Here is a 131,181-nt window from a genome sequence, read left to right as displayed (position 1 = left end):
GAGTCCCAGTACTGGTGTTATTTTGTGGTACGCGTTAAAACATGGTACACCAAGTACTGCGCTTGCGCAAATTATTTTAGCTCAGAAAACAAGGAAACAATCATCTGTAAGGGGTACGATGTATTGAGTTTGGCCCTTAAAGTTATTTTTAATATCTTTTTTTCACAATTTAGCAAATTTACTGACTTTAACTGATGAGCAACAAATTAAGTGATCTAAAATTGTAAATATATGATTGTGTGGATGAACTACAGTTTGTCTTGTTTGTAGTGATTTGTGCAGCAGTCAATCACATCAATGGCAGCGTACCATTTTCCTGGCGTTAAACGGGTATGCATACCACATTCTGACGATGTACCACTTTCCGGCCCTACATCAGCATTAAAACCAATACCGGCAGAATTTCACCCTTGCTGTTAGATGATTTAAACCCAAACACTCACTTAGAAGAAGCTGTCTCTTTATGGTACTAACAATTAGTAGAAACATAGCAACATTTTGTTGGAAAGCCAGTAAATCATGTTTAGCAATTAAGAGGTTTCATTTAAGATAAGAATGCTAACAAACTTTCAGGGGAAGTTGTTTAGACAATATCAGTAGTTATTGTCAATCACAGAGAAATGTACTTCTAGAGTGTATTTGAAATTGATTTCTCAGTTACAGCCTACAGCACGAGCCTATGAGTAATATATATTAATGTCTCAACTGTGATAGTAATTTTCAAAGACAATCTGGCAGTATTATAAATAGCAGGGCGAATAGAGCTATGGATTGACTAGTTTGTAGCAGCCGGTCGATTATACAGTATGCTGACTTCTATTTAAATCCATGCTCTGTTTAAGCTGTTCATTTGATGGTCAGTTTACAAGTGTAAATAATCACTTTGCCAATGAAGAACTCATTTAAAAAAAGTCTGAAAGAATTAAACTGTCATGTTTTTTTGGAAAACACTAATCTCCACATTTCAAACTCATTCAAAATTCAAAGCAAATGGTTCAGTTAGTTTTGGAAGGAGTTGACACTGAGCTAATAGCAGAAAAATCTATTCCAGAATCACAGATGTAATAAAGATGACATCATTTCACTGAGACATAAAATAAATATGGCACAAGGCCTGGCACACCTGTTCTTTAACATAAACCATGCTCTATCAGCTCTATTTTGTTGTTTGTTATTATTATTATTTATAAATTCAATGTAATTACCAAATGAATTCATTAGCACCATGTCCTTCTGTCCTACAGTATTTATGGAAGTTTAACTGACAGTTTATTCACCTATTTACACTACAGCTAACATGTGGCTAAACACTGTAACAGAAAACTATAAAGTGTATAGTTATTATTATTATTATTATTTATTTCTTAGCAGACACCCTTATCCAGGGCAACTTACAATTGTTACAAGATATCACTTTATTTTTACATACAATTACCCATTTATACAGTTAGTTTTTACTGGAGCAATTTTAGGTAAAGTACCTTGCTCAAGGGTACAGCAGCAGTGTCCCCTACCAGGGATTGAACCCACAACCCTCCGGTCAAGAGTCCAGAGCCCTAACCACTACTCCACACTGCTATAGTGTTAAGCAAACAAACAGAATGTATCCTTCCTGATTTTTTATTATTATTATTAGGTCTAACAAGATTATATAATTTTCAGATTTTCTTTAAATGAATGCTAAGTTCCATAATGTATTCATTTATGTTTTACTTGGCAATAATTAACATATTTCAGAAAGCGGGTGATTAGCCTTTAATTAAAAAGATGAACAGTATGAATGATTCAAGACAACTTTGAATATTGTACAAGGTGTCCACAAAGTCTTTACCCCCATGTTTTTTTTTTTTCTACAGTGCACTGACCAACAACTGAAACATGTGGAAGAATTATGATAATTGCATTTAGAAGTGCTTCATAGTATTCAGTGCAAGTATTTATCTGTATTTAGATGTCCAGAGGATCGGAGTGAGCACCATAAAATTCATGGCAGATAATGATCCGTCGCCATGTTTGGTGTGACATCTTCCTTAACATGGCTGGAGTGATGAAGTGAAATGCATCTCTGACAGCTTGTTTCAGCTCCTCCATGGTCTCATATTGATATTTTGCAATGTGATCTTTCACAAATCCCCAAAACATGGGGGGAACAGGACTTTGTAGACACCCTGTACATTGACTATTGTTAGGTTTAAAGATGGTGTCAAAAAATAGCTATCTTAAGTTCAGTGTGGGTGATTGATATTTGGCCTGTCTCACATTGGACTGTTGTTTCAAACAGGTTTGACGGTATGAAAGCAATGCTGCATGCAGTCTTAAATCTTCACATTTTTACTTCTAGTCTAGGTGGTCCAGATATTTAAAGCCAGGTTCCCCAGGACCTGGCTTCTCTCTCTAGACAAAGAGTCCTGGCAGAGAGGTTGTGGTTTTTTTTCACCCAGAGAACCTGAACTCGGTTGGACTCACTCACCCAGACTATGATTTATTAATCAATAAACACTTGCCTTTCAAACACTGCTTTTTCTTGTCATTCTGGCCCATTTTTCACAGACGTAAAAAAATAAGAGCATATTAAACCTTTCTCCAGCTCTACTAGCTAATGTGTTCAAAGTAAGCAGGGCAGCAAATCCGTTTTAAACAGTTTAATTTAAACATCAAATATTTATTTCTGCGTATATAGAGAGTTGATGCCATTTACTCGTTTTTATATTTGATGCAATCTTTTATATTTTTTAACATACAATAAAATCAATCTGAAACTGGTGTGACATTTTTTGTTAGTGTTTAGCTTACTAGAGTATACAGTAGCCAGTGTTATAGGTTGTAATTCCCCTGACATTCATGACATTGCGCAATTCTGAGCTGACCACCCACATTTTATTGTCAATGGAAATCTATCCTGTGCCTATGCCTCTGCTCTTTATATGATTAACTAACTGTACTGCAAACAGTCTTACTGCTTTTGAAATGAATAATTAATAATGTATGCATTTCTAAATGTTCAGGGGATGGTTTAATAACAGATAATATGTACCACACCCTTTTGTACAAAGCTGTCCCCACATGAATGATTATTTGGCTAAATATATAAGTTACATTTTTTAGGTCAGTTTAGTCTGGGCAAAACCACATATGTAACAGAATACAAATTCTCGAAAATGTATTCCAACTTGAAGATAATATGAATACAGTATAAAAAAAGTATAATATTGTAGCGTGCTCATAGTGCAGGACACATACTATAAGACCTGCTCACGGAGACATTCCTGTATACCAATGAACCGGCCAAATAGTGATGATTAAAAATACTACCCCCCCATGACACCCAATCCCACCCTAATGGCTGACCTGCAACTCACCAATTGCATCCCCCTCTAAACCCCCATAACACCAAAACGTCCCTTCACAATTAGCCCTCATTTGCATATTAACCCTTGAGCAGCCAATCAGTGTTCACTCCAGTTTTCCCATTGACATACATGGGGTGTATGCCGTTTTGTCAAAGATTTACATTTCCCTTGTATATGTTTTGATGGTCATGGCGATGGTGATTTTAAGTGGAAATGTCTTCTTAAGGAAGACTAAATCTATTTACAATGATGCCATTGCAATACACAAACAAACACTATAATGAGGGGTGCCATCCGTAGACAATATGCATTACAAGACACACAAACAATTGAAAAGAAACCATACAGTATTATTATTATTATTTATTTCTTAGCAGACGCCCTTATCCAGGGCGACTTACAATTGTTACAAGTTATCACATTATACATTATTTCACATTATACAGATATCATATATTTTTTTTTACATACAATTACCCATTTATACAGCTGGGTTTTTACTGAAGCAATCTAGGTAAAGTACCTTGCTCAAGGGCACAACAGCAGTGTCCCCCACTGGGGATTGAACCCACAACCCTCTGGTCAAGAGTCCAGAGCCCTAACCACTACTCCACACTGCAGTAAACATCAGGTGCTCTTGTATGTATCTAATAGATGTAGCTAAAATGTAAAAACACTGCTGTGACCTCTATTCTGTCTTTTCTTTCATTAAACCTGTTTATTGACATATTAAAAAAGTATAACTATTTTTCAGTCCTGGTGAGGAAACGGGCACCATTAATTCCACTGGATGTGTGCCACAGTAATTCTGTTGGTGTTCTCTGGCAGACCTAGTAATTCCACAGATACTGCAGTGTTTCAATGAAAGTGCACTCACAATTCCTGAGACCACACATGCTCCATAAATTATATTCTTAATGCCCTTGTGCAGCACTCCCAAATTGCTAAATGTTTGATTCCACAATGACTAAATGATTTATTTCCACTGCTGCTCCTTGTGCCAGAAAGAATACACATTTAAACACAGCTAAAATCAACACAGTGAGTTTATTTGGCCTCCACATCTAGCAACAGGATCATAAATTCTTAAGTTTTTGTTTGGGTACTTTAAAAGACCCTACAGACCTGGTTGTTTTCATTATTGTGTTTTTTTTTTTTGGGGGGGGGGGGGGGGGGGGGGGGTTCAAATAAATATTTTAGTGGTATTAGATCTATCTGTAAAGTAAGCCTGCATGTTTTAACCTGTTTGGTTTCATTTTTTACAATAAAAACTGTAACTTATCAAAAGGAGATTTATTTCTGTAAGAGTTCACTTTTGCGCCATATAGTCTGTCTTAATAATTAAATTCAATTTAAATTGTGTGTTCTTTTCAGTAATGACAAAGCACCACAAATACAATTTCACCTTACTGGTGTAAGGAAGCCCTTACTGTATTTTCTCTTTCAGGCTAAGTAAAGTAACATTTCTTTTTAAATACATTGACACAGTCAAAGGCAATCTAGTGTTGCCAGTTAAGGAAAGAAAAAACAATAGGTCACAATGGGACAGAATATTTAATGTGAAAGAAACAACTCTAAAGTAGGAGGCATCTGATATACTGTACATTCTGAGTTGTATTTTTCCAGTTTTGTAACATTAACATGGTTTGGGGTTGCAATGGTATACAAAGTCATAGACACAAATGTACTGGACTCAACCCATTTACCTTAATAGCTTTTTTGGACATTACGGCAAATAAATTCAACATACAGATTTATGTACAATCTGTTCTTTGTACAAATAATTATGTTTGTGAGAGAATTATGAGTTGCTATTCAAAACTATTAAATGGTTCTGACATTAATAGTATGGTCCCTTTTCTTATTTATTATAGTTCTCTTTAGTTTAGCCATTAATGTTACACAATCCATCAGTTTTAATGGGCATGCTTTCAATACCACATGCATTTTTGTTTAATTAATCTGAATTAGAAATAAATGGATTATGTTTGTTTGTTTAGTCAGTAAATGTTTTTGGTTGAGTAAAGCATATTTATCTACCACGACTTGTTTACATGTTTTAAATCTGTGCTTAAAACCTGTGATTATCTTTGTTCCATTTTCATAACTCTAAACTTCATCTGCACCCAGCTGACAAAATCTAAACTGAGTGAAATTATCATAGGGGATGTTAGTGATATTAAAACTAAAGGGAGGATTATATTAAAACTCAGATAAACATGTATAGTGGATACTTAGCATTTTGTTTTTGTGAGGTTTATATCGGTAAGTGTTTATCCCCTTGTATTTTCATTTCCTTGCTCTTGTAACAAGGTGGATGCTGGATGCAACCTAGCGCACTGAAAGCAAGTGCCTTAACCACAATGCAAAAGAGCCGGGCTTGTCTGTATTCATGGCATTAGAGCAACATAACACTGCCCATTACACGCTTTGAAAATGACTCCTTAAATTCTTCTGTTATTAAGAACATAAGAACATAAGAAAGTTTACAAACGAGAGGAGGCCATTCAGCCCATCTTGCTTGTTTGGTTGTTAGTAGCTTATTGATCCCAGAATCTCATCAAGCAGCTTCTTGAAGGATCCCAGGGTGTCAGCTTCAATAATATTACTGGGGAGTTGGTTCCAGACCCTCACAATTCTCTGTGTAAAAAAGGGCCTCCTATTTTCTGTTTTGAATGCCCCTTTATCTAATCTCCATTTGTGTCCCCTGGTCCTTGTTTCTTTTTTCAAGTCAAAGAAGTCCCCTGGGACGACATTGTCTACACCTTTTAGGATTTTGAATGCTTGAATCAGATCGCCGCGTAGTCTTCTTTGTTCAAGACTGAATAGATTCAATTCTTTTAGCCTGTCTGCATACAACATGCCTTTTAAAACCGGGATAATCCTGGTTGCTCTTCTCTGCACTCTTTCTAGAGCAGCAATATCCTTTTTGTAACAAGGTGACCAGAACTGAACGCAGTATTCTAGGTGAGGTCTTACTAATGCATTGTAAAGTTTTAACATTACTTCCCTTGAACAAATTCAACACTTCTCACAATATATCCGAGCATCTTGTTGGCCTTTTTTTATAGCTTCCCCACATTGTCTAGATGAAGACATTTCTGAGTCTGGACCTCATTGTTTCTGAGTTCTCGTCTGGATTTTGAATTTATTATTTCTTCTTCATTGTAGCAAGAGTGATAATGGTGGCGGTTTGTTTTTAAATGAAACTGATGAACAGAAAGCGTTATGATCTTTTGCATGTACCTACATATGTACAGTACGTGATGATTGAAAGGATATATTTTTTCTATGAATATAGTTATGAATTCAGCTAGTTATATATCATGTATATAGTATTCAGTTATGTATATATATAGGGCTTGATTCTGATGAAACGAGTGCAATTGCAGACGTAGTGTTTAAAGTCAAACGTGTCTGCCCCGTAGGGTGTGGCTTCTCCAAAAGTGTGATTCTGATCAAACTAAAAACCCAGCGCAAGTGCGTTTAGTAGTACACTGACTGCACCCAGCCAATCAATGCTGAGTAGGCTGGGAATCTGCTATCCAATCAGGGCCAAGCAACAATCTCTTTAAGAGACAGAATGTGCTCGCGTCACCGCAAGGGTGAGTTTTGAGTGTTGCCAGGTCCGCGGTTTTCCCCGAGGAGTCGCGGGTGGATAATGTAATTAGATTGGTAATTAGATTGGTGGTATAACTTTAAACGATTGAACAGTTTTCATGTTAGCAATATTGTTTGGGATACAATACCAGAATTAATATTTCAATAAAGGAATCATGTTGTTATCCGGTTGCTGGCCTGGTATGAATGTTGATTTGTCCCTTCAGAGCTTCCATACGAATTTGTTGATAGTGATGTGTGGATGAGCTTTACTGGGGCTTGTAGTTTTTATCAAATTTATACTAGGTATAATTTCTTATGAAAGCTTTTGATTGTTTTTTGATGTACAGGCCTATGTGTTAATAATAATAAGCTTGTTTTCAGTTAAAAAAAAATAATTAGGTTATTTTTTAAGTGACTTTGGGCTATAAACCCAGTAGAAATCGGGCAACCCTGGTTTTGAATGGAGAACTAAGTCTTAAGTGGGGTTCATGTCGAGCGGCATTAGCACAGACAGAGCATGAAAAACAGTGCAACTCAGAACAGCAAGTAGTAGGTCACTCGCCGAGAGAATAGTAAACCATGCTTCACGACACAGGAGATTGCTATATTAATAGAAGATGTAGAGGCACATAGGGCAATCATTTATGATTTATAATAATTATACAAGGTACATTATGTCATGGCATTGACATCACTACATGTAAAGTGTAAAATACTTACTTACCTTCCCTGACCTGTCTACCTGTAGCAGAACCTCACTCATTTTCTAGCGGAATATGAAGTGCCGCATCACGTTCCCTCTGCGCTTGTAGGCCTAATTTTTTTTTTTAATATAACCAGGGTTTTAATTCTCATGGAATATTTCCCGGAGCTTTTAAAAATGACACAAAAAAGGTCCGGCATTCACACAACTTCAACATGTCACCTAATTTTAAGCTATGGCTTATTTTTGGTTTGTTTGTTTGCTTTTATGATAAATAACGTTTTATTCACTAAATTGTTCTGTGGCACAATCTGTGACAAGAAGAATGTCTTTACATATGCATAAAGAGATTCACCAAACAAACAAAAACCTTATCGAGGTGCTACTACACTATACACTGTGAAAAACAGTCAGCAACATGTTTGTATTCTATGTGACATATCCCAGCATTACCAAGCTCAGAGTTTGATTATGAGCCATATCTGTTCACCGGACTGTTTTAAAAGGAAAAACTAAATACAGTTGCATCTTGCCATGGCACACGACCTTGTTCTTTGTAATAAGGTCATTAAGTCAGAGGCGGCTCAAACACTCACCCATGATCTGATGCGTTCGTTTTCAATAGCGTTTACGAGAAAGTAGAAAAATAGATTTGCAGAACGGCATCGGTAGTAATACAATAAGTTGTATATAAATGTATAACAATAAAATAATTTTGTTGAAAATATCAGTTCAACTATACTCCTATTGTACCAGGCTTCAAATCAGACTACTACTGGAACTGGTACCACGAAGAAAAAAATAATAATACTTCTAGTACAACTGTACAATTACTATTAATATATGATAACAATAAAACTGTGGGATATATAGGGTTGTTCAATAACTGTGATCAATAGATTTTACAAGTCCAACCATTACTTTACAACAGAGTTGCTGGAGGTCAGGGTGGTAACCTTTTATCAAAACAAGACCTGTTTTGTAATGAGACAGCCCATCTCTAGTATGTCCAATAGGAATGCATGGGCAGGGTCATGTATTTACTTCCAGTCTTTTGGATGGTTTCCAAATCGCGTCTGGTGTGGAATGACATTCGGCGACTTTGCTCGCTCGTGTCCAGTGTGGATGCAGCTTTAATCCTGATCGTGCTGTTTGTTCAGTAACTTGTTCACAGAGTGTATTCATAAAGTCAAAGCCTCCTCCGCTTGGCTTTAGAAGAGATGCGACGTGCCTGTGTTGTTACTGTGATATGCTTTGATTTCAACACGTCAATCAAAACGGAGTTGCGATAGTATTGTACAAATCTCAGTTAACGCAGGCAGGCGCATCACACAGAGCGAGGCAATCCACACACAGCCTAAGGGCAGGCGCGAACCCGGGACTTGTCACACTAAAGCATAGTGCCGATACCGCTGTACAAAAGAGCCGGCTCCTTTGCAAGGAGCGTATGTCTTCGTGTGTGATTACGTCACCTACCAGCCCTGCTGCTGCCCTCCCCTGTGCACGCTACGCTCTCCCCTGCCAGCCTCAAGTCCGCCCCGGACTTGCTTACCAGGCTACAGTCTGACGAGTGCGTGCCGGGTTACCTGCGTCCACTTCTGACACCAATGTAGTGATCTCGGTTAACGCAGGCAGATGCATCACACAGGGCGGAGAGGCAATCCACACACAGGCGGAAGGCGGGCGCAAACCCTGGACCTCTCACACTAAAGCATAATGCTGATACCGCTGTACAAAAGAGCCGGCCCGACCTCTGCATGTGTGTGGATTGCCTCGCCCTGTGTGATGCGCCTCCCTGCTTTAACCAAGATCACTGCAATACTGTTCTAATAATAGTGTATTTGTGTGAAGAAACCGTTGCAGAACAAGTACAACAAACCACAGCATTACCTGCAATAGCAAAACAATATATTTGGTACAGTACTGTTGCACCATTCTGCAGTATTAATGTCCAGTATCAGTTATAATATTATAATATTATTTTAATTTCACTGTAAGAAAGACCAGCATGTGCAAAATGTACCAGGGCTTGGAAAGAATATGCTTTGGGACAACTGCACTAAACAGAATTTACTGTATTGACTAATACATCAGCAGATTACTGGATGTTGTAAGCTATTATTATTATTTACAGATCTATCTTCTTGAACACACTTCTCGTATTTCTTAGCAGATGCCCTTATCCTGGGTGACTTACAATTGTTACAAGATATCACATTATTTTTACATACAATTACATTATTTTTTACATACAATTACTCATTTATACAGTTTTTACTGGAGCAATCTAGGTAAAGTACCTTGTTCAAGGGTACAGCAGCAGTGTCCCCCACCTGGGATTGAACCCACAACCCTCCGGTCAAGAGTCCAGAGCCCTAACCACTATCCAATATTTTGCCTGGAGCTTGTCCATACACTTCCATTATAAAATACAAATGTCTCTTACTTGATGATAGTCCAATTAGCTAAGTAGATTCCATTTACCAGCCTATTATATAGTGATTGTGTTTTGCTTTACTGTTATTACCTCTTCTTTGGAGTGGTGCATAATGTCTACCATATTCTGTGCAACCTTTAGATGCACAGTTTTCATAGGCTCGTATTCTATTCATTTGATTGAGGAAACCACTGTTTTTGCACAACTTGTCTGCTTTAAGTGTCTTTTCCTCAAAACTATTACAAACTTTACCTTGAACTTTAGAAAATTGTCCTGTCCCTTTTTTTGTTGCCATGAACAAGTGCTCACTATGTAATCATAATCTCATACCAATGAAATTGCCAGCCTTTGAGTGATTTAAAGAAATTATTCTCAAGGGAATTAAACAAATTTGTAAAACAAATATAGTTAAAATGTAAGACATCAATCTCATGTTGCTATACCATGGGAACAAGAGACCTGTGAAACATAATTTTACCCTGAGGCTTAACAAATGATCACATTCAAATATGTTTTTATCTTTACATGTGAATGTGGCCCAGAGGTTGAAAACTGTGTTATTTTGCTTTTCATGGAATTTCCTGTTCAGGAAAATATTAAACTGAAAAGGACACGCTTTCAAAAACAATTAGAGAGAGAGAAACATTTTTTTTTACTTCTTTGTAAAGGAGTAATTGAAAACATACAATGCAGAAAAAGTCTCAGAGAAGTATAAATATTTCTTTAACCTTGCTGAATCAAGTTTCATTAAATTTATCAATAATGAAACACTTATATCTGCTTTACACGGATAAGAAACTTTGAATGAAACATGCACAACTACACCCTAAAAAAAAACCAGAAACAAGCTAATGAAGTCATTGATTGATTCTGTAGATTAACGCAGATCCTTTATTTGTTAATTGCAAGTCTATTAATGCTAAAAACATACATTAACATTTGGAAGACAACTATAAAGGTATAGCCTTTCCTTATCATGCACAGTGTCAATGTTGCATAAGAACCAATAGTCTGTCTCATGAGAAATTAGAATGAGTTGATCTTTTGCCATCATATACAGTATATTCTAAAAAAAAAAAACTACATTTATATACCATTCAGTGCCTTGACCTATCTGTATAAATAGGGCAACAAATGTGAAATATTGCATAAGTGACAAAGGTAGCAAATATATACCCACTTCAGTCACTGCATGCATAATTGTGCCACATTAAGTTTCCTATCTAAGGATCTTTTTTTTGTTTTGTTTTAAAATTTCTAAAAATTAAAAAAAAAAAAAAGTGACCTAAGGGGATATGTACATTTTGACTAAAATATATATGATCTTGTCATTAGTCTTACTTACTGAATGTTACTGCAGTTACCACATTAAAAATTACACACAGAAACAGATAGCCTGTACTAATTATCAGGATGAAAATATGCTCCCACCCTTTTAAAATGCTGGATGCTGCTACTGTGTTGCTGTAGTGCACTACATTTCCCATAAATCACAGAGAAGCAATCGATATTGCCTGTAGGTTTACATAAGACTGGAACACAAGCAGAAACGTTTTCTTCCAAGTGATGAATGGCGGGAGTCATTTGCTTTGGAATGGAGTTGGCATCCATTTGTGTATACAAAAAGATTTTGGAGCATTTGGAACAGTGTGCCCCGGACTGGATGGTTTGACAGTTCATTCCAGGGTCAGTCAGAAGTCGGCCATCCAGGAAGAGGGCGGAGTCACAATACAAGAAGTCATCGCCTTAATGCAGTAAGCGATGTGTCAGTCATGGATTGGAGGATACGTAATTGCACTCACTACCGAAGGGGGCGGGACTGAAGGTATATCAGGGGATGTGGCCAAGCAATCTGTTACTTTGTTATGGTTACGGAAAGACCGCTGAAGGAAAATAAAAGTACAGTGAGTGCTTTGTATTGTTTTGTCAGTCTAGTAATTGTATTGTTTGTCACTGTTAGACGGCTAAACTATCCGGGAGCTGGACTACACTTCACCACTGTACACAAGTAATTGTATTTCAACAGTAACACTAAGAGCACTCACTGTGGACTTGTGATCGTGTTTGTGTTAAGTGTATTCGTGTTTATTATTTCGGGACTGAATCCCGTGTTTTTTAACTGAGCAATACACATTGTTGTGTAGAGCCAGTCACTATTATTTATAGTTGCCACCAGCAACGCAGCTGAATAAATAGCTGTTTGGATCGTGAACTGTGTTGTGTGAATCATTGCTGTGCACTGCACCACCTCTACACCTGTGCACTGCAAACCACTTTGCCAGACACATGCTAAATAATGTTAATATCAAGTTGTAGGACTTGGATAAGTAGTTTTCCAGACATATGGAGAAATCTGTGAAGTGTGCCATAAGTACGCAAATACTTAGGTACGAATGGACTATTGTCTCCACTATATATGTATAGTTTTTTTTTTCCTGATATATTCTGCAGACATTTCAATAATGCATTAAACATTTCTGTGAAGAAACCAAAAAAACAGTCTAGAACAGTTTCACGAAATCAAGTTGCAATAAATTGATCAAAACACTCTTTAAATGGCTTCCAGTCAGTTTAATACAGTGCCTTTTTATTGAAACAGATATTTAGATGATTATTATTTTCACTGAAAACTGATTAATCCCATGCCTATTGGAACTTTTATCTCTTCATATATATACTGTATATATATATATATATATATATATATATATATATATATATATATATGTATATACATACATACTATATATATAGTATATATATACACTATATATATATATATATATATATATATATATATATATATATATATATATATATATATATATACAGCTGCAAATATATAGTAGCATTTTCACACCGCTGTAAGATTTCACACCAAACTAAATTGCTAAGTTGTAAAAACTAAAATATGTATCATAATTGCTTTTTAGTTATCATTGTTCAATACATTTATTTCTTCCATTTAACAGCAGTTTTTAGACTAAATGTATTTCTGTGATAACTGTGCATTGTTCCGTTAAAATTGATCCTAAATAAAATGCCACAAAAAATGATTACAAAATTATTAAAGCTGACGCTGGATGGTTTGGAAACACACTTCTGCCACATTGATTGCATTTTACACACTGCTATGAATTCCATCAGTTACGACATGAAGTGTATTAGGAACAGCCACACAATTGTGAAAATCAAGCTTTTCTTTCACGTATTGAAAACAGGTATATGGATTTATTTTCTTGATCATTATATCCAGGGATTGTTTTAACTTAATTGACGTAGAAGGGCTGGATGAAATTAATGGTGGATGCTGCATATGACTGATAAAGTCCATTGGGACACTAACTATTTATTTAGACTTATGGGGCCATATTTTGAAGTACAAATGCAATAGAACTTCCTGCAACCTCACTAGTTTTATATCATGCATTTCTTTTTTCTCAAAACATGTGATTTGCTTCAAAATACCCACAGTGTGTTTTCACAGTAATGTTTCAGTTTTACCATGATTATGATATGCATTTACCACAGTTTGCCATAGTTTACCGTACTTCTCACTTCTTTATCATGCTTTCGCTAGGCTTTATTACACTTTGTTATACTTTTGTTATGGTAAACTTTTATAAGAGAGACCCCATAGTCTCTTATTAATTTGGTCACATATTTTTAAGGGTCACTTTTTCATCTTATTAACTGTTAACAACTAGCTTACTATCATGTTAACAAAATAATTTATAGTTAGTAAATATATTAACTTGTTTATGTTAATATAACTAATAAAAAGGTATAATAAAAATAAAACCAGATTTTCTTAACATTACTACTGTAATATCTTTAAAGGTGCCTTTGAACAAAGTTACCCCCATTTTGTGATGTTATCAATCTAGAGTTAATAACCCCAAAGTTGCGATATGGTACTTTCTTGCAGGAAATACATCTTTGCTCTTATCTAAATGTGTTAAGCTTTACTGTTGATCAATTGAAATGGTATACTGAGTGTTTTATTGTAAACAGCAATATCCAATTCTCAGTAATTTTTTAAAACATGTTTTCTTGTTCAAATCAACTTCTGGTATGACCCATTTACAGCTCCAGAAAATATACATTTAACACAAGCGCAATGTGTTATCTGCCTCGATTACAAAACATGTTATCCGCATAAAGTGTCTCTAGTGCTGGAGGTTGGCTCTACTTATCAAATCACTGAAACTCATAAATCAAACCTTTCGGGCAAAGCATGTGTGGGACTCTAGATGTTAGGATAACGTTTGTATATATCAGCTGCATAAGCTGTCTGTGACGGGCTGTTCTCTTAAGTGCTAAGGATTCAGCCGCGTAGCTTTGTACTGTCTAAACAAGCACTATGTCTCTTTCTTGTTGCTTGTTCAGATTTCAAGGATACCACAGCTAATATAAAACCAGTTTTCATGACTGGATTTTTTTTTGTTTTTGACAACACTTATTCATACTCTATCTTGATATTTAAAGCATCCCTGTAAGTGTTTTCACCGTCGGCAACACCACAGCTGCTAATACAGTATTATATGCGTAAACCATTTCAGCTTGAAGCTTCATTTTTTCAGTGTTGTGGAAGCTCATCTAGCTCATCTTGGACCTAAGATGGCTGCCATTTTTGGAGCAGGGGTAGAGTTATAAAAACATTTCATGCAAAAGGCATTGATGACATTTAGCCTAAACCTAATCCTAACCTTAAAGAATAAGTAGCGGGGTTCCGAAAATGTGTTTTATGTTTTAATGTACTCGTAATTTTTTTTTTCATTGTTAACATCCTGACAACTTTTTATACTTAGAACTTTAAAGTCTGTTTCAAAGCTATTTTCAAAATGGCTGCTTAGTGCACTGGGGTTTGAGATCCGTCCTCAGGAACAAACAAAAAAAAAAAAAACATGTGCTCTGGCTTTTCTTTTCCATACCACATCATGAATAGTTATTGCTGTGTTACCTGTTTGACAATGTGGGCAACCTTATACTATCAGTGCACTAGAGCAGCCACTTTGAAAAGAGCTTAGAAACATGCTTTAAATGTATAAGTGTAAATAGTTGTCAGGATATTAACAATGAAAAGAAAAATTACACGTACATTAATTTTACATAGTTGCAGCAACACCTGGGAACGTGTAACGTTATATTTTTCAGAACCCCGCTACTTATTACTCTTTAAAGTCACAATCAAACTGAAAAATTGCTATTCAGCACCAAAGCAGGACAAATAAAATAGTATTTTCTATACAATATAGCATATTCAATGTAGATATTCCTGGAGTATTTAGTACTGGGCAATTCGCCAACCTGCAGTTTGAACAGGGAGGGAATCCTTTTTCTACCACCTAGCCATATCAACTGGAAATCCTGCAGGAATACTAGCTGTGATTTTGCCTAAATTATTTCACAGCCAGGTGTTATATAGCCTTTAAATTGCATTGCGGTTTCACCACTATTCTTTGAATGGGTAAAAACAGCCCTGATTGGCAGGTGTCCTTTGGATATATACAGCACTGTGCAATACTTCTGTAAAGGATGGAAACTTAAAGTCTCATGCTTTCTATTTTATGTTTTTCTTTACTTAAAGCAACTCAATCTCAGAAAAAAAAATAAACTTAGAGCTGTATCGGAAGAAGAAAGCAGGTACAAAGAATGTTTAAAATGGATGTTGACAAGTGGTAACCAGCCTCTGGATTCTTTTCACCCTGTTCTGGTCTTTCCAAATTATTTATTTGTCTTGTTCCATATAAGGTTCTTTCCAGAGCCCTATATCTCAATTGCTGTGAAATATGAACAATATCAGTGCCACGTATGCAACTATTTGCTAATGTTTGCTTTAGAGTTTGTGGGAATTAGATGGTAGATTGTGTACCTCTGTTATTTTCCACAATGGTACCAAATTACATGATTTCTGGCAATACTGTGTTTTTTACAGAATAACTAAAAAGAAACTTAGTTATACATTATAACAAATGTTTGATGAGTGCCTAGCCAAAAACGCTTGTCTACTTGACTTTGTTTTTATAGTTTTTACCTTACAATATGGGATTGAGTGATTTGAAGTTATGGATGAAGTCAATTAGACAAACGTTGTCTGATCTCTGTTAATGTCTTGTTACAATTTTTTTTTTTTTTTTACTAAGCATATAAACTGACTGAAAGCCTCTGCTGAGTTCTTCCCACACCGGGATTCTGGCTTTGGGCTAAAAAGACATATGTCAGCAGTTACACGCCCAGGTGTTTTGACTGCACGTCCTGTGTTACATCGTATCTGGTACTCCTCATGGATTTGAATCTGAGTTCCAGTGGGACTCTACTGTACTGTAAGCAAAATGAGCTATCTCACAGAGGCTATCCTTACTAAACAATCTGATTACAGAGCACATTACAAAGACATCTGTTAGAAAGGGTATTGAGTTCTAGTGGTTTGCATATCACTCTAATTTGGAATGCAATTAAGAAACAAAGGCAGTGCCTCTCTCTTAGGGCTCAGTTCAATTAACTAGAAAAAAATATATATAATTTAATACAACAAATGGAGAGAATGCCAAGCAACATTGTGTTAATTGAGTTACAATAAACATTCACACTTGCTTTGTTTATTCCATGAATTTAAAATGTCCTAGTTTGAACGTTAATTGAAATGGGTTCTTAGTGCAATGTTGTGCAGAGACGTGGTGATGTATGATTCTGTAACTTTCTTTTCTCCCTCGGCAATATTTATAGTGATGTTAGTTTTAATTCCAAGGCAAGCCACCATGCTCTTGACTGTTTACTGTATGTTAATCCTTGGTTCTTTGCAATACAATATATCTTGTTTGTTTTAAAGCCCTCTTGGGAAAGAAGACAAGCAGCACAAATAGAGCTTGATAGTCGTTGAAGCTGAAAGATTTGAGTTTTCAGTTTAAAGGAGCTAACTCGGGGGAGGTAGGTACCAGCTCCAAAGGCATACAGGCAGTGACATTCCTCCTAATAGCAGAATGATGGGTTTATCATTGAACTTTTCACCAGATTTGAGAAAAGTATTGTAACTCATGTCTAGACCTTGCTAATACAGTACAAACATTTATGTTTCTTTTTGCACAAATATGATGACATCATCCATTACTGTTACCATTCTAAGAGCATCTCTGATACAGTTTATCTTGGGTGTTAGACGCAAAGGATGGTCAAAGGACAATTTAATCAAAACTCTAAACTAAAACGTCTGTGCTGCAGTATAGTGGACACTGTAGTAGAATGACACAGTCCTTTTTCATGGTGGTGTCAATATAACTGTTTAGATGCTTACTATCTAGTATCTTACCTGTTGTCATGCAAAATAATAATAATAATAATAATAATAAAAAACTATCAATAAAAGACTATAAATGTTAATCAACAATTCTGGTACTTTTTCTGGCATTTGTAATTTGCAAACAATTCTGTAATAACATGTTCCCTTCTTTAAAGTTCAGGTTTTTAATTTGGGACTGTCAGTCAATGTTATTGACTTCTGCTAACAGATGCAGTGCATTACAGCACAAGTGCCCAAGAACAGTCTGCTTAGCTTTGCTTTCAGTTATTTAAATGCAATAACTGGTCAACTACGAGCATTTTCATGTGCAGTAATAGAAAGTGAATGCATTAAGTTGTGTTTTATTGTGACAGGATGACTTTCTCCCTGACACATACATATGTGTGAGGGCTGTGTAAATAAATGTGTAAATAACTGCTTTTTTATTTTTGTACTGGTACCTTTTTTTACATTCACACTCAATTCCTACAGTCTAAATGTGATAATTGTTCCAACTACATCAAATAACAGTATATATTTTTTTATTTTTCTTATTCAATGTGTGTGTGTGTAATATTTATGTATAAATGTACTTGTGAATATTCCACTTTAAATGTAAGTTTGGCATGTGTGCACGATGAGTTATTTTTGTTTCTGATTTATATATTATACACTTCTATGTGGTGCACTTTTATGGGGCAGCAGTGTGGAGTAGTGGTTAGGGCTCTGGACTCTTGACCAGACGGTCGTGGGTTCAATCCCAGATGGCAGACGCTGCAGTTGTACCCTTGAGCAAGGTACTTTACTTAGATTGCTCCAGTAAAAATTGTACATAAAAATAATGTGTAATATATATATATATATATATATATAATTGTATGTAAAAAATAATTTGATATCTTGTAACAATTGTAAGTTGCCCTGGATAAGGGTGTCTGCTAAGAAATACATAAAAAGGAAAAGCATGGTCTCCACAAACAGGGGAAAAAAACCCACTTTGTTTTAAATCCTAGGAGGCTGTGTATAACAAACAGAAGTAGCAGCAAACTCTATTACTACTGGTATTGTTATTTAGATTGCTGTTTTTTTTCCTTTGAGTTAAAAGGTGTTTTCTTTTAAGCTCATCTACGTGCAAGCAGTGAAGCAGTGGGACCAGTTACAACAAAAACTTAATAAAGCCTATTTAAAAAAATAAATAAAAGAAAGAATACATGTATCAATCCTTACATTTATATAAATGCATTTAGTTGTCTGTTCAGTTCTGCCTTTCTGTTGACTGCGCCTCACTATGGGTCTCTGGTTTCTTTCAAGCAATGCCCTGATGTGGTTAAATTGTTTACAAAGTAGCAGTGAAAGACACATAAAGCCTATTTTGTTTATTACACAGCAGAGCTAAATACAGAGTTTATGAATACCTTTGGAGACAGTTGCAGTTGCAACGTCAGTGTAAGAAGTTGCAAAAACAAAGGGTATATCAGGAAGTGTGTTGAGAGTTTAATAGATGTTTAAGTGTAATTCCACAAATGAACTGTAAACAAAAAATAATTAAAAGCAACCTGATGGCATAAAAGTTTGATATGAATGTGAATTATTGTATTCAAATATGTTGTTGGCGAGTCATTTGTAAGTCTTCTTGTCATTTTTAGCTTTTCCTCATTTTCATGTTTACTTAACACCAGCAATGTGAAAGATGACTTCTAGAGCAAATGTCTTTGGAAATCAGTTCCTGAACTGCAAAAAAACTTACTGGGTTCCTATATGTCCAAGAATTGTTAAGCAAATGAATTTGTAACTCAGACAATGGCCATTTCTTTCCACTTTTAAAATCAGGGTGCCTTTGCTTTAACTTATGTTCTCAATGAGCATGTTTCATTACTTGAACATTCAATCCATCTGCCTTTCAAATACAATTATATTAAAATAACTGTAAAACGCAAATACACATCTGTTAAAATTAACAGGAAATGCACTGTATTACACTAGTAATTATGGAGCATTTACAGTATTTATGCACAAACTCACAAAAGTAATTCTAAGCATATATATAAAATAACAACTCTTCCCCCACCCCCCCACCACAAGTACTTATTGCCTTTGTTGACTTTGATCTGATAAATCAATGAGCCATGCACTAGGAAGGCAAACCACTCTGAGTTGATTCAATTCATTTACTGGAAAGTTGCCTGCAACCTGCACATAATTTTGTAGCACTATGTTTGTAATATAGTGTGAAAGTCTGATAGCATGATTGCACTGAAAACATTATTGTTGATAATGCCATTTGTGCTTCTTTGTGATAAGGTAGCTGCATTGTATCCTGAAAGAAATTTAAAATCTTGTGAAATTTAAAATTAGTGAGGATTCTTAGAATGTTAAAATTAGGAAATCCTATCCAACCGATTCTTTGTGTGTAAAAATGCATATTTTTTTATGTCTGTTAATGGGATTTCTGTTGTAGAGTTTTATATGTGGTTATGAAGTATGAAGTCGATTCTATAGCTCACAGGATATCGCAGGCTAATGACCAATCTACTTTCCATTTTTCCATCTGCATTTTATATACCTTTCCCACAAATCACATCACACTCATAACTCAGACAACTTCGCTGCATTTTTTAAATTAATGGAATGTGTTTTTTGTTTATTCTTATACTGTATATACACCAGCAGTCTGTGCTGGGAATTAAGAACAGCATGTAAAATGTTTCATAACTTGCCTTGCAGTGGAACCACAATTTCTCAACATTGGGGTCACTGTGCAGAGACTATTGTCCAATAATGAAATACCAAGTCTATACATTTTTATTTCTGTAAAACAAATCTTAAGAACAATAAACAGTAACTTTTTTTTTTTTTTTTTTTTTAAACTTTGTAAGCCAAACCCCTCACAGCTTCTGCACTGACCAGGCTTCATGTCTGCTTAGCAAACATCTGTCTAAATATTTCTAAAGAAAACATTTTATATATAGCTAACAAAAAGGGTAATAAATGATGTGTTATAATAATTTTTAAAAAAGCTAGTTAGCATCAAAGAATTACAATTTAATTTATGTGAAGAGAACACTAGGTTTACAATTGAAAACGTGTTCAGGCAGAAGCGTTCCAAAACGCAGGATTATTTATTTTGTATAACTATAAAACAGACTGAAATAAACACAATAGAGAGATATTATACTGTAATATCAAGCTTAATTTCAGAAAAACTGCCCTCCAAATGTTTATTTCCTAAAGTACTTTGAGCATGATTCTCCAGAGAAAATAATAACAAATCTAAATCTTCTGGCATTAGTTTTATGATTTTTTTTTTGATTTTTTTTTTAAACGTTTTTTGGAAGCTCAAACTTCATTGTGCCAATTTAAACCTCACACATATATATTCTCCTTGGAATAAAATTCAGTATTAAAAGAAATGCGATTAAATTGACCTGCTGGATTGTGGTTAATTGCAAACCCCTCCACCCCCAAAAAACACACCTTGAATAGCACTGTACCTTTAGTGCTTGATTAATATAAATGTTTATTAGTCCAACTAGAAAAAAACAATTAAATACACTGTGTAAGGGCACCTGTTTTTCTACACTGTCAAATATGTTGTTACTTAAAGCACCTAAAACAGGTACATTTACAAAATACAGACTTAAAACAACAGACACTCAAATCTTATTTAATACAGTTTCAGAATACTATACAGCACAACACATAAATACATTAATCCAGAAAAGTATGTTATTCTGTAAAAGCCTTTTTTATTTTTTACATTAGGGCCCCCCCTTCTGTTCACAAACAGAATAAAGACACTAAATCACCACCTGGAATTCCTGTTAAAAAAAAAAATAAGCCACTTTTGTACACACAGTATATAGTGTATTGAAAAATGACAAAGTCACAGGTCTACAAACAAGCAACTGTTACAGGGTTTATTTTTAAAAGACAACACAATTTCCATTGTAATACTTTGCAGTCTGCCAATTCAATTTGTGGAGTATTTTAAAATATACATTTTTTTCCATTTTCTAAAATATAAATGCTTTTTGAAAATACTTTCAGAATTAAAAATAACATTATTAAATGTAGTAAAAATGTACACTATTTAAATATACACAATTGTTAGGGTGGGAGACTATTGGCCCTCATGTATTTACAATGTATAATACATATATAACATTTCCTGCTGCAGGATGATTACAGAGAGTCAAACAGCATTTAGTTTATTTATTTGCTGCTTCGGTTTGCAATAGCTTCTCGTATTTGCTTATCCAGCTCACTGATAATACGGTCTTCGTGAGTATACACCCCTGTCCTTAGAAGTGTGTCCCTTTCCTCTATTAGCCTGCTTAGATAGTCATCCAGGCTTTCGTTCAGAAGCTGGATGTGGTGTCCATCTGTTCTCCCTGTTGCAGTATCTCTCTCGTCCCTTGACTGTTTTTTGTCTTCCTGCTGCTTTAACCTGACAAACAAAGCAGCAACAATTTACCACCCAGAAGCTTGGCCAACATGAGCTTGATGCATTCTTTGCTAGGAATAAGCTTTTATTATGGTATGGTCATCTGTGTGATGAACAAATACTTAAAATGTAATGTTTTATTACTGCCTCTTGTTTGTTAAGTATAATATTAGTGCATGACTGATTGTAGATTATTCATTATTAACTGTTCTTTCACCAGTCCAGCACCATGGCTGCAAATTTTGGATACCATTAGTCGTAAGCTGTGTGCATTGCACTAAGAATGAATTGAAGGCAATTCTGTTGAAACACATTTACCTACATTTTCTCTCTCTCTTTTAAAAAAACATATTATTGGACTGTATGATTGATGTTATGGAATACAAAGTTATTATTCTTGGTATAGTAGATGACATAGTACAGCACGCTTCTGAATGATAAACACATAAATACGATGGCTGGTACCAGTCTATGACGTATGGTGTTAAACTAAACTTGTTGCTTTGCATGTTGCAAGTTACAGGCTCAGACAGGCTCAAAAAGTCATGGTGTCTAAATCACCAGTATGTGCTGCCTTAATTTATTTTTAAAAAGCCTTATTACTGTAGGGAAGATTTTAATGCTTTTCACTTTGACGTCATATATATAGACACACACACACACTGAACAGCTCACGTGACGCTACCAGCAATGGGAGCGCACAGACACATACAACACAATGTATGAAATATTTGGTAGGATCTACAATCTCTGAACTAATCTTCTCTATTCAATAATAAACTAACGTAGCTGAAAAGATTGATCGTGGCGGATAAGCGGTTAGGGCGGATATGCGACGGATTACTGTACATAAGAACTTTTTTACCGATTGCCTTTCATTGATTGTACCTGTTCAGTTCATTTCTGATCTCCTCCAGTTCCTGCCTCTCTGTTTTAACAACGTCCTTCTCCTCAGCTGCCAGGTACCGAAGTCTCATGTGCTCAAGCTCCTGCTGCTGCTTCTTCAGACGAGCCATGGCATTTTCCTGCTCTCTCTGGGACACAAAAAGAAGTCAAAGACCAACTATGAAAATTACATTAAAAAAAGCTTAGTGGGCCTACCACAGATTTGGCATCATTCTGGAAATGTTAACTGCAGACTATTGTTATATCAGTTACATCTATTACTGCAAATTGCCGTTGTTGAAATATAATTACTGTATGATGTGAGCAAGAATTATAGAGTCCATTAAATTGTCAGGCAAAATTTGGCAGACATTATTTCAGAAAAAAATGAAAACAGGAGGAATTTAGCATTTGTATTTAGCAGTGTGTTTAGAAACTTTCACAGTGCTTAATAATATGTTATACATTCGAGGGAATGTCTGTGTTTATAAAGTATTTGAAAAAATATATTTGAGATATATATTTTTTAAACCTTTCTTCAAAATGCCCATGTACTGTACTTGTACACTGGTGCTGCAGTTTATATTTCTCTTTTGCATTAGAACTGCTACGATTAAATCGGAAATCAATTTTTCGATCGATTCAAGTCCGCATTATATACATCGATACAAATACTGGATAATCAATTCAATAATCACATTATTTACGTATATCAACGAAAGTGCACTGAAAGCCCTGCCTTGCTATTTACAGTATTTCTGCCAGACAAGCAGTGGGCACGCTCTTATTTACCTGCTTGTGTTAACTAGCATCTGATTTGCTGGTCCCATCCTACCAGCGAATCAGTTTTGAAACTGTTTTCTAAGTAAGCCCCTCTTTGTACTCTATGTAAAAAAAAAAAAAAAAAAAAAAAAAAAAAAAGCGTGCCGTCTTGAATCCATAAAAGGGCGACAGGCTTGTATTCCTAGGAAACAACCTGTAAATGAATTTTGCACATTGAAGAAAAATGACTGTATACAGTTTGCGCTTCTTTGGCATTTCAAAATGAACTGTTATATAATGAATTTTTAACAATATTCAGTAACAATCAGCTTGACCTATAGCAGGTATGCATGTTGTGGTAAGTAAATCCATTATTATTATTATTATTATTACTATTATTATTATTAGGCAAGGATTTCCACATTGTGTGTTTCACAGATAGTGAAGGTTAGGTGGTACAGTATTAACAAGATGTAATGTGTGATGCTGCAGCTGTCACTCAATAACAAAAAGACGCATGTCATAAACGCATGTCTGGTCTATACAGATAACATTCCAAAGTACTGTAATCTGTTTGGAATAAATATTTTAGTAACACCGCTGTAGTTTGTTAAACTTGCTTTAGGCTTGCTGCGAATGTTGTTGTGTGTGTTTTTTTTTTTTGTCCTGACGCTACCAAGGTGTAATTACCCCTCGCATTCAATTGTTGTGCACAAGCTTTTACTTAACTGCAACGATATTAAAATCATCACGTCAAGGGGGGAATTGAGCGAAATGTATATGGGGGTACAATTATCGATACTACTGCTATTTTGAGGCTTAACTGACAGCCCTATTTTGCATTAACTGAGAAATAGTCTTCCTTGTATAATGCAGTAAAACAGAGCATTAACCCCATAGGTGAAACAACTAAGATAGCACTCTGTTAAGTGAATAAGTGTCTGTTAGTGACTGCAGTCTATAAATTTAGAGGAGAGCTGTAAACATGCACACATTAAACTAAACAGAGGCTAAACATGAACCACAAACACACTCTCCCACTCTCACTGAACTGTGGGAAGAACTGGAGACTGAACTCAAATACAGTTTTCTGAAAAGAACTGAAGACCGACAGGTCAGCAGGAGGGTCTGGAAGATTTCAAGACACACTTTTCACCCAGGAGAAAAAAAAAAAAAAAACACACACATTCTTGTAGAAGGCCAAATTAGCTGCAAATGAATCAGTTTAATTATGTCTAGTGGTTTACAAGCAGGCCTGACAAGACAGCACGACTGTTAGCCAGGAACATCTGCATTGTTTAGAATGTAGTGAAACAACCTCTATAGTCTTCATTGGAATGGTACTGTACAAAGTTATGGTTTATGTACCGATATCATGTACTGTATCCCCTCCTGCACTTGCCACATGCCATAAAAGTTGTGTACCGCTTTAACCAGAAAATGTATGTTAGTAATATACATACCCCACAAAGAACATAAATAAGGAATGAGCAAGCCTGGACTATTTTCTGAAGTATCATCTGCATATATAAATCACATATTGTCCATGAAATGTTTTATTAAACTCAAATAACCTTAAATCAAAAGCCAAAAACCATGCAGAAGTAGGTCAGTCACCAATTTTTAAAACTTCAATAATTTGCGGTAAAGAATCTGGATGTAAAGTACTATCACAAAACAGAACTTGTGAATAAGTATGCCATCTAGAATTGCAGTAGATTCAAGTACTTGTATGTCCATACTGTAACAAGACTTGCATATAAAAATTACTGGACCTTGACATCTCTATCAAACATACAGCGCAAAAGTGATTTTAAATGTTGCAGAACTCAGACATCCTTTAAGTTTTTTTTACAGAAACTCAGGAAGGACCAATCCATCCTGGGCGATTCTTGAGATACCACAGATCAGGATACCCTTTACTTAGGTATGTTTAAGCCAAGGGGTTGTATTTTTGTAAGTTACTGACTTAATAATCCTATTTTGCATAATTCAACAATAAAATAGAAGAGGCATTTTGCTATTGTTATGTGGTGGGTGGGTGGGTGGGGGGTTCTTCTAGGTAATACTGTAACAATAAAAGACAGACAATTAACTCTCAAGAAAAAAAAACACTAAATTTTGGATTATCCTGTATGAAACCAAGAATGATTTGCATTAAATCAAACTATTGCATCTGTCCTTCACCTTTGACTTTGAGACGAATGTGAATTTATTAGTAGAGACTGACTATGTATCTTGGGGTATGGATTTATTCTTGTTAGAATGAGAACATTGATCTATTAGTACAGAAGGTCAATTGTAGGTTACAAGTGCTTTTTAAAACTAGGGCTTGTCAACACGTCTTCCGTCAGGATTGTGTAGATACATACTCTACAGCTTATTAAGCATAAATAAAAACATAATTAACGAAGCACACTAGGGGAAGTAAGACAATGCCACCCTAGACCCCCAGATTGTCATACTTATCAATTATGTGTATATCCTTAGTATGCTTCATCACATTTGAATAAGTAGAATAAGAGCGTGACATATGTACGTACAGTGATCCCCCTTTATACTGTGGAACAGGTTATAAGTGGTATGGGCATGGCTCCCATTTGCCACATGCCATGAAACTAGTATTCTTGTTATAAGGCAGAACACACACAGCACGGTCTCTTAACTATGGCTCCCAACTACATTGTTATAAAGGGGGAGCACTGTACATGCAGACATTGTAAATGAGGTCCCATTGTCTATCAGACAGCATTTGTAAACATTACAACTCTCGACCATGCTGGACTATATGGCACCCATTTGTACCAATACTTGCATCAGCTTGTACTTGCACTGAACTGCTCCATACCTTGCTGCATTCAACTACTACAAATAACTACTTACCATATCTTGTATTTGATTTTACTGTAAGTATCTGTACTCACATTTTCTGTAATTGCTCTTATTTGAAATCATTCTCATCCATTTATCATACTTACTACGTGTTCTTACTGGACTTTACTCATATAAGCAAATAGTTACTATAAGGTTTAACTGCTCTTAGTCAAATTCGCTGTTACTTATAAGTTACTGTATGCTTTATTTTGCTCTTACTTGAATTGATTTTATTGTACTTTCATATCTGCTCTTATCTGTATTATGATATTCTGTAATGTGATATTTTATAATGCGATACTTTGTACTGTGATAACTTGTAACAATTGTAAGTTGCCCTGGATAAGGACGTCTGCTAAGAAATATAATAATAATAATAATAATAATAATAATAATAATAATAATAATAATAATAATAATAATAATAATAATAATAAGATTTGCAATGTAACTACTACTATTCCTGAAATTCATTAATGTTACCATTCAATTGATCTGAACCAGACACAAAGAGTGCCAGTGGAATGTACAATGCAGGCAATAAAAGTGCATCAACGGGTCACATGCTTTGGTGCAGAAAGTATTTTCCACAAGAAAAAGCTCCTATATAGTAAAAACCCATTCTGAAGCTGAACTGAAAACACTTATGTTCATGTCTACTCCTGGAGATGTGTTGTATAAATATGTTACAGATTTATAACCCTACTTCACCTTTAGTTATGGACACCTCTGTTTAACAAATAAAAATACTTTGGCACATACGCTAAAACATTAAGTTCTTAGGCTTTCCAGCTGGATTTTGTCATTAACAGTTATTAACAAACTTTGATGAAGCTTTCAGTGTTTAATCCTTCTAATGTTGCCAGTCCTCCAGTAGGATTTAAAAGTGACAAATTGCTAGAAGAGATTACAGACCTACAGCTATTAAACACAAACAGCTCATACCCACACCCTGTTAATCAAGGAATATGCATCAAAATGTACTTTACAGAAAAATACATTGTTATGCTGGTGTGGAACCTAAAACAGATGACTATTTACAAAGAAGCTTATCCTAAGAATGTTCTAAAATGTTTTTTTAAACAGTTCAGTACTTTAAAATCATCAGGTATGTGTGTGTGTGTGTGTGTGCATGCGCGAGTATGTATACCAACTCCAAAGAAAAAAAAAAAAAGAGAATCAATTTATCTAAACTAAATAAAATGCTGCGCTACAATATTTGAACTAGAATTTTTTTTATAAATTATAATACATAGTTTTAATCAAGTAGAAATATGTCAGCTCTCCTTATGAAGAGCTCCTAGGGGCCCGAAAATAGTTTGTTTAAAAAAAGTATATAAACTTTGAATTACAGGTATATATTGTTCAGGCAAACTAAGTAAGAAGGCAGTAATAGAAGACGTACCTTACAAAATAAAGGATTTATATTTAGGTACAAAAGCTCAGACATTTTTTCTTCACCAATTGCTACAAAAAAAACTAAATACCATTTGAAAAAACAAATGCATGTTTACCACAATGTGATTTTTTTTCCTCTCAAAAATTAGACCCATGGACGAGAGGACAACAAGTATTATGGTAGGTAAAATTTGCTGTAATTATTTTAAGTTAGTTTTTTGCTTTGTGTCAAAATAATATCCACATTGTAGTTTACAATACCTGTTTTAGTCTTGCAAGTTCCTTCAAAGCTCGTCCCCACTGTTGCTTATAATGTAGCTTAGACTTTGTTGAAGATTCCAACTTTCTTTCCAGTTCCACCTTAAAAAGCAAATACATCAAATAAATGAAAAGTAGTAATAGCATCTCAGTGCTCACAGTTATTGAAAGATGATATATACAAAAAGTCTGGCTCAGACAAAGTTTATCTGTTCTAAAGCACAATATGGTTTCAAGCTGTTATGTCACTCCATGTAAATATTATGGCAGATGAACATTTTCTTTCTTAAAATATGACCTTATTTTTTATTACCTAGATGTCTACCCACAGACAAGTCTTAAACTTTGGACATCCAAAATAAATTAATTTTCCTCCAAAAATCTTCATTCTTTCAAACTAATTTGTCAGTGACAATACAGTAAATGCTTTTTAAAGTCTGTTTAAATATAAATTAGTCTTAATAAAAGCCAGCCTCAGCTATTTTAAGAACGAAGGGTGATAGCAACAATGAAACAGTTTTTGTTCACTGGTTGGGATTCTGCAACTTGCTTTCTGGTTTTTTGTTTTTGTACACCACCTCCATCAGGGAGGATTGATAACTCTAACTTCAAGCACTTGGTACACTATACTTTATATGAGATTTGAACCATTAAAAGTAAATAAGGGACTGGGATCAAAATGAACTGTAGCCTGAAGACCACATGGGTGGCTGGGGGTTTGCTCTCTCCAGTGAGTCGGAATGGTGTTCTCCGTGAAGAGTAACTGACAATAACAGTATTGACCATGGAGCCAGCTGTTAGAGCAGCCATCCAACTGCAACACAAACCTGACATAGGAGGAAATGATGGTGACGGGAAATCTATAAGTCCAAGTGGTTTACAGGGTTAAACAAAATCCTGAAGCCTTATCACTGCACAAAACCCAATTCTCATTGATAATATGATCTACATATGGGACTGATATCTCTCTCTCTACTAAGTAGGTGTTTTGTGAAATACACAAAATAAAAAAAATAAAAAATAAAAAGTTAGCACCTAACCTAAATATAAAAAACAGTATCAACTCTTTAAATCAATTATGATGCTTGTTGAACTATTTTAATAAAATCACTAATAGCTGATTGGCCTGGTCTGTTTGGAAATGTCTTGCATTTAGTCTGGGAAAGTGGAAACATGTCCTGGTATGATTGCTTTTAAATTAATCACTAATGGAAATTTAGCATACCTTTAAAATGACAGAAAAATATTAGGTAGATGTAGACCAGCCAAATTCTGCACTGATGCAAGGCAAGGGAAGAATGAGCACAATAATTATTTAAACTTAAAAATCTGCAACAATAAGCTAAGAACTGCAATTTCCTTCCTTTAGTAAAGCTCAGATATTGTACACAAAAGTTGCATTTACACTTCCCATTCATAAATGTACCAGTACAACTACTGACTATTTATAATGGGAAGTCAATGGAGTCTGACTGAACTAAAGCTTGGAAAAAAGCTTAAAATAAGTTTTATTTAAATTCTATCAACTCTCTCAACCCTGCAGACCTAGATACAACCCTACAGTAATGAAAGGCTTGGTATATTGCTTGGTATGGGCTGCAAGTTGGAAGAACATTTATTTTTATTTTTTGTGAAAAGATTAATTTCTCTTTGACGGCAACAACGACAACAACTCAAAAGAAAACAGTCTCCTACTTTTTCCAGATTGAGCAGATTAATTTCAGATTGAAGTCGGATTTCTGGTTTGGTGCTCTGCTGGTCCCTGAACTGAAGGAAGTCCTTCTCCAACAGCCTGTACTTGTGTTCTGCATCTTGAAGCTAGATGACAAAAAAAGAGAATACAAATTATACAACGATAAAAAACAAATAACATGCAAATGCATTTTAAAATAACCATCAAGTTATAAAAATCTAATTCCCAGTGTCTTGTGGTAGGTTACTAGAGTATCATATGCTCAGCAAGTGGTGTATTTAAATAAATACATAAATAAATACAATAAAATAAAATAAGGGGATTAACTAGATCAGTAAAAAGACAACAACCATACTACCTGCCCTTAATTAAATTAATTTCACCGACTTAAATACGGTAAACAGGGCTACCAGTATACCAATGAATATATGTTCTGTTCACTAGAGAAATAAGTGCGACAGTCAAATTTCTAAGCAGCATTACATATCTTGGCTATTTTTTTTGGCAACCCCTATAGATAAACAATGCTGTAAATCTCCCTTGACAGAGTGACAGAAAGATAAATACAATAGATAGGTACAGAAACTCAAATTATACATTTTTTATAGGAAATGGCTTAATGTGGCCACTGCTGTACACTGGCATGTCCTTTAGAAAGGTTTTTCAGGCTATTATCTGACATTAAGCAGATGCTGTAAAAATCCTGCAAACAAGAAATGGGAATCTAGGGCACGGGGGGAGTGCACAGAGTACATCATTGAGAGTACAGAGAGATTGGGCTCTGCTTAGCAAATGGAAGAAAAATGTCTCTGTTTACATGTTCCTGACACGAGGAGTAACGATATAAAGCAGTATAGCATCTTGTCTCTAGTTTTCCTCAGCGCAGTCCATTATTTAACCTTCTCAAGACTTGTCCAAATACGACAAGAGCGATTTATACTGTGCACTAATTCAGATTAAAAAAAAAAAAGGTTTAACATGATATCCATTAAGGATATATTAGTAAGTGTATTGTAAACATGTGGCCTTTCTTCTGTATTGTCTAGTCAAGGAAATGGATAATGATTTGTTATTTTACGTAAAATGCATTAATGATTTAAAAGGGTTAATTCCTGCAAGTAAGTTAATTAATGCTAGTAACATTTGAACTGAATTATACAATATGGATATTGCAGAAAAAAAAGAAGACAGGAACATTAAACATCTACAATACAGCAGCATAGTAAACACATATTAACATAGAACTTACTCTTAGTGTCCAAAAAAAAGCAGCATAAGAACTATGTTACACATTCCTAAAGAAAAAAAAACCTTACTAATGCATTCTCTCAGTACGAATTTTATACTGTGGGCTGTGGCAATTCTGAAATTCCCACACTACGGCCAGAGAATCATTCACTGATGAACCAGAGAACAAACACCAAACAACCTTGGATATGAATCTTGTGTAAATTTGTGTTTGTTGCATTTACTTTCGCAGACGATTCTAAGGCTGGAATGTAATTGGAAAAGCAAATTTAACATCTAACAGTACAGTCACTTCAGATTAAGGATTTGTTCGGGACACTGTTCAAAAAATATATATATATCAGTCCCATACTAAAAATGCCTTCTCTACATTAATAGTCTGAAGGTTTTTAGATATCAAGAGCTGGAAAAACAAAAGCTCTAAAACTTCTTTCAATTTAGATCATGGTTTGTCTGTCAAACCCATTTAGTCAAACAGCACACGTCCAAGTCACTGTTTTACAACAAGTTCAATGCGTATAGTAAACCAGGTGTTAACATAAGCTTCCATATCTTCTTATTACATTATACTCTGAAGCATGTTTTAGTAGAACTGTCAGCTGATCAATGAAAAGTTAACGCATGCAAATGATGAAAGCAGAAGGGTATAATTAAATATTGATGTGAAGAGAATCATCTGATCCCTGGCATGGGATAAATACAAAAGGTGTGTGTGTTTTTGGGGGGGTAAATACAGATTATTTTACTAGTGTTCATATAAATGAAGAAGATATTTGAACTATTTTAAAACAGCATTACAGTGGTATATTTGTTTGAATGGCGTATGTATTTATCAGAATGACTTTGTCATACGCTTTTCTTTCCCATTCTATGTGTGTTTTTTTAAATGGACAGTTTCACATAAATTACTTTAACCTTACATTGAAGATTCCTAATTGAAGGCTACTTTTCAATAAAATGGCCATTTGAGTTCAATACTATTAACTTTGTCAAACAAAGCCTTTGACTGATCAATTGCCATATTAAAACAAAAAAGTACTGAAATCGCTGATAATTAACCCACTGAAAACAAATCAAAGTCATGCCCCACCCCCTCACAAATGAATCTGATGCTGTCCTAACCCCAGAGACAATAGTTCACCTCATGGACTTTCACATATTGACCCAGTGTGAAGGCAATGCAGTGCCATCATCACCTACCTGCTGTTGTAGGCGATGCCTGTCCTCTTCCAGCTGTTTGACCTTTAACCTCTCAAGCTCCACTTGGTGGACACAGTCTTCTCGGACACGACGGCTGTTGTCCTGCAGCTCTCGCAGGCTACGCTCATGGTCAGCCTGCATCTCCTTTCTCAGTCTCTGTAGCTTCAGTCACAAACAAGGGGTTTTCAATGGTCACTCTACTGCATAAACCACACACACTGCACAGTATGCCACACCAGTTCCAGCACAGATTTACACTACAGCTATTTACCCAGCTTCTATTTATCTTCCCACTAAAAACACGAAACTTAAATATAAATTTTAAAAGTAACATAAGTAACAAATTTTAAACAACGATTGCCATCAACCAATTCCATTTTGAGCAAATTATTATGGTCAGCAAAAGCATTTATCACAGAGATAAGACCTCATTTACTCCCTCTATTACAAAAGGAGTTGCAATAGTATACTACATATTTCAGTGGTGTTGTTTTAGTTTGAACAATTTGAACTTAAATTTTCCAAGTACCAAAGTAGGAATCCTGGTGGTCCCATTAAAATAAAGAAACCTATATAATCCGGTAAAATATTTCAAATATATTTAGGTAGTATAAGTATTTGACTTTCTTTTGTTTCTAAAAAGCTTTTTAAAAAAGGACAAACACGTTTCGATGGGTACACATTGCAATGCACGTCAAGCATGGTAAAAGGAAACTGTTAGTTTCTCTCTACTTAAAATCGCTCCACCTAACCCTTTGAAAAAATATATTTAAAAATACTAAAAACAGACCAACAATGTTGTTATATATAAAATCACAACAATCCCCGATTTGACACTGAATAATTCATTCTTGTTTATTTCAGAATAATCTAAATATTAAGAAATGCATTCAGCCTTTTCAGCCCTGTAAACAATGAGGCCCCCATATTCAGAAGGTCAGATCTGCAACACATGATGACGTATTACTGCAGGCAGAGCAAGTTGCCTGGATAGGAAAGGAGAGTCATTCCTTTTTAAAAAACACAAATGAAATCAAGCTCACCTCCATCTCAGAAAAGGCCAGTTGCTTTTCTCTCTTTTCGAGATCTGCCAGGGTTTTTTGAAGCTGCTCCTCCAGTATAGAATACTCAGATACCTGCCACAAACAATTGTGTTTAAAACTCACCTTTACAGATCAGTACAGTTAGATCAGCAAAAAGAGTCTATGATAATACACATGTTAAAAAACAGTAACACAGCAGCAAATTGCTACATTTGTTTTCTCAACTTAATACAAAAGAATATATTAGTTATTCACAACACATACTTACTTGTACCATGGTGAAAATTACAATTATATTAGATTCAGAACACAAAACTGGAGCTTACACTTTACAAACATTTTAAGGTACTAGTAATTGAAAATATTTTTATAAGATTTAAATCTTTTTTTCACCAAAAGACTTTGCTGGGTTTGACCGGGGATAAATAAATAAATAAAAATATACTTATCACCAGTCTTTGCCAATACTTACTTTTTTCTTCACAAGAGCTTCCCTTTCCTTATCCCTTTTCTTCCACTCCTCTGCCAGGGCTTGCATGTGTGCGAGTTCCTTCTGTTTTAACTGTTAACGAATGCAACCACTTATACTTAGCTGTGCCATAAAGGTCTTGACAGATCATGTACTGCAAGACCATATTACAGGTCCATTAATATGAATCAGAATACCTGTACCCTAATAAGCCACAAATATATATTGTACAAAAAATATATATATATTGTTCATCTTACTATATGATAAACTAAACGTATTGCAATGGTCCCCTAATCATTTTTTATTTTTATTTTTTTACTTAATATGATAACTATAATCTTGTCAGTTTAGGAATGTGCCTATGAAACAACAACAATGCAACATGAAATAAATACCGCAAATTACCAGTATAAAGTTACTTTATATATACCGCTTAGAATGGACGGTATAAACTCCCACACAATAACCTGACATTCAGAATGTCCCCCAATCACCAGTACAGTAATGAAAACAAACAAGAATGTATGCAGTTAAAAATCTTTATTAAAAGGACACTCATTACACTAATAAAAAAGATGTATTAAAACCAGGGGTGGGAGCAGAGTAAAGTAGCCAAGACGGAAAACGTATGGTGCGGAGTGAAGCAAGGCGAACATTTTTAGCAGTTTATATTTTAACAGTAGTTGCACGTAGCCTATACACTATAAATACAAAGCAAATATGTGTATACAACCTACAGAAACAAACACACTGTGCAGCATTTCACAAACTGTTTCATTTTACAAAATAAGGTGCAAACAGAAACCAAAAAAAACCTAACAAAAAAGCTGTATTGCTTGTTTCTTAGCTTATTGTAATAACTTGTTACCTCTAAGGTCGCTGTGCATTAGGGCGTCTGTCAAGCAAATACAAAAAAACCCCAAAAAACACATGCTATGCTCCTGCTGCCTTTAAACCAAAACTATAAGCTTATTACTGTGCTGAGAATACCTCATTTCCAGCTAAATATGGCTGCTTGTTTTCACTGCATTCTCAGGTACAGCTAACCAAAGACATTCTATTTATTTCTGTTCTATTAAATACAGTATATTTGAGCTAACCTTGGAAGTATTTGCGCTACGTCAAAAGGTCAAACGGCATTGAAACATTGAAACAATCTTTATAAATGTATCAAGGTTCTATAAATGTGTTGGCTGCAAAAAAACGTAACAAAGCAGACAAATTGATTTTTTTTTTTTAAACAGCCTTGAGTGACAAATTCAGCGACATTTTCAAGTTTTGCAAACTAGTTTTAAAATGACGTTGACATACTATTGAAAAGGAACGTGCAATTTCCATATTTTGCTGCCTTTAAATCAATAGATCGTATACACGGCAAACCTTAAATGACAGTTTTTGTATTTTTCTTTACATTTCTAATACTACGTAGAAATAATCATGAATTTTTAAAACCACAGATGCCTTCAAATTATTAGTAAATTGTAACATCATATATGCCACTGACTCGCTAGGTCAATGTACTAACTTGTAGAAGTATAACTCGAACACCAAATCATAGTAACCAAATGCACGGCTCTGATAAAAGTATGACTTTACAGTGTAATACTGTAAGGAAAATAAAATGCACATTTTTCACAGTAAACTGCAAGCAGCTGAATACAACTTTTCGTTTTTGCTTACAAAATCAGCTCTTGGCTTACCAACGCCCGTCATTGCTACAGTACACATTCCAAACACACACTCATTTTTCACAGTTCCCAAAATATTTAAGATGGAAAATTGTCTATAGACGGAACACTCCCACCCCTGTAAAACCTATGAACGTAATAAAAAGTACAGTTATCCGTCACGTATCCGACTGCGATGGGACCAGAGTAAGGGCGGATATGTAAACACCATTATACACAGCTGTAACAATTACTCTACAATATTACTATTGTTTTGAGATTCAGCTTTTATTAGGGCACTCCCCTAAATCCCTTGTTAGAATGATAGAGGGTATTAACGTTTGTGACGGAGTAGCTGTCTGTCGTGTGTATGCGTGCATGCATTCGCTGCTGAGTGACAGGCAGGAGATCCAGACGCAGGTTGAAGTTGATATGCCCCGCATGCGAACAGGGTTTATTTACATATTGTAGCGCTGAGCTGCAGGGTTTCCAGGATATAATGAGACAGACAACAGTTGTGGTTCAAAGCAGTAGGAAACCGCTGTAATTATTTTTTTTTAGCTTTTAGTGAACACTGGCTCTCATTCCTAACTAAACCTCTCCACTCTCTCAATTCTCCCGCCGCCAGATCCCGCTTCTCTTTTAAACTGTCATCTCCTCTCCACACACACACCCAAGTCCCTCTCCCTTCCTCACTCATTGGTACAACACTCCATATCACTGGTCGTGTCAGACCTGCTCCCACCCCCCTCAGTGACGCACTCACACACAGGCAGTCTTTCAGCTCTAGTCACACAAGCACCAAAACACAGAGAACGCTAACAGATATGAACAAGAATAACACAGTTTACAAACACTCATTATTTACAGAGTACTTCCTTCCCCTTCCCCAGTCCATAATTAGGTCCATTCCCACATTGTCTTGCAAATCAGCTGTCCACACGTTACAATATCAACACACTGAACAGCTCACATGACACTACTAGCTCTGGTGTTGTCAATTTCAGTTTTGGTTGTATTTTCGTCAGCATTCTCCTCCTCAACTACAGAAACCCCAGCTTTTTGAAGCAACATTGCATTGTTTGCTGACTGACAAGAGTTCCAAGCATGCTTTAGCAAGCGCACAGCATCTAACAGAGACATTTTATTTACAGAGCCAAGGTACAGTACAGGGGTAATCGCTCAGTAATGAGGTGCAAACAGCTGATTGACTGATCTGTCAAGCTTTTACTACAGTAAAGTGCTGCCTTTTGTATTGAAATCTATGTGAATGGCAAGGTAACGAGGTGAAAACAACTAATTGGTGGATTAGAAAGAGCCATTACTACAGTAGACGGAGAGCATCTGTTATTTAAATCTTTGTGAATGCCACATAATGAGATCCAAACAGCTGAGTTTGCCCAAAATATACAACGTGTTTAACACGGTATAAACAATGCCTTTGTTATTGAAATAAATGGGAATGGCAAACGGCAATCTATTTGCCCCACATAATCGGCTGCCTGAAATGACCCTGTACGGTGTATACTATATATACTGTATATAGACGGAACGTTGGGCAGCTGGATCTTTGAGCTAATTATATATATAAAAAATAAATACTAAAAAAATTGGTCTTAATATGTAGATATGGTCAAACCTGGTTCTCAAACAAGTCTTCTTGCATTTCCTTCCACATTTCCAGCTCCAGGGCTGCCTTATACTCCAGGGTCTCCCTTGGTTCAGGCTCCTGTTGTGGTACATGGTCCTGGGGTGGCTGAGATTGTGGCACTGGTTTTGGGTGCCCAGCACTGGCACTCTACATTTGGGAAACAATCATGCAAATTATAGGTTTCTATAAATAACTTGGCACACACGTGAAAGTGCTCAGGAAGTCTGAGCTTGCCCAGCAAGTCTGTCCATTTCAAATGAGTTAGATGGCATAGAACTTTATTGATTTGTTTTTAACATTACATTTCTCACTTCACTGGTGCCTGTAGACATACCAAATACTGTCAATTACTTTAAATCCAAAATACTGAAATCCTTATTTTCTAAGATGTTGTTCTTTAATGGATGCAACAAAAAAGAAAATATTACCTGAGAAGAGTCAGATATGAAGATCTCCTGGGTTTTCACCAGACCAAAGTTCTCCAGGGTCATGAAATAGCACAGCTCAGAGACTTTGTTACTTGGTCTGTAGAGGGAGACAGATATAACAAGATGTTTTTTTAGAAATTCTGCTCAGTACATTTTGTTTGAATAACACATGGTCATTGTCTGCAGTATATGTATATATTATACAAAATGTGTACTGAATAAACGTACCTGATAACTTGTAAGTACTGTAATATATTTGTAGTTGATTTAAAAATAAATCAAAACAAAAATTGCTTCTGATTTGTTGAAATGTGGATTCAAATGGTATATCAGATTAGCGCCACAACGGATATGAATGTGAAATCTGACACTGTTTTCTATTGATATTTTGTGAGGAATAATGCATTATTTGATGTTTTAATAACTTTAGTATTTACTACAATATTAATATAATCTCAGGCTATTGGTGAAATGTTTATTGTGCCGATCCATCAATGAAAAAAAACAAACAAAAAAAACAAACAAAAAACAGCCTATTGGAAAATAACAGCTCTACACTACTGCCATCTAGTGGACATTCCCTAACAAGGTTATTTTGGCAGTTGTCTAGAACAGAGGTTCCCAAAGCGGTCCTGGGGACCCCGTGTCTGCTGGTTTTCACTCCAACTGAGCTCTCAATTACTTAACTAGACCATTAATTGAATTTGCTGAATTAGACCTTTTTAAATTGTTTTCAGCTCTTAAAAGCTGCATATTTCAAGTTAGCTATACGGTACCATTTTAAGTAACTTGAACTCTGCAGCTGTTTAAGAGCCAAAATAAATTTAAAAAGGTCTAATTAAGTAAATTATCAGTTAAATTGAGGGTCTAGTTAAGTAATTGAGAGCTTAGTTGGAATGAAAACCAGCAGACACGCTACGTCAAAGGTCAAACGTAGGTCCCCAGGACTGGGGTTGGGAACCACTGGTCTAGAACAAATTGTAATTATCAATGCAGAATACTACTGGTCACACCTCACTCCAGCTGGAGTCAAGAGGTCTAGTGGTCAGCATGGTGATTGTTCTCATGGCAGGTTTATTCAACATCAATAGAGAACATACAGGTAACGCCACAACCCAAGTGGCTCATTTTAGAGCATATCCACCGTTTAGTCATGAATGCTACTCGTTAAGCAATGACTGCTACTTACCCTTTGGCTGCTGTAACTGTGACTCTCTCACTGTAGGTCTGCCTCCAGCACTGCTCGCCCGAATGGCCTAAAAACCTTGTTTTCTCAGACGTCAGGACGTTTGACAGCTGCAGTCTCGCTACTCCCAAGAGAATGTCTTTGGCTGTTTTATCTCTGTGCCATACCTCCACTAACAGAGGTAACCTGAAATAAGGCGAATCAAAGACTGTTCAGACTAGAAGTTAATTGCAAAATAATACACGTTATGCTACAGATGGAAACAAGACAGCAAGCAGCTATAATTCCTGCATTTATAATTTTAGAAAAAGCACGTCAGCATATAGAAGATCTTCTCTATGATTTCTTAAATTTTTGGTAATGCAAATAAAAATCTTCTCAGCAGACAAGTATCAGTCAAATACAGATTAGAAACATTTGATATCTAGCATGCTTTGAAAAGGGTATGGTTTGGGCATTAGACTTATTGGCATGCAAATTTATTACAGTTTATACTATCTTTGACATCTTTCAAACCTCAAGGGAAAGGTATCAGCGAGGATCACTCGCCTAGGACGTTCATCTTGGAGGATGTAGGAAATTAAGCACAATTTTAGACATGACAGAAATGGAAGACTGAGAACCTAAAGAAAGTGTCCTGTAGCTGATGAGGCACGGCAGCAAAATCAAATGCGCAGTATGACTGAGGCAGGAAAACTTCCATATTCTTTCGAATTTCCACAGGAGGGTTGGTCATGATGGGTGCTGCACTGCCGAAGAATGGGTATGAATACCTAGAAAGTATAAAAAAAAGAAATGATCTATCTATCTATATATACACATACATACATACATACATACATACATACATACATACATAGAGTTTAGGAGAATGCTAGTCTGTTGTTCAGTAGACAACAAATACCACCCACCCTTATCTGATACCTAAGATCAGAAGTTAAAAACTTGCTAGAGGAATAACCTTCACATACAACAAAAGCATGGCCTACAGATAAACTATGCTGCAAGAACTGTTTTCACATTTAAAGAGGTTATACAACTTTGCTTTGTGTGAATACAAGATACCAGATCTTGTACTTTATCACAATAGTGTGGGAAATCATTATTTGAAATCTACCAATATAGGGATGATGCCATTCAGCTATATATACGTTTATTACCTTAGCATGCAATTTACAGGAAAGCCTACATCCATGTCTTTAATGCTTCTTAAATCCAGTGCAAAACAGAAATGGTGTGCTGACGCTGGGATAGCAATCTTTGGTGCAGAGGTAGAAATTGAGGCACTTGAGACCGCATCAGACTGGTGCCTTGGCTCGGTAGCATTGGAGGGTCCTGAGCATGCAAAAGAAAGACATTGTCTGAACTAAATACCCAGAAGCAACCATACATTTACAACTGTTAATATCTGGCAACATTTCTTTTCTGGCAACATTTCTTTTCTGTTTGTTGGCAACTGGTAAATGTAAATAAATAGGTAATTGTAGATATCCCTGGCAACTGGGAGAGAGTTGAAAAAACAAAAACAAACAAAAAAAAACTGCAAACAGACTCTGTACACTTTTCTGTGTGAACTGGAAAAAAAAAAAAAAAAAAAAACCAGCAATATTCCTCTGTAGCATATTGCTACAAAAACAAAGGTTAAATTCATTTGAGAGGACTGAGTCACTACTTTTGTTCCTTCTCCCACAACCCCTCTCAAAAGGCAGTAATATATGTGTGATCTAACTTCAGCTTGCCTGATCTGCTTAAAAAGTCATTGAATGCAGATAATATGAATGCAGATCAGGTAGAAAACATATTTTAAAGTGTTGATATACATGTCCTGTGATGTACAAACACAAGCTTCCAAGACCTCAAAAGTCTCTTCTTCAGGTGTAGTGAAAGTTTAAAGAAAAATGAAGAGCCTTTTGAATTCTTGAAAGTGTTTGTAGATCATAATAAAAAAGTATCAAGTCTTTTTTTTCTAATTTCATTATTACCTGTTGATTAACCAGCAAACACTGTAACAATGTAGACTCAAAAGAGCCACATAAAATCAGTATAATTTGTATATGTAACGTTCTTACAGAACAAAAAAAAACGGTCATAACAGCTATGCTATAGAAAATGGACACACAAACTATGCATCACCACTACTACAGCACTACCAAACAGAGAGAATCAAAATGTTTACGTTGCTCTGAAGGATTTGAAAGCAGAGGAGACTTTGGACTGCTGTGAGATTCTGAAGCAATTTGTTCGGCGTGTTTACTAACCCCATCGGATGCTGCTAAACCAGAAAGACAATAACCAATTACACTACATAGTATTGCACCCCGTGCGCCAACTGTTTAAAATACTAAGAATGGCCTCTTTCAACCAGGAAGACCATGGTATTAAAGGAATTACTGCCAGTATACAGTATAGACTAAAATAAATACACAGTATACTCAAATCAAAAGTAAAACAAGTTAGGGATGAGACTATTGCAATCCTCTCAGATCTGTTATTGCTATAGCCCTTCCAACAATTTCAGCCCAAAGTAAATTCTGATGTACTGTATTACTGGCCCCACTTAAATTGTCCACAACCGGCGCATAACTTGTTCCACACAAAGTTGACTACTGCATTTTATGTATGGGGTGTTATCGAGTGAGCTTTGCTGTCAATGTCATCTTACTGCATTATTAAATATAATAGCATTCCCCGTAAATTACATTTGCAATCTAATAACGGTTGATAAACAGATACATTGTTACTGCGTTTGTAGTTTGCTACAATTGTCAAAATTCAGAGAGTGCTGGTTTAATTGCTGTCAGAAGACAGACACAAAGTCTTGACTCTCGAAAGTGAAAGTGACTCGAACAAGTATCTATTGAATGCTCTGTGGATGCTTCTTTACCTCAAACCAGTGTGGCAACACATCAATAAAACTTGTCTCCGAGCCTTTTTTTAAAAATGAACCTGTCTGCTCAAGACTGCCGACTTCAAGCTGATTCTGAGCTACGGCACAATGGACAATTTAACTTGGGATGATGATAATGTGTTACATTCATTGCAATAGTCCTCTCCCCACTCCATGCATTAAAAACAAACAAAAAACACACATAAAAAACCTATTATTACGCTGAATAGAAGGCTGTGAAAGCAGAGGGGACTTTGCTCTGCTTTGTGATTTTGATACAGGTGGTTCTTCAGGTGGTTCACTAGCCTTCCCATTAGACTCTGCCAAACCAGAAAACAAGACATTTAAACTAATGTATACTTTTTCAATAAAAATATAGAGTTGAATATGTATTTATCGCAGATACAGACAATTAAGGTGACTTGTTCATTTTGTAACAATTCCAGTGGAATCCTAAAGTTTTAGAAATTACTTTCTTTGTATGCTGCTGATTAAGTTTGAACCAGACATATTTTTATTGAGTTTGTATGTTGCGATTATTATTATTTAGTATTGTTTTCCAGCCCCCTCTGTAAATGAGGCCTCAGTCTCAAAGGGTAGATACATACATACATACATACATACATACATACATACATACATAAATAAATAAATAAATAAATAAATAAATAAATCTTTTAGTTTGACATTAAGAGATTAAATTCAAGGGGCACCTGCTGAACAATTACAGACTATAGAATTACACCATGTACTGCATTTTAATTAAAGGAACTTCTGCTCAATGCCTACATGTTAGAACTATAGACTAAGCAGCATGAAAGTGACATTTTAATCTGGTAACTGTACATCATTTTGGAATCATTTTTGGCCTTCTCTGGTTTTGTTTATTCAGGTATTTAAGAAAAAAAAAAACCCAAAAAACACAGGAGTTTGTTCAATTAAGTTAGGGTTCACAGGGTTACTTAAGTCTTCTTCCTGGCCATCCCTCAATAGGTGAAGCTTTTCCACTTACCATGTGGGAACTGCCTGGCCTGCCTGTGGTCCTCCTGCAGGCTATCCACTTCACTCTCAGTCGCTGGGTCATTGTTGAGAGGGGATGGGGGGCTCTCAGGGGAGGGGCTGTTGGGAGAGGGGGCCGTACTGGCTCTCTGAACTGGAGCTGGGGACTTGGGGAAAGTAGGAGACACAACTCTCTTCTTCACAGGCGTCTGAGCTACAGCTTGGCCTTTGTCAGGGCTGGAAGGCTAAGCAAAAGGAAGTACACAGAAACCTTACTTAGAATCCATATCTCTAGTAATATACAGGATGTCAAGATAAACCCCACCTCAATAATATTAATACATAGAAATGCAGTGGATATGTCAATGTTTAAATTTTGTGTTTATTCTAAAGTGTTAACAGTACCTGTGAATTAACTCCCTCTTTCCTTAATGTCACCGACACCCCGACAGTTGGCTGCAGCTCAAGAGGAACAGATGGCAGCTTTTGTTTAGCTCTGTTTGGTGGTATCAGGGTGAAAGCCCCTTCTACTGCAACAGGCTGCTTTTCAATATCAACGCTGGATTTCTTCAACAGACCTGCTATTGAAATATCTGTACTGCCAAGGGATTGGTCTCCACAGCAAAGGTGTATCTGTAAAAATAAAACAAAAGCAAGCATGAAAATCTAAAATGGTTAGACAGTTTGATGGTATGCAGGTAAAATTCGGAGTACAATATGCAATGTAAACATCGCTTTCCTTGTATATTGCTATGACCAAATATTATTGGGTTTCTGTATTAAATGAAACAACAACTAGCTCTTCATTCCTTTCACATCAGACTTAGGTAGGAGGCTGTGTGGTCCGGTGGTTAAAGAAAAGGGCTCGTAACCATGAGGTCCCCGGTTCAAATCCCGGCTCAGCCACTGACTCACTGTGTGACCCTGAGCAAGTCACTTAACCTCCTTGTCTTTCGGGTGAGACGTTGTTGTAAGTGACTCTGCAGCTGATAGATAGTTCACACACCCTAGTCTCTGTAAGCCGCCTTGGATAAAATGATAAAATGCTAAATGAACAAATAATACTACAAATTTGTCTCGGGTCTCAAGTGGACACAAAACCACAACACAATTTGTCACAATCGTCAAAGTTTTTCCAGGATTAAAGGGCAGAGATTGCTCAATTGCTGACTGAAGTGCAATCACAGTTCTAAAATGGGAACTTTCACGGCACCAGATTATACTGTGTCTTACAATATACTCATACTGGGCACTGTTGAAAAATCTGACATGTGCTTCAAACATGATCTGACACACACACAGACATAGCTTGTATTTACAAATGTATACTGGCCTGCAAGGCTTCCGCATAAACTCATGTACACATTTGAACCTGTGAATGGGAGCTATCATACAATTAAGGTAATGCATTATATATTTTCATACTTGTAAGTTTGGCTGTGCAGCGAGGAACACTCGGAGGACGTCAATACTACTGCGGATTTTCACAGATGCTCTTTCTGGTTCAAAGTTGGGGTTGATCAGGTCAGTGAAAGGCTCATTGGTCACATCATTTCCCAGTAATGTATAGTAGAAGAAAAACTCTGGCCTTTCCTCTGGAAGCTTCATTGTACAAGGAATCAACTGCAAATGATCAAATAATAAACAGTGTTTATGTGGATCAGTGGATTAATAACACAAAAAAGCTACCAATTTTGTTAGCCACTGCATTAAACAAGGTGCATTGTTAGGGCAGAAGCAAAGCTGCTGTTTGGTAACTTCACAGCAACACACCTTGTTTTATCATGATTATAAACGCCTGCTCCAGAAGAAAAACAGTATTGTAAGAAAACAAAAGCTCTTTCAATCTGATTCTTTGTTAAATGAAAGATTCAAAACACCCATTCTGTCTGAGGGGCGCACTACTAAAGGGCCAGAGTGCAGCAAAAAAAGGGTCTGGTTGTAGTCCTATTTTAACCTTCATAAAAACCTTTGGAAAATAAAAGTTGTGATCACCTGGGTAGTAAGGACAAGACTTACTGGCACTACACATCTTATACCTGCACTGCGGATTCAAAACAGGATTTTAGTCTCCAGTAAAATTACACTTTTGTTATTTATTTATTTTTGCAATAATAATAATAATAATAATAATAATAATAATAATAATAATAATAATAATCTATTTACCAAGTTTAAATAGCGTGTTCAGGGATTTCTACTGCACAGCAGTTTCACACTCCAGGTGTTACTATGAGCTTGATTAGCCACAGTGTATAGGTAACAAGCTCATGTGTGCCTTATTAAACTCAAATCCAGGAATGAATGAAACTGCTGTGCAATGGGAGCATTATTTCCATCTGTGGTGTTGAAGATTAACATCTCTCATAACTCTTTAAAGATCACGGTATATCCTTACGTGGGATTACATTTTTGGTAAGTGCATTTGCAACCCTTTCCACCTTCCGAGGGTTACAAAATATATACATTTCATACATGCCACAAGCACAGCTCCTGCTTATTAGCAGAATAGATTGTTGTGTTGTGGGAGAGCGGAGGGAGATGTAGCAATGGTGTCTCATTGCTAAAATTATTGATTTATCTCCAACTATATTTGTTTAGCCAATAATCATTTACATGAACCTATGCATCTATGTGTGTACACTACATCTTATTCCAGCACTGTATTTGATAACTGAATTATTTACAGTATGCTGCTTATTACCCGATATGAACAAATATGATTTTATTTTTTCCGATTTTTTTTTCCGTGCAAAAAAGGCATGTCTTCCATATATTTTATAGGCTACCATGTGCTGCTCCTGTTTACTTGCAGGATAGAGTGCTGAGAGTTGCAGGGGAGCTGGGATAGATGTAGAAAATAATAATATACAATTATTGATTTAGCCCTGCAGATGAATTTGTTTTAGTAGTATGTACTCAATTTTCTACATTAGAATAAGCGTCTATGTGTGTATAATTAGGGCTTCTGATTTTTAGTTTTAACTGATAAAAACCAATAAATACACCCTCCGATACAAACAAAATATCTAATAAACACCAAAAAACACTGCAAATGGTTACTCAATTGACGCTGGCTTGATCCCTTTCCTCATGAAAAAATAGAGCAATGTCCCGCCTTCCTGACTTGTATTTCGCATTGATTCGTTTTGAATATTTTAAACCCACCTGAGTGGCAGCAAATTCCTATATTTCTATTGGAGGATTGTAACACGCTTGCAAAATTTAAAACAAGATGTTCTTGCTCGAGAGACTTAAAGCTGTATTACAGTATGCTAGGGAGTATTTACACTCTCTTGGAATTTAAAACAGAATTACAAATTGTGGTGAAATGTAAAAAAAAGAAAAAACACACAAAAACCCTGAAGAATATGCCACTGATCATAAGGATTTCACTGTAGAAGACAGCAGAGGAAAGAAGGTATAACTGAAGTGTGCATGTACTGTGGAATTGCTATACATAGGAACTTTGATAATGGTTCTATGGACTGGCATTCTTTTTTTATGCATGCAAGTTCTTTGTGCATGTTTTTTTTTTTTTAATAAAAAAAGACTTAAGTTGCTTTATGCACAAATGTGACTTTATTTAAGCACAGGTATGTGTTGACAAATTGTTTATTTACTAGATTTTGTACATGTTAACTATGCAACATAACATTTATTTTTGTATTTATTAATGTTTGTCAATTTAAAAAACATGTACTGTTAACAGCACTGTTTTATTTTTGAAATAGTAAATTAAATATTTAAAAAATGCTTAGCACTTCAAAATAATGTTAATTCTACACAGAATTGTTAAAATAATAATATAAAACAGTTTTAGGTAATTATTTTGCTTTAAATAATAAGTTAACCGTGTATGTAAGTGGGGTGCATTTGCACCCCTTTACGCCTTCCGTGTAGAGCTCAATTATTGCTGCTTACAAAAGGGTTGAATATGGATTAAGAACCAAATATATCTGAAAGGGCACCCCCTTTTGAAGATCATGTCAAACAAGTATTGATTGATCATTACAGAAATTACAGTAAAATATTTCAGATTGTTGCTGCATACACGTAAGGTAGCACAATGTGAAAGAAATACAAAAATGTACCTGCTCCAACTGACTTGCAAAAGCTACTGTAACAGACAAGACAAAAAGCTCATTGCAGTATTCCGGTGGTCCAATTTGATGATATCCTTCCTCTTCATTCAGGACTGCAGTAATGTTTTTAGGATCCAGATTAGAGAACGCAGGAGTAACTTCAAAAAGATAAACACTTGGTTAACCAAACAGGACACCTGATACCGCCCTTTTCTTGCAGAACAATTGCAGGAAGAAACTATTAACTATGTTACTCTAACCTCAGTTACTCCTCAAACAAAATTACTTAATTTAAAAGGCAATACGTACATCTAGAGAGGGAAATGTTCACATTGTCTTGGTATTATTGTGTGTGTAGTACAGTAGTCTCTGTGTATAGGAGCACCTCCTAAGAGAACGCTTTGGCTAAGAGAATATCCTTGTGGCGAAACACTTTTCCCATTGTAAATGCTCCGGCTACAGGAACAGGAACTTTGCCTAGAAGAACACCTTTTTTTGCACCGTTAGCGATTCGTTCACAACTGATACGGTACTGTTTTGGAACCTGATAACTCATCAGCATCAAACAAATTCAAATGGTGACTTGTCATGGCGTGAGGCACACTAATTGGTTTATTAAATCTTTCCAGAACCGGCGTCATATCATTGCCTCGTTTTGTATTCTGATTTCCTCATCGCTACAAAATGACAGGTAAACAAATATCAAAATGTGCCGCTGTTTCTCTTGCTACATAAAGTTGGAACTTGTTGGATCTCCTGAAAGTCACAGAGCAAGTTGGTGTTTCCGTGCTGGTGAGTTGCTTCACCATTCTATTAAATAATTTTGTGCAGGTCTTGAATATTGCTCCTGTACAGGCATTCATAATTAATCTAGAACTGCATTTTTTATTGTGTGTAGGGGTGCTGTGTTAATTTAGTTTGACAGTTATGTTATTAATGTTAGTTTGTCTATTATTTTATTATTATTATAGTTTATTAACATACAATTGTCTATTGCTTTTTTCTTACTTATTCTATTCATATCATATGTTGATGCACATGCGTCAAGACAAGTAATAAATATTTATTTATTTATTGATGCATATTGGGTCTGATGTTCAATGTCTTAAAAGAACACCTTAGGTAAGAGAACCCTTCGTTTGCTTTCCAAGGGGTGTTCTCATAGCCGGAGACTACTGTAGTACGTAATTTAAGATCAATATGTGGTGTTAGCATAAACAGATCGGCAGACAACTGAAGAGCAAGCTGAGAAATACTCACCTAAATCTGAAAGCCATTTAGGTTGCTTTTTTTTGGTGTTGGTAAAATATTTACTTTTAGCTTTTTTGACAGAAAAATCAGAAGGAACATACAGAGAAAAGAGTAAGAGTGAAATTAAACAAAAGAAACCCCATCACCAGCTGAAATTGACCACTTCCAAAGTGTTACCCCAGCACAAAACAAATCAAACAAACAGAATGTTAAGCTTATTATGACAAATATTCAAAACGCATCTAGTATACAAGGAGATAACTGTCTTGAGATGAAGTTCAGGTTTTAATACTGGTGAGTGAGACAGTTGTCTCCAATTACACTTGTCGCATCTTCTAGTTATGTCATGTGCTGCTTCAGCCATGTCTGGCTGTCACGTGTGGCTTCAGCCAAACCAGTCACTCATCATGCGACAGGCTGCTGTCAATATGAGACCCTTTGAAACATTTGTTTATCCAAAAAGTACCGTGTTGTGTTAAATTGTCAGAAAACAGATTCTGGAATCCCATTGTAAGTGCATCGCAGAGAGATTCCACTCTAAACCTCAATTTCTACAAAACCCATCTAAAACAGAATTGCACAGGATCAAAGTGGGTATCCAGCTTTCATTTAACCTTACCTTCCCTCGGTGGTGCTTCTTTAGCTTTAAATCCATCAGTTAAAGGTTTGGCATCACTTTCAAGTGCCATACCAATCAGAATCTCAGGCTTCACTTTCGTGTACTTGCTGCTTAACAACGGATACCATTTAGGAGTCTATAAAAAGAAAGAAAGTTTGAATTTGCAATAAAATCTAAATTCAAAAGGTGTAGATTTTGAAAGTCATCTTGTCTTCCTAACAACATGGTGGCATGTATCCAGTATCTCTTTGCATCCCTTTGTGTCCTGTAGTAATCCAGAAATATTTAACTTTGTTTTTTAGACCTTGCTAAGTTTGTCATAACCCTCCCCCTAAAAAAAACTATAAAACAATAGTTTTAAGATTTTGGCAATACAGGTGCACTCCACTTATAATGGACTCCAAGGGACAATGGAAATCTGTACTTTATAAACTAAGTACTTAAAACACAATTCGAAATGCTGTATGTAACTGTGAACATAAATGCCTTCAATATAAACAATACAAGAAAGCTTAACTGCCAAAGAACGGGAGTTTATTATTTGTACAAAACACAATGCGAGCCGTACAATGTAATAAGTAGTACCATTTTACAAATTTATATTTTCGATAAATGTAATTAAAACTGTATACGTTTAAACTGTACAATGGCTGTGCCAACAAAAACATAGAACAATAAAAGTAAACAGCAATTTTTTCCTGCCCGACGTCACAAACGCTGCTGTGACTCACTGTGCCGGAGGTGCAAAATATCTACCTGTGGAACAGAAAAACTACATATTAATTGGAATTGTATGTATTAAACTGTACATATTACCAGTAAATTCAAAAGACCTGTTTGTGGAACAGGAAAACCGTACGTATTAAACAGTATATACGGTATAAATGAGTCATTTTTAACCAGAGTAATTCCCTATTAAAACCCATGTTGTTTGGCAGGGACATGCCTCCTCAATACATTGTAAATGGAACTCTGTTCTAACAGGATCCATTATAAGTGGAGTGCACCTGTATAACAACTTATATCATATATTTCATAAACATACTCCATTATTCTAGGTGGTCAGATTAATAGATGTAGGTAAAAAGAAGCTCATATAAGAATTATTGTTTTTTGTTTACTATTCTTTGAAAATACAAGGTTACAGTATCAAAATGCTAAAATAGATTAGGCAAGGTAAGACTCACCTGTTTCTTTTCTTGAACAGGTCTTAGGTCAAGAATAATATAGCCCACCGATTCCTTTGCAGATGATAACACATCTACTGCAAAACACTGTAGCTTAATGGGTGTCCTCTGTAATCTGAAAAAAAACAAAAACATTTGTTTGTTTTTTTCATTTCATAAGCCATATAATCTGCCAACAGGACCACGTGCCATTTTCAGGAAAATCCTGTCAAATTGTAAGTTTTGACCAAAAACAAGCAAATCAAGGATGCAATACAGGTATGAACAGTAAAATCAATGGCTTGATGCATTTAGGTGGTTATTTTTTTAACTGCAGATTTTGTCAAGCGCCACACTGCAACAAAGGGCAGTTTATACTTTTTGCATTAAGTTGCACAAGTAAGTATAGGGTTTTATTCTTTAAATATAAATCTCTTAAGCTTACAGCCCCTTTGAGTTGCAAGTTAAAGAATTTCAATTCTCTACAAGACTGGTTTGACGTGCACAGTAAATGCTGGTCTTTCTGCCTACCTGTGCTGATGGAGGGCCTTCCGGTCCAGCTCCCAGGCCAGCTCTGTAGAGAACTGTGGTTGGTCCTTGTGGTCTACGGGGTCTGTTGCTAACTGTTCTCCATCAAACTTGGTTTCCACCACAAGTAGGTGTCGAGGGCGTCTGGGGAAGCGCCGGCCTGAAAAGGGATAAACCGTACAAACATAATTAAGTAATTAAGTAAGTAAGTATACATTGGATGTACACAAAAGTTTTTTTTTTTTTTTAATGACAAAAGCACTTCTTCACTTTGTAGAAAGAAAATATATGCATTTTTTTGTTTTTTTATTATGATGCTAAAATTAGGTATACAGCTGACTTGCTCTGCGTTATTTATTATTGAATTCATCTGTTGCTAGAAACAGGTAGCACAGCAGTTTGAAATTGAGTAGACACCAGATGACAGTTTCAGGGCCGCGCTGACGACTACCAGGCACCTACTGAACAAATCAGCATAATGGATTTCTGTTGTAAAATGAGAAGGGAAAAAAAAAAACTTTTCACTAAGAAAATATTACAATGGATTCTGATTGAAGTGCAAACTCGTTAAAACAACACTCTACACATACGGTATCGTCATCCCTCAATATTTTGTTTATTAATAATACCTGATGTACAATATTTACCAAAAGAAAGAAGAGCAACAGTTAGATTCACTTTCTATCTAAAAAACAACAGCAAATTGAAGAGACTAATATGACACTCGAAACACAAGCCTGACTAGTAAGTCGTATGTACAGTAGTTGTACAGTGCCGATAGAACAAATTCACATGAATGCTGTGTCCGATTATAACGTTTGCACAAAACCAGAGCCATAAAATATATTACAGATTTACATTTGTACAGTACCTTCTAGAATGGAGACAACAATCAGCAACTGATCTGATTTGGATCCCATTTTCCTTCCACGGTGATTTTTTTTTTTTTAAATACTGTCCAATTTACGCTTCACTACCAGCTTCTCTTTTCTGTCACGCCCCTCTGAACCAGGCTGCCTGTTCCACTACCTCGGTAATTCAGTTAACAAACACATAATTAACCGTTTTCTACCCGCTCCACAATACACATTTACCGCCTCCCTTTTAAACAACATCAACTTCCGCCTGGTTACCTGAGAGAAAAAAGAAAACAATTGGGGATTTAAGGGTGAAAGGTCACACAACATCAACAACAATGGTAAAGAATGCTTATAGCGTCCTAAAAACGTAGAGCAGATATGTACAGCTCCATCTACCGACAAGGAGGAATAACTTAAAAAAACAGATTTCTATGAAAAATATCTTAATATGCATCCACGTGCATTTTTACTTTTAGGATTGTATCTATGTTTATATAATAATAATAATAATAATAATAATAATAATAATGTATGGAAGCCTAGTCTACATAAAAACTGAAGACAAGTATAACCTGCATCTTTGATTTTCCATCTTCTAAGACTGCCATCTCCTATGCAGGGAAAAAAGAGGGACAGTTATAGTATTGATAGACCTAATAATAGGTTAAATAATGGATTTCAAAATCGTGGTTAGCATTTCTTTAACTGGTTTCAACATTATACAGTACATGTAGTTGGTTAGTTGCTTATTTATGTAATATTGTACTGCTTTGTTAAATAACAATATATCAATAATTTATTTTGATAATTATTTATTTTTGTGTTATGAAGCCTCCACATGCAGTGAGCCACTGACTAGGAGAGAAAATGAGATGTTTTTAAAAAAATGACTGGACTTAACTAAGCCTGGCCTCATCTGAATAATACACCCACATACACCATTGTCAGTGCTGCTAGATGAGATACCTGTAATAACCCTTTGTATTCTCATTACCCATGGAGTTCAACTGTGAGCTTCATGGTGTTTGTACTTACTACCTGTACATTTTCACTTTAAATATTGATGTGGTTAATGTCAATGGTAATGTTTCATCATTCAGAGTGCCTATAGTGATTACTTGTTATTTCAAAATAAAGCTTACGATAGGCATCTGCTTTCACTTTTCAAAAGCATACAGTATCTTCTCTTTGTGAAATTTTATATTTGCGCACTTTAACAAGCTTTGAAAGCTTGTTCACGTGTAGTTTTCCATTAGTTTTCCATGTTGTTTGTGCTCATTACTGCATGTAAACAAACTAAATCATGATTTACCATACAACATGTAACTGTATTTTACCATGTGTTTTCAAATTGTGTTTAAAATGCTGATAGCCAGTTAAATTAATGTTACAATGTCACAAGCAAAGTATACACATTAATTACACCAGGATAAATCATTATTTACAAATACACTGTATTAGGTTATCGTAATCTATATATAAACTTTACTGTATACTTGATGGATTCTGGGGTGTAAAAGACACAATATTGCCAAAAGAAAATGGACAACTGAGGGAAAGGTTACATTGACAACGGTGATGGACGTGCTCTGGCAATACAAGGTACCCATTGATTCAGGCATCCAGCTGAAATCAGTCCAAAAAAACATTTTCTAATAATGGCAAGACATTGCAGAGATAAAAACTTTTTGGGGAAAAAAAAACCCCACCTGGGCTCGAAGTCTGGCTGACAAATTATGAACAAAAGCCTTAATGTACTTTTATTGCGAAACCATCCAAACAACCAATTTACCCCTTATCAAATATCTACTATAAGTGCTTTTTGGCTCTAATAGCTTTTCTTTGGGCAATCAGACTAGACCCTTTCCTAGACTGTACGAGCCAAGATGTGCAGACTCTCTTAACTATGTAAGTACTTCAGTATCTAACTATTGATGTGCAGAGATAACAGCACTTCAAATCACTGCAGTAGAAAAGAGGGTCATTCCGTGCCAAATCAATTAACTAAACTCTAACTCAGATATTTATTTTTTTTCCTGATGGTGCATTAAAGGGATGGTAGCAAATAAAATAATAAATTGTTCACGTTATGCAAATCCATTCACTATATATTCCTAAAATGTGTAGATTTGAAAGAAGCCTTGCATTCAGATAGTCTTGCTCTTTCCTAGTCATTTCACCTGGAGTGACATTCTCCCCACCCATTCAGGGTTTTCTTCTCTGTCAGACTCCAACAAGCTGCTTCCCCTAATAAATGACTTGTTTTGCAGCCAGTAACATGCTCAGACCCAAAAGACACTGCTGAGGTCAAATGACCTAGGAAGGAAAGTCACATGTTTCTGGAAGCAAGGCAAGCAAACAGAGAAATAATTGATCTGTGTAATACCAGATGTCATGTTTTTAAAAATGCATGTGATTCTTAAAAGAATTGCAGATTGCACACTTGAGACCTAAATAGTGAATAGAAATACTCGACAGGTGAGATTTAAGAAATAATTTTAATGAAAGTAATGTAAGAATACACATTTTAGAGGGATGGACTTCTTTTAGAGAGACGACATCAATTATTTTTGTCACTTGTGATTGCCATGGGTTAAAGTATCAAAGTATTCAGTCTGAAGAAGGCACTAGCTGAAACACATGTTTCTTCTATGTTTTACTTTAGTCTTACTGACAACCATGATTATTTTACATAGTTTAGGAACTAGTCACAAATATTGAGAAAAGGTATCCAAGTGTTCTGAATCACATTGAGATTAAAACCTCTTTTGCAAGTGAGACCTAGCCAAGAAAGGTAGCAAATACAAAAATAAAATACAAGTCATACTCACTACAATAAACAATCAGTTAGTGACAATCAGTTTGTGACAGGTGTAATCAACTACTCAAAACAAGCACAACTCTCGATTGGATAATCATGCAGCTTACTCTTGAATTGTACTAAAGTTATTTGGGACTGCAACTTAAGTTTAGACTGTAATTCATTCCAAGACCATGGAGCAAAATAAGCAAATGATCTTTTATCAACCTCAGTACACACTTTAGGAACCATAAAATACAAAAATGAGTGCGATCTAAGACTGTAGTTACTACAAACGACTGTAAAGTATTAATTTACAGACGTGCTCAAATTTGTTGGTACCCCTCCACAAAAAAAGAATAATGCACAATTTTCTCTGAAATAACTTGAAACTGACAAAAGTAATTGGCATCCACCATTGTTTATTCCATATTTAATAGAAATCAGGCTTTGCTTTTGATTTTTTATTCAACATAATATTGTAAATAATAAAACAAATGAAAATGGCATGGACAAAAATGATGGGACCGCTAACCTAATATTTTGTTGCACAACCTTTAGAGGCAATCACTGCAATTAAACATTTTCTGTAGCTCTCAATGAGACTTCTGCACCTGTTAACAGGTAGTTTGGCCCACTCTTCCTGAGTAAACTGCTCCAGCTGTCTCAGGTTTGATGGGTGCCTTCTCCAGACTGCAAGTTTCATCTCTTTCCATAGATGTTCGATAGGATTCAGATCAGGACTCATAGAAGGCCACTTCAGAATAGTCCAATGTTTTGTTCTTATCCATTCTTGGGTGCTTTTAGCTGTGTGTTTTGGGTCATTATCCTGTTGGAGGACCCATGACCTGCGACTGAGACAGAGCTTTCTGACACTGGGCAGTACGTTTCGCTCCAGAATGCCTTGATAGTCTTGAGATTTCATTGTGCCCTGCACAGATTCAAGGCACCCTGTGCCAGGCGCAGCAAAGCAGCCCCAAAACATAACCGAGCCTTCTCCATGTTTCACTGTAGGTATAGTGTTCTTTTCTTTGGAAGCTTCATTTTTTCATCTGTGAACATAGAGCTGATGTGACTTGCCAAAAAGCTCCAGTTTTGACTCATCTGTCCAAAGGACATTCTCCCAGAAGGCTTGTGGCTTGTCAATATGCATTTTAGTAAATTCCAGTCTGGCTTTTTTATGTTTTTCTTTCAAAAGTGGAGTCCTCCTGGGTCTTCTTCCATGGAGCCCACTTTCGCTCAAAAAGCGACGGATGATGCGATCAGAAACTGACGTACCTTCACCTTGGAGTTCAGCTTGTATCTCTTTGGCAGTTATCCTTGGTTCTTTTTCTACCATTCGCACTATCCTTCTGTTCAATCTGGGGTCGATTTTCCTCTTGCGGCCGCGCCCAGGGAGGTTGGCTACAGTTCCATGGACCTTAAACTTCTTAATAATATTTGCAACTGTTGTCACAGGAACATCAAGCTGCTTGGAGATGGTCTTGTAGCCTTTACCTTTACCATGCGTGTCTATTATGTTCTTTCTGATCTCCTCAGACAACTCTCTCCTTTGCTTTCTCTGGTCCATGTTCAGTGTGGTGCACCCAATGATACCAAACAGCACAGTGACTACTTTTCTCCATTTAAATAGGCTGAATGACTGATTACAAGATTGGAGACATGTGTGATACTAATTAAAGAAACTAATTAGTTTGAAATATCACTATAATCCAATTATTTATTATCTTTTCTAAGGGGTACCAACAAATGTGTCCAGGCCATTTTAGAATATCTTTGTAGAATAAGCAATAATTCATCTCTTTTCACAGCTTCTTTGCTTTATTCTATGACATACCAAAGGCATGCAAGTATACATGATAAAATAGCTTTTAATTTCATCACTTTTCAGGAGGAATGAAGCATTATTTCAATGAGCTGTAAGGGTACCAACAAATTTGAGCACGTCTGTATGTATGGAGGAAACTTGAGTCCAAAATGGAATCAGGATAATAGAAGTTACTAAAGCAATGTTATTATTTTTATGCCTTGCAGTGGGTAGAATTCCCAGTGGCTAGGATACAGTGGAGGTGGTCATACCTACATCTCTACTCTTTACATTGTTCCCTATATCTGGAAAACCACTTATCCAGTTATGATGAAACCCTGGTACATGATTATTAGATTCTGGGGTCTATTGGTGGGCCTGTTTGTCCATACGTTTGACCAATCAAATACTGTATACGTATATATATGAAACCTCTGAAGTATACTTTACAAAAACACTGAAACTCAGCAGCTATACCAAACAGTGTCTGAAATGAGTCCTGTTTGCTTCCATAGGCAACAGGCCGAGATCAAACCAGTTTAAATTCAGACTCTGTTTGGTCCAAATGATAGATGAAATAGGCCACAGGCCTACAAGTCTGCAAGGGTTCATGTCACTAAGGCAGTCATGTGCTCCCAGGCAAGCCAGTAAGTGTTCTCACACACAATCCCTATAACTGTTGAGGTAATTCTGCTTGTATAGCCTTACTTATCTATTTCATCTGCTTCAGTCCCCTTTTGTTTGGTCTTTGATTGTATTGTAGGTTAAATGACAAATACCAATTTGGTACCAATCTACATCCAATCAGAAGTTCAATTAGTTTTATTTCTGTAATACAAAATGTGACAGCTGTATAAGGTGTGATGTTATCCTGGCACATTAATACAGACAATAACCAAACCTGGAATTCACCACAGTTAATATAATAATAATTATATCTTTATTTTTATATAGTGTCTTTCATAGTGGACCAGCATCACAAAGAACTGTGCATTATATGCAGAGTCACTTACAATAGGACACTGATTTAACATCTCATCCACAGGACGGAGCACAAGGAGGTTAAGTGACTTGCTCAGGGTCACACAATTACAAGCCCTTGACTTTAACCACTGGACCACACTGCCTCCTCATGTTGGTAGTTTCTATGTATAATTGGCATGCTGAATCCTTCAGTGTTAACTGTGAATGTGTATCCTTGTATTGATTGAGTTTTACCAATCCCTTCTGAATATACTGATAGATTGTTTCATTTTTTTTCATAATATAATTGGAAATCTCTGGTTTACAAAGGTTGAAAGCATTATGAAGTTAGCTGCTTCAAGACTTAAGAGGTTTTTTTAAATGTAAGCTATTTGTAAAATGTAATCCCTATCTTCAATGGGGATTACAGAATGGCCAAAAATGGTACTGAATATATTGTTGAATCATGTCTGATTGAAAATAACTACTTTTCTTTTTAACAGTCACAGTATTATATATTAGGGGTTTATAAAAATGTACAATTATGAAGATTTATTCAGTAAAAACAAGTGGAAACAAAAGAATACCAATCTCTTAACTTATTTGTTGCCAATGAGTGTCATATGGGCAAAGTATAACTAATAGGGTATTCTTCCACGGCCCGGAAGGTGCCAGAGTTATAGATTGCAGGGATCAGAGTAGTGGGCATAGAAAGAAGCACTCAAGATCAAACACATTGGTCTGGGGAAGGCTACCCACTTTGAGTCAATTATAATGAACAAGCAACATAAGTCTTGTATCCCTGTGGGACAAAAGGGAGAAAGGATGGAACACATTGGATCAACAGTTGGATAGATGTATTTTAAAAACAGCTGAAATATCACCATATTCCTCAAATGTGGAATCCACCTCTTATGGGAGTGATCGATCTCAAACTGAAATAGATTTAAGGGAAACCATTTCATGTATACCTCACTCTTTTATATAATCATTGAACCTTTCTGCAAATTGTAGTAACTGCTATTTGCTGCTGATATGTTTCATGTATTTACGTTGTGTTTCTATATTGCTTTATGTTGTTACATGCTGTCCCTCTTCCCTGGCTCTCCATCACTTGCATTCATTGGGTACATTGCCAAAAAATAAAACACGTAATTGTCTTAGCTTGGACTTCTGGTTTGACAGTGGTATGACAACATTTAGGAATGCTAAGAAAATACAAAATATTGCAGTGTTCAAAATGTCACCTAATGTCACCTAATGAACCAACAGTAAGATGGTGTTACCTAGATTAAAACCATGTCATACACAATAATTAAAGCAAGTACTATTATCATTTAATGAAAGCCTTTTTGTGTTTGTTTTAACCCCCTTACAGTACTACTGATAACATGATTGTATCATTTTGATTCCTGGATATGTATGTCAGTTTCAAGGTTTCAGTAAATATTATTAAGTTATTTGCAGCCATTAGTCATTGTGCAGATTTGTCAGAACCAGACAAGTTAGAATAAAGGGATCAGCATCTATTTCAGTGTGATGAAAATGTTTTGGTACTTGGCTTATTCCAAAACTGGACACTTATATATGGAGACCTATATATAACGACTGAAAGTGCACAACAGGTAATGATAAGATACAGACCATCGGGAGCCAACAGCACAGACTGGAACCTACTACAGTGACTGAGGGCCTGTCGCCAATGAAGGCCTGTCGCCAATGAGGGGGAAGCGGGCCATAGAGATCCAGGTCGTGGGGATGATCATGAGCCATGAAGTCGGGTTGCAGCCGTCCAGGATCCCTGCATATTGGGTCAAGAAAGGGGTCTTCCAGTTCCATGGGGGCCCGGGTCTGGCTCTGACTTTCCCAGGACAACCAGTCAACCCCCCTGGGGGGCTCAACCCAGCCTCCCAGCTTGCTACTGCCAGCTACCAACAGAACAACCAGCAACTCCCCGGGGCGACCCCACAGAGGCTTGTGAGCTCTACCGCCAGCCATCCTTGGCCCACGGTCAGGCCGACCTGTGCTAACAACTTGCCAGCTTACCAGCCACGACATCACTCCAGCGGCAGTAAATGCAGTTTGGTGCTGCAGCTGTGAGGGGCTTTGCAAGAACAGCAGAGCCATCTGCAGGAGCTGATGCTAGAGTTCCAGCATTGCATCACGACCCGGCCGGAGGGAGTGGGCCGGACCCACCTGGTGCAAAAGGTGCAACATCGAGACAGGGGACGAAGCGGAGAGGGTTCTGGGGGAAATGCGGGTGGCAAACCTGACTGAGCCATCTGACAGTCCATGGGCTGCGCCTGTTGTCATGGTCCTAAGGAACGACAGCTGAACAAAGTCACCTGCAAAGACTCCAACCCCTTGCCCTGCATTGACGAGTCCCTGGACATGGTAGCTGGCTTGTCATGGTTCAGCTCGCTGGATATGAAAAGCTGGTATTGGCAGGTGGAACTAGCACCTGCCAGTACCCATCAAATTATGGTATGTTCAATAAAGAGAATTGCCTAGGTATGACATTTGATTGTCAAAATGGCAGCCATACACTTTTGGCACATGCATACACAGAACTGACAAGTATGAACATTTGACAGTTGTTCTGCACCCATCACATTTCGGTACATTCAACAAATAATTGCCAAGGTATGACATTTTGACAATTCACAAGTAGCCATCAAATTTTGATGCCTTCATACATAGAACTGTTTGCACCTTTACTAAACGAAATATTTTTTTCTGTGAAGAAATATGGGTTTAGTATATAGTAAATTACATAAATACGTGTTCTGTTTTTTTTTCAAAAGAAAAATGTATTTGGTATTTAATGGGTTTAACATTCCTTGCTGAAGTTTCAGGGCAAAAAGAAGGAACAACAACGTTCCCACAGGGCGAATAGTGCAAGTCATACAGCTATGACCAAAAGTTTTGCATCACACTATTCTATAGAATTAACAAACGTTGCTTTATAAAGTCGAATGAAACCTGCTGAATAATGTTACGTTAACATATTGAATTACATACCGCGTTGTAGTTTTCCAAGAACGAAAAATAAATAAATAAATTGAAATCTAACATGAAATACTATTATGGCTTCTAGACTTATCATTCTTTGATTCCATGATGTTAAACAAAAGATTATGTTCAGATAGTTATTCCTAAAATTCTAGGTGATGCCAAACTTTTGGCCATAGCTGTAGATTTAACAAAATGTTGTAATGCCACACCCTACCATTGTGAACAACCGGAACACTAGTATTAAGTTTACAGCAGCAGTGAGCAGCAATTATCCTATTATATCTTACTGTCATTTATTAACGTTAGAGGCAACATTTTGCTCTCTATAAACATGTGAGTAAATGTAACCTTTTCATAATTATGAGATTTTTTTTTTAAAAAAACGACATCTTTAATTATGAAGATATATATTTGTGATTGTTATTGGCAATATTTTCCCTTTGGTCTTCTCTTTGACCTCTCCCAATAGACTAGCATTCTTCCCAAACCTACTAATGCTTTATGTCTGTTTTTTTATTGTCAAATGAGTCCCCCCTTGAAGCAAATCTATACACTGTATCCGTCCATGACTTCCTGGATGTGGAGGCAGGACGAGGTGGCGAGATGTTTTGTAGTTGCTGACATCATATCACTTCCTGGAGATCAGAGCCACAAGGGAGAGGAGGTCTCTGGAAGAAGCATTTTAAAATGTTTTATTCATTTAATCTCACAAAAACGGAGTAGAACAGTAACAAGGTCGCATGGTTCAACATCTTCAAACGCGAATTGCAAAGCATTTGAAGAAAAATCCCAGGACGTAAACGGTAAGACTAAAGACACCGCATATTTCTACTTGTGAAAGCGTGTTTGCTTTTTTTGTTCAGTCTAATCGAGTGTGGGAAAGTGGTTCCCTTGCGCAGATGTTATCCAATGCAAGGCGATTAACCGGATATGTACGTGCTGTAATGTACTAAATATGCAGCATTCTGTACTGTATGTGTATTGTATGTGCTAATGGTGAGTTTTCAGAGGTGTGATCACAGTATCACATTCACAGTAAGTTACAGTATGTAGAATATGTAGATGTTAATTACCTGATGTGATCATTACCTTATTCAAGTGTTTGACAGGTATCCCGGATTTGTGCTATATCATTAGAGACGATCAGTCTAATCTAAGACATTATGACATAACCTGGGGGCTGTGTTGTATCCGTGCAAAGAGACGTGGACAGATGGTAGACTGCTGTATTATATGTGACTTGCGAATCAAGGGTGTTATCCCAGCTGAATGTTTAATAATAAAGCTGCGAAACGAGTTATCGTTACATTGTCATTGGTGCAGCAGTGACGTCTTTGATAGGACGGTTGAGGGATGGGATGTTGCTCGTAAGAATATCCCACCCCAGAAAGAAGAATCTTTCTCTTACTTTCGGTTACACTGTAGCGACTGTGCCTACTGTAGCTAGGCTAGCACCGGAACCAGCTGTAACAAACAAGTTATGTATGTTCATGGTATTTACTTGCATCGTGTATCGTATTACCGTTATCATTATTTAATTATCTACCTAAGGAAATATAAAAGGATGATAGACTAGGGCAGAAAACCTTACTCAGAACAGGGCAGATAGAGCACAGTGGTGCTTTGGGCACCGTTTCAGCTTGCTGTATTCGGGCTGTGGTTTCCTTTAACGTCAGCTGAAGCAAGCTGGGTTTTTTTATACTTCACTTCCTAAAGAAGTCATTATAAACCCGTTAGACTGGAAATCACCTGTGCAACACTAACATTGTCATGTGCTTAGAACACAGTTTGCAATTTGTTTATTCCTTATTCTTTAACTGGGTTTGCTTTAGTTTAAGTACGTCTAGTCTATGTAATGTATATGTTTGCTGTTTTCTTTTAAGAGCCTCATTGGTGAAGTGATCTCAGTCGGCCATGCCCTGGATTAAAAAAAAAAAAGAATATTAAATAACAAATAAGATACGTTGTTGAAAATTGCATTTCGTTTTCAAAGACCATGGCTTTAGTGCTTTAAAAGTCAGTAAAGCACAAAATCCTTAACCTAAGAAAGACCTTCCAACTAGTAGCACAACAGAACTATGATGACACAAAATGCCTTACATTATCACCCTCGTTAATAACACAATTCAGTGGCTAATTGGTTGCTCAAAACATTTTTTAAATGATAAAATCTTTTGTAAAGTGGTATTTAATTGGCAAACTTGTACTTTGAATATTCTACCATCTTGTTTTCCTTTTAGGGTTTTTAGTGTTTTGCTGCCCATACAGTAATTCTACTGTAGTAATAAGTGAGCTTTGAGAAGGATTAGTTTAACAGAAATTGCACCCTTTTGTCAATAAATTGTCAGGGAAAAACAAAATCCAGGCTTTCTATAGAAAACTGCTGAAGGAACTGTGCTTTTCATAGGTAATGTGGGTAAACGTTCGTAGGCTATTTGTCAATACATCAAAAGGTTACATAAACAAAGCTCCTATGGAGTTCAGACAGGCCTTTCCAGTGGATTAGTGTGTATGTGTTGCTCCTCAGGGGTGGTCCTTGATTTCTCCTACAGATTTGGTAGAGGTTTCCCACTGCCGGCCAGAGACAGCCTATATTGTTCTCCGAGTTTAAAAACAATTGGGTGGAGGAGACACCCAATACAGTAAGTGGCATGGAAATAGCGCAGCATACAGTACACAAGGGAGCAAAACAAAGGAGTAACTTCATCATAAGCATTGTTATGTTTCGGCTCTAACTCACTCAGAGCAGCAGTATTACAAAGGCGGTCCTGTCTAAAGCATTTTCTTTTTCCTTCAAATTCTGACATTATTTTTTCATATAGTACAGTGGTGTACAATGGCCCATCATAATAAATTAATAGAATCCTATTTAAAGGGCATTATAGAAGCTGAGCGGATTGTGAAGTTGAGTCCAAGCTGCAGGTGATGTCAGTTGCCATGGTAATGCCTGATAATCAGGGTTGTATTGCCGTTAGACCCAGTAAATAGTTACTTTATTGTTATTGTAAACATCCTAAATATTGAATGTATAGATATTTTGTTTGTTTTTTCTCACCTTGTTTTTTTTTTTTGTTTGTTTTAAAGATAATATTCTGTGGTAATCTGTGGTGTAGTTGTGCTTTGCAATTGAAATTCCTTATCAGTGGATGACAGTTCTGTGAATTTCTAATGTATCGTTATACAGTCTGCATCACAGTGCTACAGTACCTCCTATCATTTTATGAGTAGTCTTGTTCCTCCTTTGTATGTTTGGCCTGCAACGCTGAAGGTCCTACGGCGAACTGGTCATCCTCCTAAATTCAAGATACTAACTCTAAATGGTGATGAGTTGTTGTTTGTTTTTGAATGACTGCATTTGATCTCTGTTGCTTAGTGTTGATTGCCTTTGTTAGCAAGAAACCACACACTCTTGACACAGCTATACTCCTGCCCACACACCAGCTTGCTTAACTTTCCTTTCCAGTGGTCAGTTTTTATTAGCTTGCTGTGCAGTATGTCCGCTGAAGATGTTCATCTTTGCTTTCTTCATTTAACCTTCCATAGACTATGGTGTAAACAAACACAACATGGTTTGACCTGTACAGTACACTGGTCTCTTTGCTTTCTTCTGGGGCACTGGAATACTAATTAGTGTGCTGGTATTATGTTTTGTGTATACAGTAGAACCCCCCCCCCCCACCCCAATTTGAAACAATATAGATCTAACACTTATAGTTATTGACTTTATACTCAGCACACCACTGTATTCTGTAATTATCACGGTCAAGTTTGATTATAAGACAAAATTAACTCACTTGTACTATTTTTGCCAGAGCAGACAGCAAAACAGTATGCTGCTTTTTATATGAAAAATGAGAAAAAGCGTGTTGCGTAGAGGATTTACAGTGGTTTCCAGAAGTATTCACCCCCGTGCAAAGTTTTCACATTTTGTTGAATTACAAATAATGTATGCACAGTTTTTCAAACACATTTTTTTTTATTCAAAGCTATAGTGGTTAAACCGAACACTGTTATATGAGGAGGAGGTTAAATGTCAGCAAAACTTGCAAAGAAAATGTACAAAATGAAATTTACTGGTTGCATAAGTATTCGGCCCCTTAAGTCAGTACTTGGTAGAAGCACCTTTTGCAGCAATTACTGCTATGAGTCTTTTTGGATAGGTCTCTACTAGCTTTGCACAGTAGGATGGTGAATTTTTTGCCAATTTTTCACGGGGAAATTGCTCCAGTTCTGATAAGTTTGTTGGGGATCGTCAATGGACTGCCATCTTCAACTCTCGCCACAAATTTTGTATTAGATTCAAGTCAGGACTGACTGGGCCACTCAAGAACACTAATTCTCTTCTTGTTTAACCACTCCAGTGTGGCCTTGGCTTTGTGCTTCGGGTCATTGTCCTGCTGAAATGTGAATTTCCTCTCCAGTTTCAGAGTCTTGGCTGACTCAAACAGGTTTTCCTCAAGCATTCGCCTGTACTTTGCACCATCCATTCTCCCCTCTATCCTGACAAGCTTCCCAGTCCCTGCTAAAGAGAAGCATCCCCATAACATGATGCTGTCACCACCATGCTTGACAGTTGGGATGGTGTTGACTGGGTGATGTGCAGTGTTGGGCTTGCGCCAGACGTAACGCTTGGAATTTAGACCGAAAAACAATTTTCCACATGTCTGTAGTATCATCTACATGCTTTTTCGCAAACTCTATACGTGCTTTAAGATGAGTCTTTTTGAGTAATAGCTTCTTTCTTGCCACCCGTCCATACAGGCTAGCTTTGTGTAGGGACCGGCTTATTGTTGATGTGTGAACACTGACTCCCATCTCAGACACAGAACTTTGCAGACCTCTCAAGGTCATTGTTGGCTTCAGAGTGAAATCCTGTACCAGTTTCCTGCGTGTCTGAGTTTGGGAGGGCAACGTGATCTGGGTAGTGTCTGGGTGGTATGATGCATCTTCCACTTCTTAATGATTGACTTCACTGTGCTGAGAGGGATAATCAGCGTCTTTGAAATTTTCTTGTACCCTTCAACTGCTCTCTGCCTCTCTACCACTTTATCCCTGACTTGTTTCGAAAGCCCCTTGGTCTTTGTTGGATCACTATGTGAGTTGCAGCTTGAAAGTCTTTATATACCTGAGGGAAATTATCTACAAGTTAAACCACTTTGAGTACATACAGGCTGAAACCATTTTCAAACAAATCATTTGAACCTGAGCTGATTTAGGGCTGTAGTAGCAAGGGGTTGAATACTTATGCAATGTTTTTCTCTGTAAATCTTACTTATTTATATTCTATATGCATTTTTTAACTGTATCAATGTGGAGTAGTTTGTGCAGATTCTACATGTAAAGTCTAATTTGAAAAAGCGTCATGGAGTACGCTTAGGTGCCAGCAAAATGTGAAAACTTTGCAGGGGGGTGAATACTTCTGCAAACCACTGTATATTGGACCCTGATGCACCCGATAAAACGAAGGAGTGGTTGTACAGTATTTGTTATTAGCCTATTTGTTTTTCTATGGGTCTCTCGCTATATCGCAGCCCTTGATATATAGCAGGTTTGTATTGGACCCCAACACCTGCAATATATATATATATATATATTTTTTTTTTACCTCATTTGTTTTACAAACAATTAAATCTATATCGATATTAAGCCCCCAGGGATGCTATGCTGTTTACCACTACCCTTTCTATAGTGGTTTTTATGTATTTTGAATTGGTGCATACTGTATCAGGATAGCCTTAGTGAGGTTTGCTTTCCTTTGTAAATGTTGGAAGTATTTTCTGTTTTATTTGTGGAGCAAACTTGACACAGTCCAGAACAAAAGCTTAGTAAATCTGACCCAATGTCACAAAACAAGCCTAAGCAAGTAATGAGCAAATACTATATTTACTTACTCCCTTATTCTATTAAATGTCAGCTTCCAGGGTTTGTATCATTGTAGCATTGGCCCTTGGGGCAGAAATGGTTGCAAGCGCTGCAGTAAGTACTGTATAAATGTTGTTCAGGGCTTGAGTAATTAATGGGTGTGGATCAGGTTTCTGCAGTGTTGAGTGTGTGTGTGTTTATAATTTATATTTGTGTCACGTTTTTCCTGTATAAGGAAGAAGCTGGTCTGGAGTGCTTCTTAAGTAAGTCCATTGTTTGGGGAATGTCTTTCCCATTTAAAACTGCTTCTTGTAGGCCTTCATTATCGTCCTTATGCAGGGGTATATAGGCCTACAACATGTATGCTGTAACTAACATCATTATCTAAGTTTCATTATGTTTTTTGTATATTTTTATACTGCCTTCGTTTTAAATTGTGCAATGGCGTGTTTTAAACAGTCATTCCTGTTTTAATATGAAAACGAATAGGCAGGTGCACTGACCCCTTGCTGCTGGAGGCCTGATTTTGGTTTTGATTTGATCCCCTTCTCCAGAGCAAGTCATTTACTGTACATGATGTAAGCACACCACTATCACACTAATAGTTGAATTCATGCAATATTCTGCCAAGGCTACAGGTCTCCCTAGGCACTTGGTAGGCTTAGACACCATGAAGGCAGTGCTGACACCCCTCAAGCAATCTCCCTTAGGTTTGATGTTTATTCAGGAAAAAATTACTTTCATAAATATTAAGAAAGCAAACAAACCAAGAGCTGATTACTTCCCAAAAGTTTGATTTGAGGTTCAGAAAAAATCCAGTATGTGTCTTCAATCATCTCTGTTTCTGTGAAAAAAATGTGCATTACAGTACTGGAGCCTGCTTCTGTAGTGACAGCACAAATGTGGGTTGTTTAGCCCACCGTAAATGATGCCTGGCATGACACCTTAATCCTATTGGAATGTGTCACTGCTCACACTTGTGGTATTGTTGAGGAGTGCATAAGCATGTCAAGGAGAAATGTCACGGGTGACGTGCATGAGGTGTCATTCTGTGGTTTTGGCGGTGGTAAAGAGACTGCCCATTGATTTTTTCAGTGATAAGCCTGAGCGTGCAATTTCCGTAATATAGAGGAAAATTCTTAAAGATTTCTATAGCTTCCTGAATTCTAATAATAATGGATGAGATAGAAAACAATGTTACGTCATTATGTTGCAACCCTTTTTTTATAGTGCAGGGTTATGTTCTCCATCTTCCCCATACTTCCTGGCAAATTCCATTCTCATTCTTTTATAAGGCCCACTGTACTGTATGTGTGTCCACTTTTATTTCAATTACAACTATTTTAACTGTATTAAATGTAGTAGTAATGCGTTTGTGGTATGAAATGAAGCTTTGCATTTGCAAACCTTATTAGGAAGCTTGAAAGAGAAGAATGTGTGATGCAAATGCTTTAAACAGATATATTTAATATCCTTGTTTATTGTTTAACCTGGTAAAGCAGAAATATAAAACGACATCAACACTAACAGGACTGTTTCTAGAGCTGAACAGGACTGTTTCTAGAGCTGAACAGGACTGTTTCTAGAGCTGAAGTGAATAGTTACATCAGATCGGTAGCTTGATTTGTGAGGGTTGCCATTGTTGCACAAAGTAAAAAAAAAATGGAACACTCCCTTCCAGTATTGTTGGCAGAAGATACAAGCAGTAACCACTGCTTAGTGCCCGATTCAAGACTTTGACCATTTAAAGCTGAGGATTCACAGCTCACTGGAATGCTTTTTTTTTTTTTTTTTTTTTTTACTGAAACCACATATTTATAATGTCTTTCAACTCTAACACAGGTCAGATAATTGCACAACTTCCTGCTCTTTACAGTATGTTTACTAAACGGATAGTCTGGCCCGTTTTACATATTTTTTTTTATGCAACTGAGCTACAGTATGGTATTCAGATTAATTAGATCAGGAGTGTGGTTTTAATGTCCCCTGCCTGGGGTGAAATCCACTGCAAAGGGGATATGCAGTAGTGAAGGTGGTCATCCCAATCTGTACTTCACACTTTTCCACTTATCTTGAGAACAGCTTATCCAATTGTCATGAAACTTGGCAGTAACATTATACTATAGTATACTGTATACTATTCTGTACATACTGTTGATGACCATGATATATGTCATGGTCATTTAACTTTTCCATCATACCGTCACAAACGCAAGTAAAACATGTGCATACATTTTAATTTATCTAGGCCTTACCATTCAGTAATATAGACAGACTTCACACATACGTTTACACATATCCATTTGTGATTCCATTATCAGTAGACGCAGACTATGGTGATTTGCTTTTTCAGGATACTGATAGCTCTTATTTTATGTTGTGAAGCTTGTTCAGTATTTCAGTTACTTACTGTATAACGTTGGGACTTTTATGTTATTTTATGATTTAATGAGATTCTGTGAAACACATCAGAGGGTTTTATCTCAAACATGAAAACCTTGCTTATTGAATTTAAGCATCAAATACGTTTCTGCCTTGCTCTATACTGTAACTGCTTTCAAGCAGCCCATACCTCTATTTGGACAAGCTCTCTTTAAGACCCCTTTCCTTAATGGTGGTATTTCACTGTACATTACATATCTGGAGTTGATTCTTCATTGTAATCTTTGTTCAAAAGCTTCTTTGTAAGCGTGTGCAACTGTGGAAGAATGTGGAAAACACTGCGAGAAAGTCAGTTTAAAAGTGAATGTAGTTGTGGGTGGGGCAGTCCAGCTCTGAAAATAGAGTGAATGTTTTGTGCAGTCATTAATAAAACAGGGCATGAAATTAAGGTCATGAAGGGCAAGGCAATGTTGCCTTCATTGGGCGTGAAGATTCAGGGGCACCAAGGCAGTTCTGTGGGGCAAAAAGGTAAAACATAAATCCAACCCAACAAACAAAATAAATCCAACAAACCAAACAGCAGCAAATGTGAAAGCATGTAAATCTGGCTGCTTCCATGGGTTTTACACAGCAGGCTATGGTACTTTGTTGATTTAACTTGTTTGTTGGCAGCTATGACCTGAAGAGGTTGGTCTGCTTTTTAGTTTTTTGGGGGAGGGAGGTTGTCTTGTTTCAACCTGATATCCTATCAAACTGGAAAGCCAATGCATTCATTGGCATCAAAACAGCAAGTCAAATCTCTGTGTCTGATTTAAAAAAAAAAAGATTTATCGGTACATCACCGTCGAAGGTAATCGAAGATAATCCGAATGAGATCATCATGCTGATTTTACAATAGTATGACAGTTCTGGTTAGTAAACATTCAAAATATAATATATATATATATATATATATATATATATATATATATATATATATATATATATATATATATATATATATATATATATATAATCTTATTTTTTATATAGCGCCTTTCATAGTGGACTACCACAAAGCACTTTACAGAGGTTGGCCACACTGCCTCCTTAGTGTGGTCCAGTGGTTAAAATGGATGAGTCGTCTTCTGCTTGCATTTGAGCAAGCCTCCAATTTCCTGTACTCCATTTGGCAGTACATTCCAGAGCTAAGGAGCTGAGAGGCAGAATGTATGGATTCATTTTCATAGTGTTTCCAGACACTTCAAGGCACAGATCAATTTGTTCCCCTCACTCAAGGGAAATGATGTATCACACACACAAATCACTTTACAAATAATGAGACCTATAGGTCACTTCATTAAAAGGGGTTACCAGTGTATGGTTGGTAAACTTGTATAGTAAAAACAAAATGCAACAGGACTGCACTTATAATTGTAAATCAATAAGGGGTGTTTGTATAGATACATAAGATAATGTGAGAGTCAGAGGATGTCATATTTGAATAAACATCTTGTCTCTGTCAAAAAAAGCACTGTTAAGAGGGGAAATGTGACAAAAAATACTAAAATTCCTAACATATATAGTCCATACAAAAATAAAATTAAAAAAAACCCTATCTACTTACATTGTTATAGTGTTATTTTTTTCTTCTTTCAACAATCAACCATCAACTTTTTTTTTCTTCATATATAGACCTTTTATAAAGAAATCACAATTGCTGCGTCACGTCAAACTTCCTGGTGTTAGGACTGCTACTAAGGGCAGTGAAGCAAATAAGTTTAAATTAGAGGTGGTCACAGGTAGAAAATGTGGAACCGGGTACCCGCTGTGAAAAATACCCAGATACCTGGATCTTTTTCAGGTAATGATTAATAAAAAAAAAAAAAACAACACACACATATATTAATGTTTTAAGTGCATGATACATATTTAAATACTATATAGTAAACATTTAGTCCCTTAAGATCTGTAGACTTGTGTAACCTTTTTTCCATAATAATAATAATAATAATAATAATAATTATTGAAGTCATTAATGTTAAATGCGCATCACGCTGCTGGATTCTTTGCGACATGTATTGGCCATGTTCCGCTGTTGTTGTTGTTGTTGTTGTTGTTGTTGTTAACATGGCTGTTCTGTTCAGTTTTTAAACTAATGCAGTCGTACAGCACCGCTATTACGTTATGGACTGTCGCAATAGCTACCGTAAATTGAGCCAGCTGGGTTTTGACGGCAGTCGCGTGAGACATGTGCATCTGTTTGGTTAACAATGAAGTGCCCCTCCTGATCATCACTAAATTCTGTCTTGTGAATACATAACAATGGCACCCAAGCAAAGGACTGGGTGGAATTTATTTACCAAGCAGGAGAAAACGGAATGTGCAAACTCTGCCTAGGAAATATTTCATTCAAAGGAGGAAGCACACACTTAATGTGCTCCACATTATTTTATTTTTTTGCTTATTTATTTATAAATAAAGGCTAATTTTTTTGGTAAGAAACTATATCTGCGCAATATCTTCAGATAAAGCATTCTGTAGTGGAAGCCACATGGTTATTATTAATGGATCACAGAGTTATCACTGACATAAACCCACAGGGTGTTGTTATGTTTTGTTTCTGATTTAGTTCCTGAGAATAGTCGCCACAGTTATTATTATTAAGGTGCACTTGCCGCTCGCTGTGTGTTATTGTTTTCTGTAAAACATTGATATCCTGTCAGTTAAGAAAAGGCTTAATTCAAAAGCTTGTTTTAACGTTGTCTTTATTACGCCGGCCAGAGACTCGCGCTTACAACTGTATTGTCATATTTTCTACATTTTCATTAAATTCTCTAATTAATAAATCGAAACCCGGGTAGTAAAAAGAGACCTGGGTACAGTCGGGTAATTTAAAACCTGACGGGTACCAGGGTTTTCAGGTATCCGTGTTGACCTCAAGTTTAAATCAGTACTCTTGTGTATTAGTTAAAAAACTGCAAATTCCAAATTCCAAATTGAAGTAAAAATAAAACAAGAAAAAACCTAAACTATCAGCAGATTAGCACAGTGATAAGAGGCAGTGATAATGCTGATAATACTCATTTTAAAGCATTGTTTTATCTTTATTACAAATGGTAGAATAATAAATATTACCCTTTTATCTCAATGGATTTATCAGATCATTATAGAAACTGTCGCCTGATTACAACAAAGCCAATTACTATGGGATAAAGCTGTGGTATAATTTTTGTCCCAGGCTGTTTTTTATTTTTATTTAATGAATCAGCATTTTGTAACTGAAAATCTTACGGTTATTACCTGACTGCAGTGGATCTGAAGCTTCGATGAGCTGTCTCTAAGTATGGTACATCACCTTTTAGAAATCATACGGGCAGTCGCTATGTCAGTCCCTGGGTGTCCTGTGCTAGTGGGAGAGAGGATGTGCTCCAATACATTAGGAAATCTGTCAACCTATGGTGGCCAGCTGTGTGAGAAACGATTCGCTGGCGAGTCATTCACTGCTGATGTTTCTGATAGCTTTTGCATACTGTAAGGGGATACTGCCTCTTTTAAACACTACTACAGTAGCATTAAAACATATATCAGAGGTAAACAACAACAACAAAAAAAGCTGTGGTCCACATTTGCCAGGTTGACCTCTGCGTGACCTAAAGAAGCATCTTTCTCCATGGACCTGATCCAGACTATTGCAGAGACATGGACAGACATGTTGAAATAGCATTTCATAATAAAAGCATTCCTTCTGTTAATACATTAATACATTTACAATTATACATCTGAATTGGAAACTCATTTCAAGTTTTTTTTTAATTTTTTTAATTAACTATATATATATATACACACAGTCAGCACGCGGATATCTGTTACCCAGATACACGTCAGTCGCCATTTACTGCCCTTGTATTAAAAATAAAATCAATACCCATTATATATACATATATATATAACAAATTAATGCACTTACCCATCACACGTGATTTCCGACTCAGATTTCAGATTTCTGATTCAAAGCCCATCTCAATGGTATAATTTATCTGAATATCCATCACAGCCTGCGTTTTTTTTTTTTTTTTTTGCCGAATCAGTCTGTGTAGTTATACAGCGCTTCCTCCAGTTTCACCTGACGAAAATGCAGCCAAAACAAAGCGAAGACAACCTACAGTAATGTAACAGTTAATCATTAAACTGTTTTAGATCCTGTCGTGTGTTTTTTTTTTTTTTTTTTTTAATTTGTTCTCTTTAGTTGTTTTTGTGCATTTTCATTTGCAAGTGAACTGTGACATTAGGGCCTTATCAAGCACTATATTCTGCAAATTTGAAAACTGACTTTGGATACTGTTTTAATTCTGGAAAATTTTTTTTTAAAATCTTTTGTTAAATTGTATTACCTTTTACGTTGTACGCAGTTCTCAGTGGGGAACATTTTGATTTCATTTTGCTGTTGGGTTGTTAATGGGGAATTTTACATACTGCTACAATACGTACCAGATTTAAAAGTATGTATGTATGCATGTGTCGTCTCTTTTAAAGAGACGACACATATATCATATCATATCGTTATGAATTAAATACTACTTCTGTTGAAAATATAGTACTGTACCAACAAAACCAATACAGTACAGTTGTATATGTGTGTATATATATATACACATACAGGCTAACTTCACTATAACGAACCTTTCTTATAACAAACACCCGTTTTTAATGATCCCAACAGCAAGAACCGATTTTTTCAATGCAAATTAGCCCTATTAGAACGATCACGTACAGGATTGACCCGGATACAATGATCTCAGTACTGACTGACACTGAACTTTCTCCAGTGTCAAGTGTGTTATTCTCTCAGTGAAAACAAAGACCATGGTTGACTAATTCAAAGATAACGCTGATTGAAAGATTACCTATTGTAGTACGAATCATGCATGACGAATGCAATCGTTGCCTGTCCTTCATCTTCACAAAACTGCAACCAGGCAACGGGTGTGAGGAGCAGTCTACGCTGGATAGTTTTTCAAGAAAAAGGACATGAACTGTATTCAGTATGTAAGTGTACATTCTTTCCTTTGTCATTTCTTTACTGTTTTCTTTTAAACATACCTGTAGCAGGGCGATTACCCTGCACAGGGGAAATTAGTGTTGGTGTAATTTATATGTGGAAAACAGGTTTGTTTTGTGTGCTTTTTGGAGTTATGTTTGATCAAATGATTGTTTACAGACAGGTGCTCAGTTGAGACTTGCTGTCTGCCTGTCTTATGTGTTCTCTGTGCGTTACCATTGTTGGTAGCGTCACCTGAACCATTTGTTTACTTTCTGTATTGTGTTCAATAAATCCTGCTGCGCGCCTGTGCCAGCGTTTCAACTCCAAGTCCCATGTCTCCCTGTCTTTCAATGTGGTTACCCACACATGTGACACGAGTACCTTGTCACAATACGGTTTAAATGTTGATCAATGTGAAGGAATCTTCATAAAAGTAATTATATATATATATATATATATATATATATATATATATATATATATATATATATATATATATAAAGTGAAGTTAGCTATATATTGTTTTTAACAGTAATAGACTACTATACGTTTGTTTTTTATAACCATGCTGTACATTGCTAATGGATGTGAATCCTGCCCAAACATGACTTTTCCCAAGAGCAGATAATGTTTCAGAATGTGATTAATGTTGCAGACAGAGGTTTAGTTTACCCACTAGGGAGAATCTGCCCATTAACAGACAAACTAAAAGGTTGATCTATATCTTCAGCGTATCAGCTGAGATGTGGTAAATTTAAGATATATATTAAGTAAATTAATTAATTAATTGTATAATAAATTAAATTCACACATTAATATATTTAGATATTACAAAAATATATTCCATTTCTAATTTGAGTACTGTGCATTAAGTACCAGAATTACAAAACACTTGGAAAGCATTTTTAAATATTTGGAAATCATTAGAAACCCGAGCATTAGATAATCAGCAGGAAGTTAGAAAAAACTTGCAGAGGGAAAAGGACAAATATGTACAGTTTTGAAGTGAATGAAAGCTTCAAGTGAATTAATTCATACAGAGAATGAATGTTAAGATCAAGAAACATAAACCTCATTATTGACTTTGCTTTTATTCATCTGCAGTTATAAATCTATACGCTATCTTAAACGAACCCTGCCCAAATCACTGATACAGGATTTTTGGATATAAATTAAATGTTTTGTGTATTTTATTTTGCTCTGAGACCAGGTTGACAACCTCAAGCATTTATGTATTGATGGAAAATGATTACATGTTTTTAGTGCATTGGATCTCAATTTAATTGCTACTGCTTCTCGACTGGTTAATACAAAGGAGTAAAAAAGAGGTGGGGGGGAGGGTTCTACCGCCCTGGCCTTTCCCAGTCGTTTTCAATTGGTCTCGCATTCTGCCTGTCAATCCGTTGCCATGCATATTTTCTGGCCCAACAAAGCGTTTCTGTTCTGTCCACGCCTCTTAACTGTGTTGTCATTCCTTCAAACCCCAGTCATTCGGCGTGGTTTTACGCTTTCTTAGTGCTTATTGGATACTTATCCAGTCAGTCTCCCCGGTCTAACCTACCCCCTCCCTCCTGCTGCTGGATTATTTCCGCTCAGCTCTTTCTTGACTCGGAACGTTTTCTTTTCAAACCTCCCCAGATTGGCCATCTTTTTAAACTCACTTATCACTACAAAATAAGAAAAGAGAAGCTTGTTATTTACTTTGTTATTGTCACCGCCCAATAAGGACAATGACAACCTTCTGGCTGCTTTCTTCAAATCCATAACGGTAAACATTATTCATCTTTGCAATTTCTGTAGCAATCAGTAATGACATAAAAACAAAACACTGCATCGTTGTATAACAAGTACAATCAATATTAGGTTTGTTTTAATTATTTTTAATTATGATCGTGCACTTGAATTGTATACTGTGTTTTCAAACTTGCCTGGTTTTCGAGGGTCGCATTTTATTCGTTGTTTTTGTGAGATCCAATCGCTTATGCATACCGGTAGCGGTTAGTAATGTCCTCAGACAGTTAATTGTCTTTCTGGGATATTCGCTGCACTGCTGGTGTGATGCAGGCTGTACCTGGCATCAAATCTCAGACATTGTCATGTGTTCATCTCACAGGTAGTAGCGAATAGCGTTTTGTTTTTTATGGTTGGGGAGGGGAACTCTTCAGTACTCTTCTATTACAGTATCAACAGGTGGTTGAGGTGGGTGTACGTACATCTAAAAGGTATGAATAGGTACAGGTGCATTTAATTGTGACGCAGATGATGCCGCATTGGAAAGATCACCTACATGATAGTTCTGTGCAGAGTTGTTGTTTTCTGTTATTATTGTTATTGGAAATATGAGCTCAGCCTAACTCTACTGTTGTAACGATGTGTGTGTGTGTGTGTGTGTGTGTGTGCTTTGATTGAATAAGAAAGTAATAAGACAGCTTTTGGTGCCATTAAGGGGTCATAGAAACTTAATTTAGTTTGCAACAGTATAATAGTTTTATGATAGTATGGTAAATAGCCTTTTTATTTCTTGTATCCAACATTTTTTGTTACTGTAATTTTAATCTTATTCAACAGTTTTAAACGTATTAACACTTCTAGCCACAGTGGTCTGTTTCTATTGGCTTGCATATGGGTATGCATTTAAAAATAAATGGTGTTAAAACATTTGGATTTCCAAAAGCAGAGAATAGTTTCTTTTTAATTTGAACTGAACTGGTGTGACAGTTTGTGTCAGCATTTTAGCTGGAAAATGAAAATTGATTATAATTTGCTTGTGCGATGAATGATAACCTGGCTATAGGTGTGTGTGGGTCTCCTTTTTCGTGTTGAGCAGATTGCTTTTGTAACAAATGAACTGCTTCTTTTCTCTTGAGAAAGTGTGTGGTGGTGGTGGTGATGATGTGTGCATTCTGTAATTGGTGCCATCACAAAAGTTGTGGGGGTTTGTGGTTGTAAAAGGTTTTGTACAAAGCCTAAATGTTATGATGGGCTTATCCCAGTATGATGTAGCCCTATGTTAATCTTATCTTTCTGGGGCCAAAACATCATTTAAAAATTTCAGACTTTGATGGTTTGGCTTTAGACTCCAAAAAAAAGTTGCCTGAAGAAATGGGAGGTTTCCTGCAATCATTGTGGATCATACTGTACCAAACGCAGGAGTGCTTTTAAGCCACGTGACTGCCTGACAGTCATACAGTAGGAGAAGGCCACATTGGCCATAATTGCTGTCAGAAAGTGGGGATCTTGAAATGCATGTTGTTTTGTGAAGTGAGATTAACAGGATGTTCTTTTCCCCACCTCAACTGTAGGTATTTGCTTATTTTTTTAGAGGCATTCATACTGCTCTAATTCAGTATTGTAATTTGCTGAGCAGATGGGTCTGGTTGCTGACTTTCTGTAGGTGTGACTTCATATTACAGGATCTGTGGAATGTCATGCTGCTTAAAATAGAAACTGAAAAGGAGGCATGAATGGGGTGGGTGGGAGGTGAATACTACTAGGGCTGTGTACAACTATTCGAAGGTTAGAAGGTTCCTTCGCTAGTCTGTTGTCTAGCACTATTAAACCTTCGGCAAACACAGTCTGACAAAGTGAGTGTTGTAAACCACAAATTAAATGCCCAAATTATGACTGGGATGTAACAATGATTAACATCCAACTTGCATGCTCTCAGCATCTGCCCACTCTGTTAAAATGCTGATTGAAGCTGTAACTGGGGGGGGGGGGGGGGGGTTCCTGTGTCCACACAAAATAACCTTGGTGGCTGCAGTTACACACTGAGAACATGTTTGTAAAACGCAGCAGAATCTCGGTGATCCACACCCTGTTATTTGTTCTGACCTAGAATTCAAAACAAGCCATAATACATTGTCTGTATTTGTACAAATCTGAACAGGGTCTGGTCCAACTGGTTTGGATTGGGGAGAGTCTACTGTATTTGATACAAATAGTACAGTAAAACAAAATACTAAAATAACAATCGGTAGACAATTATGTTAACTGTCAGCGTCATGGAAAATCTGACCTGTGATGTAAGATAGCTGACACATTGTGGTCATGTGACTTTAATTTGTTAATTAAAAAAAAAAAAAAAGTTTAGATATTGATTGATAGGTATATGATTGTTAGGTCAAGTTTGATTGTAGGTATTGTACAAGAAAATGTAGGGCTAATCCCGTTTGTGGATTATCAGAAGTGCCATTCCTCTTTCATTATACCCCCAGGGATGTGTTTTTTTATTTGTTCACAAAACCCTCGTTTTGTAGTTTTGTTTTAACTCACATCTTTTTCTTGTTTTACAGGTCTTTCACAGCACAGAACCATTTGCTGGCAGGATTAACGTGTGCTGTATCGCGGTAGTCCCAGGATCTTCCATTCATCTGCATAGGAAGATTAAAGCAGCCAACCCTCTGCGAATGGGATGAATATGCTGCTCTGGGCTGTCCATCGACTGCACTTTAGTGATTGAACCACTCGGGCAGCTGCGGTTCCCAGTCATGCTCCCAATGCCAGAGTTTACAGTCTGAGCTGCTTTTTTTTTTTTCTGGGGGGGGGGGGCGGGGTGGGAGGGTGGCCCGACGGATTAGAACATTTTCTTCAAAGTGGAGTACCGTAAACTTGATATGGACAGTAAAAAGAAAGACAAGGACAAACCTGAAGACAGGATGGCGAGGCCGAGTGGACGGTCGGGTGGTCACAACTCACGGGGCAGCAGCTCCTCCAACTCGGGAGTCCTCATGGTAGGACCCAACTTTCGTGTGGGCAAAAAAATAGGATGTGGCAATTTTGGAGAACTTAGATTAGGTAAGTTAAGGGGTAACCGTTTTTAAAACATTTTTCTTTACATACATGAAGTAAAGGAAGACCTTTGGTCCACCAAAGATCCTTGCCTTGCCAGGTTTGATAATGTGGTAAGCTTCAGTGAGCTAGAAAAAGTTACATTTAACTTTAACTTTTTTTTTTAACCCAGAATTTATCAAAATATTTACGTACAGCGTATGAAATTTGTACACTGTACGTCACAGTAGCACAGTAGAGCTACGCACAGCTTCAGGCAGGAAACTCTAAATACACCTGCAAATATGATAATTTGTTTGACACAAAAATCCTTGCAACCATCAAGTCAAGCAGACATTCGACAAAGGAAATAACTCCCACATGCATGTCGACCTTCAGTGACAGCTACCAGCTGTCTTCATGCCAGATACATTTAAACCTCTCTTTTAGTCTGGGCCGTGATTTTGAGTTACCTCCTCCTCCCTCACCATTTTTTAGCCTCACCAGGGGAGATGGTAGTCGAACTGCCACCCTGCTTATCTCTCAACGGTGGCTCAATCAAATTATTTTTAAAAGTGAGGTCAAGTGACAAAACCAACCAAGTTGTCCTGACAAACACTGGTGCCACCCCCGCCTCTCTTGCATGCATATTTAAAGCAGTTTACATTTTAGGAATTTGCCTGGTTTTGACCACTTACAACTGAGCTGCAGTAGCAGTTTTGCACTGCAGTACCAGATGGCATAAGTAATCTCAGCATTTTGGTTTTTCAGAATTGCTCAGGTTAGTGTGAGGTATAAAATTACTGTACAGTCCTTCTGATGTACTGTAGAATAAGGGACTCCAAGTTGAATCACCCTCTTATTACCATTGTGGATTGCAGTCCAAGCAAACCAGTGCTTAAAGTAGTATTTTCAGACTTGCTCACGCACTAATCTTTTAGCTACAATATTTGGACACATTGAGCAGTTGGTGTATTTGTGTCATTAGAATGGCCCTGCCTTTCTCAAGCAGAGATGCTGTGCAGTACACACTTTGGAATCTGGGAGCTTTACTAAAAAAGATGACCTTGTTAACAAAGAGGGTAATTTGATTTAGAAAATGCTTTCAAAGCCTGCTTCTTCACAGCTGTCTGCCTCATGTCTAGAGAGAGAGGGAATCAAGGCTTGTTTGACTGCAAGGTGACTTTGAAATAAGTCTGTGACTTGACCAGCTTGTATCTCCCATTTTAAGAGTTTTTTTTTGTGGTCATTCTTGCTTTTAACTAAAAGGTTGTTCATTGTCTGTATCTTTTATACAACAAGTATGCTATAACCTTTCCTGTAAATTGGGCTAAGTATATCAAACAATTTAGTGTCTGTCCAGCTAGCACAGCTGTATGCTAGACTGGATAATTCACTTTCAATGAGATAACAAAGTTAACCAGTTGAAAACAACACAAGAGAGGCGGGTTTCAACACTGTCCTCGACTACATTTCCTATGACTGCCTTTTTTTTGTTCCTGATCAATTCAGTGGCTTTATTTTTCTTTTTTTTCCTCATCCTTTCCAGCCTAATCCTTTATAAAGTCTTGGAGATTCTGGACACACAGTACAAGGGGGTGTAATGACCAAGGTGACATCCCAATTCTGCAACATGTGTCCTTTTTAACTGCTGCATGTCAATATTGAAAATAAATAATTGCTTAAGATATGGCAGCACACTTAAACTACAACTCAGCTGTATATAGATACACACACACACACACATGGCAAACTAATGCCACTGTTTAATAAAACAAACCCAGCGTATTGTGGTTTATTTTTTCTTTAAACCGTGGTTGATATCCCTTATTCTGTTATTACTACTTAGTTAATTTCTTCAAAATTGTACAGCATTTAAAAATGCAGTGAAAAGGCAGGGTGCAAGTTAGTATAACCTGTTGCATGAATCAATTAAATGTAGCGATACCGTGCTGGAATTAGCTTTCATTTTCAAAACAGTTTGGTTGTGGTTGTAATAATTTATAAGGCCATACAATGCAGGATTCAATGATATTGTGGCGCATGTTACTTTTTTTTTTTTTTTCTCTATAGATGTGTGTGATTTGTTAGTTACCAAAATCTCAGTCAACAACTGAAGACATAAGAGGGTAATTTTGTATCACTTAATTTTGCACTGATGAATCATAACCTGGTTAACCATACTGATGACATATCAAATGCTTAGATTACAGATATGGTTGCATTCTTGTAGAACTTAAGGAAAAAGCAAAATACATTTCTACAAGGAATTGCATTAGTTCCATTACTTAGTTGAGCACAAGGTGGTTTCAATAAATACTTTCTGATTTAAGTATAGGCCTACTATGTGATAGTTTGGAATATTTAATCTATTTAAAACAGTAGGTAGGTGTTTATTTTTAAAATTATTTTTTATATATAATTATTAGTTGAATAAACACCGCTACTGAATAAGACCATTTTGCTACCTTCTTTCCAGGCAGGTCGCAAATCCTCACTACTGCCTTAAAAAGTTAACCTCTAGCCCTGATACTGTACATTTTTTGTTGAGACTTGTTTTAAAATAAAGGCACACACACAGGGGCCACGGCCACGCCCCCTGCCCCTGCTGCTATTCTGTCTCTCCCTGCATTCAGAGCAATATTATGGTTTTTATTACTTTTTGAAAAACGAACGAATATTTAAATTATGAGCAAATATCTGAACAGGAAAATCCTGTGTTCATCCCAGCACTAGTTTTACATGTACTATCCTATTAGCACTAGTATCTGAAGAAAAATCCTAACAGTAATCATTCTAATCATGTTTCTGCTAGTTTATGACTAATTTGAGTACACCAACACTGATCTACATTTCAGAGCAATCTCAACCATATGAAGCAGCCTAATCATTTCAAAGAACTCTCTTCATTTTATGCAGTGATAATTATCGTAATACCCTGTGGACTGAAAATTAATCCAGTACTTAGGACAAAATGTTCATGACTGTACAGCATTTTGTAGGCCTTTATTTTTAGTGTATAGCAGATTAGCATGCCATTAATTTCTGATAAAAAGAAAAGGGACATGAACAGGAGATTAGATACAAGCAGCCTTGAAAGTAACAAATCCTAAAAAAATATGTATTGTATTTTAGTGCTGGGACAAATGCAGGATTTTCGTGTTTGGATATTCGCTCATAATTTAAGTATTTGTTTGGATACTCGTTTGTTTTCAAAAAGTAATATATGCCATTATATTGCTCAGAACACAGGCAGAGACAGGATAGCGGTAGGGGGTCGTGGCCCCTGTGTGTGCGCCTTTATTTTACATCAAGACGTTACAATATGTAATACGTTAAAGTAGAAAAATATGCCAGGAGTAAAGAATATGTTTTGTAGGCCTTACTTTACCCCAGTGAATAAATTATAAAACAAAGGATGCCAAATAGCAGTTTAAGCTAAACGCTGTTTTGTTTATTCCCGAAATAGATAGTACATAAAGTTGACAACACATTTTATTTATTTTTAATTTTTTTTTTTTTTTCATTCCTTGCCATTGCCGTTTCTTCACGGTAAACAGTGGCCATAGACACGTTTTCATAAAGAACAAGCAAACGAAAACTGAAATGTAACTAAACACTTCAAATAAAATAAATGTGGAAATGGCATTGTAAAACGAAGGGGGAAAACTCACTGTTTTGGTTCTCGTTTATTACATTCCACATAACAGAGTTGCAACAAAAAATATGTATCTTTATAAAAATCACTACACAGCATTTACAGCAAGTTAGGCACTGTTTAGGCAAGGCATTTCTGAATGACGTCCTTTTTTCTGCCCCATGAGATTCTGACTCTAAAGCAGCACAATGCTTATTTGACCAAGATGGCTTTCCATAGAAATTACTATGCATGCGCACTCATAATCTGGTTTGTTTACTTTTTGCTGTCTAGCACTTAAATCGAGGCTCGAGCTGCTGTGTTAATCCTCTGTTTTATCACACAGAGCTCTTTTTCATTTGCGCAATGTCTGGTGAGGTGGTACATAAGTGCAAGGTTTTTTTGTCATTTCTAGCGAATACGAGCATCTGATTTTTGTAGCCGAATACATGTCAATAAATATTCGTTCGAATATTCGGGTATTTGTCCCAGCTCTGTTGTATTTGCAGGAGGAAGTTGGTTTCCAAGAACTAGCATTTTAAAAAGAGGTGACAGCTGACCTGTTGCCAAAACCCACAATGTGTAGCTCCCATCACTTTGTTTGAGTGAAAACAGGTGTGTCTTGTCCAGTGTTAAAGGTAAATGCCACCACTGTTAAGGGATGAGCCAGTTGCACATGCACCTTCACAATAATGGCCATTGTGAACTAAGTCACTAAGATCCTTCTGCTTTATTACAACTGTCTCACACATCTTATATAGATCTAGTGGATGACATGACACTGAACATAGGGGGGGTGATTTTGTCCAGGTTGTCTTGGGGTTAGTGTGGAATTCTAGTACAGTACTGTGAGTCTAGTTGTTTCCGTCAGTAATACAATACTTTAATCTTAACCTATCATAGGTAAAGGGGGCATTCAGTATTACAACACACAAAGAAAAGGCTGTGATAACAGGCGTGACTTTCCCGTTGAAAGCCGCGGAGCAGATTGTAGAGAAACACAAAATGGTAATAAATATACATTTCATGGAACTGACTTGCCAGTGTTGCAGTTTGTGATTGCTAAAGAGTAATCTGCTCAAGCCAGACAAATCTTTAGAAAGTCAACCGTTGCTAATTGCTTGTAAGCTTCACTTGTCAGATATATTACTAGGCCTGCCAGTAGCATCTCAGATATAGGAGTCGAGAGTTTGGTTTTAAATGTCTGTTTCAGAGGAGCATGGAATTCTTACTTTATTATTATTATTATTATTATTATTATTATTATTATTATTATTATTATTATTTATTTCTTAGCAGACGCCCTTATCCAGGGCGACTTACAATTGTTACAAGATATCACATTATACATTATTTCACATTATACAGATATCACATTATTTCTACATACAATTACCCATTTATACAGTTGGGTTTTTACTGGAGCAATCTAGGTAAAGTACCTTGCTCAAGGGTACAACAGCAGTGTCCCCCACTGGGGATTGAACCCACAACCCTCCGATCAAGAGTCCAGAGCCCTAACCACTACTCCACACTGCTGCCCCGGTACAGGTATTCTGCAATTGAGGAATTTTCTTCGAGACGTGCTAGGTCTATTGAAACCCAGTGACAAGAACGTCACAGTAGACAATAGTAATGATGATAATTATGCTAAAAAATAGTTTTAAAAAAATTGGTAGTGACATGAGTAACATAAAGATGAAATCAAACAATTTTTCTTGATGATTTTCACACTTTAATTCCCTGACAGATTTCAATTTTCCTGATAAACTATATCTGGCATTTGTGCTGTGGCAGTAATGGAAGATTAATAAGGAAGGACTATAAATAGAAAGCATATTATCAAAATCACCTTTGGTCTGTTCCCTACTGTCTTGCTTGCAGCGCCTTGCTGCGGATTAGGATTGGGAGACAGCAGAAAAAGAAATAAAAACATTAAAAAAGAAATAAATAACTACCATATATAGTGGAAGAAGGCATGACGATATTCTGTTCTATATTAACAAGTGTTCAGTATTCATGGAAGATAGCCTTTAGCATAAAAAACAACATAAAATGGGCTTCCTTGAAGGATCTATCAACCAGGAAAACTTGCCTGCATCAATTATGGCCCTATCTGTTTGTTTGGCGAACTGTCAATAAAAAAAAATACAGCATATGCATTATTTTCTTGATACAGTATATGGTTTCATTCGATCAAACTTTCTGGAGCCACAGTATACAACATGTTAAATTTAAAGGCTTATAGAATTTCAGTACAAGTTGATTTTATTTTAATGTTTTAGACTCTCTTGCTGCTATCCTGTAGTACTGTATTAGAGGTGTGTGGAAGTGCCCTAGATTGTATTCCAAACAACAGTGTTGAAATGGTTGTAAACTACTGTATGTGAATTTGGATCGACTGATGCTCAACAACATCCATGTATTTCTAACAATACTGCATTACTTGATTGTAGGATATTTTCTGTATCTATGATTTGATCTTCTTGCCAGCCTGGATGGTATAGGCCTACTTCTCATAACCATGCATTTAATAAGGCAGTGAAGTCTTCATACACAATGAATTGTACACTGTTATTTTGAATAAAGTATTTTTCCGTCTGTTGATCAGCCCCACAGAATGAACAGTAAATGTTGTTTGTTTGTTTGTTTGTTTTTTTACACAGTTGCTTCAGGTGCCTTTCTGTGTTCACTGTTGTAGTTGGTCACTTAGAATTACACAATAAATACTGTTTGTTACAATATATAAAAAAAACTCGTTCTTTGTCTTGTTTAGTCAATAAGATCATCTTGCCAAGTTTAAAAGCACCATAGAGTTATCCAGAGTATAACCTCTCATTAATGTTTGATGTGGACATTGCTTTTTGTCAATTTCCTTGTGCATTTAAAATTCAGCAGTGGAAACTGATCATTCTTTTTTTCTATTTCAGGTAAAAATTTGTACACAAATGAATATGTTGCAATTAAGCTGGTAAGTAAACATTGTCTTTATTTTATTACTTTTTTTTTTTTTTTTTTCTATTTAATATGTAAAGAAGCATGACTTAAACATGACACTTATCTTTTGTTTTCATCTAGGAACCAATGAAGTCCAGGGCCCCACAATTACACTTGGAATACAGATTCTACAAGCAGTTAGGATCAGGAGGTAAGGATTATTAATAATGTATGGATTGGGGATGCTTTGGGGTCTCCATCTGCATTTTGTTAATGGCAAAGCTTTCTATTACCATAGATTTGGTTAAATTTAAGAGACCTCCCCAACACTTCTATTTAACCTAACTCCTTGGATGCTCCCGTTCTTTAACTATGTTGGCTTGTAACCAACACCTATTCTATTTTTGTACATACAACAGTCTGCCTAAAATGTATCAAATTAGAAAACTGCAGAAATGTACTCTTTTTTTTTTTTTTTTTTTTTATTAATTTAGTTGTTGCCAATTAGTTTTTATTATTTTCTCCCCAATTTGAAATGCCCAATTATTTTTAGGCTCAGCTCACCGCTACCACCCCTGCGCTGACTCGGGAGGGGCAAAGATGAACACACGCTGTCCTCCGAAGCGTGTGCCGTCAGCCGCCCGCTTCTTTACACGCTGCAGACTCACCGTGCAGCCGCCTCAGAGCTACAGCGTCGGAGGACAACGCAGCTCTGGGCAGCTTACAGGCAGGCCCGCAGGCGCCCGGCCAGACTACAGGGGTCGCTGGTGCGCGGTGAGCCGAGGACACCCTGGCTGACCTAACCCTCCCTCCCCCCGGACGATGCTCAGCCAATTGAGCGCCGCTCCCTGGGAGCTCCCGTCCACGGTCGGCTGTGGAATAGCCTGGACTCGAACCGGCGACGTCCAGGCTATAGAGCGCATCCTGCACTCTAGCGAGTGCTTTTACTGGATGCGCCACTCAGGAGCCCGCTAGAAATGTACTCTTAAGCAACGAAGGCTGTTTCCTATTATTGAAACTGAATTTCAATTTAATAAAAAAAACAATGATGTCTTCTGCTGTTTTTAAGACTTTTAGCAACTTGCTGCATCATGGCTTTTCATATTTGTTTTCTTGCTAAAAAAAACAATAGAGAAGTTTGTAAATGATTTAAATATTTTTTTCTACAGTCCCATCTCCTTTTGAAAAGCTTACAGTGTAACCAATTCTTTAATGTCAATTTTACTTTGTGGAAAGCCCGCCATTGCACTATAATTTCACTTTCAAGTATTAGTGCCCCAGCTAAAGGCCTCATGTTTTTGCCAGTTTAACTATGATAGCAGCAAATACCATTAAAATTACTTTGGCATTACTGTTGTTGTCCCTTGTAAGGTGTTTTACCTTAAATTGGAGTTTTAATTAAAAAAAAAAAAAAAAAAAAAATTTTAATTTTGTCTCGTCAAAATTGTTACTCTCACAGGTCATATAGACAGAGAGGACCGTGGCTACTGGATGTCAAAATAGGAATTGTAGTATCATTTCTGCTTTCGTATTTTTGTGCATTTGTGTTTGGACAGTTCTATTGTATACCAAGTAAGTACATTTAGAGATTAAACAAGAAACAGAAACATCAAATGAAATAACTTCATCAGAAAAACTAAAACAAATAGTATATATCTATTAGGCCACGATAATTGTTTCCAAGTGTAGTGTGTCGTTGTTATTCTAAACAGAGATCAAATGAACTGTGTTTTCTATGTGGGACGATGCTGCTTGCAGAGTGACTGCTTGTTTTCAGAAATTCCAAACATAAAACTCTTCACTGAGCTGGAGCTGGGGTAATAGTGGGATACCTGATGCTGGAATCGGTGAAGCAGAATAACTAGTGTACCTAAATATTTGCATGAGGGTTCTCAAACACAATATTTTTTTAAACAAATCACCCAGCTGTACAGTATGTAAAACTGTGACTTTTGCATGTCACGGTCTCTCTCGTACCAAAAAACATAACGAGTAGCACATTTTCAGTTTTTTTTTTTTTTTTCTTCTCCTCAGCATGTCAAGATACTGTATACAAATGTGCCTTTCTAATAGTTTATAGCTGACGAGTTGTGTATGTGCACTGATTTGATAATTAGGTTTTATGTTTATTTATTTATTTTTGCTCCCTTATGTCAAATAACTGGTGTTGGCTCTCAAGAACAAGGGCTGTTGTCTAATAAAAGGCTGTCTGTGGAAGGTTACTACAGTGCTGCTATTGTACACTCCTGCTGGTGCTCTATATAACAAGTAGCAGCAGAATCAACCAACAAGAGTTTTTAATTTAGTTTTAGTTCTCAAGAGACAGATCCCAGATTGATGTTTTTTATAACTGACCACAAGAAAATAAAACATCCAGCTCTTGCCCAGCACATCTTTGAACAGCAGGGATTGAGGTTCAATTTTTGAAAGGTTAAATGCTTCATATATTAATCTCATATATTGACGATTAACATGTACCTTATTGCCATTTACTGTAGCATTGTTAATATTGTGATTTTGTTTCTGAATTTTGACTATTGTATTTGGTCGGTTACTGTATACAGAGGTGGAATCTTTAATTACTGTACATATTCCATACCCAAAACAGTATCTCTGTAAGATCCATTTATGGCAATAGTGCATTAAAAGGATTGTGTTTCAGCATATTGAAACAAATTAAGCATAAAGTGCCCCTCAAGATATTTGGTGGCTTATTTTTTGTCTAGTCTGACTTTTTTGTCAAGTCTAAATTTACAAAAAAAATAGGAAACCGTTTTAACGCCTTTCATATAAGCCCTTTTATATCCACCCAGTAACTAACCTGCCTTATTGATGAACAGTCACGTACATGGTACAGCTAGCTCCACTGGGAAAAAGTTGAACAAAACATTTGGAGTGGTGGTATTATTGAATGACCAATTATACCGACCAGTTTTATGACTTACTGCTAGGTTCAACAAATACATAAAAGGGACAGAATGCATTCCGAAATGTCATGAAAAATATCGTAATAGCAAAAAACCTTTTGCTCTTCTGAAGACTTTGTGAGTATATTAATACAAGTGGCTGGAGTTGAATCAAATAATTGTTGAGCAAGGTTTATTAAAATTCAGATCTTCATTTCTAGATGAACAGCCTGGGTGTAAATGTAAGGTGTTCTGACCTAATTAATTTCTTGATGCAATAGCAACCAATTTTCTGAAGAGAATGGTGATTGTTCTACATTAAACCCTGGTTAACCCCAGACCTGCCTTGTATTATTATTACTCATTGTAATGTGTATAAAACAGTACAGTATAGGTCTGGTTCTGGTACTGTGTTTATGATTATGTTTATCATGAGTGAGATTATCTTGTGTTGCTGTAACCGAGTATTTTGCCCTTTGATCTTCCCAAGTCCCTGGTAAATTTCACATTACAATTTAATTTGGCTTAAAACAAACCGATTACGGATGAGTGGGTTTAATCTTTTTTTTTTTTTTAATTATTTTTAAATGCCTGAAAGTGCATGTAATTATCATACACCAATGGCACAGACTAACGTTTTTCAACCGGCACACATTAATTATTACAGAATTAACCACTGATATTGATAAGCTGTTCAGTGAGGGCATTGCGCTCATGTCAAGTTGGGGTAATACAGAACATTATTTTTACCTTATCATAAATAAATAAATACCCTTTAAACAATTGTGATTTGAAATCATAATCAAAACCTCAACATGTGTCTTGCAGACTCATGTTGCGCTGCATTCTTGTCTCTCTGCTCTTGAACAGATGCATGACTAGCCATGTTGTACAGTTTGTTTAATTCTAATCTAGTCTCAGTACCTTCCTGACTAATGTTCAGTATTAATCGGTAGGTTTCTGAGAAGGACCAGGCTGTGCAGTGATGTAGTGAAGTTGAAAGACTACACTAGAGGATTTTAATGTAGGAGTTCAGCTCTATAACCCAAACAGAATCGCAAACTCTAGCTAATACTCATTCCATATTTTTTTTTTTTTTTTTGAATGTGTCTGATGCTCTTGTGAAGCTTGTATGACCTTGTCCTGGTGCCTCAAAAATGCTAATGCAGTACAGCCTGTCTGTAAGGGATTCTATTCTGGGATACAACTATTATTAAAGCATAATCCGAACATGAATGTTTAATAAAACATGAGTCTCTTCAACAGTACCTTTCTCTAAATCCTTCCTATCTTGAGAAAAATGTATTATTAATTTGATACTGGGAATTATAAAGATGTAAACCAACATATCTGAAGGTCATTTATTACTAAGAGATAATGTACTGTACTTGCACCTGTTAATTTAGTTAATCCAGGCATTCTAATAATAATAATAATAATAATATATTTATTTTTATGTAGCACCTTTCATAGTGGACCACCATCACAAAGCGCTTTACAGAGGTAGGCTGTGAACTGTGCATTATATACAGAGTCACTTAGAACAGGACATTGATTTAACATCTCATCTGCAGGATGGAGCACAAGGAGGTTAAGTGACTTGCTCAGGGTCACACAGTGAGTCAATCAGTGGCAGAGGTGGGATTTGAACCGATGACCGTCAGTGGCAGAGGTGGGATTTGAACCATTGGCCTTCTGGTTACAAGCCCTGGACTTTAACCACTGGACCACACTGCCTCCTGTAATAGGTTATTGTAATGCTGATATAGATCAACTTGACACTCATTTTCTTTATGACTGCAAATCCGCTGATGTGTTGTCTAATGCTGTCAATACATCACTGCTTTGAATAATTCACCCTTTTCCCCACCTGCCTAAAGATTTGTTATTTTATTACATTGTACAGCTATGTCCTAAAGATTTGCATCACTATATAGAATTCACTAATTTTGCTTCATAAATGAAACCTGCTGAATAATGTTACGTCAACATATTGAATTACATACCGCTTTGTAGTTTTCCATACTTAACGTAAAAACTGTAATTGTAAAATGTGACATTTCAAAATCTGACATGAAATACTGTACTACAGTTATGGCTTCTGTTTTTTTTTTTTTTTTTTGGGGGGAGGGGGACACGCCCCAATTCTAAAATTCTAGGTTATGCAAAACTTTTGGCCATAGCTGTATTTATGTAACTAGATCCCAAGTTTCTACAGGCTTGTTTTACTGTAATATGCTTACAGTACAAGCACAAAAGTTAATCTAAACTGCATTTCATTGGATTTGTGCAGCCACAGTACATTGCACGCAGCACCCACTCAGAGATGAGATTTTTCTTTTTTTTTTTTTTTTTCAGAACAGGTCATAAGAGTCCAGGCAGTCACATGTTTGTGCTGCATGAGTGGACAGTTTCCTGTCCATTGTATGCAGAAATGTGCTTTTCTCACTTGCACATAGGGTGGGTTTATCCCTGGAGCTTTGTAATTACTGTACTGTACTTGCAAGCTGTTGATCATGTAGTTTTGTTCTCTCATCCTCTTTCTTTCTGATCAAGCCATCCTCTGACGTAGATCTACTGTACTCAAACCAGCTGTTGCTCGGGAGGTTGCCTTGAGCACCACTACATGTCAGAGAGAATTTATTAAAGGGAGAATGAAGGAAGCCTTAAAATAGTAATTTACTAAGTCTGAACTACTTTACTTGATTTCTTTAAAAGGAGTACACACTTCCTTGTGTTTAGATAAAATTGATTATTGTCAACATAAATTACTGTCGAAACTGGCTTGGAAAGCTTGCATTTATTAAAATTGAAATTAGGGGTGAGCCCGAGTAATCGAGTACTCTAAATACTTTGATCAAGTTTTGAATACTTGTCCATTTCTAAAACAAATGGAAAAATGTGGAAATTTGGCACGGTATTTTTGAGAGAGGAGGTTAAAAGTGATCAGCCACTACAATTGTCACCTCACTGATAATTGACAGGGAGGCGGGCGCCCTTTAGTACCTAGCCCTGCTATTGGCTAAGGGAGTACATGAGCAATGAAAATGGCATCTTAAAGCAAAACGTGGAAGTAGTTTGAAAAAAGTTAAACAAGACCACTGTGCAATGTAATCTGTGCAGCACAAGTATTTCGTATTGTAAATCAATGAGTTAAATGCTCAATCATCTAAACTGCATCTGATATGAGCATGTGAAAGGCGATACTTTCCCTCATATTATGTTTTTTTTTTAGTACTTCTTAACTGTATGACGGTATAGCTTTGATATTCAGTCTTTATTCATTCATCTCACAATTGTAGTAGCAGTAAGTGTCACCTAAAATGGTCTGTCTGCCTGAAGAAAGTGATTGGAGCTGAGAGATTGTGTTCTAATTCTCCAGATTGAGCTTCTTGCTTCCCAATAATGCATTATAAATCTGTTAGCTATTTTGTTTCATTCAGTTGTCTTAAAAGGGCTTCAGTCTACAGTAGAGTTTTTTTTTTTATGAAATAATGTGCAAATAAAACATTGTGGCTTTTGTGTAATAATAAATAAGATGCCTTTGTGCATTGTTTATTGGTTGCAATGGTGCAGCTGATGTATAAAAAGCAGAGAGATATAATTACACCAAGCGGTACAGATAAGCTGCGTATCTGCCGTTTTTACTCATTAAAAATTAGAAATACACACTAAATTTAAATTTAATGTGTAAAAATATGCATAGCAATTTTGCTGCACAGCTTGTCTGCCTCCCCTCCCACCTCCCCTTATACTTCCACTAACAACTACATCTCCTAGAATACAATGTCTTCAGTTACTAGGAAACTTTACACAAGAAAAACCAACCCAACAAACATTATCCACTCTCTTGCTAGTCCTGTTGTCTTTACAGTCAATCACAGTACGAATAAGAAAAATCCGAACCTACAGATTGAAGCGTAAACACCCCAGTCCAGCTACAAATCCAACTGGAACCATCATTAGAAGCAACCACTAAAAAAAAAAAAAAAAAAAGGTGCCTATAATATTAAACTAACTGTTTTATAACGTATTAGTGCATTTCCTTATTTTATTTATCTGCATGGCTTTATATTGAAGTTTTAACATGTTCACTGAGTTTAAGAATTTAATGTTAAAATATAAGTAACGAAATTAATTTGTAGTCCGTGTGATACCTCGAAGAAAATGCACTGAGCCGATAAAGAGCCTTGTAAAACACACGCCTGGTTGTACAGTAGTACAAAGTAACATTGCATTTAATATTGGAAGGCTCTTTTTTTAATGCCTACCCCATTACCATTAAAGATTGTACAGTATTTATTGAGATTACTCGACTTCAAGGTAATGTTGCATTTTACCCACTGAAAACACATTTCACTCTCTCAGTGCTAAAATTAGAGGGTACGTTACTCCCAGACCCAAAACCTTATCTGGAGCGCTGATTACACCTAATTGAAAAATACACTTGTGGCAGGATGGGCCGTGTGGTGTGTGACAAGACCAGGAAGCAGTACACAGAACTCTGAAATGCAGGACTGAAACTGCAGCAGCAGTATGTTTATTAAATAAAAACAAAAGACTCTTGAAAACACAAAACAAAAGGGCACCCGGGCCAAAACAAAGGGTTCACAAAACAAAATACAGCAATTCTAACCAAATGAGTACCTTTGTAAAAACTGCACAAAACTAGTAGCAATGGTCTGTTTGGAGCTCTGTCTCTGTGCGTCTCTCTCCTTCTCCATCCACCCCCTTAATGAGCCCAAAGTGGGTCCTTTTATACTGTGGCTGGAGCCTTAACTACCCATCAATCAAGCAATGACCTCATTAAGGCTCCAGTCACATTCTTCACAAGGTTTTTATGGATGGGGAATTAACCCCATCCTTGCCACAATACACAATTCAAAATAATAAACGATTGCAATACATTAGAACCAGGTACCATTTAGAAAAATGAAACACAGTAATATTTATTTAATGGAAACAATAATAATGCAAATAATAATCAAAATAGCGCACCTTTATATACCTATTCCTAAGGGTGCGGAGCACCCCGCCACAACACTGCATACAGTACATCATTTTTTATGTTGCTGCATTATATCGAGAAGACCCACATTTAAGTAATGTCATATTTACCCAGTGACAATACTCTATACGGGTAGGCTGTCACCATAACATATTATGTATAACTGCTAGTTTTCTTTCATTCAGAGCAGTTTACATTGTTGTCAAATGCAGAAATGTTTATTATTATTATTATTATTATTATTATTATTATTATTATTATTATTATTTACAGCTGTCAATTCAATGAATGATGCTGATAGCTTTTAGTATGTCAGTAAATACACCATAGTCCAGTGTATTTTCTAGTGCACTTAATGTGCATAGAGACCTAGTGTTTTAAATAAAATAAAGTAGCCCTACACAAGTTGACACGAACAAGACAGATTTCCCTCTCAGTCTCCCAATGCTGAAGCATATACTGTACAGTAGCAGCACTGATAATAACAGTGTAGAATTTCCCATTTTCCTCTTTCCAGTGAGTGAACAAGAGAAACAGCTGCTTTGAAATGCACATAATCTGAGGTTGTGTTCTATAATTTTCTTGGAATGGAAATCCACTGCGCTCAGATCTGCTTAAAAAATTAACATACTTGCATCAAAACTGTAGGACTTGGGCCTTATTTGACTGATTGTAAAAGATCCAGGGGGTGGGGGTAGGATTTGCTGAGTTGGCAGCCAGGGTTATTGTAAGCACTAAAACTAGCCCTACACTGGGCTGCATTGACACCCAGTCCATACTCTAAGTGAAAGAGATCTTTTAATACTAAGGAGATGGTACAGAACTTCATTATTTGCGTTTGGGTTACCAGCCCTTTCCAATTTCCTGCAGCGTCCTTTTTATAGCAGTGGATGGATTCTGTAATAGTACTGTATTAAAATATTTGAATCTTTGATAACATTTTTCTTTATTGATTCCATTTTTCATGTAGGTAATTATGCTTGTTTTGTGTTGTAGCAGGCCAAACATGTTAAGGTTTCACATGAACTGGTTCCATAAAGTAGGAGAGCTAGATCTGGAACCAAAACCACGAGGTTCGCATTTCAAAATGCAACACATGACCTCTTCACATACATATTTCCTATAAAACACTTTCCTTGTTCAGTGTATTCTTGCAGGGAATGATTTCCATTACATGAGAGTAGATGTTAAAACTTCATGCTGATTTGAACTCGGCTCTCGTCAAGATAAACAATAGTTTCAATTCCTGATATAGATGTTTAATAACTGGGTAACTTTTGATTTTCCAACCACCCCACCCCCATCCCTGTTTCTAGATCTACTGTACAATCAATAGCATCTGTGACTTCACCCAGGAAGTAGTAGTTTCCTAGGTCGGAGCTGGAATTGTATTGCTGCAATGCTGGGGTAGTGGAGGTAACATTCATATGAAGCCAATTACAGGGCAGCATTTAGCATGCGAGACTGACCAACTCCATGATGTAGCATGTTATGGAGATTCTAATTTCGTTCTTCACGAACAATGGTAAAATATGGCTAATCCAATGTCTCATATCCTCAGAATACTGTTGTACAGATGGTGAGCATATTAACAAGTTATTTTATTTTCCCCAAAATGGAACAGATGTTAAATTGCCTCTATTTCAAGTTTATTCATTCCTACTTGTGGTTGTAGCCATGTTGATCCAGAAACTTGGGACATAATTTGCAAAACCTGGGTGCATTGATAGTTTTCTGCATTGCCACATTATTTTTGCAGCGATTAGGGTATGCTCTAAATTGAAACTGATTTGACATTTTTTGCATTTCTTTAAGCAGTTTAAAATGTGTTTTTAATTGTTCTATGCTTCAAAAGGTAAAGGTGTAATTGTGGTCATACATTTACATTTAAAGTAGCTATTGATTTTCTACATTTGGCAAAAAAGAAATCTGCAGATCCATCCGATTGTGTGTGTTTGTAGCATAATGTTACACGCTCAACCTCAAGTGCAGTATGCCGTTAAACAAACTTTTTGCCATTATCTCTGCTGTGATGAGAATGTCGAGCTGCTTGATGCTGTAGTTGCGGTTCACAGATGATTGTGCTGTTGCCTAAATGCTGCTGGCTTTTGGTGAACACAGATCAAATTACCTCGCGCAGCGCTGTAGAGTTCGCTTGCATTGTAAACCCAACAGGATGGGGTTGTGGGTGAGAATGACCTATTGTTTGTAAAGGAAATGTCAAGGTCGTTTTTATAGAACTTTTTTTTCCCTTTACAAGAAGATGTATTCTTGCTTTACAGTGTGTTTTGATGGAGTAAGAATGCATGGGAGCATTTGGAGTACTCTACATTAATTCTGCGTTTTAAACCAGCAACTTTGTATCACAGGGTAACAACAGTGAGATTTCATCTGAAGGAATGGGCTGTACTCTTGAACGTGTTCATATTGAGCTTTTGAAAAGACCCCCAGTATTAAAGAGTAAGTAGCGAGGTTTGGGAAAATTATAGCATTGCACGTCCCCACGTGTTGCTAAAACTGTTTAAATAACGTGCCTGTAATCTTTCTTTTCATTGTTAACATCATGACAGCTTATTACATATAACTTTAAAGTCTGTTTCAAAGCTCTTTTCACTCTAGTGCACTCTAATGCATTGCTAGTGTAAGGATTATTGCCCACCTAGTGAAACAGGGAACACAGCAATAACGATCCATGGTACAGAACAGAAAAGCCAGCGTGTTTGTTTTGAAACTCAGTGCACAAGATCAGCCATTTTGAAAAGAGCTTTGAAACGGACTTTACAGTTACAAGTGTAAAAAGTTGTCAGGATGGAGTACTCTACATTAATTCTGCGTTTTAAACCAGTAACCCTAACCCTAACAATGGAAAAAAAAATACAGGTACATTATTTAAACAGTTCGGAGCCCCGCTACTTACTCTTTTAGGCCCTCATTCCAGTAAGATACTTATTTTATGAACTGAGTGTACAGTAAAGTGTTTTTTCTAATTCAGGTTTTAGCAGATTTCAAATACTGTATTCCAAATCTCTAAAAAGGGGAATTACTTTTTTTTTGGTGTCAGAATAATGTATTGTTTTAATGGCCAGAACCTTTTCTTTTTTTTCAAGATAATAAATACCAAACACTTTTGAGATATTGTCTCAATATTTGTAAACATTGTTAACCTGTTTCCTTCCAGGAAGTGCCATTCCTCTTACACTATACCTCAGGGGTCTCCAATCCTGGTCCTGGAGAGCTACAGGGTCTTCTGGTTTTCATTTCAGCAGAGCTCTCAGTTACTTAATTGCACTAATTATTGGCTAATTAGTCAAGATTAATAGGTGTTGCAGATCTTCAGCCATTGATGATGTAGATACCTAGGAAACCTGCAGGATAGGGGCTCTTCAGAACCAGTGTTGGAGATCCCTTATGTGATGATTTGATTTGATTTCATTAAATATCTAATCTCTAGTATTTAACACATTTACAATCTTAAGATCAATAAGGAATATAGTGACGCACTCTTATTTATTACCTTACAGCAGTTGGTCCCTCAATAGCAAGTGCAGTATGATATTTTGAACCTACGGTAATAACCAAAAAGGTTAAAAATGTACTACACCCACAAAATCCGTGATGGTAACCTTTGTCAGGTTTGTCTCACACATCTTCCTTTTCGTTCACATTTACCTCAGCTTTTTGCACATACAGTACAGTAGTTTTTATAGTTTCATTTTTGCAGTGTAGTTTATTAATAATCTAGTAAAACAGGAATAGTCATTATGTAGCTTGGCAACAACACTTTCATGATGTAGGCTTCTTCAGTACAGTAGCTGGGTCAGATTAGGGGCAGTTGGACTGAAGGTGTGGCTGAAACACAGCCTTCAATAGTGCTTTGCCCCTGATTCAAAGCCATTCATTTGCTTTGTTCTTCAGTGCAGCACGCAAAAGTACAATACCCACAAAGTACACACCAGTGATAGGAAATGGTACTGGAATACACCCAGTATTCTTGTCTGCTCTGTATACACATACTTCTGAGCAAAGGAAATGCTGGGAAGTAGAAGAAATGGACAATACAGTGGAATTACTACACATTCTGTATGTTTTGAAAGATTAGTAATTAGGCTAAATGTAAAGTTGAGTTTCTACATACTAATTATGTCTATTTACAGGTATACTTTTTAAAGTGTTCTTCTTTGGCCCCAGGCTGTGTCATAAGTCTGTGCTTATACTCCTGTTTCATTTGATCCTCTTGAATACAGTTTCTTCCCAGAGTGGTTGACCCTGTAACAGGAAATGGTGTCATTGTCTAGACGTAAAACCAACTCTGTTGCAGATTACGTTTTCTTCCTGTTTTCTCCGGTTTATGTTTTTGTGTCGTTGACCAGTAAAAGTGATTGTTATTATTACTATTACATTTTTAAAACTAACTGTAGAGTACAGTAAGCCTTTCTACTACATTTGGATTTGTAATATTTATAAATCTAATGAAAAACTAATGAAAATCCATTTATATCAGGTGTTTTTTTTGTTTTTTTTAGCAATCATAAAATTACGGTTCCTAAAGTTTTTGAATATATTGACATCTGGGACAGAATTGAGCTTGGTCAGAGGCTTTTCATTTCATATCCTGTTTGGCCTTTGCAAGAGAGTCAGAGAGAAGAGAGGAAGCTATACTGTTGCTTTTTTTTCTCAGTTGGTATGCAGAGATATAGACCAAGCTTAGTCACATTGGCCCTTCCTTTTTGAATGAATCATTTTAATTTGACCTGCCATTGTGTTTTTGTCCTGTATTGTAATATTATACAAGCTTAAATAAACAAATACATTATTAAATATTTAATTAAATGTATTTTGTGAACTTTCACACACGCTGGAAATGTCTGTCTGTACTTTTATTTTGTACCTTTTAGAAGGCTTGAACTAGTTTCTGAAGAAAGGAATACCCAATCCGATCTTTAATATTTGTGTGGTCTCCTTACTGAATGTACATACTGTAATATCTAAAGCAGTGACCAGCGTATTAATCTGTGGTAATACACTATAGTTGCAGTGGCAACTTTGAAAATAATGCAAGCGATTATTTTCTTTCTTAAATTAATAGTATGATACAGTATGTTCATGAAACCATGCACTGTATTTTATTTATAAAAACAAAAAGCATTTAAGTAAATAAGTAAAGGGCCCAAAATGCAAGATGGTTTATTTGACAAACTCACCATGTGCTGAGTCCATTATTGTTAACAGGTATCATTGTGTTACATGGAAGGGTGCATTGTCTGCTGTACCTGTAAATCTTCAGCCAAAGCCCCAACTCCGTGTCAGCAGTCACAAGTAATATGAATCAAACCAGTTAACTGCCTTGAAAACTTTCATTTCACAGTAGAATGTGCACTTCTCAGTTGTGTTGTACAGCTTACAGCTGGGAGAGCTGGTTAATAAAAAAACCCTGAAGAAAAATCCCAAGATTAGCTGACAGTCGATTTTTAAACTGTCCATTTTGTCCGAATGCTAACTATTTCACCACCAGATGAGGAGATTTAGTACAGTAGCAGGCTGGTAGAGGCTTGTATACTGTGTTTGTCTCCAGTTGTGGCTAATCTACTGTAGGTGCTGTGAGCTCTTGGAATCCTAAGTGTGTTTGGGCAGAGATCACTTTGTAGTGTTCAGTCTCTCAAACCTTATTAAGATTCAGCACTACTGCCATGGGAAAGTGTGTGATAACTAGAACAGTATACACAGGTTCTGAAAGGTAGACTGCTTTTCATTTTCAATGACTGGTCTGCCGTGTTTTAAAGAATGCAAATGAACACGTCGTATGATACAGTGCAAAGAGTTTGTACACATTTTCTTATAAGCTTAATTTTGCCCTGTTAAGGCTAACATTTAATTTTGACCTATATCACCCATCACCCAGTTATGATATCCAACAATATTTGTATTTCTATTTTTTTGTGAAGCTAATAAATAATTTTTAACCTCAATTTTAATTTAAGTATGTTGTGTGTGTTCCACTGTTACATTATACATCTGTAACATCTCCCCTTTCTTCCACAGATGGGGTACCTCAGGTTTATTATTTCGGGCCATGTGGAAAATACAATGCAATGGTGCTTGAACTACTGGGACCTAGTTTGGAAGACCTGTTTGATCTCTGTGACAGGACGTTTTCACTTAAAACAGTTCTTATGATAGTGATACAACTGGTAAGTACTGTGTAGTCATAATATTTCAAACAAACTACAAACAAAGGGTTTATAATTAATTTATGACAAAGTCTCATTTTAGTTACTGCATTGTGTATTCCTAATGGTCTCCGGCTACTCAAGAGACTGTCTCTTTCTAATTTTGAACAAGTTGCAGATTTTTCTCCTTTGCATGAATACAACTGATAACTCTTTAATAATACATTATTCATTTTGGGCAACCCAATTCTTTCTCATTATTATTTTCAACACAAACTGTAGCTAGCTGTTTAGAATACATGTAATTTCTTCATACACGTACTGTGCTCAATGTAACAAATTTTAATAGATTAACTATGATGCAGAACCTAGTAAGATAGTAACTAATGTGTTTTATACAGCAGTAGTTGTGAAAAATGTATTTATTTTGATATTTATTTCCTCCAAACAGATTACCCGAATGGAGTATGTCCACTCAAAAAACTTGATATACAGAGATGTTAAACCAGAGAACTTCTTAATAGGAAGACCGGGTAGCAAAAACCAGCAAATTATTCACATTATAGATTTTGGTCTTGCAAAGGAATACATTGATCCAGAGACAAAGAAGCACATCCCTTACAGAGAACACAAGAGCCTTACTGGAACAGCCAGATACATGAGCATAAACACACATTTAGGAAAAGGTAGGCTGTAATGAGTGTATTTACTTTTTTTAATTGGTGAAACATTTGGGAGAAGCACCGTCTGTTCTTGATTATTGTACTGTAGCAGGTTCTGAATGAAAGTGTAGATTTACAAGTAGTTCCAGAATAGCAATCCACTTTCACGCATGCATTTTTATTTATGGTACAATTAATGTGTCAGGAGGTGAATTGTCTTTTATCTGATTATGGCTGTGGTTCAAATGCCGGGATCAATTACCTGAGTTGATGGAGTAGTGTGTCGTACGTATGTACAGCATTATGTACTGTAATTGGAGGAATGTTTTCATTTTTGTAATATAAAATGGATTCCAGCATTATCTTGTCACTTGTGTGTGACAGTAGTATTATTTAAATACCAAATACATTATATATAAAACCAGGGGGATCCTCTTCCGAAAGAGTGCTGTGAAAACCATATCTTATTACACGTAGCTGCCTGAATATTTTTCAGAATGGAAGAAACATGTTTATTTCGGGTTTTGTCTTTTAGGGAAATTAAGGCCATGGGAGCTCAGTGAATAACAATTTGCTCACTGACTTTTTCCATGATGCTCTATCCATAGGTCTATGACTGAGAAAGGTTTTGCAGAAAACACTGGTATGAGTATCAGTAGAGATACCGTAGCAGATTGTAAATGATGAGCCCGATCCACCCCTGATAATAACAGTTTCATGCTGACATCATTAGAGCAAGCTCTGGGATAGTGCCTGTTTAGTAGAATTAGAAATGACTGTTTGTATCTACAGCATGAAGTATTTCACGGTGACTAATTTGTATGGTGATATTCTCTAATGGTAATAGTTCCCTGAAATGTGAAGCATGCCACATTGAATGACATAATCTCCTGGCAGTGTTCCTGTATGACTGAAATAGTAGAAGAGGGCCTGTTGAATATGATTTACGTCACGGAAAAAAAGTATGAGCTCTTGAAGAAGAGACTATAATTTCATTCATCTATTATATTCCAGGATCGATGTGTTTAGGCACCTGAAAGGGTACATAAGGACAGTTATTTTATTGTGTTACATGATCCCATGTGTTGCTACAACTGTAGGAGGATGATGGGAAATGTAGTTCTGAGAGGTCCATGCAGGTACATGGGAAGCCATCTTGAGGTAGGGAATGCAATTTAAAAGTTTAAAAAAGTGGTCAAAATGTAAAAAAAAAATAAAAAATTAAAACAATACACACACCTTACGTAAACAGTTGTAGCAACACATGGGGACATGTAACACAGTAAAATAAAAAGGTCCTTATGTACCCTGTAAATTAATACTATTCCTGTTGGTTTTACAAAAGAGCTGTTTATAAAAGGTTTTCGTTTTTAAGTGTTTAATTCTCATACAGTGTTTTCTGCCTTTCTTCTGTTATGTTGTCTTTTGTTACAGAACAAAGTAGGAGAGATGATCTGGAAGCGCTAGGTCACATGTTTATGTATTTCCTCAGAGGCAGCCTTCCCTGGCAAGGTCTAAAGGTAATTATTTTAAAATGTTTTCTAACGGTTTCTCTAAGATTTAAGAGGAATGTCATAGTTGATCATTTTGACCATCTCTCTTTGGAAACTAATTGACAGTGTGTTTTATCATTTTGTCACCTAGGCAGACACTTTAAAAGAAAGGTATCAGAAAATAGGGGACACAAAGAGGTCGACGCCAATAGAAGTATTATGTGAGAATTTTCCAGGTAGGCATACTTTGTTTTCCTATTAAACAGTAGATTATGAGCATTTCCACTCTTTCACTCTGCAGTTGATACTGAAAAAGTTATTCTGAACTGTTATTGTGAAAATCCCAAGTGAGCTATTGGAAAATTGTCAGGGAAGAACACTGATGCTGTCTGATTTTTAGAAAAAAAAAAAAATATTATTCTGATTTAAAAAATTTAATTTGTTTTTGTTTGACCCACGTGAGACTAATAATCATCAGTTGTATTTTATTCATTTTTCTTCTAATTTCAGAGGAGATGTCTACCTACCTACGCTATGTTAGAAGGTTGGACTTCTTTGAAAAACCAGACTATGACTATTTGCGGAAGCTCTTTACAGACTTGCTTGATCGAAGGGGTTTTATGTTCGATTACGAGTACGACTGGGTTGGCAAACAACTTGTAAGTATCCAATATTTATTGTATATCTTTTAATAATGAGCAAAATCGCTGAGCTTGAGAATGAACTGTTCACTTTGCTATTTACTTGTGTAACCCTTTCCGGTCAAAAAGATGTCAAGCACAGGTCTGTAGTCGTTTTTTCTCCGGAAAAAGCCGAGAAAACCTTTTAATGGCCGAGTGAGACTGTAGAAGCCGGGGGGGGGGGGGGAATAAATAAATAAAGAAGGAGGCGGATCTGAGCAATACACATAGTCCCTTCACCACAGACATAACACGGACATAAACAAACAAGATAGCTGCTTCCACATCCAGTGCTCAAAGAATATCATATGCCAAGCTTTTTAAGATGTTATAGTAATAAAACAATGACTTGGATAGCATTATTGAGGAGTTTGGTGATAAAACAAGTGATCAGGAGATGATTTATCAGTATGCACTACTATGAAGAGGTATGTGATAAATACAGTGAACAAGGGGTGGGGCGGGGCTGGAGATGCAGTACTGAGTGTCCTGTTGATATGCAGTGCCTTTTAAACCGTTTTTACTATGAATAAAATTACTTGTAAACAGGACATGTGACAATAAATTGGACCTGACGCGCCTGACAGGTGCTGAATAAATGGACCGCAAAACAGATTTATTCCATTTATTTAACAGTGTCAGCTAAATATTTGTTTTCCAGTTGCCTAGAGCTGGAGATCGGTAAAAATCTATAATGCATGTGGCCTATTCATAGAACAATATTGCTTTGTGGCATTGCAAAGGGTTAGTGTGTGACACTGACAGTGGAAGGGGCTGCTATTGGAGGTACATAGATAAGTTCACTTTTCATCTGTATGTCATTCTAAGTAAAACATGCATTTAAGAATATAATTTAGAGATATCAAAACACTAATAAAAGTCACTGTTCAAAATAGCTAAATAGCTGATTTTTTTATTTTTTATGATGGAAGATATTAATTTTGCCAAAATCCAATGAGCACTTGAGACGATTGACATACAGTACCTATTTGAGCTATTCAGAAGTTTTTGTTTGTAAATGTATTTTGTTCTATTTATTTAATTATTTTACTTACTCGTATTATTCCATTTTAGCCGACTCCAGTGGGGCCAGTTCAAACAGATGCTGCACTGTCTTCTTCAAACAGAGATGCACATCAGCACAAGGATAAAACGCAGCAAGCCAAAACTCAGGCAAGTGGAAGGAGGTGGTATCATTGATTATGGAAATATTAATTCTGATTAAGCACTCATCTGTGTGTTGTTCTACTGCTTTTATTTTTATCTAACACCATAAGAAATGTGCATAACTTTCAAAAGAACTGGTTTTGTTCAGGTAGTTTGAACACAATAATACACATTTTACTGGAGGCAATACAATGATTGAAACACATTGCATTGATCTGACCCTCCACACCCCACCACACTTGTACATACTGATAGAAGACTCCATTCTTCTTTTCATTGGATTTCTCTGAATGTAATAATATGATTGTGGTTATTTCATTAGAAGCCTTTTTTTCTTATTAGTATCTTAGTCCACTGTAAGATATTTTGTTGTTGAGTAACAAGGCATGAACTGTAGTAGATTGTATTGGTAAGTAACTCTGCAAACAGTGTACCAGTACAGGTTGACTTAATAGTCTAAATAAATACGTTGGAAAGTAATCAATTTAAGGTTACTAAAATAAACTTCTGAATTACACACCATTAGGTGTGTAATAATTATGTATGGAAATTAATAAAACAACAGGAAACGGGTATAGTAGCGATGTTGCTGTGCTGCGCATCTCACTACTACTGTATCTTTTCTTGGGAGGTCTTAAGTTACATCCCTACTTCATTGTACATACATCTCGGCTGAATCAACTCCATACAGAGGTGTACTTCATTCTGCTAGAATTTTTATTTTGATAGTTCTGTTCTATTGCAATCTAACTTTTAATTATAGAGTATTATAAATTATAGAGTGAGTGTGCTAAAAACTGGTCACGGTGGGTAGAGAATTTCAGAATGCTCACAATGAAATGAAAATTGAAGTGTTACAGTTTCTTCATTCGAGTGGATTTATTGGGAGAAATTAGGTAGATCATTTTTATCTTTGGGATGATTACAGACATTATTATTAAAACTCCAGACTATCTAGATTTAAGGGGGTTCAGAGCTGTAGGATTGTGTTTCTCGACAACTGAAAAAAGAAGAGGTTGGTGGACTATATCTATAATGTATATAGACTTTAATATCTAAGGATTGTCTTCCTTTGTTGATGCTACTGTTTACTGCTGGTTACAAAAAAAAAAATATATACATATATATATATATATATACTGAAGCGGTTCTGTGGGCTTTAGAACAAAGTTTGTGACTTCTTGCGAAGAAGCAATCACAACAAAATGCATCTCGGCATGCTTGAAAACAAAGAGTTTGTTGCAAAGGTGGCATTCCTAACCAACATCTTTTGCCACCTCAATGCTCTCAATCTACAACTACAAGAACGAGACAGACCCATCATCAACACGGTCGAAAAACAGGATGCTTCTGATAAGGCTGCTGCATTTTAACTGGCTACGCAAGCATACAGAGGAAGCTGCTGCTAATCATGTCGTCACTGGCCTTATGACAGACTTTATTGTACAACTGAAAGACAATTTCAGTGCTCGCTTTGACAACTTCAGCATTCCCAGGGACCTAATTGTTTTTGTCTGTGATCTGTTTTCAATTAACTCCGATGGTGATTTCTTGTCCCATGCGAAGCAAGTGCTTCCCGCAGTTGAGAAGCAGCTCTGCAACTAGAACTAGTAGATTTGCAGGCATCGTCGTTGCTGAAAACTGAATTCATTAACACAGCAAATCTGGAATCATTCTGGTCTGTCTATATATGTCCAGAGAACTACGCTACCATGAAGAAGCTGGCTGTGTTTGTGCTCTCCATGTTTGGCTTTACTTACATATGCAAAGTGGCTTATTCCACAGTGAATGCAATAAAAACAGATGCACGAAACAGACTTTGTAATGCAACAAACACTTCACTGACACAGTTTCTTGAGTACAAACCCAGACGCTCTCTCCGGCGTGGGGATTTTATTGATTCACAACAAAATAATAACTCCACACACACAAAAAAAATAAACTCCATGCCACGCACGGTGTAGTAAAGTTGGTATTGAAATTAGTCCAAGCCCCGTGTTGTGTCCTCTCAGTGTGGATGCTGCAATACCAGACTGTTCAGTAGCGTCCTGTTTAAAAACACAAGCGGTTAGTCCCAAACACACACGCACAGACTCTGAATCTTGTCAGAGCAGAGAGAGCTGAATGAATGCCCTGCCTCCTCTAAAAGCACCCAGCCACGCCCTCAAAATCAAGACGTCCGCATGTCCCCTCTAATCGGTGCACGTAACACAGCTGATTGCTGTCCCGGATACATTACCAACCTGACACAGGCTGACACAAGAATCTTTGGAGGACTGTCTACATATCGCCGTCATGTCTATTACACCTGATGTTCTAAAGCTGATCGCAGAAGGAAAGTGCCATTTTTTTCATTGAATTTGTCATAAAGCACTGAAGCATTTAAAATAAAAATGTATGCTACTTTTCAATTTTGTTTTATGTTATTCTGTGTCCCTGTCTATGTATGAGGATTCCAGTACCATAGCGAGGCATAAATGTATCATCACAATCAGCAAGTACTTTGGAATCGATATTGCAAAACACTTTCTGATTACTCGCAAGAAATATATGAAGGTCATACGTGGAATCCCCCCATGACAGCCCCCTTGCGGTAATGTTGAAAAGAAGTTCCACTCTCGCTCAGCCCTTGATACAGCCCTGCCAAGGAGGCTTCCGAGGGCCAGACGACACACGTCCGCGGGCCGCCATTTGCCGACCACTGCAATAGACTGTAGGTCATATGCATTAAGAGTACATATGCTAAGTGAGTGGAAAGAAAGAACAGCCCCTGTAGATACTGGCAGTCGTTATATAGTGTTCAGGCATTTTGAAGTTAGTTTCATTTTAATGAGATCTGCATATTTCATGTTAATGTTCCAAATTAAACTTTAATGAAACAAAAAAATACAAAGATGTGTGTCTGTTCTGTTCATTCAGCATTGCTGCTCCCAGTTGGCTATAGTTGGAAACAAAATCCAGCCTCTTTGACATCACTAAATATGACGCATTGCTTCAGATTTATCTGGATATTAACAGACATAGGGTGTAGGAATAAATCCATTAGGCTATCTTCATGATCATTCATTGCTTGATCATGGCCTGCATGCATTGCTGCAGTGTATGCTTAAAATGAGGGGTTTATTTTATTGTAGATTTATTTTGTGACATCGTTCTTTTTTTTTCAATTCATGTGCTTGGCTCTTAGTGTGTGCGTGTTATTTCTCACTTGTTTCATGTGAGCATGAGTGTTTAATGCTCTTCTGGGTTTTCTCTTCCTCCTTTCTCATGCATGCTATATGCATATTAAAATGGGCAGTCGACAGAACACAGGGCAGCTTGGGAGCCCCAGCAGACCAATTCCCACCAATTGAGAGCTGACCTAGCAGCTGACAGACATGGTGGCTCGGTACAGGTATTTTCTGCTTCTTCGCATGACCGAACTTACACACTGGCATCCGCAATCCACAGTCTCCCCGACCTCCTAGCATGCCCCTGTGTGCAAAGCAGAGTTTGTTTGTATTTTAACACTTCACTTACACTTCCCTTGTATGTTTGTCTCCCTAGATTGCCTTTTGTTCAAGCTTCCTTCGTAATTGCTCTATCCGAGACCAAAAGAAAGAAAATATTTAAGGTGAAAATAGTCATTGTAAAGCAGTGTCTAAAGTATGACATTGAGGTAGCTGTCAATACAGGTTTTAACCACTGACCTACTGTACTAAACAACATGTTGTGATATATCTGAAACAAATTTGGAAGTACAGGTGCAGCTACTTAAAGCGGGGTTTTGTAAAGACAGGGCAGGGGAGCGTCGAGGTTAGATTGGGTCTTGGTGGTTAAGTGGAATATCTGTGGTAATGTGTAACCTCAGTTACTTTTCTCGGTGAGAGGGGGGAGTAGCTGAATATAAAGGTTTTCAAGATCTAGTTGTTTTTCTAATGAGTATTTACACTGCATGCAGATGATAGGTCCATGTTCATTGTGGTGTGGTTATTAACCTTTTCTGGAAAGCACATGGTGAAATGACATTCTCTTTTGATAATGTTCATTTTTATTTGAAAAAGGTTTGCTGGAATTATCAAGTTAAATAGGTATATAACCATTCTCCGGTTCCTGCTGAGTATAAATGTCGTCTGCTGCAAGGTTGTGAGCATGCCTCTCATTATTAATGCCTGTGTCTATTTTATTGAGAGCAAGAACAATACTGCTGATATGAGGTTTATCCAGACAGCATGATTCAACAGCAGAACCTTGATGTGACCCCCTACTATCTGTCTATTTTACATTTACACTGTAAAACCCCAAAAGTTAATTTCTAGCATCAGAAAGTTTCCAGGTAATGTAATTACCCCCATGTAAATTAAAAAAATAAAATACAGTCCTGTCTAAATATACTGTGCTGTTCACTCTCCTACTCGCACAGGTCTGAGGGGTTATTTTAGGCTGGGAAGTCTTTCCTAATATCACTTGTTTTATAATGGAACATGTATAAAACAAGTGTTATAAGTCAGTTACAGTATTTGGCCACTAGGGGTAGTGTGTGCTTATCAATCCAAATAGAACTGAATGTATATAAAAATGGGGAATACTGTGGCAAAGTTATCAGAACATGCCTCAGAATTGTGTAGAGAACTATTTTGTTTCACAAGCGCATTGTTGAATTACATATGGTGCTCCTCTATGCACGACAACGGGATACATGAAGGAGAAAAGTGTTGTATCTATCCATCTATCCGCCAGGCTTTTCCTAAAAGCAAATTAGTGAAAACTGAAATCCAAAACCTGCATCTGCATTGCAACTTCTTTGCTTGCTTTGAGGGTTGTGTGTTTTTTTTTGTTTTTTTTTGTGGTTTTTTTCCATCGGCAGGAAAGGTTCAGTGCAGCCCATAGCAACGGCAAGCCTAGTATTTTGTTGCACATTTCATTTTGTGATCATGAATCTCCATCTGCTTGTTTTCAATCCGTTATCACAACATACAGTTCAGTCATGCTAGTTTTAAAATCTTGGTTTCGAAGATTGTTTTGGACATCCATCCAGAAGTTTGGAGTGGCGTATAATAAATTTCTGGTAGTCAATCATTGATTTCCTGATTTCTTCTTTTTAGGTGGTTAGCTCAACAAACGGGGAGCTGAACACAGACGACCCAACCGCAGGACACTCGAATGCACCCATCACAGCACCTGCAGAAGTAGAAGTAATGGATGAGACAAAGTATGTATCTTTTCTCTGCACGGCAAGGCTAGCCGTCGTTATTCGAGGTTGGCTTTGTTTTTGTATACAAGGGTTTGCCTTGATGTGAAGGAACTGGGTTACATTCTTAGTTTTATCAGAGCAGTAAAATAAATCTTCAACATTATTGCAAATGCTTTTAGATTGTTTATTGTAATGCCGTGGGTCCTTTTATCAACAGACACTCAACACTCAACTTGCATAAGTCTGGAAGAGATTGGGTCAAACTGGAGAACCCTTATGCTGTGACATTTGGTTTTACCATCTTGACATAAGGGGGGACTTTTATTTTAATACATAACATGGATATGAGTCATTGCAAAATGTTAAGATAACAGTAAGTTTGTGACACAAACCCACAGAACTAGGAAAATTGGGGTTACATTTTTGCACTACAGCCATCTTAACTGAGACATGCTCCACGTAGGCATTGCAACATAGACAGGGAAAGTGTGGAGTCTCCCAGGTACTCGCACGTGTAATAGCTGGTCTGCACTATTGAATAACTTAATAAAATAAATAAAACTAAATGGCAAAATATAGCCGATGTATATGATGTTAGCACAGTACTGTGAACATATTTTTCTGCTTTCACATTGTTGTATGTCTTGACAATGTAAATATATTTCTTGATACACCTGTACTGTAATTCACTTTGGAATATAAGCAGTGCTTTCTCTCCGACAAGGTGCTCCCCTTGCTGTTTTCTAAGCTCACCATACTAAGCAGTGCTAATCAGACTCGCACTAGCGAAAGTGCACACTTTCAGGTGCTTCCAGTCTGGTATAGAAAACAGCAAGTGGAGCACTCGCCTGTCTGACAGAGAGCAGGGAAAGCACTGGTAAGTCATACTTTTAAATAATACACTTTAATCTTTCTTGTCGGGTGCTGTACATATATCTTTATTTTACAAAGTTTAGTAATTACATTCAGGGGGTCTTGATATAGATATCTCAAAACACTACCATCTTGCTGTTCCAAATCTGCAAACATACATTATAGTGTAAAAACTTAACCCAAGTTTCCCTGGTTTTGTGGGTTTGTGTTGCAAACTTAACATTATCTTAGCACTAGTTTTTTGTAGCCGTAGTTCACTTGCAGGTTGAGTCTAACTATAATGAAGGCCCTGTTGTCTTTTATTATTTTTCTTACTGTTTTAACTACACTGCCTTATTGGCTTGCGCTGCATATTTTGCTTTGTACTTCTACTAATAGTACCTGTTGAGATGCACCTTTTTACACTTCAGAGATGTTTCACTACAGAACTGTTAACTAATTGTGATGAATCTTGGTTAGGACATTCTTTAAATTATTGAAGACAATCAGAATATGGGGATACAAGGTGCCTGTCAGTCTTACAGTTTTTTTTTATTATTATAATTCATGAAAAGTGAGATATTAAATCACATAGCGCACTGTGCTCTTGCTGTAGTTTATACTTTTATAATTTAGTTCTGCATAAAGACTTGCAAATAGTATACAAATATAATAACAAGAACACACACACACACACACATATATATATATATATATATATATATATATATATATATATATAGCAGTGTGGTTGGTCAAGTAAGGTTCCAGCTGTCCGTATATTGGATGAATACGGACAGTTGGAGCCTTGTCACATATTCTAAATCGTTGCGCTGTCTAACAGAATTTAAAGTATCGGACGGTAGCCATCTTGCTTTTACAGTTTCAGATGTATAGCTGTAACTATGAATCTGAGTGACCAATTACCTGCAAAAAATCCCAAAGTAGTAAGTAGACATGCCGATTTGGATGAACAAGAATTAAATAAACTGTAAGATATATATATATATATATATATATATATATATATATATATATATATATATATATATATATATATATATATATATATATATATATATAAAAAATCGATGTCTTTTATACTCAGTCACCCTGACTTTGTCACTTACAATAATGTATTTTTAGCGGTTTGTAAACACTACAGAAAAACACAAAAAGACACTTCTGCACATTATCCACCCCTCTCAGACACAAATATTGAAGAATTACTGAAATCCGAGACACGGTTGTATTTATTTTTATTCCGCCCATCTGTTCTGCTCAAACAGTGTGTGTCTGCACTGTCAGTGCCGCCTCAACCACACCCCCGGTGTATCTTTTTCAATGGCAGTCTCCACAATATCATAAATACAGATGTACTTTCTTTTGCATGTTCCAATAAAATTAATTTACCCTGCTTAACTTAATGTGTAGTTCAAAGTTATAAATGGCACTACTTTATTGGTGTAAGGATATATACATTTAAAAAAAAAAAAAAAAAAAATAATTTTTTGCCCTTTTTTTCTTGAAATCCACAGTTTGACCTGGATTATAAATGCAATAATGCCCTTCAGGGCATCCGTATACTTTTGAATATACAGACTTCTCGGGGGTTGGAGGGACTCGACTTCGTCTCGTGTCTCACAATGTTGAGAAACAAAGCAGTTACCTGAGTTCAAGATATGTGGGAGAAAGGATAACTTGCTGTTTTTTAAGAGCAGCAATGATATTTTATGACAGTGTTAATATTAACAATTGAAAAGGTCTCCAACACAAGTTCACGCTGAGTTGAACTTAGTAGTGTATATTTCCATCTGGTAAAGAGTTCCACACTCTTGGTTTGATCAGATTTTTGATTGTAAGAAACTCAGCATAAATGATGGGCTCAAGCTGGTATTACTGGACTTTTAAATGAGCCATGTGTATATCCGACTTCCAACATGTCGGTATGTCAGTTACACATTAAAGATTTTTATTGTGCTAAAGTACCCCCTTCCATTTTTGGCTGCACTAAAATTATACTTTTTTGCCAAAATGATTTTAGCTTGCGAATAATGTGTTTTTTTAGAAGATTTTTCTTGCCTGTGCTGTGGATCCTGCTTTTTGCACCTATTTAAATTAATCTTTACTTGCAAAAAGTATAACATTGAATTTAATTATTTTTTTTCTTCTGGGCTATGTTTCTGATTCTTTTTTCCTTTTGTTTTCCCTTTTGTATAGCTGCCAGAAAGTGTTGAACATGTGGTGAGTTGCTTTAGCCTATATAAAAGTAGAATTAGCTTATCAACAAGGGGGTCTCTTGGTCTTTTTATTTCTGTGGAATTACACACACACACACACACACACACACTGACATGTATTATATTATTACAAAATCGATGCATCAAATTAGAACCCACTTTGAAGTCTGCTGTTGCCGGTTTGCATTAAAACCTTGAGTGCACTTCTTTAAGTGCCATTACGGTAGATAAACAACTTCTGCGCGTTGCTAGGGTACGCACTTTAGGCCTCTAGATTCGCATTGGATATACCCCGTGTAAAATGAGTTGAGTTTCTTCAAAAAGATACAAGAACATAGCCTATACCTTTTATGTTATGTGTAATCATTTCAAAAGAATGGCAAATATTAAATCTACCGATGATTTTTACCTTCTTTTGTTTCAAAGTATGTTGTGTTTGGATTATATGGCAATATTATATAAAAAGAAGTTGAATTTAGTACGTTAGTTAAATTAGTCAGGATTTGTGAGATTAATTAAAATGGTTTGCTTTGGACATAAAATATTAAGAGTAATGAACAACCATAGTTCAGATAAAAATTAATTCTGTTAAAATATATATATATTTTTATTATTATTACAATGTTAAAAGGACATCTCGTGCAGACGCACACATTTTCAGTTGTTAAAAACGCAAGTATTTCTTTTTTTTTATAATCGGAAGTGTTCTAATTTGAATGTAAGTTGTGCCTTTTTGTTTAACTATTATGCACAACAGTGTTTTTAGTTATTGGATCTTCTGTTAAAAAAAAAATAAAATAAATAAATAATGTTTGTTTATTTTGAAAATTCGATAATCGAATAAGAAGTTAGGGTGCCGATTGCATCACTAATAAATACATAAATATATATTCACCAATATATACAGTGGTTTGCAGAAGTATTCACCCCCTACCAATAATGTCACATCTTGTTGAATTACAATAATGTGTGCACAGTTTTTCAAACTAACTTTTTTTATTCAAAGCTGTAGTGGTTAAACTGAACACTGTTATATGAGGAGGAGGTTAAATGTCAGCAAAGAAAATGTACAAAATGAAATTTACTGGTTGCATAAGTATTCAGCCCCTTAAGTCAGTACTTGGTAGAAGCACCTTTTGCAGCAATTACTGCTATGAGTCTTTTTGGATAGGTCTCAACTAGCTTTGCACAGTAGGATGGTGAAATTGTTGCACATTTTTAACGGGAAAATTGCTCCAGTTCTGATAAGTTTGTTGGGGATCGTCGAAGGACTGCAATCTTCAAGTTTCGCCATAAATTTTCAATTGGATTCAAGTCAGGACTTTGACAGGGCCACTCAGGAACATTAATTCTCTTCTTGTTCAACCACTGACTCCCATCTCAGACACAGATTTCTCAAGGTCATTGTTGGCTTCAGAGTGACATCCTGCACCAGTTTCCTGCTTGCCTGGCTGCTCAGTTTGGGAGGGCGACCTGATCTGGGTAGTGTCTGGGTGGTATGATGCATCTTCCATTTCATAATGATGGACTTCACTGTGCTGAGAGGGATAATCAGCGCCTTTTGAAATGTTCTTGTACCCTTCTCCTGCTCTGTGCCTCTCTACCACGTTATCCCGGACTTGTTTTGAAAGCTCCTTGGTCTTCATGGTTGCTTTGTTGGATCACTATGGGAGTTGCAGCTTGAAAGTCTTTATATACCTGAGCGAAATTATCTACAAATGAAACCACTTTGAGTACACACAGGCTGAAACCATTTCACTAATTTTGTGACCTTTCAAACAAATAATTTGCACCTGAGCTGATGTAGGGCTGCAGTAGCTAAGAGGTTGAATACTTATGCAACTGAGATTAATCTGTTTTTCTCTGTAAATCTTACATCTTACTTAAAATTTTTAACGTTATCAATGTGGAGTAGTTTGTGTAGATTCTACATGTAAAGTAATTTGAAAGCTTCATCGAGTACGCTTAGGTGCCAATAAAATGTGAATACTTCTGCAAACCACTGTATATAAAATAAATAATTTAAGGGATGGGCTGGGGTAGCAGTTCAAGACCCATACACAACCTTGTTGAGGAACCTTTTTGCCTGCTTATACTTTCAGTTTTATTTGTTCGGTTGCTAATTTTGAGGTCATGGGATATTATGCACAGTGCTTTTAAGCTTTATATAAAACACATTTTGGTTCAGGTGTTCAGATAGCAGAGGATGAACAACCTGATGAAGACCAACAGGCCCCATCAAGATTAATTCAATCGGTTCTAACCAAAGCGATGCTGAGATGTTGTTCTCTTCATATATTTGGAGAATACTTTTAGATTTTTAGGAGAATGAAATTCATGCAATGAGTTCCTGTTGTAGTTCACATGGGCCCCTTTGGTACATGTTACATGTGAGATTAAGGTGTGGTGTGCATTTGCTTGTCCTCATGGGTCATGTAAACCATATTTGTTTTCCTCCAGGGGTGTAGATAGTTTTTCTGGTAAACTAAAAAGAAAAGTGGTTCTGATTTGAGGATCATGGCTGAGCATAATTTGAGGGATATAGGGTATGTGTATTCGATGCATGTACATACATATGTATTTACAAGTGTCTAACTTTTACATTGTAACCTTATTTACAGGTGCTGTTGCTTTTTCAAGCGAAGAAAAAGGAAAACAATTCAGCGTCACAAATGACTGTGGAAGCGCGCAGACCATGGGGAATTACTTACATGTTCATCTGCTGTCTCGTGATAATAAAAACCATCTCTGCAGTGACAACAAAAAAACATTCTCCAAGGATTCCTCCTAAAATTTGTTGCGCCAGTTTGTTAGGTTTAGTTGTCTTCAGTTGTTTGTTTTTTTTTTGTTTGTTTTTTTTTAATATAAATTCATCCCAGTCATCTGGAAGCTTTAAAGATTCATTGAGATATAACTATTTATTTTGGAATTTAAATTGTAATACCAAGGTGCGCGCTGTGTCCCTGGCATTTGGCAACATTATTTGATAAGCGTATAAGGGGATATATATTTATATATTTCCAAGTCATATATGTAGGGAAAACATTGCAGTGAATTTTACAATGATAAAACCCATGGATATATTGCTAACTGATTGTAAGAACAATCGGAGGGAGGGCGGGGGAGGGGGAGGAGCAGAAGGATATAAATATATTTTTTTTCCATCTTCATTGCCAATTTATTTAGTTTTTTGTTAATGCACTGATTTTATTTTATTTTTCAGTAGTGATGGTACTGTACATTTTGTGTTTTGGTGAAGCATTACATTCTTTATTCTTTCTGCAATGCAATTGGTACAGTCACTGTCCAGAGGTACCTAGGAACAAGTGAACAGAGATGCAGATTTTTTTTCGACAGATGGTGGACCTGAGTGCGTCTTCTGCAGTACACACAGCATGGGATGGCCCTGGACTCAAATCGTACTTCAGTTGTACCTTGAATGGAAGTACAGTGTAGTAGAAACAGCAGCATGTGCTTGTACAATTTTACAAACTGTTTGTATTGTGACTTGTGCTTCCTGAAGAATTTTGTTTGAGATGGAACGATACAATACGTTAGCAGAGAGGCGTGTGCTTAAAACTTAAAGAAATAAATCAATCAATCAATCAATTACACGTTTTAGGGAATGAAGTTCAGATCTGGAGCAAAAAGGGACGTTGGGATTCATTGATGAATGTATACCTGGACAATGTTGGCGTAGCGTTAGACCAAAATGTCTCTTAAAACTGGAGCTTATGCCTGTTGCTGGACAACACTGATCACCCTCCGTTAGATGACAACCTGGATGTGCCATGAAATGGTGTTTAACTCTGCCTGTACAATAATTTGCGCTTTGGTGCATGGTATACCAAGAACACAATGAAAGTGGGTCAGATAATACTGCCTTCTGCATACATTCGGTGTGGTACCGAAGCTCTGCTCTAAACCTCTGATACTGCCAGGTAGTATTGACCGTCAGAGACAAAGGATGGGCCTGGTACCCCTCCCCCTCCCCCCCCCCCCCCCCCCCCCACAGTCCCTTGAAGTGCCTGCATTATGAACAAACCAGCTCTTCTTCGATAAAAGGCGATTCATTCCACTTTCCATTCTGTGCTTTGACTTGGACAATAATGGAAAAATGTGTGCAAAGAGGTTATAGACCTTTTTTTTTTTTTCTTGAGAAAACAAGAGTGTAATAGCTGAGTAGTGGGAGAAGAAAACCACAAGTGACTGCTGTCAATTTAGTGAAATTAAAATTGAAATGGTCCAGAAACAACTAGACCACAAATTAATATTTGTACAGTATTTACAGGTTTTACCCAATCGGGACACAGAATAGTTAACACTTGTATTGTGCCATTCGAAGTTGAGTGCAGAAAGTGATGAGCTGAAGCCTCTATGCACGCACACCTTTGAATTCATTATTGTATTTAGATTACAGGGATCCTTGTTTTCTGCTTTGTAAATTTTTATTTCCCCTTTAATAGCCAGCCATGCAGTAGATTGGCTTGAGAGTGGTCTTATGATTTGTGTATTAACCTGTAATCTAATAGTCCTCCATCTCTGTGGCATTCACTCCACAGTATTTGCTCTTTCAGGAAATCTTGCATTGCTTTGTTTTGAGTCTGTATGGAGTGTTTTCTTGTATCATTTAATCAGAAATGTCAGAACTAGCTCATTTTAATGTTTAATAATGTCTTGCATTGAAAAGCCATTTTGCTGTAAATTCCTGTTTTTGGGCTACAAATTATAAAAAATATAGTTGGGAGGGTGGGGGGGCTCTTAGTAGACCACACTGAAACCACCTCAGTCTCTGCAGTATTTGACCAAATCTTTCTTTTACCCTCTAATTGTGTGTAAATGTGTGTAGTATGATTTCTGTATTCATAAGGTCATACTTTACTTTTTTAGTTTATTTTTTTTTGTAGGTCCCCTTTTTGCCTGTACAGTGTTTATACAATCTGGACTTGTCACAGGTAGCAAGGTGTGTGTCTCTGTGTGTGTAGAATTAATCTAATTATGGACTATAAGCTTAACAAAATACATCTTTTCATTTTCCTGCAATTGAGACCAGTGCATATACACCTGCTTGTTAGCAATATTTCAAGTAATGTGTTTGTATGCCCAGGAAGTTTTTCTGGCATTGCATATTGGTCATGATTGGGTAACGCAGCTGTGTTTCGTTTAGGACGACAATATTGTGCATTCATTGCTTTCCTGTTCATACTAATGAAGTCAAATTTGCCTGACTGTCTAAGTAATGTACTACATCCCTGTTTAAGAATATGTAACTGAGGAAACAATTAATAAAAGTAGTTTTTTTAAACACAGACTGTTTTATTTAATTTAAAAAATGAGATGTTGTTTACCATCTCATATCCTAAAGCAAAGGAAAATAGCTGTGGTTGCCACTTGGTTTAAATAAATGGTTCTTATTTCTGATTGCCTTTTTATTTCAGAGTTTCGGCTAGAAATGACTTATGACTGTTTCACAAAAGGATATATCCCCTAAACAAATATTGTTTTTAGATGTATCTTTAACACCAGTGTGTCACGCAACACCTGTTAAACCTATATTTAAGTTGTTTTCAATCAAACTACTGTATTGTACTTTTATTTTCTTCACCAGTGTTTGAATAGAGCTGAACTTTTTAAAGTTCTGATTTCAGATTTTATTATCCCTCATGAGAGCTTTGAATTGCACAAACAATATGTTCTGTTAGAATTATGAGGTGAGGCGAGGCGGGCGGTTTCTCTTCACAGCTTAAAAAAAGGGTCCCTTTCCTTTTAAAGACAATTACTGTCTAACGTTTCAATTTGTATATTAACTTCTTCCTCAGTGCAGTTACAAGTGAATTACTGTGCATTACATTCACAAAGTAACCGAATATAGTAGCTATGATGATATCTGCCAGCCTTGTGGAGAGCTGATGGCATCCATGTTACATATAGACAAATGCTTTTGCTTTGTTGGCAGCAAATTAGATCCCTGGGGAAAGCAGAAAAGGCAGGAAGCTTGTCTCCTCAGCTACAGTATGATCTACTGTGGGGAAAAATAGCCATTCATAATGGATGAACTGGCTACAAAAGTGCATTAACTGTATTTAGTGTTGAAAAACAAATTAATACACAACCAATATACAACACTAGCTTGTATTTTGCTGTTTGAATATTATTTGTTCCTATTTTATAATAATACTATTCTTCAGAGCATTATTCTGCAGCAAATTGAAAAGAACAGAACCTTTTAAATTCTTCCCAACCTAAAACACAAGAGATTGCAGAATGAAAATAAACCTTTCAGGTTTATCAGGCAGTTACCATGCCATTGCCACAATCAACTGGAGGAAAGAGCATTGCAGTTGGGTGTGTTCTAAATTACTATGATAACAGCTTTTCATATTATTGTTGTATGTTTTCCACAATCTTTCAGTATGCATCCCTTGTGTGGTTTTGTAAATACCAGAGTTCATGAACATTAAGGTGCTCTGCCACCCTTGTGCAAAAGGGAGGGAGACTCAAGGGTGTTGAATATTTAAAATATTAAAGACCTCTTTTGTCAGTGCCGAATTAACTTTTTTGTGCAAACTTCGGGGTCCCACAGTCCTGTTTAATTTTACGCTAATCTATAATTCACAGCATCTGTTAAAGACCGCTCTGTCGCTCAGCCTTCTGTGCACACAATTCATCAGAAAGAAAGCAGGTTCTGTAGTAGTTTGTTCTCAATGGTAGACATTCCTGTTCCCCATAAATCTTTCCACAACGTTGATGTTAGTCAAACAGACAAGGTCCTGCTAATGTCATCGGCAGTGCTATGGATAAGATTTCAATATAACTTCTTCAAGCTCTGTTATAGTATATTTTTTATACAGGTCAATTGTTACAGAGAACACCTATAAAGCAGATACTTTCAAAATAGCCTTAAGATCTTAACTACAGTATGAGTTAGTACTATAGCTGTTTACTGTACTTTGAAAGTAAGCTTTATGATAGTCTGCATTTCAACATACTTTTTTCATATGCACAGTTGCAGTTACTCTACACGCATGCACTTTATTACAGTACTGTGGTTTGTGGTTTGATGAAGCATGCAGCTTGCCAAACAGTAAAAAAAAAAAAAAAAAACAGACAAAAAAACTTCAATACTAAAATCTCACATTTCGATTTTAATTTGACTTTTGGAAGATGTGGCAACCAGTAGTGTTTCAACCAACATAGTTGGTTGAAACATGGGGTCGAAGCCCTGTTGAGTGAAATTTGATTTTATCATTCAGGGTTTTATCAGAGCCGTTCCTCATCAATCTGTAACACTTGTATGATGTGACTGTCATTTAGATCCCAGGCAGCTTTGGATTATTTTCTTCATATTTGAGGGACTGCTTCCAAGTTGATATATGGGGTGTTGTATATCTTTCCTGACTGCATTCATGCAAATTAAAGCAGATTGAAAAGTGGGCAGTACATTTTTTACAATATGTGTCTGTTTATTGTATGCTGGTAAACAGGAATTATTTAAATGGCCATATTCAGATTCCATTTAAAGTGTGTGAATGTAAATGATCAAAGGCACCTCTATGTCACTTTGACAGCAGCATAACTGTAATTTTAAGCTTTTAGGTTTTTAGAGTCCATTGATTGGCATATTTGATACATTTTGAAGACAATTCTCAGACAGACAGGATTGTCCAGCATAAATTGAGGCATTTTGTTGTCATGCTGGTTAACTCATAAAAAGCATACTGAGAGTCTTGGGAGAGGTAGTACAACAGTTAATATCAAATGAGAAGTTACGTGTACAAATGCTATTATTTGGGAGTTTCGGTCTTTGATCTGTACCAATCTCGCACAGACTTGTGTCCTTTCCAGTTAAAACATTAGGGGGGAGAAGTAAACTGCATGCCTGGTAGTAAACCAGTTTGACTCAATTAAATTGTCAATGAGTAAGAACAGCAACGAAGACATGATGACATTATACAGTAGTGCTCCTATTGTGAAAGACTTCAGTGGTATTATGTGCCTGGATCTTTTGATAAATATAAAAAGGACTGGCAGGACAATAAGAGCACTTATAATTGACTCTAACTAACTTTGTGCACGTGTTACGATGGTTTCTAGATGGCCTAGCAACGTTTTCCACTGTTGCATAGCAACTGCTATTGTTGTAAAGAGCAATCGTAACTCGTAACTCAATTTGTATACGGCACAGTGGAACAATGAACAAGGTCTCTCTTCTGTTTGAAAAAAAAACAAAAAAAACCTGAACTCTCAATAGAGGGGGAGCTTCAGATTTCAAATAGTGAGCTAGTGCAGCTGATCTTCACATGAGCTTTCTGGGATCTCACTTCTTTACTGGCTTTAAATGGTAGGGATGTTGAACCCAGCATCAGGAAGTATAATGTGAAGCAGATCATGGAACTGACAATACAATTGCTTCAGATGTCATTTTAATTGCATTTTTACAGTTTGTTTTTACAAATGTTACTGTGACTTTTCAACTCTGCTAGCCCCACCTACTGATTAACTCAAAGTACGAGCAACCAAACCCAGAACCACTTAGAATGATTGTAGACACCATCAAATAGTAAGAGAAATATGAAAAAAGCAGCTTGGTTTTCATTTGATGCGCTTACTCTCTCGTTCTTATTGTATCTATTTATTTATTGATGTTGGTGTAAAGAGTGCAAGTCTTCCAGCTCTGCATGGCTGTGTTCTGCTTTCCGATACATTACAGTATCATACTCTAGGGTAATGGCTGTAGCACACAGTGTATTTTTAGGACGTTTAAAATGTGTCACCATCACCCACAGGGCACTGACATACCAAAACTCTTCTAATAAGAAGATGCACTTTAATTATAAGATATTAAATGAGCAATAATGGATGTCATCTAGGGATATGTTAATACAGGATTCTGTGTTCGAACATCATTACTTACTAAAATCAAAACTCCAGTGTTGGAATCTCTGCCTGTGCTCAGAATTTCTGCAGTTCATACTGTGTTTATGATACCTGCTTAAAATCAGTACATTACACACATAAAAGAGATTTAGTTGTGCATATAGGAGTGGGGTACTGTATATCAAGATATCCAGCAGGATGAAGTTCCCACTGGATTTGTCAAATGAATCACTTCTGACTTGAGTTGTGTAACTCCTCCACAAAGATGTATGATTGATCCTTTAGTGCGCCCATGTGTGACTTGGTGGAATAATGCATTCATTTCTCAAACAACAGCATTCTGAATAGTTGGTACTATAGGTACCGATTCACTGAAATTGTAAAATTATATGTTATATTTAAGGTTTCTGGTTTTCAGTGTTTTACCTTGACTTTTCTACTCTCCTTCAAATATTCAATTTATACCGGTTAAGTCATTTGTGTATCTTAATCACACCTGAGAAACGTGTTAATAATAAATTAAATGAATTTTACTATTAACATGTTTACTGTTAACATTGTTTCTCAGTTGTGATTGAGATACACCAATGGCTTATAACTTATAAGGTATCAAATTAATTAATTAATTAATTAATTAATTAATTAATTAATTAAGGGTAAAACACTAAAAAAGAAACCCTAGTTATAATAAATTCAATTCACTTTTACACTGTATGATACAGTATATATAAAAAGATAATTCTGAACTTTTGACATAATTATATTTATTGTTTGTATCTGAAACTTAGCCAGCAGGTGGTGCTGTGAGCCCATTTTTTTGTTTTTGCTCAAATTTGTTATATATATATATATATATATATATATATATATATATATATATATATATATATATATATATATAAATTGCTGAACCTATGGCAAGGAGCAGAGCACAACAGCCAAACCAAAAAGGAAAGTCTACAATTCCCCTTTACTCCCCAGACTGAAAGCAGCAACCTACCTCCAGACTATCCAGAGATGATTACCTGCCAGTCCAGTATTGATGTGCCACTGCTGTACCTGTTAACAATTATACCAATTGTTTATGTACTTGCTCTGCCTGGGCTCCAGTGTATATAGTTGTAAAATATTTAAAGAGACATTGCACTTGTAAACATGCACACGAGTGTTTAACCTGCCTTCGTTTGCCTCTGTCTGCTATTTCACAGCCATTAAAGGCTGCACCACAACACTGCCGATTCACAATATACGACTGTAGTTAAAATGATATATAATATTGCATACTACAGAAATGTATCAATGGACTTTTGCTTCCTCATTCCGGGCTTTTACATGGTGTATATTTTTTAAGACAACATCAGTTCTGCATGTTTTTAACCTGTGTGGATACATTACTGCCAACAGACAAATGGCTCATATTATTTGTGTAAAAATGGAAATAAATAATTATCTTTAATATTTTACCTCATTCTATGCAGAAATACTCTAATCTGGTACAGGAACTATAATTAGTCATGTGTTGGCTTGTTCCATTTGTCAGAATCATGAAATGACCTTTCTTTTTACAGTATGTAACAAATTATCTACATTTAGATGCTTGTTGCTCAGTGGGAACCTGGTGATGGGGAAATAGGCTAATTAACTGGCTTTCATCTCACTGTCCTCTTGTGGCTTTTAAAATCAAGCCAAATGGAAGTGGTTCATTCTGGTGTACAAAATTCAGCTTACTTCCTATTTAATGAATATTAACAGACTGCTATAGAATTGCACCCACTTGCGTAACACTGGTAGCCACTTTTCCCTACCCCCACATCCTTTCAAAATTCTTATCTCAGTGAGACTCTCCAGGATTTAACATTTTACTTTAATTTATACAGAATTTCATTTCTTTGTATTCTGAGCCTTAGAGCATTGACTAAAATACAGTACGATCAGCTCTGAACCACTGTCATCCCTCACTGAAAATGCTCTGGTCTCCTCAGAGCTAAAAGTGGAAATAGCCCTTTAAGTAATATGAGTCAAGTGGCTTTTAGTGATGATTATGAGAATGCACTTTCAGCACCTAAATAATACATAATCAGCTCTCAGAACTGCTTTGTTATGGAGAGGCCTGAAGCAGTACAGGTGCACCGCTGCCATCTGCAACCACTAAGGTTAGAAAAGAATTTTCTTTTTTTTAATTTAAATATTACTCAGCAGTCTTTCCAGGGATAAACCTTACGGTGTCCACAACACTGCTTGCATTGAGATAAATCTTTTTATGTATCTACATATATATTTATAGGGAGTTGGTTTTGTTTTATTGTTTTGATGTGTTTGTGTTAAATTGATTAACTGTGATACAAGATTATTATTATTATTATTTATTTCTTAGCAGACGCCCTTATCCAGGGCGACTTACAATTGTTACAACATATCACATTATACATTATTTCACATTATACAGATATCACATTATTTTTACATACAATTACCCATTTATACAGTTGGGTTTTTACTGGAGCAATCTAGGTAAAGTACCATGCTCAAGGGTACAACAGCAGTGTCCCCCACTGGGGATTGAACCCACAACCCTCCGGTCAAGAGTCCAGAGCCCTAACCACTACTCCACACTGCTGCTCATGAGTCAAATTTAAACAGATTTAACACAATGTCCAAATTATTTTTCCACATGCATAATGTGTAGAATGATGTGAAATTCTTGCTATAAAGTATGTTTTCCATGTTTGGTTAATAATGTTTTTCCACTTACATTCAACACAGAAGTAGTTCCTGCATCACTTAACCACCTGAGGGCAGCATTGGCTACTGTATTATTAAGGGATGACGTCATTTTGTCTCAGCGTGCTTTAACTTAGCTGCAATGGTACTGTAATTGTAAAAGATTGATTGTATCTAACAAACGTATTATTGCTGCTGAACACATTCTACCTAAGGTTATTTTATATTGTTACAAAGCACATCCAGAAGACAAAAGAAAAAACAATCATACAGAAGCTATATTTAAAAAGACATTTCATTGGAAAAAGAAGAAAGATGTGTACGATAACATCAGTATTTTTTTTTAATTCAATATTTACATTTGTCTTGCTAAAAATGCAAGCAATTATCAATTTACAGCTGGAATATTGATCACTTGTTCCTTAAGGATAAACTGTTTGAAAGGCAATGGATAAAACTCCCAAATTTATAAATTCTCCACCATGAGTTTGTATGGCAGTGACAAGTGCAATGATCCTGTCTGGGTTGTATTATAAAATAATTTTAATGAGAGCATCCATTTAACATTGGATCTTCTTTTACTTTATTTTTATGATATTTGTAGTTAAATGCCAAATACTGCAGACAACTGCAAAATGTAATGTCCTAGCTGTGATTTCAAAGGGGAGTGGCTTTTAAATATTAGTCTTCATGTGAATGTGACCTTCTTCTTTCAGCTCGCTCAGGACGACGGCTGACCTTTCTCCATTCTAGCGTGAAAACAGCTAACTGCAGGGCAGGCAAAGAAAAATGTACCCTTCTGGCTGATGCGTATAGAAAATCTCTCCCTGAAACAGGCAATATATATATATATATATATATATATAGAGAGAGAGAGAGAGAGAGAGAGAGAGAGAGAGAGAGTTAACATTGCCCTGTTCCTTCAGTGATGCATTGCTGTATAGTTATTATAGCTATGCCATTCTGCTATTACTTCATTTGTTTTATATTCAAACTCAAGCACCTCCCATTTTGTAGCGGTTTTCATTTTTGTAATGTAATTTGGTCATCCTACAGATGGTGCATTAAAAATATAATTACCTTGTCAGTCAATCTGCATGCTTAACAAAATGAATTGTTCCTGAACTAAAAAAAAAAACCCGAAGGAGACCTCAAAATACCTGTTAATAAAATTAACCATCAGGAACCATTAATTGAATCTATTAATACAGGTTTATTGCACCCAAAAGAAATCATGCTGTCCAGCCAACTAGCTAGAATATCCTGACTTCATTCTCCTGCAACTGTACACTTCCTAAAATAAAACACTAAAGTCAGACTAGTGCTAAATATAAGAACTTCTAGCATCATAGTAATCATCAAAATGGGAATCCCAAATTAAAAAGGAGCAATTTGTTAAGCCACTGTGCAACACACAAATGTATCTGTTGTGTTGTAAATGGGGCTAGATCCAAATGAATATCCCTGTGCTCTCTGTGTTAATGTCTTTTATCTTATTAGCTAAACATCTGAACATCTTTTACTGTCAATGATTGAAATTACATAGTATGACAAAATTGGCATTGATCTCTATTGCATGGTAGCTTGCAATTAAATCCATGTATTACCTTCATTTAAAGTGAACTCCTGATTTGTTACATTATTAATCTAATTTTATAATTAAGTGCATTAAACACTGGCGGTGAAACCACAGTTTTGAAGGTCATATTTTTGAAGTCATATGGAACTTGCATATATATATATATACAGACGTGCTCAAATTTGTTGGTACCCTTACAGCTCATTGAAATAATCATTCCTCCTGAAAAGTGATGAAATTAAAAGCTATTTTATCATGTATACTTGCATGCCTTTGGTATGTCATAGAATAAAGAAAAGAAGCTGTGAAAAGAGACGAATTATTGCTTATTCTACAAAGATATTCTAAAATGGCCTGGACACATTTGTTGGTACCCCTTAGAAAAGATAATAAATAATTGGATTATAGTGATATTTCAAACTAATTAGTTTCTTTAATTAGTATCACACATGTCTCCAATCTTGTAATCAGTCATTCAGCCTATTTAAATGGAGAAAAGTAGTCACTGTGCTGTTTGGTATCATTGTGTGCACCACACTGAACATGGACCAGAGAAAGCAAAGGAGAGAGTTGTCTGAGGAGATCGGAAAGAAAATAATAGACAAGCATGGTAAAGGTAAAGGATACAAGACCATCTCCAAGCAGCTTGATGTTCCTGTGACAACAGTTGCAAATATTATTAAGAAGTTTAAGGTCCATGGAACTATAGCCAACCTCCCTGGGCGCGGCCGCAAGAGGAAAATCGACCCCAGATTGAACAGAAGGATAGTGCGAATGGTAGAAAAAGAACCAAGGATAACTGCCAAAAAGATACAAGCTGAACTCCAAGGTGAAGGTACGTCAGTTTCTGATCGCACCATCCGTCATTTTTTGAGCAAAAGTGGGCTCCATGGAAGAAGACCCAGGAGGACTCCACTTTTAAAAGAAAAACATAAAAAAGCCAGACTGGAATTTGCTAAAATGCATATTGACAAGCCACAATCCTTCTAGGAGAATGTCCTTTGGACAGATGAGTCAAAACTGGAGCTTTTTGGCAAGTCACACCAGCTCTATGTTCACAGACGAAAAAATGAAGCTTTCAAAGAAAAGAACACCATACCTACAGTGAAACATGGAGGAGGCTCGGTTATGTTTTGGGGCTGCTTTGTTGCGCCTGGCACAGGGTGCCTTGAATCTGTGCAGGGCACAATGAAATCTCAAGACTATCAAGGCATTCTGGAGCGAAACGTACTGCCCAGTGTCAGAAAGCTCTGTCTCAGTCGCAGGTCATGGGTCCTCCAACAGGATAATGACCCAAAACACACAGCTAAAAGCACCCAAGAATGGATAAGAACAAAACATTGGACTATTCTGAAGTGGCCTTCATGAGTCCTGATCTGAATCCTATCAAACATCTATGGAAAGAGCTGTAACTTGCAGTCTGGAGAAGGCACCCATCAAACCTGAGACAGCTGGAGCAGTTTGCTCAGGAAGAGTGGGCCAAACTACCTGTTAACAGGTGCAGAAGTCTCACTGAGAGCTACAGAAAACGTTTGATTGCAGTGATTGCCTCTAAAGGTTGTGCAACAAAATATTAGGTTAGCGGTCCCATCATTTTTGTCCATGCCATTTTCATTTGTTTTATTATATTCAGTATTATGTTGAATAAAAAATCAAAAGCAAAGTCTGATTTCTATTAAACATGCAATAAACAATGGTGGATGCCAATTACTTTTGTCAGTTTCAAGTTATTTCAGAGAAAATTGTGCATTCTTTGTTTTTTGTGGAGGGGTACCAACAAATTTGAGCACGTCTGTATATATAACAGACATGCCAGAAGAAGAAAAAAAGTGTCATAGCGCCATGAAACTTGGTGGGTAGCAACAGGGAATGTTATTTTGTCCGTGGGGTGAAATTACACCTAATTTTATACCACAAATCCACAGGATATATCTTATATATCAGACTTCACACATGCACTGAGGTGTGGCAGTAATGTCCAGCCAAACCTTAAGTGTAATAGAATAGAAATGACATTGTGTGCATCGACTTGGTATGGAAAAACACACACTGTGATATCAAAGCAACGCACGGACACAGCAGAACTGGGGTGTCCAGAGACATTCAGAAGAAGCTGGTGCGCGCTGTATGTCATCTGGGTTGTTCCTGCTAATTTAAGATTATAGGAGGCTTCAGGTCTGTCTCAGCTTAATTCTTTCACTTTAGACAAGAGGGTCTTTCTGCACAATATATCAGTTGTTATGTAAGCTGCAAATCCTCATTGGTTTATCTATGCAGCCCACAGGGACCCTATCAGAAAAATGATGTTCAGTATTGTTTGTCTTTTTTTCTTGTGTGTGTGCAATGCCTTTGTAGTCTACTGCCAATACCAGTTCCATATGTTGGATTGCATGTGACTTTATTCTCCTTTGAATCTCATTCCTCTTCTGTGGATCGTTAAATATGCTTTCATAAGGCTCTCACAGGACAGCATTTCATTTATTTATTTTTTCTGCCTGGTGACGGTCTCCATTCCTGACATTTCACGATTGATGTTCAGGTATTCTAATCCGTTTGATATGCTGTCACACGGCTAGCTGAGTGGTGATGTCAAAACCAGGAAATGAATACACAGAGAACAGATGAGGTGAAATGATGAAAGCGCTGTTGCATGGTTTATTATAAATAAAAGGTTTAAACAAACAGAAGACAGGACACGGAACTTTACGCCAAAATAAATAGACGAACAAAACGATGACACAGTAAACAGACAACAGAACAGACAACACACACAGTGAGTTTAAACACTTATTTACGTTACGTTATTTTACTTTCTCCTCCTCTCTCCCATTCTCCACTCACCGAACACACAACCCCGAGCGAGTAAAACATGCATCTATATATACTGTTGTGCTGGGATTCAATTACTAATTAATTATTCACTTGAATCCCAGCACGTGAATTAATTACGTGCAACCTCATGCTCACATATTAAATACTTTAAATGCACGTGAAGTGATGTGCCATCCTCGTGCCTAAATACAATTCTACATCTTAACTAACTCGTGCTGCACACACCCATTTATATCCCGTGCAGCTATCTCTATACACCAACATTAACACACCACACGCAACATACAACACAGAAATGCACACAGGGGCGGAGCACATTGCCACATATGCCTTTTGAGCTGTTAAATGGAACCATTACTGTACATTTTCCACTGCAACGTAGAAGACAGTATAGTCAGCACACTGTACATCTGCTGCATACAAGTGCAATCAATCCAAACTAGTTTTAAATAGATTATTCTTAAGTTGATAAGGAAATTGGATGATACAACCAAAGCATCAAGGTTAGATCAATGTTTTTTTCTTCCTGTGCCAAACAGATGCCGCACTACCGCACCAACATTGACAGGGAGTGGGAGCATTAGTTCCCTCTCAGGAAGTGAGATCAATTTCCTGGGAATATGTTCGAAGTAAAGGTCTGGTAGAAGAGTTGTGGTACAAAATAAAAAGGAGAACAAAGCTCCATCCCCAGAGGCACAGACGAGAAAGCTGATAGGTAAATGTGAGCCTCTATATATTTAAAAAGAATATACATTTCAACATGCAAGGCACAAACCTAAAAACTCCTAGACATGGTTATGTTTTTTTTTTTTTTTTTTTTTTCTTATTCTCATCTTGATAAATGATCTTTCTCTGATGTAATTGTTATATATATATATTTTTTAACTCTTGACCTTGGATTTCAAATGTCTTTGAAATGATTCAGCTCAAAATTCAAGAAAAACCTATTGCATTCTATGGCCCCTAGCTGCGAAAGGGTTCATTTTTATCTGAGAAATGTTTCAAGTGATAGAATCCCAAGTTATGTAACCTATGCTTACACTAGCTTACAAACTCTGATTGGCATACACATACACCTTTCTAGACTTTTTGAAATCCTTTCTCATGCGGTTATTTTGTGTTTTAAATGTAAGTTAAATTGCAAATACCTGCAACATGATGTGATTTGTTTGCACAATTTATTTTAAAAAAACTAAATAGAAGCCAAAACAGTAAATTAAAAAGAAGAAAACTAAAATAAATAACATTTTAGTAAACATTGCTGACAAATGTTTCAACTGTGTACCTCAGTAGTAAGCCACCACACAGGGTTCCTTGAGTGGCCTAATAGTGAGGATTGACCTTACGTGTATTTGATTTGTATACTTATAAGATATACGATTTATTTTGTTATACATGCTTTAAATACAGCATGTGACGGCTTGTTTATTTTTATTATCTTTATAGGATAATATATTGCTCAAATTTTGAAAATGCTAATCCTGATGCTCAATTGCAAAGATAAATGGGCTTTTGGTTGTAAATATGTGCCCTGAACTCCCGGACAATCTTGAATTTTTCTAGACGTTGCCGGCACATATACCACAAGGCTGTTTATTTTAATGAACCGAACAGTGCTGGTGTTTCCCCCAGGAGTTATCTATTAACTGTGTATTAACATTACTGAATACAATAAAATCACAGTGCAACACAGTTGATGTATCACTAGATCACTTAAATATTCAATTAGCTTGTGAATTGCTCTGACAGTTTTAAAACCTAGCCCGTCTCTATGGTTTTCACAATACAGTGGTCTTATCGCAGTCTTTTGAGGTTTATTACATACACCACCTCAGAGTGTTTAGTCATTTTAAAAGTATGGTACAGGAACCTGTATAATTTGCTGATTGCAAAGATATGTATTTGACTACTTCTCGCGTATACTAACACTTTCATAAATAACTTTTATTGTTGTTCCAAATTTTAACATTGTTTGAATAACAAGGTGTGACGGAGTACACCCCGCCCCTGTATTATTTGTATATATATGTTTCTATTATTATTATTATTACCAGGCCCTGGTAATAATTACCAGGCCCTGGTACTCTCCCGCCTAGACTACTGCAACTCCCTCCTGGCTGGCCTCCCTGCGTCCGCCACCCGTCCGCTCCAGCTCATCCAGAACTCTGCTGCCCGCCTGGTGTTCTCTCTGCCTCGCTTCGCCCACGCTACTCCACTACTCCGCTCGCTCCACTGGCTCCCGATCACCGCTCGCATCCAGTTCAAGACTCTTGTACTAGCCTACAGATGCCTTGACCAGACTGCACCCAGCTACCTCCAGACCCTCATCTCTCCCTACACCCCCACTCAACCTCTCCGCTCCGCCTGCACTAGAAGACTGGCTCTACCTCCGCTACGCTCCCCTGCCTCCAGAGCCCGCTCCTTCTCCACCCTTGCTCCGCAGTGGTGGAATGACCTTCCTACAGATGTCAGGACTGCCCAGTCCCTAACCACATTCCGGTGCCTCCTTAAGACTCACCTCTTCAAACAGCACCTGTAGAACTCCTCTGTTTGTATCCTGGGACACTATCACCCTTCATTTAAATGTGCTTTATTTTGCTCTTATCTGCCCCCTATTTTACTGCATTTAATCCTGTACTTCAGAATACTGTAATCTGCCAAGTGTTTAACCTGTAGTATTTTGTATTTAATCATATCCTGATGTAACTATCACTATTATCTGCTGTATTATTGAATTGTGGTTTGTCACACTTGTACTTTGCTTGAACAAAAGTTATTGTATTTCTTGCTCTTATTGTATTACTTGTATTGTAACACTTAATGTATTTGCTTATGATTGTAAGTTGCCCTGGATAAGGGCGTCTGCTAAGAAATAAATAATAATAATAATAATAATAATAATAATAATAATAATAATAATAATAATAATTATTATTATTATTATTATTATTATTATTATTATTATTATTATTATTATATTTGTAGGCGGGCGGATGAAGCCGTCCGTCCTAATCATTATTGTGTTTATGTGCGGACGGTCGAGCACCGTCCGTCTTTTATTATTTACTGTTTGAGACCGGCGAGAGAGCCGGTCTTGTAATGTGTAGTCGTGGGGATGGGGTTAAAACCCCTTCCCTAGAACTCTCGTGGGAATTTGGCTGGAGCCTTAATAAGGTAATTTATTAATAGGTAATTAAGGCTTCAGCCACGAATATAAAAGACCCACTCTCGTATCAGAGCGGGGTTGGATGTTCAGAGGCGGAGTGTTGTTGTAATACCACAGCGCCATCACTATCCTATCCTGCTGACGGGACTGTATTTATAATAATGATGGAGTGTTTCAGTTCATGACTCTACCCTGAGCTTTCCTTCTGAACCGTCCACCCCAGAAACGAGAGCATCAGACCCTCTTCTCGCATGCATGAAGGCATTCCATTCCATCAACTTGTTTATGTTATCCTGTGCCATGAGTCGGCGTCCCCCTGACAGGAAAGATAAACAAATCCATATAAAGCCTTAATGTACAATTATTTATAAGCTAGAATGAGCAGGAATTAGCACAATGACATTTTGCCCCAAAGCACAAAAACACATGTCCCAACATCTTAGCATATCATTTGTAGAATTGCAGTGCAGCATGGTGATGAATTATAAATGATCACTTTGCACTCTGCTCATAATTCACCCTGCTTAAGAGTAGGCATGTAATATGGAACTGAGCTCAATCCCAGAGTAACTGAGTAATAAGTTAAATGAATAAACTGTATAGCTTGATCCATGGACACATTTAGGTTGCAGTAGGTATTATTAGAATTAGTATGGAAAAAAACAGAGATACATGATCCACTTCTGCTTTATAGATTTGACTTTTGACGATTACAATTTGACTAATAATATTTAACACCCTTATTTATTTCTAGCGAGAGATTTACTATTTTAATATTTTGCAGTCAAGGTCATTTTAAAGGAAAAATTTTATACAGTCAAGAAAACATTGTAAACAGTTTCCGAATGTTAGGACAAGCATGTGACAGGACTGGTCCATGCCAATCACTTACTTTTGTCTGGTAAAACAACAGTGGATGGACTTTGATTAATCTGTGAATAAAATAAATAGACTTGCTGATGTATACATAGAAGTAGAACAAAACACATAAGCAGTACATCAGCAGGGTATAGTGTAGAAACTGAATGTAATATACTTGAGATTGAATTATTCTATATTTTATAAATTACAACTTGTTTTAATATTGGGGGGATATGTTACTCAAACCAGGTTATATACATCTTATTAAGGGTGTAATCAGAGTGGAGCTTACCTTATTAAAAGTAGACTAGCAAGTGAATTAACTGCAAAGGCTATAGCCCTTTCCATATTAAAATAAATAATGCAAAAAGGTGATACTTTCACAGACGTGTATTTGCATTTTCCAAACACAAGCTGATTCACTGATGTTATCCTGAACTACTGAAGATATGTTTAAGTGCATTTTAATGTGATCTGTCATGAATAGATGAATAAGTAAATTATTAGAAAAGCATATAAAATGCATTTTTGTTCTCTGTATTTAAAATTATAATTGTAACAGTACTGCAAAAGTGTCATTAAGAGTATTAATTACTTTTGAAAATGTCCTATAAAATATGTGCCT

General features: G+C 36.5%; 2 protein-coding genes across 7 annotated transcripts; one reads left to right on the top strand and one right to left on the bottom strand.

Moving 5' to 3' along the window:
- Positions 1–20,860: 20,860 nt before the first annotated feature.
- Positions 20,861–51,306, bottom strand: LOC117973210 (centrosomal protein of 120 kDa). Of its 4 annotated transcripts, none has more exons than XM_034924678.2 (22): positions 50,988–51,306; positions 50,120–50,276; positions 49,610–49,724; positions 48,423–48,558; positions 46,562–46,710; positions 43,893–44,090; positions 42,873–43,100; positions 42,481–42,712; positions 41,690–41,788; positions 40,758–40,853; positions 39,742–39,916; positions 39,205–39,354; positions 38,585–38,767; positions 37,396–37,492; positions 36,956–37,114; positions 33,650–33,739; positions 33,178–33,270; positions 32,135–32,296; positions 29,689–29,811; positions 27,997–28,095; positions 22,705–22,850; positions 20,861–21,819 (listed from the first exon to the last, which is right to left on the bottom strand). In XM_034924678.2, exons 1-22 carry the CDS (start codon positions 51,034–51,036, stop codon positions 21,585–21,587), a joined length of 3,171 nt encoding a protein of 1,056 aa, XP_034780569.2. In that variant the 5' UTR covers positions 51,037–51,306; the 3' UTR covers positions 20,861–21,584. The 4 variants fall into 4 exon arrangements, with proteins under 4 accessions (XP_034780569.2, XP_058848456.1, XP_034780572.2 ...); XM_058992473.1 differs by having other exon boundaries at positions 40,758–40,850; XM_034924681.2 differs by lacking the exon at positions 40,758–40,853 and having other exon boundaries at positions 50,988–51,305.
- Positions 51,307–60,214: 8,908 nt separating this feature from the next.
- LOC131698744 (casein kinase I) lies at positions 60,215–115,825 on the top strand. Of its 3 annotated transcripts, none has more exons than XM_058992458.1 (14): positions 60,215–60,364; positions 77,124–77,625; positions 84,166–84,206; positions 84,314–84,383; positions 98,126–98,274; positions 98,705–98,939; positions 100,350–100,435; positions 100,560–100,644; positions 100,919–101,067; positions 102,163–102,261; positions 105,554–105,649; positions 107,340–107,446; positions 110,501–110,524; positions 113,142–115,825. In XM_058992458.1, the coding sequence occupies exons 2-14, from the start codon at positions 77,445–77,447 to the stop codon at positions 113,194–113,196; spliced, it is 1,377 nt and encodes a 458-aa protein (XP_058848441.1). In that variant the 5' UTR covers positions 60,215–60,364; positions 77,124–77,444; the 3' UTR covers positions 113,197–115,825. The 3 variants fall into 3 exon arrangements, with proteins under 3 accessions (XP_058848441.1, XP_058848448.1, XP_058848444.1); XM_058992461.1 differs by lacking the exon at positions 60,215–60,364 and adding an exon at positions 74,382–74,596; XM_058992465.1 differs by lacking the exon at positions 105,554–105,649 and having other exon boundaries at positions 60,217–60,364.
- Positions 115,826–131,181: the final 15,356 nt, after the last annotated feature.

This window comes from Acipenser ruthenus, chromosome 2 (assembly GCF_902713425.1).
Source record: "Acipenser ruthenus chromosome 2, fAciRut3.2 maternal haplotype, whole genome shotgun sequence".
Taxonomy (NCBI): Eukaryota; Metazoa; Chordata; class Actinopteri; order Acipenseriformes; family Acipenseridae; genus Acipenser; species Acipenser ruthenus.
The sequence above is the reverse complement of the archived record's forward strand: the minus strand, read 5'-3'. Positions and strand labels throughout refer to the sequence as shown.

Coding starts and splice junctions, on each gene's coding strand:
- LOC117973210 (XM_034924678.2), bottom strand. CDS start 51,036: ATGGGATCCAAATCAGATCAGTTGCTGATTGTTGTCTCCATTCTAGAA. Junction 49,725..50,119: donor AAGGCCCTCCATCAGCACAG/GTAGGCAGAAAG, acceptor GTTTTTTTTCAG/ATTACAGAGGACACCCATTA. Junction 37,115..37,395: donor TCATATCTGACTCTTCTCAG/GTAATATTTTCT, acceptor TCCCAAATGTAG/AGTGCCAGTGCTGGGCACCC.
- LOC131698744 (XM_058992458.1), top strand. CDS start 77,445: ATGGACAGTAAAAAGAAAGACAAGGACAAACCTGAAGACAGGATGGCG. Junction 77,626..84,165: donor TTTTGGAGAACTTAGATTAG/GTAAGTTAAGGG, acceptor TTTCTATTTCAG/GTAAAAATTTGTACACAAAT. Junction 84,384..98,125: donor CAAGCAGTTAGGATCAGGAG/GTAAGGATTATT, acceptor TTTCTTCCACAG/ATGGGGTACCTCAGGTTTAT.